This window comes from Salmo salar, chromosome 09 (assembly GCF_965601325.2).
Source record: "Salmo salar chromosome 09, fSalSal1, whole genome shotgun sequence".
Lineage (NCBI taxonomy): Eukaryota > Metazoa > Chordata > Actinopteri > Salmoniformes > Salmonidae > Salmo > Salmo salar.
In genome coordinates, this window is record NC_138299.1 from 128886573 (window position 1) to 129021563 (window position 134991).

At 42.5% G+C, this 134991-nt stretch overlaps 1 long non-coding RNA gene across 2 annotated transcripts; it reads left to right on the forward strand.

Annotated features, from left to right (window-relative positions):
- The first annotated feature begins 9019 nt into the window (after window positions 1–9019).
- LOC123744727 (uncharacterized) lies at window positions 9020–103494 on the forward strand. 2 transcript variants are annotated; one of them, XR_006771153.2, is made up of 6 exons: window positions 9020–9360; window positions 44703–44779; window positions 67248–67293; window positions 87641–87748; window positions 89988–90035; window positions 101155–103494. It is a non-coding gene; the product is annotated as an uncharacterized LOC123744727 (long non-coding RNA). The 2 variants fall into 2 exon arrangements; XR_006771154.2 differs by lacking the exon at window positions 9020–9360 and adding an exon at window positions 29390–29860.
- The last annotated feature ends 31497 nt before the right edge of the window (window positions 103495–134991 follow it).

Below are 134991 nucleotides of genomic sequence, written 5' to 3' on the forward strand. Positions count from 1 at the left end.
TTCTCTGTAGCTCAGTTGGTAGAGCATGGTGTTTGCAACGCCAGGGTTGTGGGTTCGATTCCCACGGGGGGGCAGCACAGAAAAAAAATGTATGAAATGTATGCATTCACTACTGTAAGTCACTCTGGATAAGAGCTAAATTACTAAAATGTTTTTAAAAAAAAGTAAAATGTAGGAACAGTGGGTTATCTGCCTTGTTCAGGGGCAGAACGACAGATTTTTACCTTGTCAGTTCGGGTACTGAGTAAAAGGTACTGAGTAAAGGGTCTGAATACTTATGTAAATGTGATATTTCAAAAAAACTGTTTTTGGTTTGTCATTATGGGGTGTTGTGTGTAGATTGATGAGGAAGAAAAATAATTTAATCCATTTAAGAATAAGGCTGTAAAATAACAAAATATTGAAAAAGTCAAGGGGTGTGAATACGTTCAAAATGCACTGTATTCTTGGAAAGAATGTACAGTAAGTAGGCCTATATTTGTATTTCCCCCACAATGAAATCGGGGAGGGGACTGTGCATCGGTCTCAGTCCATCCGTTTGTACATAAGTCACACGTGATATCTCAGACAGCACTGACCCAATTTTGACAAAACTTGGGTGAATGATGCACCTTGCCTTACAGATCAATCATTTACTAAATTACGCTGATTGGCCCAAGGGGGGCACTGCATCATTCGTGGGGGACTACATGTTGCCTTTTTTTGATCATGGTTAGTGATACATCCTGCAGTCATACGAGGCAGAAAGTACTCACCAAGCTATCACCAAGCTCTCTCTCTCGCGAGACTGATCGGAGAGGTCGTGTGTAAGCTCTGTCATTTTTCTTGACATAATTTCTTTCTTATTTCTATTTTAATGGTGGAGGGGTAAAACATTGTTATTGTCTGTCACAATGAAATCGGAAGGGGTACTATGGATCTGTCTCTGTCCGTTCGTATGTTAGTCACACTCAATATCTCAGACACCATTGGCCCGATTTTGACGAAACTTGGGTGAGTGATGTGTCTTGCCATAGAGATCCGGCATTTACAAAATGACAAATTTCAGGGGACAACATGTTTATGGTTGTAAAATTGTATTTAACATGCAGGTATGCATTAATGTTGTATAACTTGTTATAATGTCTTATAACACTACTGTATGTACAATACAGTTTTTTTTCTTCCAAGATGGCGTAGCAGTGGGGATATCTGTTTTGATTGTCTTGTCCCGTCCCTTGTATATATAGTTTTTCTTCGTATATATTTCATATATATTTGTATAATTTCTTTTATCTCATTTTCCATCTACGGACTGAACACACTCTCCTGCAACCTGCCTCACCCAATGTGGTGTGGATCTGCTATTTGTACACTTTTGAACTGGAACCCCCTTCTGAAGCTAGCCAGCTAACTAGCTACTAGCTAGTAGTCAGTTAGCCACTACTAGCGGTCATCACCGTTACTCGGACTGCCAGCCTCAGCCCGGGCAACTCTTGCCAGCCTGCACAGCGCGATATCTACCCAGAGCATATCGGACTGCTTTTCTCTACTACATCTCCGGATTCCTACCGCAAGCTCTGAACCTTTACTCTGGATCATCGCAGCTAGCTAGCTGGAGTGGCTACTCCTGTCTAACGTCTCTGTCCCGAAGCAAGCACCAGTTAGCCTGGAGCTAGCCTCGAACTAGGCCCATCTCCCGGATAGCCCGAAGAGATTCCATCAAGCAATCCCTGGGCTTCAATTACCTCTTTTGCCAATTGGCCTGGACCCTTTGCTGCTGACACGGAGCCCCGCCGATCCATCACGACTGGTCTACCGATGTAACCGTCCGAGGGGGTTTCTGTCCCGAAGCAAGCACCAGTTAGCCTGGAGCTAGCCTCGAGTTAGGCCCATCTCCCTGCTAGCCGAAGAATTCCATCAGATAATTCCTGGGCTTCAATACCTCTTCTGCCAATTGGCCTGGACCCTTTGCTGCTGACACGGACTCCCGCCGATCCATCACGACTGGTCTGCCGACGTAACCGTCCGAGGGGGTTTCAACAGACTCTCCCATTGCGACATCCCCCTGAGGCCCATCTGCTAGCTTGCTGCTAGCCCCGGCCTGCTAGCTGTCTGAATCATCGTGCCTCCAGCTCGCCTAGCTACTCACTGGACCCTATGATCACTCGGCTACACATGCCTCTCCCTAATGTCAATATGCCTTGTCTATTACTGTTTTGGTTAGTAATGTTTGTCTTATTTCACTGTAGAGCCTCTAGCGCTGCTCAATATACCTTAGCTAGCCCTTATGTTCCACCCCCCACACATGCGGTGACCGCACCTGGCTTAAATGGTGCCTCAAGAGACAAAACCTCTCTCATCGTCACTCAATGCGTAGGCTTACCTACACTGTACTCACAGCCTACCATACCCTTGTCTGTACATTATGCCTTGAATCTATTCTTCTGCGCCCAGAAACCTGCTCCTTTTACTCTCGGTTCCGAACGCACTAGACGACCACTTCTTTTATCCTTTAGCCGTACCCTTATCCTACTCCTCCTTTGTTCATCTGGTGATGTAGAGGTTAACCCAGGCCCTGCAGCCCCCAGCATCACTCCCATTCCCCAGGCGCTCTCATTTGTTGGCTTCTGTAACTGTAAAAGCATTGGTTTCATGCATGTTAACATTAGAAGCCTTCTCCCTAAATTTGTTTTATTCACTGCTTTAACACACTCCACCAACCCGGATGTCCTAGCTGTGTCTTAATTCTGGCTTAAGGAGGCCACCAAAAATCCTGAAATTTCCATCCCTAACTATAACATTTTCCGACAAGATAGAACTGCCAAAGGGGGCGGAGTTGCAATCTACTGCAGAGATATCCTGCAGAGTTCTGTCATACTATCCAGGTCTGTGCCCAAACAATTCGAGCTTCTACTTTTAAAAATCCACCTTTCGGGAAACAAGTCTCTCACCGTTACCGCTTGTTACCGGCCCCCAGTTGTGTCCTGGACACCATATGTGAATTGATCGCCCCCCATCTACCTCATCCCGTCAGTAGAGGATACCTGGTTGCTTTTCAAAAGTGCTTTCCTCTCCATCTTAATGCCCCATTCAAAAAATGTAGAACTAAGAACAGATATAGCCCCTTGGTTCACGCCAGACTTCACTGCCCTTGACCAGCACAAAAACATCCTATGGCGTTCTGCATTAGCATCGAATATGCAACTTTTCAGGGAAGTCAGGAACCAATATACTCAGTCAGTTAGGAAAGCTAAGGCTAGCTTTTTCAAAGAGAAATTTGCTTCCTGTAGTACAAATTCCAAAAAGTTTTGGGACACTGTAAAGTCCATGGAGAATAAGAGCACTTCCTCCCAGCTGCCCACTGCACTGAGGATAGGAAACACTGTCACCACTGATAAATCTACGATAATTGATAATTTCAATAAGCATTTTTCCACGGTTGGCCATACTTTCACCTGGCTACTGTCACGGTTGTCGTCTGGAATGGAGGACCAAAACGCAGCAGGAATGTGGATGCTCATCTTGCATATTTATTTAAGTAATAAGAACACCAAAAAACAACAAAACAAAACGAAACGAACTCACGAACAACGAAACAGTCTTGTCAGGCACACTCAGCAAAACAAGAAACAATCTCCCACAAACACTAAACCAAACAATTACCCATATATAGGACTCTCAATCAGAGGCAACGAGAAAGCACCTGCCTCCAATTGAGAGTCCAACCCCCCATTAACCTAAACATAGAAATATACCAACACAGAAAGAACATAGAAGTACAAAACATAGAACATAAACCCGGAAATAATAAATCAAACTCCCTACTAAATAAACCACCACCCCGAACCACATAAAACAAATACCCTCTGCCACGTCCTGACCAAACTACAATAACAAATAACCCTTATACTGGTCAGGATGTGACAGCTACCCCTACCCTGGCCAACATCTCCGCACCCTCTGCAGTAACTTGACCATCCTACCGATCCTTGACCTCGGCGATGTCATTTACAAAATAGCCCCCAACACTCTACCCAGCAAACTGGATGTAGTCTGTCACAGTGCCATCCGTTTTATCACCAAAGCCCCATATACTACCCACCACTGCAACCTGTATGCTCTCGTTGACTGGCCCTCGCTTCATATTCGACGCCAAACCCAATGGCTCCAGGTCATCTATAAGTCTTTGCTAGGTAAAGCCCCGCCTTATCTCAGCTCACTGGTCACCATAGCAACACCCACCCGTAGCAGCGCTCCAGCAGGTATATTGCGCTGGTCATCCCCAAAGCCAACACTTCCTTTGGCCGCCTTTCCTTCCAGTTCTCTGCTGCCAATGACTGGAACGAATTGCAGAAATCTCTGAAGCTGGAGTCTTATTTCTTCCTCTCTAATTGTAAGCATCAGCTGTCTGAGCAGCTTACCGATCACTGTACCTGTACACAGTCAATCTGTGAATATCACACCCGTCTACCTCATCCCCATATTATTACTTACCCTTTTGCTCTTTTGCACCCCAGTATCTCTACTTGCACATCATCATCTGCACATCTTTCACTCCAGTATTAATGCTAAATTGTAATTATCTTCGCCTCTAGTGCCTATTTATTGCCTACCTCCCTACTCTTCTACATTTGCACACACCGTACATAGATTTTAAAAATGTATTTTATTTTGTGTTATTGACTGTACGTTTGTTTATGTGTAATTCTGTGTTGTTGTTTTTGTTGCACTGCTTTGCTTTATCTTGGCCAGGTCGCAGTTGTAAATGAGAACTTGTTCCCAACTGGCCTACATGGTTAAATGAAGGTGAAATAAATAAAAAATTGTAATAGGCCTACAATATTTCTGTATGAAAATTCAACTGACTCAAAATGTCTTGGATCACTATGAGATAATTAACGCGGAGAGCCTGGATACAGCCCTTAGCCGTGATATTTTGACTATATACCACAAACCCCCGAGGTTCCTTATTGCTATTATGAACTGTTTACCAACGTAATTAGTACAGTATATATTCCCTTAGCCGTGGTATATTGGCCTTATACCAAAAACCCCAGAGGTGCCTTATTGCTATTATAAACTGGTTACAAACGTAATTAGAAGAGTAAAAATGTATGTTTTGTCGTATCAATGGCATACTGTCTGATATACCACGGCTTTCAGTCAAGCAGCATTCAGGGCTCTAACTACCCAGTTTATATTTACATTTATACCATGGTATTGTTGAATGCTCGTTTCTGATTGGCTTGAAGGACATTCTAGAGCGTGCATTATTTCCATAACGCACAGTATATTTGCTCGTGAGAATTCAATGGTTATAGTTCATTCTTACATGTTCTATGTTTGAGTTACTTTTGAAAGCAATAGTGAATTGAGAACATTATTGTCATTGTTGAATTCGATTTTCGTAATAGCACGCTGGGACTGATGGTTTGGTTAGCTAAACTAGCAAGTCTGTTTGTTTGGTTACCAAGGTAACTACTGTCTAGTAAACATTTATAGCGACAAAAGTGTTATATGGCTGTGCCCCTGCCCAGTCATGTGAAATCCATAGACTAGGGACGAATGAATTGACTGATTTTCTTATATTAACTGGAACTCAGCAAAATATTAGAAATTGATGCGTGTTGCGTTTATATTTTAGTTCAGTATACATGCTCTTGTCAAGTCTTGCAATGCAATATAATGCATTAATACTACAGGTGTTAAGCTGTATTGAGCTTGGTTTTTCACAAACAATGCCCTATATCAAGGTAATGGTACAAATAATATTTCCTTAAGGCACAAAATTGATCCAGAAGTAAATATTGCAGCAATGTTATGTAAAGTAAGTTGGGGAAGTTGACTTGAGATCTGTGGGTAATGGGAATGCTTGTGCAGTTAACTAATAACACAGATATCAGTAGCTGTATATCAATTAATTGCTCTGTCAATACATACAGTGGACTCGGAGGTTAGGTCCTCATACAGTAGCAATTATCAGTAGAATGCAACGTATTTCCTCTCCATCTCCCTCATTTTACTATTGCTATGGGGACTTTCCACAAAGAAAACACAGCAGACCTTAGTGAACCTTTCTTGACCCCTTCTCTCTTTATGGTAGAAGTGGTCATTGACAGGCCAAACATGTTTTCTCCTCAATGTTTACAAGTCAACTACCGCTCTCGACAACAAGCACTAGGCTTGCTCACAAACTCTTAAGATCAGATTGCTCTGAGCTCCAATTTAAATGGCTCTTGGCTTTAGGTTCTCTGCGCACCGCTTAGACATGTATTTTCTTTCTTGGTTCTTGATTTATTGATTTAAAGAGACGGAAATATACTACCGTGGACTACCATGATTATGGGGTTTTAGGCACTTGATGGTCAAAAACAAACAATGGACTTTACACATGTATTTGCACAGGAACAGGTGGATGTTAAGTGTGGTCCATTAACAGCATGTTGTTGCCGCCTGCCTTCCCTTTTCAGTGCCAGACTTGAGTTGACAAGCAGTGCGTTTGGGTGAACTAATGCGTTCGGCCATTTCATTTCATTACAGACTGACACTGCTGCACATTGTAAGGCTCAGCCCCTTCTGGGCTGCTCTTAATGACAGTGCTTTGTTCTCGATGCACAGCTTGTCGGCACACAATGTCAGAGGTCATGTTCGGCCTCCAGCCCCCAGACCTCTGTAAAAGAAAGCTAATGAGGCAGCATGGAGCTAAGAGGGACTGGCCACTCTCCTACTGGGGCTCTCCTGAAGCTCAGATAGGCATAGCAAGCCCTATCTTTGAAGCCCTCTTGGCTCAGGGTTTTAGCTTCAGTCACTTTGTTGACGATTCGCCTCCTTCTCGCCCCAGGTCCTGTTAATGACCAAAACTACCTAAATCCTAATCAATCCTTAAAGCGTAAATCATAGTCCATAGACGCCGAGACGCACTAGTCCGGCATCCCGTTGTGACATACAGTAGTGACTCGGCTTTGAGAAAAACGCACGGGATGAGCAGCTCAAACACACACCTTCAAAAATGAAGGGGGGAGGGTAATTAATTAGTAGCTAGGACCCTTCTCCCCCCTAGCCTGTCTGTCTGTCTGCTCCCTGGCAAGTTGGAGCACCACCCTGACATCACCATATTGACCTGTGCTTTCCCACGACCTTTCATTGACTTTTGATCTCTAGGACCAGTCCACAGCCGTCTGGAGCTCAGGCTTGACTGATACCCCCTTCCCCCGATCCTCTTCCCCATCTTGTCCCCCCCATATTAACGGACTTGGGTCAGCATGGAGGAGTCTTGAGATTACACAGGCACCTAACTGCATAGCATGGTCTCAGAAGATAAACAACTTAAATGAATAACCAATAATTCTACCTTTCGGCTGTATTAGGCAGTTAAGTAATTTAGTTCTGGAAGACATATTGTTTTATGTAATGGTGTTAAGGTGACTCAGTGTTTAAAGAATGCTTAGGTTGTTGTCAGTGCATTATGTGCCATGTGTACTGGTCAGTGTTAGTGCTCCCTGTTCAGGATTATAGCTCGCTTCTTCTCTCAGTGTGCAATTAATCACTCTCTTCAGAATGACTCTCCGTTTCCCCGACCTCTGCTATCAGCCCAGTGTGGCAACGTACACTGCACTGATTCCAGGGTGTGTGTGCGTGTGTGTGTGTGTGTGTGTGTGTGTGTGTGTGTGTGTGTGTGTGTGTGTGTGTGTGTGTGTGTGTGTGTGTGTGTGTGTGTTTGTCTGTATGTGTGTTCAGGGGAACAGTGATAAGTGGTGGGAGTAAGTAACCCATCTGTGTGAGGTAGTGGTGTGGGACACAGTGAACAGTAAGCTGAAGTCCTGCTGGATCACCAGTCTGATGCCAAATAGGGGGCTCACACATAGGAAGAGATTATGTTGTTATCAGTCAAGCCCAGGTATAAGGGACCAGCGAGAGAGAGAGAGATACATAGATATATGATTGTTTAAAATGTTCTGTTTTTATAAAGCATTTGCAAGCAATTGTGTTTTTGTGATGACTCACAAGGAAGGAGTTGTGTGAGGAGATATGTTGGGGAAATGAGAAAGGTCACATTTGACATCATTCTGACCTTATTTATGACTTGACCTATGGAACACTGGACTGGTACTAGTCTTAGAGACCCTCACATCAACTATCATTCCTGTTTAGACTTCACAGAGAGATGAAAAGACTGTTGCAAGTGATCTGGATTGAAAATTAGCTTGAGGCTATGAGTTCCAGTAAGTAGAGCACGTCTTGCTCCAATATTACTAAAATACTGTTTCCACAGTCTGTCTGTCTTTATGTTTGTCTGTCAGGGGAGGGCTATGCTTGTTGATCCAGAGGTGGGCATCTTCCTTGGTGGGTAAGGCAAATCGCTTGACTTTGGTATGAGAGTAGCATTCCTGATTCCTGTTCAACTGAGAGACAGGCATGAGGAGGGAGGGAGGGAGATAGAGAGAGAGAAACACAGAGAGAGAGAGAGAGTTTCCCTCAGATTACACAGACCCACAAAGAATTTGAAAACAAATCCAATTTTGATAAACTCCCATATCTATTGGGTGAAATACCACAATGTGAAACACAGCTGCAAGATTTGTGACTTGTTGCCACGAGAAAAGGGCGACCAGTGAAGAACAAACACCATTGTAAATACAACTTATATATATATATATATATATATATGTTATTTTATTTTCCCTATTTGCAACACATTACAACACTGTATATATACATAATATGACATTTGAAATGTCTTTATTCTTTTGGAACTTTTGTAAATGTAATATTTATTGTAAATATTTATTGTTTATTTCACTTTTGTTTATTATCTATTTCACTTGCTTTGGCAATGTAAACATATGTTTCCCATGCCATTAAAGCCCTTAAATTGAATTGAATTGTTAGAAAGAGAGAGAGAGATAGAGAGGAGGGGAAGCCAGGGATTGGAAAGGAAGTAATGTTCATTTAAAAGTGTGCTTCTCAGTTCTGGGCATGCTCAGTGGGGCTTGGCTCTGCTCTACCAGCTCCAGCCTCTAAATTTGAACAGGAGGGAGGTGAGGTGACTGTGTCCAAGCAGACTTTAGTGCCACACACTCTCTGTCTCTGACAGGCTCTCTCGCTGCACAGCTCTCTCTTTTTGTGTTCTTTGCCCCTTTTCTTTGGTGTGGAGAGATGTCTAGGGGAGGAAGACAGCTTCAACTAGACAAAACAACTGAAAGAAGAAAGAAAATGAAGAGGGAAAAAATGAACAGAGTTTGTCTGTTTATTTCCTCCACTGACTTTGCCTCAGAAACAGCGGATCTGGAGGGACTAACTTCAAAAGAAAGGCAAGAGGGAGCTGGTGTGAAATATGAGCAGGAAGGAGAGATTAGAAACATGGGGTCTTCTGTTAAGGTCAGTACTATGAGGTTCTCAAGCAAGGGACAGGAGTTCCCTTTTCATGCATTTTTCCTGATTATTGCACAGTTATTTTATCTAATGTTTGCTTGTATCTGGTGCTATACGGTGCTTGTGGGTGCAAATCCTTATTGGTTGAGAATTGTGCAATGTTACAGGGTGGGCGGACGAACACGTGGACTCTCTCTTTATGCCCTTCAGTGTTGCTGAGTGGCACCTACTGTAGTCTGTTACTGGTTTAGCTGCCTGCATTCTACCACAGCATATTATGTGACCATTTTGTGTGGAGACTTCAGACGTTTGCATGTCTTGGAATAGGAGACCACAACCTTAGCCGTAGAGGGATTTGTCTTGGTGTCTTGACTGAAACCACGTGGTTATGATGGAGGAAACATCACTTTGAGAAATGACTACAGCGTGGGCATGCAGGTTGGATCTATGGAGGTCAGGGAGGTTGTTTTTTGTCGTGGTCAATAGCACTAGCAGAGCAATATGTAGAGATATAGTACATGGCTCTGGTCAATATCATTTGACAGTGGTCAATGAATGAGTGAAAACTGTTTTTCTTGACTACACTCGTAGGAAAAAAAGGTGCCATCTAGAACCTAAAAGTGTTCTTCGGCTTTGGCTGTCCCCATAGGAGAACCCTTTGAAGAACGCCTTGTGGTTCTAGGCAGAACCCTTTTGGTTCCAGGTAGAACCCTTTACAGAGGGTTGTACAGTTCTACCTGGAACCAAAAAGGGTTCTACCTGAAACCAAAAAGGGTTCTCCTATGGGGACAGCCGAAGAACCCAGTTGGGACCCTTTTTTCTAAGAGTGTAGAGTACATTTATTGTTTTGTTGATTCACTACCACGCATTCAGATGTCATCAAACAAATGATCATAGTTGGCATACAGACAGTCATGCTGCAGCCTTGAATGATTGCCTATTTTCAACTCAGATGACTTATCCTAACACACTCAATGTCACAATGTTATATCCCTGTTCCATTCTATTTTATTCTACTCTATTCTCTATTACAAGAACTTCAGCATAGTAGTGGAATAATTCGCCCTGAAATCATCAGACTTGTTTGAATAACCTGTCATTGTATTGCAGTAATAAACAGCATCTTGGTATGATCACCTGAGAGAGAGAATACAATAATGAACTTGTCATTTTACTATTGTTAGTATTAGGCAGTTTATCTGACTGTGTGAATACTGAAGGTATAATTCGTGGGTCGTGTTCGTTCGGTTTCAAATGAAACAAAAGGGACTGAAACAGGAGTGGGACTACCTCCATAAGAAATGCACATTTTAGTTTTTAGTTTTTAAATTGTTTTCCGGTGTGTGCCCTAATGAACACTGCCCAGGTATATCCCAGCATGTTTCATGCGTTGCTACTGGTTGGTGTCAGTGGTGACCTCCCCACGGACGTTGTGTTGCCAGATGTATAATTTATGCCTCTAGAACTGGGGCAGAATATGTCACCGTGGGAGAGTGCTAGTGCTGATAGAGCTGAACATTGTGTACATTACCCTATAACCTCCTTGTTATTTACTCACTAAATAAGGCAAAAAAATAATCATGCTTTTGTGGGTTTCTGAATTTCCAGACAACATGTAACACTGATAATATTTCAGGACCTTTCCTAAATGAGGTATTTTGTATCTGTTTAGTTCATTCCAAGCTCATAGTGGTTCTGGTTGTAACTTTCCAATACATACTGTGACAGAAATTCAGCAACATACAGAGGATGCAATATTATCTAACAGATGTGCCCTCTCTTACTATATAGATGTAGATATATCCTAGTATCATAGTCAGCTATGACGCCTGTTCACTAACATTTTCGGAGAAACCTGTTGTTGATCGCCCTTCCATTCTCTAAGTCAGTCTAGTCCTTTCTTTGGTCGTGACAGAGAAAGTTAATGGGGGGAAGAAAACCTTGGGTACTGACAGCTGTGTCTCTCATTTCCTCCTATTGGCTAAGGTGTGGTAGAGATGAGCGGTGGTTTCAGTACAATGAACATGCTGTTTGGTAACTGTGGCATACCAGACATATTTATCCTTCCCACCTACCCCACTGTCAGGTTAGGCTCTGACTGAAACAGGCATTCCTTTGAAACACCCTGTTGTCCTCTTTACACTGAGTATTCATGTTAGTTCAACAGACTCCCATGACTATGAACCACCAGTGACACTATGGATACCTAGTCAGTTGGTCAACTGAATGCGTTCAACTGAAATGTGTCTTGCCCATTTAGCCCAAACCCTCTGAATCAGAGAGGTGTAGTGTGCTGCCTTTAATTGACATTCACAGCACCAAGATGTTTTGTTGGGGGTTAACTGCCTTCCTCAAGGGCAGAACTATCAAGGTGAGACCCAAATGCAGACACAGGAGGCAGATGGTTAGAGTCTTACAATGTTTATTAATACAAAGAGGTGGGCAAGAGAATGGTCGTGGACAGGCAAAAGGTCAAAACCAGATCAGAGTCCAGGAGGTACAGAGTGGCAGACAGGCTCGTGGTCAAGGCAGGCAGAATGGTCAGGCAGGTGGGTACAAATTCCAGAAACAGGCCAGGGTCAAAACCGGGAGGACTAGAAAAAGGAGAATGCAAAAAGCAGGAGCACGGGAAAACCACTGGTTGACTTGGAAACATACAAGACGAACTGGCACAGAGAGACAGGAAACACAGGGATAAATACACTGGGGAAAATAAGCGACACCTGGATGGGATGGAGACAATCACAAGGACAGATCAGGGCGTGACAAGAACAGCAAATGTTTCCACCACCTCCACCACCTTACTGCCCCAATGCTCTTAACCACTAGGCATAGTTTGACAGATAGCAGGCTTGTTATTGCCTGATGAATCCCCAAGAGGATATGATTAATCTGTGAATCATTTCATACATTAAAAAAAAATTGTTCATCTTGAAGCAGAGACATGTTAGGCTGGTTTTGACCAAATGACAGCAGTGATTATGAGTAAAGTAAAAGATTAAAACGGAATGTTTTCGTATGTGATAGTGGACATGATCAAATTAGACATTATTGTCTATCTCATAAGCTTAATTACAGTTGTAAAAGCCATCATTGGCATTGTTTTAGACATAGTAATATACTCAGGTAGCCTCACTTAGGCCATGAGCCAGGGAAGCAGCTCACAATTGGGATGAGTAGAAACCTCATGAGGCCCAACTCTTCCCAGAGAACTCCAATAAAGATTTCTCATTAAACATCACCCCAGAGAGCGAACCAGGGGAAGGAGAATGGAGGCCAGAGGTCTGGGGAGGCATGAGGCCAGGCCTTGGCCATTTGGGCTCTGGTCAAAAGTAGTGCACTATGTAGGGAAAAGGGTGCCACATTAGGGATGCCACCCTGCTCTGAAGTGCACAGTGAATGCCAACCCAATCTTTTCCCTCTGTAGGCCCAGGATCATTCAAGCAGTATGAAGCCATATTCTCTGAAAGAGCTGTGAACTTGTCAACTCCCTTCGGCTCCCTGTCACATTTAGTTGTTTGTTACTTTTCGGTCCTGGGGTGAGGGACATTGAAATGCTCCAATGACTATTGGCCTCCATTCATTGGGACAAGGGCTAGTATGATGGTTGGAAATAGATGCATCAATCTAATGCCACTTCTCTGGGTGTTGCCACATCTCTCCTGGGGAGAGGACAAAGGCTAGGGCATGATGGGTAGACAGATGCATGATGGGAGCAGGGCAGCCTCTCATCACCATGGTGATCCTAACAATGAAGCCAGAGCTTAGATGGGCAGATACTGAAGTATCCCATCTGGGGAGTCCTGAGTCTTGGTACAAGTGGCTGATATTGAAATTGCAACCTCAAGGGGGATTGTTCAATGTTTTAAACCATGTTTTCTCCTGCTTGTCAGAGAATTGTTGTGTGGTAATGAGATTGAAGGGTAGAAAGAGGCTCATAGGTGGGAAGATGGTGGAGTGGAATGATTATTTTTATTTCAGTATGAGCTGCACGCAAGTTTCCATCTGACACGGTGGCTGTTACTGTCTGGAGGACCATTTAATGAGAAGGAGAGGGGTGAGCGGGAGCAAGGCTTGAAAACGAACAGTGTCTTGCTAGCAGATCCGCATCAGTGGTTAAGCAAGGTTATCTCAGTGACATCAGGGCTGTGTTATGAATAAGGGGAAAAAGGATTCAGTCGTCTGTTGACATAAAGCTAACGGCATGCCTGCAGAGGGAACATAAACACAGAATATTGTGCTTTATTGGAGGTCAACATTGGTCCATCTTAGTTAGTTGACTCAAATATATTTTTTCCATAAAGGTGAGTAGCCGATAGGCCTACTTTCTACTTGCTAACAGAAGGTGGACATATTTGACGCACACAATACAACGACAGGTCGTTTTCAACAGTCGTTTGCTATAGATTGTGTCAATTGTTCTTGGTTGCGGTTTGCGCTGTGTAGGAGTTATCTGGGCTTTGTGAAAGGCAAAACAATCTTCGGAAGCACCTGGGTCACTTATCTGTGTGGCTTCTGATTTTCAGAGAGCTGAGCCTTTTTGATTGACTGACCCTGGAGAGATCCTGTGGCAATGCACTTCCTGTGAAACCTGTATCAATCTGCCATCTCTCTTCTGTTATTATCTGCTCTTTCCCTTTCACTGTACTGCTGTAGCTTATCATATAACATCATCATACCAGTAATTCTGCACTGATATAATCAGTCCAAGTGTTCAAAATGCACTTTTCTGGTTGAAAATGAGTCGTAAGGACCCTGCTTGACAATGAGCCTAAGGACCCTGGGACTAAACACCTCCTTCTGCATCTCGATCCTGGACTTCCTGATGGGCCTCCCCCAGGTGGTAAGGGTAGGCAACAACACATCTGCCATGCTGATCCTCAACATGGGGGCCCCACAGGGGTGCGTGCTTAGTCCCCTCCTGTACTCCCTGTTCACCCATGACTACGTGGCCAAGCGCGACTCCAACACCATCATTAAGTTTGCTGACGACACAACGGTGGTAGGCCTGATCACCGACAACGATAAAACAGCCTATAGGGAGGAGGTCAGAGACCTGGCAGTGTGATGCCAGGACAACAACCTCTCCTTCAATGTGATAAAGACAAAGGCGATGATCGTTGATTACAGGAAAAGAAGGTCTGAACAACGAACTATCATGGTCCAAACGTACCAAGACAGTCGTGAAGAGGGCACGACAAAACCTTATCCCCCCCTCAGGAGACTGAAAAGATTTGGCATGGGTCCCCAGATCCTCAAAAAGTTCTACAGCTGCACCATCCAGAGCATCCTGACCGGTTGCATCACCACCTGGAATGGCAGCTGCTCGGCATCTGACCGTAAGGCGCTATAGAGGGTCGTACATGCGGACCAGTACATCACTGGGGCCAAGCTTCCTGCCATCCAGGACCTATATGCTAAGCATTGTCAGAGGAAGGCCCCAAACATGATCAAATCAAATTTTATTTGTCACATACACATGGTTAGCAGATGTTAATGCGAGTGTAGCGAAATGCTTGTGCTTCTAGTTCCGACAGTGCAGTAATATCTAACAAGTAATCAAAATATTCCCCAACAACTACCTAATACACCCAAATCTAAAGGGGTGAATGAAAATATGTGCATGTAAGTATATGGATGAGCGATGGCCGAGCGACATAGGCAAGGTGCAATAGATGGTATAAAATACAGTATATACATGTGATATGAGTAATGTAAGATATGTAAACATTATTAAAGTGGCATTATTTAGAGTGCATTGTTTAAAGTGACTAGTGATCCATTTATTTAAGTGGCCTGTGACTGGGTCTCAATGTAGTCAGCAGCCTTTCTGAGTTAGTGATTTCTGTTTAGCAGTCTGATGGCCTTGAGATATAAGCTGTTGTTCAGTCTCTCGGGTCCCAGCTTTCATGTACCTGTACTGACCTCGCCTTCTGGATGGTAGCGGTGTGAACAGGGAATCAAAGACGCCATTCACCCAAGTCATTGACTGTTCTCTCTGCTACCGCACAGCAAGCGGTACCAGAGTGCCAAGTCTAGGACAAAAAGGCTCCTTAACAGCTTCTACCCACAAGACATAAGATTGCTGAAGAATTAATCAAATGGCCACCCGGACTATATACATTGACCCCCCTTTGTTTTTACACTGCTGCCACTCACTGTTTATTATCTATGCATAGTCACTTCACCCGTACCTACATGTACAAATTACCTCTAACCTGTACCCCTCCACATTGACTCAGTACCCCCTGTATATAGCCTTGTTATTGTTATTTTATTGTGTTACATTTTATTACATTTTTTACTTTCGTTTTTTTAGTGAATATTTTCTTAACTCTATTTCTTGAACTGCATTGTTGGCTTGTAAGTAAGCATTTCACTGTAAGGTTGTATTCAGCGCATGTGACTAATAACATTTGATTTGATTCTTTTGGGTCTAAAATGGTATACTATTGGATGTATGTGATAAATGTTATAACGTTCATATCTCAGTTGTAGCTTATATACCTGGCGTGTCCGTCTGTCTGCCTGTTCCAGACAGAGGTGTGTGAGATGGAATGCTGGGTCTGGGTATGGGCTACTTTGCCCTCTCTCTATCTCACTCTCTTCTGCTTGGGGTGATACTCACAGGTTGGCTCTTTATGGGGAGGCTGGGGCTCAGACAGTGGAGATTTATAGAGATGATAAAAGCAGTGGAGGAGAGCAATAATGGCACAGCACAGATGGATGCTCCTCCAAGCCCTGTCCACTCACATCTCATAGGACATAATCTACCTCAGACAGACAGACATACTTTTCTGTGCCTCTAAAGGTGTTTGTGGGAATCAGGTGCTTGTCTGGGTGAAAAGATACTGGTGATTTTCAAAAAATGTAAGAAGATAGCAACTAGATAATATGTAACAAAGACTGATATGTATTGTGCCTTTGAAATGTTGCCTCTCCCTGCAGCTCACTCTCTTGCTCTCAGCTCACTCTCTTGCTCTCAGCTCACTCTCTTGCTCTCAGCTCACTCTCTTGCTCTCAGCTCACTCTCTTGCTCTCAGCTCACTCTCTTGCTCTCAGCTCACTCTCTTGCTCTCAGCTCACTCTCTTGCTCTCAGCTCACTCTCTTGCTCTCACTTCTCTGACAATAATATGAATATTTTTTTTTATGCAGGAGTGGTGTGTAACTGGCAGACAGGGTGAGGATAGGGGGGGAATGAGAGTGAGGGAGAGAGGGGTGGATAATGGACACGAAGGGAACAGATTTACAGAGCTTTGTTTCATGTTGAGGACTGAAAGGCCAAACATAACATACTGTATGTCCACAGCAGCCAATGTCTTTGACATTCATATACCTCTTCCTGCCTGCCTGCCGCTATATTTCAGAGGTCAAGTCACTATTCACAAGGTCCAAGTCTCAATTAGAACGGGTCGTGTTTCGAGTTAAATCCAAGTGGTGCATTCTAAGAGCAAATCGAGTCGAGTGAAGTAAAAGAGAATGTATACATGCAATGACTACAAATCTTTGTCTATTTATGAAGGCTTCCAGACAGCCCTTTTCATTATTTTGTTTACAACACATTTCGATTATTCAATAATACATTTTAACAATTCCAAATGCAAGCTTCAAAAGTAAATGATAAATTTCAAGCAATTTTGACATACCAAAAGACCAGTAATTGACACTTGATCCCTCATTGCTGGTGAGCTTCCCAATTAAACAGTTTATATTCTTGATCTCCCAAAATGTTTGGAGCTGCATATGTATTTATGGCAATCCTCTCTCCCTACAATTTGGCATTTGCGAGGCTTCCGATCCAATCAGCAATATGTTCAATGGCTACCCAACCTGTGTTGATTGACAGTTTGCTGTTCCAATCAAATGCCCGAGTGTGCGTTTCACTAGCCAATCTGTTGTAAAAACAATTGGCAAGTGTGTTGCTGTGGCTGCAGTCTCCGGCTGCGTGGAGAGTAATCCACAGATCATTTAACGGCATCGGTCTCAAGTCAAAGTCTCGAGTCTTGAGGCTTCAAGTCTCAAGTTATTTTATTTTCTATCTAGTTGAATCTCAAGTCATCAAATTTGTGACGAGTCAAACTCGAGTCCATGTCATGAGACTCGAGTCCACACCTCTGCTGTAATTTCCTCCTTTCCCTACTCCTGCCCCAGTCTCTCACTTAAGGTTGGGTCATTGCATTTTTTTCGTGACACTGTTGGATGTGTTGTTACCACACATGGGCATTGTGGTTGTCGTTTGGTTTCCGAATGAACTGTTTTGCTTATCACATTGGACCCCACTTGCACTGATAGAATTTCTTCGATGAGTTAGGGATCTCTCTGTGTCTTTATCTCCCTTCCCCTCTCTTTCCCTGTCCTCCTCTCCTGCTTCATCTCCCTTCCCCTCTCCTGCTTCATCTCCATTTCCATTTCTTCCTCTAACCAGCTGGAGCTGAGGGTGGAGAGAGCGTGCCCTTTTGTTAGTGGGCTGAGAGTGAGGTCAGTGTGGTTGACTCCCCCGCCCTTTCCCAGATAAACTCAATGAATAGTATCATCCTGGGGACTGCTGGGTAGGCAGATTAACCAATGAGTCTCTCACAGTAAATGACTACACCAGGAATTGTTTGGCCTTTTTCACCTTAGCTTTACCACCATTAACACAACTGAAAATAAGAGCAACTGAACTGTCATGACTGATTTAGATGCGTTGAATATTACTGCCAATAGGCACTTTCTTCAGGAAATGTATGGTCTTTGCGCTGATACATTTAATTAGATAAATTCAACCAAATTTCAGACATATAGACAGTGATAAAAAAAGCCTTTGCAATGTTTTTGTGTATCCAATTTTATTTGCCAAAATGTGTGTGCAACGTTGGAGCAACATGTTTTTGGGCGTAGCTCTTTGTCACAGAGTGTCACCCTGTAAAGAGATCTGAATGAAAGGGCATAGTTTGTTTTCACAGTAACTGAAACTGATGAAAGGAGGAGAGTCGGCCAAGGGCACACTGTGAGCAGTGTTCGGTCACTCTCCCTTTCCCTCATCTCTCTTTGCTTTTAGTTCCTTTTTGGACCATTCAGATGCTAATAGAGGTCAGGAGATGAGGTGGTTCTCACGTTCAACTTGAAACTTAGGTCCTTTGTGTGGCTGTGGCTCAAGCTGCTGGGACAGAAGCCAGAGTTGAAATGAAAGTCTGTTGAAATTCCCCAATGGGATTGGCCTTGGGCTGGGGCATGGGCTGACCACCTGGGGAAGGTCTGGTCGGGGTTGGCCTTTGGCTTTTCTAGACTTGCCTAAGTTTGGGCTTGGGTTGCTGATTTGGTCTGAGTTTGGGGTTTGGTTGAGCTGGGGTTTGAGCTTGTGCTGGAACTTTGCAGAGGCTGGGGTTTGGGCTGGGGTTGTGGTAGGGAGCTGGGCTTTAGGCTCTAGAGCTGCCAAGGATGAACATATTAGGGATATGTTGGACCTTTGGACAAAGGTCCATTGACTTTGTAATTATTATTCAGTAAAAGTAAGAACAGGGCCTCCTGAGTGGCGCAGAGATCGTCACTACACGCCCGGGTTCGATCCCAGGCTGTATCACAATTGGCCTTGATCGGGAGTCCCATAGGGCGGTGCACAATTGGCCCAGTGTCGTTCGGGTTAGGGGAGAGTTTGGCCGTGGGGGGCTCATCGCGCTCTAGCGACTCCTAGTGATGGGCCGGGCGCCTGTAGACTGACCTCGGTCATCAGTTGAACGGTGTTTCCTCCAACACATTGGTGCGGCTGACTTCCGGGTTAAGCGGGTGGGTGTTCCGGGTTTGGCGGGTCATGTTTCGGAGGACGAATGACTTGCCCGTTGGGGAGTTGCAGCGATGAGACAAGATCGAAATTGCGGAGAAAAAGGAAGATCAGTAGCTAAACAGCAGATTGGGGATGATCAGTGTTTCTGTGGATGCTTGCAGATCCACAGAATTTAAGAGGACTCTTATTTAACCTTTATTTAACTAGGCAAGTCAGTTAAGAGAAAATTCTTATTTACAATGACGGCCTACCTGGCCAAACCCGGACGACGCTGGGGAAATTATGCGCCGCCCTATGGGACTCCCAATCACGGCCGGTTGTGATACAGCCTGGACTCGGACCAGGGTCTGTAGTGACGCCTCTAGCACTGAGATGCAGTGCCTTAGACCGCTGCGCCACTCTGGAGCCCGAAATACAGTAACAAAATACATATTTTGAGCTCCTACATTTTTCTTGTACATAGGCCTCTAAACAGCTTCTGGAGTTAGGAGTTTGCATCCATTTCAGTTCTGACAGGTTGTCATTGTTAACTTTGTAAGCATGATTAACCACTTTGCCAAGCCTCGCAATCATGGGTCATTTTTAGAAACTCCATCAGAATTGCATGGCCTATATGCAAGAGACAAATGACACGTGAAATTTCAGCGGAGGTGGTAGTAAAGGCAGTCAGCTGAAGGTTGGTGGCAGATATGTGGTTGTTTTGGAAAAGTACTTGTTTAGGTTATACTTACATTTTAGGAGAACAGAAAGAGTTTTATGAGAGTCCATTCTCTGTGTTGTTACCTTGAGGAATCAGAGATTTCCTCAGTAGGGAAACATGAATTGCATGAATTACTGCCCATGCCTTTGGGTGTGCTGAAACAGGCAGTGATTGCTGCATTTGCCCTGCGGCTAGGCTAGTGGTATCTATCAATAATATAGTGATATAGAACCCGTGTTTGCGTAAGCCAGGAGTTGAGAAGTTAAATAACTGAATGGTATCATTAAAGCTTAGTTAGAAGGAAAACAAGGCTGCCCAGCCACAAGCGGTTGAATGTTTATTATAGAGGTCGACTGATTATGATTTGTCAACACAGATACCGATTATTGGAGGACCAAAAAAAGGCGATATCGATTAATCGGACAATTTTGATATATATATTTGTATTAAATGACGATTACAACAATACTGAATGAACAATCGACACTTTTATTTTAAGTTAACATAATAGATAAATAAAATCAATTTAGTAAATAAATAATGAAACATATTCAATTTGGTTTAAATAATGCAAAAACACAGTGTTGGAGAAGAAAGTAAAAGTGCAGTATGTGCCATGTAAGAAAGCTAACGTTTAAGTTCCTTGCTCAGAACATGAGAACATATGAAAGCTGGTGGTTCCTTTTAACATGAGTCTTCAATATTCCCAGGTAAGAAGTTTTAGGTTGTAGTTATTATAGGAATTATAGGACTATTTCTCTCTATACCATTTGTATTTCATATACCTTTGACTGTTGGATGTTCTTATAGGCACTTTAGTATTGCCAGCCTAATCTCGGGAGTTGATAGGCTTGAAGTCATAACAGCGCTGTGCTTCAAGCATTGCTAAGAGCTGCTGTTTGAATGAATGCTTATAAGCCTGCTGCTGCCAACCACCGCTCAGTCAGACTGCTCTATCAATATCAAATATCAATTATAATATAATAAACACACAGAAATACGAGCCTTTGTTCATTAATATGGTCAAATCCGGAAACTATCCTTTCGAAAACAAAATGTTTATTCTTTCAGTGAAGTAAGGAAACGTTCCGTATTTTATCGAATGGGTGGCAACCCTAAGTCTAAATGTTGCTGTTACGTTGCGCAACCTTCAATGTTATGTCATAATTACGTAAAATTCTGCCAAATTAATTACGGTCTTTGTTAGGAATAAATGGCCTTTCAACAGTTCGCAATGAGCCAGGCTGCCCAAACTGCTGCATATACCCTGACTCTGCTTACACTGAACGCAAGAGAAGTGACACAATTTCCCTAGTTAATATTGCCTGCTAACATGAATTTATTTTAACTAAATATGCAGGTTTAAAAAATATATACTTGTATATTGAATTTAAGAAAGACATTGATGTTTATGGTTTGGTACATTATTGCAACGATTGTGCTTTTTTCGTGAATGTGCTTTTGTTAAATCATCACCCGTTTGGCGAAGTTGAAGTAGGCTGTGATTCGATGATAAATTAACAGGCACCGCATTGATTATATGCAATGCAGAACAAGCTAGTTAACCTATTAATATAATCAATCATGTGTAGTTAACTAGTGATTATGTGAAGATTGATTGTTTTTTTATAAAATAAGTTTAATTCTAGCTAGCAACTTACCTTGGCTCCTTGCAGCCACAAGGTCCTTTTGATGCTGCACTCGCGTAACAGGTGGTCAGTCTGCCACATAGTCTCCTCATGGATTGCAATGTAAGCGGCCGTAATCGGAGTCCAAAAAGGCCGATTACCTATTGTTGTGAAAACTTGAAATCGACCCTAAATGCCGATTAATCGGTTGACCTCTAGTTTATTATTTTGTTCAACATCACCTCCTTCGCTAAAAAATCTAGGCAGCTCCACAAAACAGTAGTCATCATCTTAACGGAAAAGGGTTGAACGCTAATCGGAAGTTGACAACATAAAACTACCTTCATAGAAAATGACTGAAGTTAAAGAGAAAGTCACCCAGTAAAATACTGCTTGAAAAAAAGTCTAAAAGTATTTGGTTTTCAATATACTTAAGTATCAAAAGTAAATGTATAAATCATTTCATATTCCTTATATTACGCAAAACAGACAGCACGATTTTCTTGTTATTTTATTTCACGAAATAGCCAGGGGCACACTCCAGTACTCTGACAATTTACAAATGAATAATTTGTGTTTAGTGAGTCTGCCAGATCAGAGGCAGTAGAGATGGCCAGGGATGTTCTCTTGGTAAGTGCGTGAATTGGACCATTTTCCTGTCCTGCTAAGCATGTGAAATGTAACAAGTACTTTTGGGTGTCAGGGAAAATGTATGGAGTAAAAAGTACATTATTTTCTTTAGGAATGTAGTGGAGAAAGAAGTAAAAGTTGTCAAAATTATACTGTAAATAGTAAAGTAAAGTACAGATATCCTAAAAAACTTCTTATGTCTTACTTTAAAGTATTTTTACTGACTAAGTACTTTACACCACTGTGTGTAAGCAGTATGCTACCTACCATGCTGGAATATTTATGCCCGAGCCACACAAAGTACAGTAAGAACATAGGAGCCTTTATAAGGTGGTCCATTTTGGTTTGGTGGAAAGAAAAGTGAACTAGCTGCATTCTTAAACATAAATAACAAACCTCCCCCGTCCTGACGGAGTTCATTGTGGGGGCTGATCTCGACACCCACAACTCTCTGACAGCGGTTAGGCAGGGTGGCACGAGATTGATAGGGAAATATTTATTCCTTTTTGTTCTGAAATCCTGGCGGCGGACCAAACATCACAGATGATGTTTGTTTTGTCATAGGGCGTGAGTGGCAATGGGCACCGAATCTGTCTCGTAGGGCGTTGTGGAATGACTGATGTTTTCTCCCGCCCCAACACAGCTGCCGTCTATAGACCAACATCACACATACCCACGTATACACTTTACTTACTTGACTTTATTACATGTATTTTTACAGGGACCATGCACATTAATCGACATTTCTCTAAAAGTGCCAGTTTTAGCCAGCAGGCTAATTTTCAACTGCACACACACACAAACACACAAACACACGCAGGCGCTCACATACAGCACCTCAGGGCATGAAGACACACCACTGTTCATAAAACACTACTTCTCTTAGCTCACCATATACAATATACCCTTCAGGACCAACATGCAGGTTGGTCATATAATATTCACCTCTTTTCATAAGACAATAACACTACACACAGATGATGAAGGCCTAGGTTGAAACAAATATCTAAGTTATCAAAGTAGATCAATATGATTTTATTTACAGCCTTTACTGTGTGTGTCTGTGTGTCTGTGTGTCTGTGTGTGTAATGGCTTTTTTGTCTTGTGTAATTTGTTCAGATAATAGGTCCTTGCCACTCATAAGCCCTATCATATCAGATCGTTTAGCGTCCATCTTGTGTGCTCCACATTCAACGTGTTCAGCTGTCTCAATGTGCTGCGGCCATTCTGACAGCATCAGTACGACTGAAGGAGAGGAACGGAGAGAGCTATTCATCTCCAGGACCATTTTTTTTATTTCACCATCCAAAAATGACTGCTACTCAGACATTCGCTTTCGTGACAGGTAATTATTTACGTCTGGAGCTCCAGCCGTACACCTCCCTCCTCCTCCTCCTCTGCTTCCTCCCCAGCCATCTCTCTCAGGGCCCTGGCTGGCAAATGAGTTTCAGCTCAGCCCCAGCTGCCCCAGATAAGTGAGAGGAATGTGGGGCAGCGGTGGGTGCTGCTTTTGGTGTGTGGGTCCTGGTCTCCTCTCCCTGCCTGTCACTGGGATAGGGGAGCCTGGAGCCCTGTGGGCCTGGGCCAGTTCCCGCTCATGTTTTATCATATGTTTAGTGGGAAGTGAGAGATGGAAGGGAGGAGGGAGAGACCGGGACGAAAACGTAGCTAATCAGTGACAGTCACCCTCCTCTCATTATATGGAGTCAAAAGCATTTCCCAGAGTCTGACTAGATACTGTATAAATATGTGCTTTCTAAAGCAACATCAACATTTAAGGCCTTGTGGCAAACCATAATGCAGGCACTGGGGAGGGGGGTGTGAACATGCTGGTCTGGGCAGAGGAGATGTAGTCGTTGTTTGTGTTCGTCTGTAAGTTGTTGTTCGTACGTTATTTTTATATTTGGTGTAAACAGATCTAGGGATGAGTCCCAAATTGCTCCCTATTCCCGGGGCTCTGGTCAAATGGAGTGCACTATATAGGGAATAGGGTGTCATTTGAGATGCGGGCTAGACTAGAGAACAGTCGGCTCCCCCAGGTTAAGTGTCTCTTTGTACAGCGCCTCAGGGGCTCATATCAGGTTCCTCCCCAATCCCAAATCTACTGATGATACTTAAACAGGGGACAGGTGTGATTTGTTTGTTGCCGATGGGGTTTTGGACATTAGGGACACAGGACACAGATAGTGAAGCAGAGGGCCGGTCAGTCGGTCCATTGCTGGTAGACTGCTGGTGACATTGCAACTCATCCTGGCTCCAGCTTTTGTCAGGTTGTTTTGTCGAGAGAGAGAGAGAGAGATGAGTGCAGTGAGAGGCGGCTTTGTGTGGTAGTGCCTCCGTCGCATGGCAAGGAGCGATGGCAAGGACGGGTGCATCGCACAGGGAAAAGCAGAGCTCTTTTTACAGCGTTTACGGTCTGTCTGCCTGTCTGTCTGAGTCCATCTGTCTGTCTGTGTCCGTCTGTATACTTCACTCGACATGCCTTTGCCTGTCTTCAAAAGAATGATCTCCATCACAATATTTGATCTTTCCAGTATTGCTCTCAATGAATTATCATGTCTACTGTAGATTGTCAGGCCTAGAAAATATATCTATATATCTGTGAATTGCAGTCATTATTTCTAAGATCTGGATGCCAACTGAAAATGTACTGTGGGGTCTTTATGTTGCATGTCTTAGTCGCTTCACATGTAGCATTGAAATCACACAGAGGAGTCTAAGGTACCTTTGGAAAGGTAGTGTATGTCATAGCTGTAAGATGAAGTGCATCTAAGGAGTATGTTTTCAAGTACACTTGTGAGGACCAGCGTCAAGATATGTAATGAAAACTGAAGTTAATTGATTTTCTACCGGATCTCAAAGAAGCTCTCTGAGATTGTATGCCTACTTCAGAACCTGCTAGACTCATTCTGTATGGAACACAGGCTTTCAGGATTCACATGTGAAAAGCTACTGCTGCTCTTTGATCAAAGTACCTCATTCTTTCATCAAAATAGAGGCATTCTGTAGAACAGTGGTCTACTGTATATCTCTGGGTGTAGCTTTAATGGTTCCCACACACTTAACTGGATTCTCTCCCCAAACATGTCAGCCTGAGTTAGTCAGCAAATTAATAGGTGCAGAAATGCGAAGGAAAGCCTGATCCCTCTCTCACTTTAATCGATCTGACTACAGTGACACTAAGTGCAGGATTGTGTGTGTGTGTGTGTGTTGGGAGATAAGAAATTGCATTTGTGTTTGTGTGTGTTAGTCCTATGAGAGGGAGAGAGCGTGTGTGTGTGAGAGTGTGTGTGTGTGCGTGCGTGCATGTGTGTGTGTGCATGTGCATGTAAGTGTGTGCATGCGCACGTATGCGTGTGTGTGGTGGGTGTGATTGATGGCCCTGCACACACAGTGCGTCACACACACACACACCGGCAAACACACTCCACTTTGGCTGGGTGCAGATGTGCTGCTCTCCTCTGCAGCCTGCACTCGGACCCACCATTTTTATTACTTATTCTCCCCAGCGCTGGGGGAATGGCAGGCTCTGAATGCAGAGCGCCCGCACGGCTCCACAGCTGTGCAGTTTCACACAGGGTGCTGTGTATCGATACTAGTCAAAAGACACTGTATTGATCAACACATCTGGAAGGTGGTCAACACTGCATGAGCTCACTGCTCGTTTACCACCACCACCAATACGGGCGGCCATCTTGTCTTCATGCTAATTATTGCAGTGCTTTTGTCACCTTGGCGCAAAGACAATAGTCTGCCGGTGAGATATAAAAGGCCTGTTGTAATGAAATGAGACCTGTTTAGCTGTGATGTATCACTTTAATTACACTTAGTTACAAAGTGCCTCCACCTGATTTGATGTTTTCGAACACAGCTTGGCTTTTAGTTGCTGCCCCAAAATGATCCCAAAAAGCTAGTATCTTATTCGTGAAAGATGCACCAAGTAAATTTTCCACCCATGCTATGTTTACGAAGAATGTTGTTTTATGTCGACTTGTGAGCGAACTCTGAATGAACTCTGCTTTCTGAGGGATTTGAACAGACATAAAGGAGATTCGTTCTCTCTCTTTTTTGGGGTGGCTTTTTTCCCTGCCGTTTCTACCGAAATATCCATTGAAATCTCTCTCCCCAGACAGTTTCTGTCTGGTCTGGACTAATCATGTTTAGAGCGGTTGCTTTATGAGGCTTGCCTCAACCGCGGAGCTGTGGATTCGCTGGAACATCATGCATCAATGTTTTTCACATTTTTTACTTCACAAGAAAAAAATACAACCAAAAAACCTAGACATTACACAAATACACCTTTATCTCCCCTCCACATCCCACCCACAGGACCTGCTTAAGTACATATCTTAAAGGAATGATTTTATACTGTCAAGTGTTGTAGTCCATATGTTAATATTCTCCGATTTTGCACCATCCAGTCAAGAAATACGCAGTTCAAGTTGAGCAACATTATGTCCATGAATAAATAATTACATTTCTGGTGGTACAGAGTGTGTGGGGCTTGCCATTGTAAGGCAACCATTCTCTTGGCTGCTGTTTAGCTGAAAAATCCTTCTCTGCTTGTATGTTAAATTCAGTGAACACAAAATGCCTGATAATGATGAAGGAGAAAACCAGGAGAAAACCTCTGGGTACTTCCAGACTATGGACAAATGAGTCAGCAGTTCCCAGGGGGCAGAGCATACAGACAGGAGGGAATTTATGTTCATCTGGAAACTTTTTTTTTTTTGTCGCATATGGGCAAAATTGTAGTGAGTACTATGGTGATTTGGGTTTGTAGATGAGAAGGTGACAGAACATCATGACATATATGATCATGCTATGATATTGTAAAAATAGCAGGTCTTGTGTTGTGTTCAATTGTCTTCAAGTGAAAGCTCTGGTAATAAAAAAAAGTTACGTTTTCGCGGAATGTTGCTGTGATGTCGTCATCCTCATGAATGATCACGATCTAATAACTAATTAAAGTAGGATTAACATATTTTAGAAGGGGGCGGAAAGTTTCCATCACCTTCCCGGGTGATGAAAGATTGTCTGAGAAAAGAACCACAGAAAGTTTGTCACTGGTAACACTTTATTTACTTAATGCCGATATGTATAATGCTTCATTAGGCCTACTTGTTATGAACATGCATGAGCCTTTATGATAAATCTTATAATATGTTTTCCCCCTCTGTCACTTGACTCAAAATGGCTGCTATTTATTCCGAATCATTGTGAGATGATAATAACATATCATGAGGAGGTCATACTGCTTATGACAAGTCTTACAACGCATTTTAATCATAATACATTATACCAGCGTTAAAGTAAGCAAGTTGGCTAACACCTCGAAGAGTATAACTCATTAATATGAGTCTATGTCCCCCCTCAACAAACTCTTTCCCTGGGTTTTTGGTCAAACGGCTGGCGATGGCTCTTCAGTGCACTGTGTCGGGGCCCATAGCTGCTGTGAATCAGACAGAGACACATCTCAATTTTCCTCTGAGACAGCTGCAGTGGGGAATATAAATAATACATGGAGTACAAGTGAAGACTTTAGAAGTATCGAGCAGCCTTATTCCTCTGGGCATGTGCACCAGACACCTCATTTATTCCTGGCCTCGCCTTGACTCTCCCTCCCTCTTTCTCTCTCTTTCTTTCTCGCTCTCTTTTTTCTCTCTCTCTGTCTCCTTACCTCTGTCTATCTCTCTTTCTTTCCCTCTCTTCATCTCTGTCTTCCTGTCTCTTCTCTCTCTTCATCTCTCCCTTCCTCTTTCTCCCTGTCTTTGGAACCATACTGACCCCATCATCACACACACATCATATTTGTACACAACCTGCATGCATATGATATGGCCATGCTGTCAGACTATACCTTGTAGTTTTTTTGTATTTTTGTTTTATTTAACTAGGCAAGTCAGTTAAGAACACATTCTTATTTACAATGACGACCTACCCCAGCCAGACCCTAACCCGGACAACATTGGCCAATTGTGCACCGCCCTATGGGACTCCCAATCACGGCCAGTTGTGATAAAGCCTGGAATCGAACCAGGGTCTGTAGTGACACCTCACGCACTGAGATGTAGTGTCTTAGACCGCTGCACCACTCGGGAGCAGTAACATTATTCAAAGAGAATAATTAATCACATACATTTTAATTATATATATATATATATATATAAGATATCTATTAGATATACGATCTATAATATATTTATGTTTAATTAAATTATACTGTATGGATCACAGATAGTTACAACTGACAGACATTTCTTCAGAAATTGTAGATTTAACACAGACCTGATAAACAAATCCCATAAATATTGTATTGGTCTGTTTTGGACCACAGGTTGAACATGAAGAGCAGGTAAGAATAGTTTTGACTTGGCTACTGTGTATTTCTATGTATTTTTATCATTTTCTAATCAAATCCTACATCCTAGTCTGAGAGACGGTAAATGCTAAGACTACATAGTCTCTCCTCCATTGCCATGCACAGTATTTGCCTTACCAAGTTCACTAGAAAAGTTCCTCCTGCAATGTAACACATTTCCTTCTGGTTTCCTCTCTCTGCTAAACCGTTAAAACCAAGCTTTTTTCTTGGCTTGGTCTGTCTGTATGAAACTACAGATGCAGGATCTTAATTTGAGCGAGTTTGCTACAGCAGGAAAATAATCCTGCAACAACATGAAATGTGAATAATTATGTGAATTATATTTCTTGGATATTTTTGTAGGGGTTGATGCATTTTTCGTAAGAGAAAATCAAGTCTGATATTTCAAAGTGGAATTTATAAACTTCAGAAGCCTTTTTAAACCTTCATTTTTACATTTCCTGCATTTCAGGAAAGTTCTCCTGCAATAGGGTGTTCAAAATAAGTTCCTACACCTGTATGCAATGCCCCTGTAGCTACAATATATTGTGGAACGGGCATAACTGTCTGTTACACTTTTACCAAGGGAATTGTTACTGCCCATAGTGCACAGCCAAGCTGCGATTGTTTGAGAAAAATGGAAGTGTGTCTGTTCTGTCGGGGTAGCATAGCGGAGGTGCTATTGTCTGCACCATACCTTTGTTCTCCTGTGTTTCCCAGTTTCCCATGTCCTATAGGCTCCTGTTGAGTGATTGGTGTGAGAAATGTAATGAGCTGCTGAGGACAGGTCTTCACACCTGACCCGGTGTCTTATTAAAACACACTGGATGCATGCATGAGCAGATGCACACACGCACGTGTATGCACACACACAGGTACACGCACTCAGACACGCAATCACGCCCCCCAACACATGCATACACACACTCAGACAAACACACTCAGACAAACACACACTCAGACACACACACACTCAGACACACACACACACACTCAGACACACACACTCAGACACACACACACACACTCAGACACACACACACTCATTCATTGGCACTACTTATACTTGCTGTTATACTTGTGAGTGGAAAGGGAGGGAGGGGGACAAGAAAGTCCTTATGCCGCAACTGTGTAGAGAAGCAGGAAGGATTCAGGGGAAACAACAGCAAAACAACAGCTGAGCTGACCATCTCACACTCCTTTCCTTTTCTATGTCATCTCCAACCTTGACAGGACAATGACCGCAAGCAGGGGGAAAAACACTTCCCATATTCCGAAAAGTGCGCAGGGCTGAATATGAAAATACGTAACAGTACTCATCGCATTACGGTCGCGGTACTCTGTCCCAAACTTTGTGACGGATTACTATGCAAAAATTCGGAAAATGAATGAAACACACAAACAACAAAGAGGCGGACAAAAGGTGAGCGCAGTTCGCCGATCTTACCTTACCATTCATCCTAACCCCCTTTTTTCCCCTCCACTATCCCCTGCTGGCTCTCTCTCTATTCTTTCTGTTCTTCCGATCTTCTTGCCATTGTCTGTGTCCAGCGTAGTCTGTCTGGTTGAATGCGGGTGTCATGGAGAGGGAGCAAAGGTTCTGGCATTTGGGGAAGGCATTGTCAAAGCCACGGCTGTCTATTGTGTCTGTGTGCCTGACCCTCCCTCTCTCCTTCTCTCTCTCTCTCCCTCCGCTCTCCCAATCCTGGGCCTCTCTCGGCTCTGGAGCGAGGGATTGATAGAGAGAGAGAGAGAGAGAAAGGAAGAAGAGAAGCGTGGCGTCAATTTGGCAGCTGCCCGGTGCCCAGCTGCATTGGAAACCTCCTGCCGCCTCTTCTTTTGCGGTGGTTCCCTCCCGGAGTGGTTTGTTTTTGGGGATGGGTGTCCTGAGTGGGTGTCTGGCTACGCTCCCCTGTGGCAGGGCTGGCTGCTGGGGCTGTAAATGTGGCTGTACCCCCTAGGGGGCTGAGGAATGGAGGTCTGGCCAGAGCTCTGAGGCACTGGCCCCCAGGTCTACTGCTCGGAGCCTGAGTGAGTTCTCCCTCTCGCTCTCCCGTCGTCCCCTATCCCCTTAGCCGGTAGCTGAACTGCCAAAACCACCACCTTGTCTCTCTCTCATCCCCCTTTTCCAGCTCTTCGCAGGGTTAAGATACTTTTTAATTATCTCTTACCTGTCAGTTGTTACTAAGTGCTTTTTAAGTGCATGTTTCCCTTAAATTGAGTGTTAAAATGTAGTGTTAGAGCTGTTCACCTATAGGGAGCGTGGGACTAAAGAGTGCATGCTTCTGTTTAGTAAATCAGTGAGCATTTTGAGGCCATTGGTAAACCTATCCAAGCAACCACCAGTCACACACTCATGCACAATGTGTCAGTTTGGACCTTTTGTATTGTTACTGTAAGTCAGGACTTTTACCAAAGAATACACAACTATGAAGGATAGCTCAACCTTTGGATGCAAAGCACACATCCTCCTCTCATTTCCTGTCTGTGACTGGATTTTATTGCTGTAGACATTCATAATTTGAAGGACAGAGCTCAAGTACTTAACTGATAGATTTAAATTGACTCAAATTGTTCTGAATTGAATTATATGTTACACCAAAGAATAAACGTTTGCTTTACAGTGATATTGAAACATGTTGATGAAATTGAAAGTTGGTAAAAAGTGAGTGAATTTGATGGTTCAGTTTGTTTGTATAGTCTGGTGCCTGTTTGTTCCCCATAAGCTGCTGTTGTTTTTGTTTCCAAATGTTTACTGTTCTTTTAAAAACAGTTTGGAATGAAAATATACTGTGACATTGTAGCTGTCATCTGAAGCTAGTAAAATGCCTTTTCAATCTCCTATATTTCAGCTTCTGAAATGTAAAATAGATCATCTAAGCAACTTTGTAACTCACCCTATCGTCTTAGTGCCTCATGATATTCCTCAGCTTTAGTCAGCAGATTTAAAATGGATGAAATCTTTTTCAGGATTTTGCCATATTCCTCCCCTGCAGTTCAGTATTAGATTTGTTTTTGTCAGGGGGTGCGCAGTTGATCTCCTACCAACTGGTGTTGCAATGCAGCAGTCTGAAGCTAAATTGATTAAACAGTCTGGAACGCCAGACAACCGATAGTCTCACACTCAGGTTTGATTTGCTGGGATTACATTCTAGCTGGTGCCAGATGTGAGGATTTTCAAATGGTCATCTTTGCATCAAAATCCTTATAGCCTGATCCTTATAGCCTGATCCTTATAGCCTGATCCTTATAGCCTGATCCTTATAACCTGATCCTTATAACCTGATCCGTATAGCCTGATCCTTATAGCCTGATCCTTATAACCTGATCCTTATAACCTGATCCTTATAACCTGATCCTTATAGCCTGATCCTTATAACCTGATCCTTATAGCCTGATCCTTATAACCTGATCCTTATAACCTGATCCTTATAGCCTGATCCTTATAACCTGATCCTTATAACCTGATCCTTATAGCCTGATCCTTATAACCTGATCCTTATAGCCTGATCCCTATAGCCTGATCCTTATAGCCTGATCCTTATAGCCTGATCCTTATAGCCTGATCCTTATAGCCTGATCCTTATAACTTGATCCTTATAGCCTGATCCTTATAGCCTGATCCTTATAGCCTGATCCTTATAGCCTGATCCTTATAACCTGATCCTTATAACCTGATCCTTATAACCTGATCCTTATAGCCTGATCCTTATAGCCTGATCCTTATAGCCTGATCCTTATAGCCTGATCCTTATAACCTGATCCTTATAACCTGATCCTTATAACCTGATCCTTATAGCCTGATCCTTATAGCCCGATCCTTATAGCCCGATCCTTATAGCCCGATCCATATAACCCGATCCTTATAGCCTGATCCTTATAGCCTGATCCTTATAACCTGATCCTTATAGCCTGATCCTTATAACTTGATCCTTATAGCCTGATCCTTATAACCTGATCCTTATTGCACATAATGGCATGGCAGATGAAACAGAAACTATTTCTGCAATCAATCATTTGGAATAAAAACATTTGATTGTTTTATGTGGATTTAATGTGATTTATTATCACAATTGCTAAGGCTTCCGAAAGAGCGCAGTCTGAACTCTTTGGTTCTGAGGTGACCCCTGTTATATATACTACTAAAACACTGGCAAATACATTTTCCTTTTCTTTTGTTGAGAAATTGTGTGATAGTTTAGCCACAAAAAAAGTGTTTGATGGAAAACTAAGGGAGAACAGAGAGAGATAGACAGAGAGGGGGAGAGAAACGTTTGTACTTTACAAATTGGAAGTACAATTAAATATACATATTTTTAATATAGCATAAAGCAAATATCTTTACATTGACATATTCTTTTAACTCACTGAATTTTGTAGGATTACTGTAGAAAAAACCCTTTAGAATTCTATAGTGTGTAGTCAGTAAACTTTTTACTTTCTTCATTATAGCCTCTGATATTGTAAGAATACTTTTAACTGAGAGATAATATTACATGTTATTTACAAAAGTGGACAGATTCATTTAGTTTCCAAATGTTCTTACCGAAAGTGTTAGTGCTCGGCGTTGTGGAATCTGCAGTGCAGATGTGTGCTGTGAATAGAGTGTAGTATGTCTTACTGTCCAGGAGAGGGGGAAAGGAAATCTTTATTCAGTGAATGAAAATCTCCCCGATGAACTGCACTTCTGATCGTCCCAGCTCTTAGTCCCAGTACAGCAGACCAGTACTCATTTTCACAAAACTTCTCAGTTTAAGAGTGCTGGTCTAGGATCAGCTCCTCCCTGTCCATGTCCTTTTATTTATTAAGTGCTTTATGAAAACAGGCCCAGATCTCAGAGAGGCCTGGTTGATTTATTGGTAGAGGGGCTCTATCATGAAACAATTGTATCTTTGGCCAAGCAGTTTTTTTTATGCTTTCTTAAATAACATTTCTTAAATAACATTTCTTAAATAACCTTTCTTAAATAACCTTTTTTTTAAATGACCTTTCTTCAATAATTGTGAGCAATATACATGAATGGTGAACAGCATATTTCTGCCTAGTATTAAGCCAAAGTCATGTTTAGTGATATAGAATTTCTACTTAATACATATTTCTATAATAATGATACAAGGATTTTGTAAAGAGTTTCGTTTTTAAATTTGAGATTATTCCATAGGAACTACTTACTGTACTATGTCTCTTCATTAGAAATGAAAACCAACTTTATGAACGAGATCCTTATGGAATGTTTCAGATGGTGTTTTTTTTATACCAGATAATTGGTTTGAATTGTACAATGACATACTAACAAATAACATTACATTTGTAGTGATTGGAATAAAATTGTACTGAAGACTGTTCGATGGAAAATATATATATATATTTTAAATACTACAGTAAATGTAAAATAAACAGAATTAAATAAATATAAATACCAATATCAATAGTTTCTAGTTTTACCATAGGCTCCGGGTTTTCAGAATTGTTAAGCCAAGCTAGTTTTTATGTAGAATCTCGCTTTGTGAGTTTTACATAAACAAATAAAAGAAATTCACTCTGCAGAATGTACAATTGTTTTTGACATGATTGGAGTGTTGGACGTCCTTTTCCATGTGTCTCCAGAGGCACAGAGAAATATGTGTTTGATTACCAGATCTAACTCTGCTCCTTAGAGTTTTTCCCCAACTTTTCAACACATAAATTATTAACGTTAAATAAACCACACATCTAGCAAACGTACAAAAATCTGTACTAGATCCCAGGCTGTAGATAATAAACACTCTGTCAGCCTGTTGCTTTTCTTCACAGATAATGCAAAGTTTGTGATGATTCAAAAGCCTGGTTGAAGTGATAGTGTAGTGTTGCATTGGTTCAGCGGTAGAGTAGAGTAGAGCAGGACAGGACTGTATGGCACAAAGAGGGACAGGACGTTGATTTGTTCCACGTTCTGTAAGCCCCCTCGTTCCCCCCTGGCGCCCCATCTCTCTCTCTCTCTCTCTCTCGCTCTCTCTCTCTCTGTCTCTCTCGCTCTCTCTCTCTCTCGCTCTCTCTCACTCTCTCTCTCTCCCGAGCAGTGTAAACACACAGCTCCAGAGGAATGTTGGACTCTCTGACCTCACAGCAAACACTCTGGTGCAGTTCACTCGGTTCAGCCTGGCCGTGCTGTGCTCCGAGTGCAGCCAGCCCCTCTCCCCTCGCCTCGCCCCTCTCCTCTCCCCTCGCCACGCCTCTCCTATTTGACTCAGTGAGAGACAGAGAGAGAGAGAGGGAATGAGGGAGGTAGAGAGAAACAGAGCGGCCAGATTCCTTCCTGCTCTTGCTCTCTCTCCGTGGCGGGCGGGCGGACCCCATTGTGTGCAGTGCCTGGCACACATGAACAGACCCCCCCCCCCCCCCCCACACACACTTCTGCACACTGCAACCTCCCTTTTCCAATGCCCCCCTTCTCCCTCTCCCCTTTAACTGTCACTCCCCACAACTCCCCATTACGTCCACACAGAGCCCCACCACAGTGGCTTGCACTTCCTGGAAATATGCTATATGGTAGAGAGACGCAGGTAGTGTCCCTGCCTGGGCGGTTGGTTGTGCACTGATAGGCAGCTGAAAAGCATTGAAACGCAAAGGGTTACTGCCTTACTGGTGTTTGTATTTGCCTGTGATTTGGACCTCTCCCCATAGTGTTAGATTGTGTAGCTTATCTTTCTGTGTCACAGGAGAAGCAGAACCTTTAAACTGCTTCTTGACCATGCAGTCACCACCAGCGAACTGACAGACAGGAGTGGATCAGATGAAGTTAGGTCAAAGCAGACCTCATCTGTCAGTGTGTGTAAAGGTAGTGTAAAATGAATGTTTGACCTTCTCTCTTTCTCTCCCTCTGTCTGAGCCAGCCAGACTGGGCTCAGCCATTTTTAGCAGACACAGCAAGCCATCCCTACACACATACTGTACATGCACACAGACCAATGTGCCCGCATGCACCCTCGCACACGTGTGTAGACACAGATTTATGCTTGTACACATACACCACACACACACAACTGCCGAGGCTGCAGGGCTAATAGTTAATGTGTCTGGGATGGGTGGGGAAGCTGTCAGGGCAGTGAGCACAGTGAGCCACACATTCATCCCACTGGGCTACCTCTCATACAATAGACAGGTATGACAAATGTGGGTTTTTTTTCACTTTGCTAAAAGTGTTTTCACTGTGGTTTCCTTAGGTACTGTCACAATTTACCCAGAGATTTCATTTTATGAACCTAGATTACCCTGGGATTCATTTTATGAACCTAGTTTACCCTGGAACTTCATTTTATGAACATTATTTACCCTGGGATTTCATTTTATGAACCTAGTTAACCCTGGGATTTCATTTTCTGAACATTATTTACACTGGGATTTAATTTTATGAACCTAGTTTACCCTGGGGTTTCATTTTATGAACATTATTTACCCTGGGGTTTCATTTTATGAACATTATTTACCCTGGGATTTCATTTTATGAACCTAGATTACCCCGGGATTTCATTTTTTGAACCTAGTTTACCCTGGGATTTCATTTTATGAACTTAGTTTACCCTGGAATTCCATTTTATGAACATTATTTACCCTGGGATTTCATTTTATGAACCTAGATTACCCCGGGATTTCATTTTTTGAACCTAGTTTACCCTGGGATTTCATTTTATGAACTTAGTTTACCCTGGAATTCCATTTTATGAACATTATTTACCCTGGGATTTCATTTTATGAACCTAGTTTACCCTGAGGTTTCATTTTATGAACATTATTTACTCTGGGATTTCATTTTATGAACCTACAGAGACATATGTTACAATTCTACAACGCATTTTATGATCCCTAATATCATTTTCCACTAGTATGTCTACGTTATGCCATCACCATTTAAATCATGTTTGCAGTGTAGGCCTACACCCTAAGAATGACTGGATTATCTTGGCTGTTACATCCTCTCTGTCTATGGTTGCTTCCCAAACGGCACCCTGTTTGCTTTTTAGTTCATAATATAGGACATAGGGTGCCACTTGGGACGCATCCTCTGTCTATGGAGATGGCTGGGGAAGAGGGTGGGCGCCAAGCAGCTAGCTACAAGACTCGTCTCATTTCTTTAAGCTGAGTAAACGCAGTTCGGAGTTTGGGAGCCGGAGATACCAGGGAAGAACTTCACCTGAACAAAGAGGCTGGTTGTGTTGGCGCTCCACCAGGGGCTTGATCTCTGTGAGCTGTCATTTAACAGAGAAAAGGACCGTGTTCAGTAGAGGGATGGAGGGAGGGATGGAGGGATGGAGGGATGGATGGATGGATGTAGAGAGGGATGGAGGGAGGGATGGAGGGAGAGATGTAGAGAGGGGTGTAGAGAGGGATGGAGGAATGGATGTAGAGAGGGATGGAGGGATGGATGTAAAGAGGGATGGAGGGAGGGATGTAGAGAGGGATGTAAAGAGGGATGGAGGGAGGGATATATAGAGGGATGGAGGGTGGGATGTAGAGAGGGATGGATGTAGAGAGGAATGTAAAGAAGGATGGAGGGTGGGATGTAGAGAGGGATGGATGTAGAGAGGAATGTAAAGAGGGATGGAGGGAGGGATGTAGAGAGGGATGGATGTAGAGAGGAATGTAATGAGGGATGGAGGGAGGGATGTAGAGAGGGACGTAAAGAGGGAAAGATCCCAGATTTTCCCATCATATGATTTTTCTCACATGATATTTTTTAATAAGCAAAACCTCAGCACAGCACAGCAACCCTATCTAAACAGTCATTTCAAGATGTCCGCCAGTTTTATTTGCTCATGACCATCTGCTGTGTCATTGTGAAATTGTATGTAATTATGTTTTTAGATTATGATTGTTGTTGTCATCGTGAACCTGACTGATCAGAAGCCTAACCCAGTTTTTTTTGTATAGCATTGAACCTGGTATGGTTCTTTCTGGAGAATAATTTGTTAAAGGGGACAGAGGGGTTACTCTGTCCTCTGCTGGTGGATGTTGGCCAGTGCAACAGGTTCATGACCAGAAAGTGGAATTAAGAGTAGTGAAAGTGTTCCTTTTCGGTATAATTTGGTTCAAGTCAATATAGATTTAAGGCGATCATATGACAGCGAGTCCTTTTGATTTTCATTACAGAGGGAAAATTATTATTTCCCTTAAGTTGAACTTTTGTTGCATGTTGAGTAAAAGTCAGCTACTTCACAGAAGTATAGTAAATCCATAAAAATATACCTTCATAAATATTCATGACATGGCTGTTATGGCATTATTATAATTATCTGTGGCTACCTTCCTCCTCAAACCTTTAACACCTGGATTCCTTGTATTGCGGCTATGCGAATGAGAAGCACACCATTTAAAGTAAATTATGCATATTAACACTGAGTAAATATGTATGTCAATGTATATGAATGTACCTATGTACTGAATATGTCTATGGGTGTGAATATGTATGTGCACGTTTGAAGCCAATGCAAGCAGCCAGTGACCGTAGACTAGGAGGAGGACTGATGGCCAGGCAAAGAGAACCAGATGGCTGGAAATATAGGCTGCTAAATTATTCATCAGGTTTGGAGCCTTGGGATGGATGGGAAGCTAGCTAGAGTGGACGGTTTTATTAGCTAGGAGTCGGTGGAGGACACAGAGAGGGGGGCAATGAGGTGGGGGGAAGACAAAGAGGGGGAGAGGGAGTGAGAGAGTGGAGAGGGAGAGATACTGTAGACCGTCTAGATACAAGCTGTTCTGCACTCATAGTTAAGTGTGACTAAAATGAACATCATTCCCTTTTTATGCACTTTTCTCTCTTATGTGTAGTCTGACCTTGAACTTAAGCTGAAAATAACTTGCTATTCACACGCTATTCATTCGGCTTGGAGATCTAAGAAATGAAGGTGTGGCGGAGTTGTCTACAGATACGCCGTATTCTGACCTCACACGCAAGGTCGAGCAAACCTGCTGGTTCCAATTGGGAAAAGCATCTGCTTTATTTTAAAAAAAATAACAGCATTCTCCATGCACTATCCTTTATAAGTTGATAAGACTAGAGCTATTGATAAGAGCTAGGTAATTCATCTATTGGGCCCATTTTCCACAGTTAAGTAGGCTATAAATAGATGTGCCATTATTCAGAATTGTAATTGTGTGACCTCATAATTTGCGTGGATGAAATTTGGACACCCAAGATATAGGTTTCTGTTGGGCTGAACCTGCCAAGTTGATGCATGCACTTCAGATTGTTTTAATTATATACGCGGGTTTTCTCCATTTTACTGTACAATTTTTATCATATTAAATATTAGTCACTATCGGGAGCCACCATCAGTAATTCACACATACATTTATAACTGTAACTTTAGTGTTCGTTTTCTTCCATTTGTAGCTTACATTTCACACCATTCCATTCCATTGGCCTTTCCTTCCTCTGTGACGTCTGTGTAGTTGTTCCTGAGGGTCACTAGTGTTACTGGATCATATTAGGCTAACGCTGTACAGTAATTTAGGACATGTAGCCTATTAGAATCATTATGGAACAGACCACACGTAGCAGGTTAAACATGGAGCCTGGTGTAGGGTTCGTACAGTTCTATGATTAGTCAGAATTACGGTAGATTTATAGGACTATTGTTCATCCCTTATTGTACACTTTTTTCCACCTTCCAATATTTCATGAAAAACTATACATTCTAAAAACATTTAACAAGACTAGGCCAACGAAAGAGGACATAGACACAACTTTTAACTTTGAAAATGTGCCTAATTAATCTACATGATCAGAGTATTTATTAATCTACCAGTTGGTGCTGAAACAGAGACGAAGATGCATTAATGGCATCCTTTTATTGATCCCTACTTTCTGAACACTTCTCTCAATGTATTATAATTAATGTACATTGTTTTTAATGGGATGGGTTAAGATAAATGTACTGAAAACTCCAAGAGAAAATCTGTTGGCCGGTAAGTGGGTGGGTTTTCAGCAGTTTAATTAAATGTATTCAGCGCTCGCCAGGGGAACCACGCCTGCAAAGCCCATTACTCACCTGCATAAGGTATTTATCTGAGAAATGCCTAGGAAAGGCGAACATTTCCTAAGTCAGAATCGGACCCTTACTGTTCAGCATGTTGTCTGCATTACTGTAAATGGGATGAGCATAATTACACACAATGTTTCAAGAGAGGCTTGTTACATGGTGTTTAAGTAATATGGCATTGCACTTTATTCATGATACATTTTCCCTGCATGCTGCATCCGATGCATGACACGTTAAGTGTATTATTATTTACCTTGGTCCCGATTCAGATGCTTTTCCTACACACATTTTTCCTACACACTTCCAGATAGTTGTTATTCAGACTTATCTTATGCAGGTGCATAACGGGCTTTACAGGCATGGTTCTCTTGCAAGTGCTGAATACATTTAATTCAACCCCTGAAAAGCCTCCCACTTGCTGGCCAACAGATTTTCTCCTGGAGTTTAAGTTCAAGGTCAGAATACGCTTAGAGAGAAAAGTGCATTAAAAGGGAATTCCATTCCATTTACGTGCATTTAACTCGGGTTGGAATTACCTCCCTTGTGAATGACATACAGTGACTTCAAAAAGTATTCACACCCCTTAACCGCATAATAAGGACTCATTCCATGTTTAATAATAGTGGTTAACTTACATTTTTTATAACTACCCCATCTCTGTACCCCACACATACAATTATCTGTAAGGTCCCTCAATCGAGTATTGAATTTCAAGCACAAATTCAACCATAAAGACCAGGAAGGTTTTTCAATGCCTCACAAAGAAGAGCACCGATTGATAAATGTGTGTAAAAAAAAAAGCAGACCCTGAATATCTGTTTGAGCATGGGGAAATTATTAATTAGGCTTTAGATGGTGTATCAATACACCCAGTCACTCAGTTGCTGGAGAGGAAGGAAACTGCTCTGGGATTTCACCATGAGACTAATGATGATTTTAAAACAGTTACAGAGTTTAATGTTTGTGATATGAGAAAACATTGTAGTTACTCCACAATACTAAGCTAAATAACAGAGTGAAACAAAGGAAGCCTGTACATAATTGTCACGTCCTGACCAGTAAAGGGGTTATTTGTTATTGTAATTTGGTCAGGACGTGGCAGGGGGTGTTTGTTTAGAGTGTTTCGGGGTTTGTTGGGCTATGTTCTTATGTAAGAGGGGTGTTTGTTTTATGTGTTTCGGGGTTTGTGGTTAATGTTCTATGTTAGTATATTTCAATGTTCGTTCTAGTCTTTCTATTTCTATGTTTAGTTAATGGGGTTGACCTTCAATTGGAAGCAGCTGCTCCTAGTTGCTTCTAATTGAAGGTCCTATTTAAGAGGGGTGTTTTTCTATGGGATTTTGTGGGTAGTTGTTCCTTGTTTAGTGTTTGTGCACCTGACAAGACTGTTATCGTCGTTATTTTTGTATACGTGTGTTTTGTTTTGGTTTTCCTTCTTTCTTCCGAAAAAAAGAAGATGAGTATATATATTCCCGCTGCATTTTGGTCCAATCCTTACGACAACCGTGACAATAATAGAATATTCCAAAACATGCATCCTGTTTGCAACAAAGCACTTAAATACTGCAATAATGTGGGAAAGACATTTTTGTCCTGAATACAAAGTGTTATGATGGGGCAAATTCAACACAACACATCACTGAGTACCACTCTTCATATTTTCAAGCATGGCGGTGGCTGTATCATGTTATGGGTATGCTCGTCATCGGGAAGGACTAGGGAGTTTTTCAGAATAAAAATAAACGGAATACAGCTATAAGCACAGGCAAAATCCTAGAGGAAAACCTGGTTCAGTCTGTTTTGCAACAGACACTGGGCGAGTTGCTGACCAAGACGACATTGAATGTTCCTGATCAAATATTGTACAATCCAGGTGTGCAAAGCTCTTAGAGACTTACCCAAAAAGACTCACAGCTGTTGTTGCCATCAATGGTGCTTCTGCAATTATTGGCTCAGGGGTGTGAATATTTAATTTTCAATACATTTGAAAACATTTCTAAAAACATGTTTTCACTTTGTCATTATGGGGTGTTGTGTGTAGATGAGTGAGAAAAATGTGGAATAAGTCAAGGTTTATCACTACTTTCTGACGGCATTGTACATACAAGTGACATAATTCTGTCCTTCTGTCCCTCTATATGGGTAACATGCATTCTCACTCTGATGCGCTCTCACTCTGTCACTCTCAGTCACACACACACACACACACACACACACACACACACACACACACACACACACACACACACACACACACACACACACACAAATCAAATTGTATTTGCCTCATGCGCCGAATACAACAAGTATAGACTTTACTGTGAAATGCTTGCTTATGTGCCCTTCCCAACGAAGCAGAGTTTTAAAAAAATTGAAGAAAATAAAAATAGTAATTTAATACACAAGAATGGAGCTATATACAGAGAGAGCACAGATACACACACACACACACACACACACACACTCACATAAACAAACAGACATATACACACACACACACACTCACTTCTCTGTGGAAGGCTCAGCTCAGGGGAAATAGAGCAGAGAGGAAGCAGAGAGCCTTCACTGAGCAAGGGCTGTCTGGTGTCATGGCAACTAGTGTGGATTACCCCACCCTCCCTCCATCAGGCAGAGAGGGAGAGAGCGTGAGAGAGCGATAGAAGGTGGGGTGGGGGGTACAGGTTTGTCTGTATTAGCCTATGTATTTTTATAGATCAAATATATTTGAGAATGTAAATAAATCTGGGATATTTTAAAGGATGTGATGAATCTGAATACTGTAGCAGAGGGAGAGGAAAGGAAGGTACCAACCTGAAGGTAGCTACAAGCTAGCTATAGCTTTGTGCTCTGGGTGGGTGTCCTATAAAAGATAGGGGTGTTGAACTCATTTTGCCCCGCGGGCTGCATTCGGTCTTCAACGAGGTCTGGAGGGCCCCACTGAAAATTGGTTATATTTCCTTGCCATCAACATTAGCAAAAAAATTGTATTCTATACTAGCTTTCATTTCAGTGATTCATTTTAAAGTATACTGCGTTTCTTTCCCCCTCAAAAAAATATATACAGTACAGTATATATATATATTTTAATCTAACCACCCTCGGGCTGGATTGGAGCCCCTATGTTTGACACTCATTGGATAGAGTGATAGACAGGGGGGAGAGGCGTGGAAACCTCCGATAGAAGAGATGCTGAGGAGAAACAGGGGTGGAAGGTTGGCAGAAAGGATGGAGAATTAAGTGGAGCGATACTAGGAGTCGGGAACGAGGGAAGGCGACGAAGACAGGACAGGAGGGAGGGTGTAGTGGAGAAAGAGAGGCATAGAGGAGAGTGGGACATTGGGTCAGTTGAGGACACACAAAAAAACTTCTCTCATACTGACATCTCTCACAGCCCCCCATGATGACTGCGTTACACCCCGGCTTCAGAATGGAGCCATCCTCACCCTCAGTCCTCCCCAGCCACATATTGGGACAGGGGTTTTGTCTGAAATGGAACCCTATTCCCTAGTCCATATACTGTAGTGTACTTTGTTTAGTGCTCTGGTCAAAAGCACTGCAATATAGGGAATAGGGTACCATTTAGGATACAATCAGGTTGACAAGCTGTTATACCAGTGGGGATCTACAGAACACACACATTCACAGTTAAAATGTTCCTGAAATAGCCATTATTTTCCCCCTTTCCCTGTTTACCCTACACTCAGTATGACATCATTACCTGCTCTGGTATACATAACCATTACACATTACCTTACATCTTACACCGGTGGCTGTGTCTTCTAGTCCAGACAGAGGAGCGCTCTACTGTTGACAGTCAATCCGTGTCTGAGTCATGACCAGGCCACACATAATTACACAACACCGCTATAGACATTAACTCAAAGTACATGGCATTAACTTTTCCTTTGATTACCTGTGTTACCAGGTAGGCTGGGAGGGAAAACGCAGAGGCCGTCAGTAAAGCAGAGAGGCTGTCTAGTGAAAGACTAGCGGTGTAGTGCATGGTTATTGGCTAATGGACGCCCAGTAGGAGCCTCACTGTAATAGCTCTCTGGTTACACCACCGCTACTTGGAATTCAAGGTCATAATTAAGACCTTTTATTACAAAAGGCTTTAAAATTAGAACAGAATCCACTCCAATAAAAGCAACCGCCGGCTAATTCAGAGAGAGAGGTTTTTTTCTCTGTGTTTTTGAAGCGGTGCCCAGAATAGACCACTCATCTTGAGAAATGTACAGAGAAAAACATTCAAAATTTGAATTTCCCCTTTGAAGGATTCACAGATTTTTCCGGGAATATGCAACATGCCAGGAATGAACGGAATTGCATTTTTATTTGGGTTGTAATTATTACAATAAAGATGATAGCTGTAAAACACTACTTGTTTCCACTGTATTCTACATCGTGGCTGCCTAATGTAGTCAAGAATTTAGTATGTCATGCAACAATCATTTACATCAATGATTATTAGCATCAGAACTGTTTTATGAAATGTTCACTCTGTCAATGTGAAGATCATATTTGAAAACATCTGTTTTTCCTCTATTGAAATGAGTACACTGTGTAAACCACCTTCTCTCTGCATGTGATTCAGCAGTTCTGTGCATAGACTGAAACTAGTGAAGCAACAAGGGAGAAGTGTATGAAAACAGATACTGCTCATCTGTCTTAGTCCCTTTATGCCATATACACTGAGAATACCAAACATTAGGAACACCTTCCTAATATTGAGTTGCACCCCCTTTTGCCCTCAGAACAGCCTCGATTCATCGGGGCACAAGGGGTTGATTCCAATGCGTCCCACAGTTTTGTCAAGTTGGCTGGATGTCCTTTCGGTGGTGGACCATTCTTGATACAAACGGGAAACTGTTGAGCATGAAAAACCCAGCAGCGTTGCAGTTCTTGACACAAACCGGTGCGCCTGGCTCCTACTACCATACCCCGTTTTAAAGGCCCTTAAATATTTTGTCTTGCCCATTCACTCTGAATGGCTTACAGACACAATCCATATCTCAATTGTTTCATGGCTTAAAAATCCTTATTTAACCCGTCTCCTCCCCGTCATCTACACTGATTGAAGTGGATTTAACAAGTGATATCAGTAAGGAATCATAGCTTCACTTGGATTAACCTGGGCAGTCTGTCATGGAAAGAGCAGGTATTCTTAATGTTTTGTACACTCAGTATATATCAATATAGTGGCATGATGATAAGATATATGCCTGTTTCATGTTGTGTGTCTTTCAGGAACCAGAGACAGTATCCACAGAAGCTATGAGCGGAAGAGAGCAGCCTCACAAGATCATTAACACCACTTCTGGACTGTAAGTAGAGTATTCTTAGATGGGTCGTTCCACGAAAAGAGTGCCTTTTGCGTCCCTTTGATATTTTAAGTAGAAATTGTGCACCAATATTTGATTTAAAACCCTGCTATATTAAATTAAGTGCCCTGGAGAATTCACTACTTTTTAAATGTGAGTAAAGAAAACTAAAGTGACAAAATTCTGCATTTTTACATTTCCCTCTGTGACTTCAGGATTTTAACCCACTTAACCACAACCTTGTAAAGCCCTCTTTTTTTTTTGCTTTGACAAAGTCATTTCTGAAGAGTATTATTTATTTCATGTGATTAGTGATTCATTTACGTCTGTCACTGATTTTATGGTCAACCCTGTTACGTGAACTGAACTCTCTTTTTAAAATGGTGAAACTATTCCTTTTTAAATATTGTGTTAAAGAAACATTGAACATCTAAAACTCAAATCATAGTGTAAAAGCAGGTGAGCTGGTTCTACTCTTTTTGGCCATTATCTGGTGTTTTGTGGCAGAAAACGTCTACCCTGTTACCCATAGATAGACAGGCTACAAATGTTTTAACAATTGCATTTTTTTGTGAGGCTTGCATTCAATTGCTACTCCCTGTTGCACACAACAAGCTTCCATTCCCCCTGTCACAAGGGGATTTATGACTGATTTAAGATGAAATCGTCAACCCTGTTACTGTCAACCCTGTTACTTTATTTGGCACTTAATAGACAATTACTATAGTATTTTTTTATTTGACCTTTCGAGATGGGAAAATGTGTTTGTATTAAGTTGAACATGTGCTCTTTATGATAGAATGTTAAAATTAGGTGAAATCAAATGTTTCTTTGGACAAAGATACACTTCTCAAAAGGCTACTTTAACCAAACCGCATTTCAAGTGTACCTGTAGAATCTGTAGTGGAGCAGTCCTTGGAGCTCGCCACCCTGCTGGAATGTACCTTGAACGGTCTACTGAGATGGTAAACAAACACAGTGAAGGGTCTGGGCCTCCTCCCTCAGTGTCTCCTGTCTTCCTTTCAGCTCTGTTCAGCTGCTGCAGCTATTCCCTCTCTGTGGTCATCAGCCTATGAATACAACAGCTGCCACTGACAGCCTTCCCATGGCACATGTATAGACACACACACGAGCACATGCATGCGTGCACTCTCGCACACATGCATGCACAGAAAATACACACTTGCGTATGCACATTCACTCTCACGCACACAAGCACATGCATAGACTTAGGCATGCATGCACGCACAGAAGAACTTGCACGCACGCTTGCACACACACACACGCATGCACACGCACACACTTGCACACACACAGACACACACAAACACAGACATGCACACAGACAGACACATACACTATATATACAAAAGTATGTGGACACCCCTTCAAATGAATGGATTCGGCTGACAGGTGTATAAAATCGTGCACACAGCCAAACATTGGCTGTCGAATGGCCTTACTGAAGGGCTCAGTGACTTTCAATGTGGCAACGTCATAGGATGCCACCTTTCCAACAAGTCAGTTTGTCAAATTTCTGCCCTGCTAGAGTTGCCCCGGTCAACTGTAAATGCTGTTATTGTGAAGTGGAAACGTCTAGAACAGGGTTTTTCTTATCCGCTGTTGGTTTTATTTGGCCCCCCAAGTTTTCTGAGCAAAAAATACAATAAAAAAAAGTTGGACATAAAATCAGCTCCAAGTGATTTTAATTTAATAAATCTGTTCCCAAGTATTCCCACACATAATAAAGAGACACATGATCAAATAAAATAAAATTGTATTTGTCACATGCACCGAATACAACAAGTGTAGACCTTACCGTGAAATGGTTACTTACAAGCCCTTAACCAACAACGCAGTTCAAGAAATAGAGTTAAGAAAATATTTACTAAATAAACTAAAGTAAAACATAAAATAAAAACAACAAAATAACAATAACTAGGCTATATACAGGGGGTACCGGTACCGAGTCGATGTGTGGAGGTACAGGTTAGTCGAGGTCATTTGTACATGTAGGTAGGGGTAAAGTGACTGACTATGCATAGATAATAAACAGCGAGTAACAGCAGTGTAAAAACTTGGCGTAGAAGCTGGTAAGGAGCCTTTTGGGCCTAGACATGGCGCTCCGGTACCGCTTGCCGTGTGGTAGCAGAGAGAACAGTCTATGACTTGGGTGACTGGAGTCTTTCACAATTTTTTGGTCCTTCCTCTGACACCGCCTAGTATATAGGTCCTGGATGGCAGGAAGCTTGGCCCATGTGATGTACTGGGCTGTAGGCACTACCCTCTGTAGCGCCTTACTGTCGGATGCAGAGCAGTTGCCGTACCAGGCGGTGATGCAATCGGTCAGAATGCTCTCAATGGTGCAGCTGTAGAACTTTTTTAGGATCTGGGGACCCATGCCAAATCTTTTCAGTCTCCTGAGGGGGAACAGGTGTTGTCGTGCCCTCTTCACGACTGTCTTGGTGTGTTTGGACCATGATAGTTTGTTGGTGATGTGGACACCATGGAACTTGAAACTCTCGACCTGCTCCACTACAGCCCCGTTGATGTGAATGGGGGCGTGTTCGACCCTCCTTTTCCTGTAGTCCACGATAATCTCCTTTGTCTTGCTCATGTTGAGGGAGAGGTTGTTGTCCTGGCACCACACTGCCAGGTCTCTGACCTCCTTCCAAAAGGCTGTCTCATCGTTGTCAGTGATCAGGCCTACAGTACCATAGTTTTTACATTTTATTTAAAATATAACCTTTATTTAAGTAGGCAAGTCAGATTTTTACCTTGTCAGCTCGGGGATTTGATCCAGAAACCTTGCGGTTACTGGCCCAATGCTCTAACCACTAGGCTACCTACCACCTTGTGTCATTGGCAAACTTAATGATGGTGTTGGAGTCGTGCTTGGCCACTCAGTCGCGGGTGAACAGGGAGTACAGGAGGGGACTAAGCACGGACCCCTGAGGGGCCCCCGTGTTGAGGATTAGTGTGGCATATGTGTTGTTGCCTACCCTTACTACCTGGGGGCAGCCCGTCAGGAAGTCCAGGATCCAGTTGCAGAGGGAGGTGTTTAGTCCCAGGTTCCTTAGCTTAGTGATGAGCTTTGTGGGCGCTATGGTGTTGAACGCCGAGTTGTAGTCAACGAATAGCATTCTCACATAGGTGTTCCTTTTGTCCAAGTGGGAAAGGCCACTGTTGAATGCGATTGAGATTGTGTCATCTGTGGATCTGTTGGGGCAGTATGCGAATTGGAGTGGGTCTAGGGTTTCCGGGATGATGGTGTTGATGTGAGCCATGACCAGCCTTTCAAAGCACTTCATGGCTACCGACGTGAGTGCTATGGGGCGGTAGTCATTTAAGCAGGTTAACTTCGTATACAAATGTAAGCAAGGTTTGAAATTATGATGTTTTAGTCAATCATTATATCTGCTTGGGCTTCTTGCGGTCAATTTGCAGTCTACAAATTATTAGTAATTATGTTCCGGCCCCCCGACCATCCGCAGCTAAATCTAGTTGATGATCCCTGGTCTAGGAGAAACAATGGCTCAGCTGTGAAGTGGTACAGTAGGCCACACAAACTCATAGAACTGGACCCCTGAGTGCTGAAGCACGTAAAAATCGTCTGTCCTCGGTTGCAACACTCACTTCCGAGTTCCAAACTGCCTCTGGAAGCAACGACAGCACAAGAACTGTTCGTCGGGAGCTTCATGAAATGGGTTTCCATGGCCGAGCAGGCGCACACAAGCCTAAGATCACCATGCGCAATGCCAAGCATCGTTGGGTTGGAGTGGTGTAAAGCTCACCGCCATTGGAGCAGTGGTAGCGTGTTCTCTGGAGTAATGAATCACGCTTCACTATCTGGCTGTCCGACGGACAAATCTGGGTTCGATGGATACCAGGAGAACGCTACCTACCCCAATGCATAGTGCCAACTGTAAAGTTTGGTGGAGGAGGAGTAATGATCTTGGGCTGTTTTTCATGTTTCAGGCTAGGCCCTTTAGTTCTAGTAAAGGGAAATCTTAACGCTACAGCATACAATGACATTCTAGATGATTCTGTGTTTCCAACTTTGTGGCAACAGTTTGGGGAATGCCCTTTCCTGTTTCAGTATGACAATGCCCTCATGCACAAATCGAGGTCCATACAGAAATGGCTTTTCGAGATTGTTGTGGAAGAACTTGACTGGCCTGCACAGAGCTCTGACCTCAACCCCAATGAACACCTTTGGGATGAATTGGAACACCAACTGCGAGCCAAGCCTAATCCCCCAACATCAGTGCCCGTCCTCACTAATGCTCGTGTGGCTGAATGGAAGCAATGTACCAACATCTAGTGGAAAGCCTTCCCAGAAGAGTGGAGGCTGTTATAGCAGCAAAGGGGGGGACCAACTCCATATTAATACCCATGATTTTGGAATGAGATGTTCGACGAACAAGTGTCCACATACTTTGGGTTGTGTTGTGTATGTCAATTACCATACCAAACCACAAGAACCGTATAATGATAGTCCTCATTACGTGGATGTTATTTGTGAGCAATAACACAATCCCTGTACCAACACACAATACTAACACCAGCAGAGTTTGCCTGCTGCCCCTGACAGCAGCAGCTGGACCAGTCCTATACAGTGAGGGAAAAAAGTATTTGATCCCTTGCTGATTTTGTACGTTTGCCCACTTGACAAAGAAATGATCAGTCTATAATTTTAATGGTAGGTTTATTTGAACAGTGAGAGACATAATAACAACAAAAAATCCAGAAAAACGCATGTCAAAAATTGACTTGCATTTTAATGAGGGAAATAGGTATTTGACCCCCTCGCAATCAGAAAGATTTCTGGCTCCCAGGTGTCTTTTATACAGGTAACGAGCTGAGACTAGGAGCACACTCTTAAAGGGAGTGCTCCTAATCTAAGCTTGTTACCTGTATAAAAGACACCTGTCCACAGAAGCAATCAATCAATCAGATTCCAAACTCTCCACCATGGCCAAGACCAAAGAGCTCTCCAAGGATGTCAGGGACAAGCTTGTAGACCTACACAAGGCTGGAATGGGCTACAAGACCGTCACCAAGCAGCTTGGTGAGAAGGTGACAACAGTTGGTGCGATTATTCGCAAATGGAAGAAACACAAAAGAACTGTCAATCTCCCTCGGCCTGGGGCTCCATGCAAGATCTCACCTCGTGGAGTTGCAATGATCATGAGAACGGTGCGGAATCAGCCCAGAACTACACGGGAGGATCTTGTCAATGATCTCAAGGCAGCTGGGACCATTGTCACCAAGAAAACAATTGGTATCATACTACGCCGTGAAGGACTGAAATCCTGCAGAGCCTGCAAGGTCCCCCTGCTCAAGAAAGCACATATACATGCCCGTCTGAAGTTTGCCAATGAACATCTGAATGATTCAGAGGACAACTGGGTGAAAGTGTTGTGGTCAGATGAGACCAAAATTGAGCTCTTTGGCATCAACTCAACTCGCCGTGTTTGGAGGAGGAGGAATGCTGCCTATGACCCCAAGAAAACCATCCCCACCGTCAAACATGGAGGTGTAAACATTATGCTTTGGGGGTGTTTTTCTGCTAAGGGGACAGGACAACTTCACCGCATCAAAGGGACGATGGACGGGGCCATGTACCGTCAAATCTTGGGTGAGAACCTCCTTCCCTCAGCCAGGGCATTGAAAATGGTTCGTGGATGGGTATTCCAGCATGACAATGACCCAAAACACACGGCCAAGGCAACAAAGGAGTGGCTCAAGAAGAAGCACAAGGTCCTGGATTGGCCTAGCCAGTCTCCAGACCTTAATCCAATAGAAAATCTGTGGAGGGAGCTGAAGGTTCGAGTTGCCAAACATCAGCCTCGAAACCTTAATGACTTGGAGAAGATCTGCAAAGAGGAGTGGGACAAAATCCCTCCTGAGATGTGTGCAAACCTGGTGGCCAACTACAAGAAATGTCTGACCTCTGTGATTACCAACAAGGGTTTTGCCACCAAGTACTAAGTCATGTTTTGCAGAGGGGTCAAATACTTATTTCCCTCATTAAAATGCAAATCATTTTATAACATTTTTTACATGCGTTTTTCTGGATTTTTTTGTTGTTATTCTGTCTCTCACTGTTCAGATAAAACTACCATAAAAATTATAGACTGATCATTTCTTTGTCAGTGGGCAAATGTACAAAATCATCAGGGGATCAAATACTTTTTTCCCTCACTGTACCTTTAGTATTCATAATTTAAAATGCAGTCTGTTTATTGTTTTTGGCATCTCCCACTAACCAGCCTCAAGTACATGTTGTATACAACACTTGCAACCACAGACATCCATTACAATTCTTTGTAAATGAACAATGGATTGAGCAGATGAACGCTTGAAAGGCTTTGACTGAGTGAGCGTGGCAAACAATCCCAGGCATTAACCTGGTGCGGAGGAGGAGTCATTGCAAGGTTAAAGCCCAGCAGCACGTCGTAGAAGAGAGAGAAGTGGGATAAAGACCTGGTGCCAGGAATACATTTTGATGATGGCGGGAAAGGCCAAGTGCCTCTAGCAAATTGCTTTGGGGTTACAGAGATAATGCTGAAAGCTTTAAGCTGAGGGGTTTTCAGTCTGGGGCCTAGAGCCACTGTTTACTGCAGCTCATGGCTACCGCAGCTGCTAGAGAGAGAGAGAGACAGAGAGAGAGATGGCATCTTGGATGTTGTCCCTGATCCAAGGCAAGATGGGCGACGTGGGTTGTAGGATACGTCAGACCAGCCTGGCATACGTTGTCTGTACCCGACAACACACCACTAGAGCTGATGTGGGATTTGGGGGTGGGGTGTTTTGAAGAGGAAGGGGTTGGGTGTGTGCGTGCCCCTGTGCGTGTGTGTCCATCACTAATGTGTATGTGTGTGTCCACGTGTATGCGCGTGTTTGTGTGTAGAAATGCCATGCCCAACGCAGCGCTGCTGGCTCCAGAAGGTTAGCCATACCCAACGCAGCAGGAGCTGCCAGTACTGAGCTGTCTGGCACTTCTGCAGGGCATTGATTAAGTGGCACACAACAGCACAGCACAGCGCTACTGCCTCACCTGCCATTAGCTGAGCCAGTGCCAATACCCACGCATGAGTCAGGGAATATTGGCGTGGTTCGAGACAGACTATCAGCCAATAAGAGCTGACTGTGTTTTGTGTCAGAGAGAGAAAGAGGGTGGAAGAGAGAGGGGGGGAGTGAGGGAATGAGAGTGAGAGAAAGAGAGAGAGGAGGAGAGAGAATGAAAAGAGAGGAAGAGAGAAAGGGAATTAGAGAGAGCCTTTGAAATGGTGTCAGAGAGGAGCTGGTTACAGGGAGACATGGATCTCAAATCAAATTTTATTTGTCACATGCGCCGAATACAACAGGTGTAGACCTTACAGTGAAATGCTTCCTTTACAAGCCCCTAACCAACAACGCAGTTGTAAGAAAAATACCTAAAAAAAATACGAAATAAAAGTAACAAATAATTAAAGAGCTGCAGCAAAATAACAATAGCGAGGCTATATACATGGGGTACCGGTACAGAGTCGAGGTAATTGAGGTAATATGTACATGCAGGCAGAGTTATTAAAGTGACTATGCATAGATGATAATAACAGAGAGTAGCAGCAGCGTTGTTTGGAGATTAAATGTACGATGGCACATTTTGAATATTTTCCAGAGGCTTTAATGAACCTGGCAAAGTGAAAATGTGTTATTGAAACCTAATGAGAGAAGTTAAGCACCAAACTTTTAATGCATAACTTTTGTGAATAGTTACCGCTGATATGGCGGCGAACCTCTGCAAAGCAGCAATATCTAGGCTCCAACAATAGATAATTAAACAAAGAAGAAACAACTATGATTAGAACTCATGGTTTTATTGGCATTAACATACAACTCTACTGAAACAGAGCAGTTCTGAGCATGTTTCAGATGAAGGATTTTACTATGGGAACAGCTGTTGACTTGTCAGTTTAAAAAGGGCTCAATGTAATAGTCTACTGTATCTGTTCCACCTCATAGCAACCGTCTAGCTCGGCACTCTCTCTTCTGGCATGGCATGGTGCTGTGCATTACCAGGCCTCCATAGCAAGACCACCAGCGCAGTTCCCTGTGTGTGTGTGTGTGTGTGTGTGTGTGTGTGTGTGTGTGTGTGTGTGTGTGTGTGTGTGTGTGTGTGTGTGTGTGTGTGTGTGTGTGTGTGTGTGTGTGTGTGTGTGTGTGTTCAAGTGCCTGGGCAGTCAGGGAGTCTGATAATCTGTCATTACCCAATAAGAGCTGGGGGACTTCCATTGCCTCTTAAAACAAGAATGTCTGCATTTTTCTTTTTGATAGAGGATGTGGTTGTCAATTCTACTCAAAATCCTAATACCCAATACAGTCATTGTTTCATTGGTTTATGTTGCAAACTACTTGGTATGCTGTGGTCAGAGAAACACTATTAATCCAGATAATAATGGCAAAGAGTGTGGCATGTCTAGCGTCTACATCACTTACCAAAGGTTTGATGTTTGTCATGAGTGAATCAGAATTTAAGGAAAGAAATAGTAGAGACCATGACCTGAAACATTGTAGACACTGGTAGTGTAACGTTAGGTAGACCAGGGGTTCTGAAACTTTTGGGAACCAGGGAACCCTTTTGTGATAGCAAATTCATCAGGGAACCCCTTATAATCAGAACACAACTCAAGTGAGATAAAAATAGCATACAAGGAGTTCTACTATGACTTTGGCAGTGCGTGGCCGGATGAACCAAGTCTTGGACCCTGGGAAGGAACATGTTAAAGGCCCGCCTCTTGGCATCGGAGAGAAATGTTGCAGGTTTCAAGCGATTTTTTTTTTTTTTCAATTCTACAAATTTTATCATGGGGCAGAGATACTTTTTGTTGTTACAGCTTTAAAGCAAATATCCTGCCATTTGTTTTTAAATTGCCATGAGGCAGAGATAAAGAAATACAGTTTTAAAGCTTAAATTACATTGCATTGATGTTATTATTATTTTTAACTGGACTATAAGAATTATTGAGTTGAACAATTTATTATTGGTGGAGTACTGTGGAAGTCAATATCCCTATGAACCTCCCAGGGCAATGTGGGCTCCTGAGTGGTGCAGTGGTCTAAGGCACTGCATCTCAGTGCAAAAGGTGACAGTCCCTGGTTCAAATCCAGACTGTGCCACATCTGGCTGTAATTGGGTGGGTTAGGGCGGTGCATAATTGGTCTAGGTTTGGCCGGGGTAGGCAGTCTTTGTGAATAAGAATTTGTTCTTAACTAACTTGCCTAGTTAAGTAAAAAAATATATATGTAGCTCCTTTAACATTAATAAGTTGTATTGTATTACAACCTCAAAACTTGTTCCACGATACCTTTGCCAAAATTTGTTGAATCTATTGTTGTTAGTAATATTCATTAAAACATATATGTAATTCATATATATGTAATTCATATATATATACTGACCACGGACCCCCTGCAGTACCTCCCCAAGGGGTCCGCGGACCCTTCTTTGAGAACCTGTGAAGTAAGCCATGCCTGTAAACTGTAATTCAGTTGAGTCCAAAGATGCGGACACCCCATAGGCTGTTGCCCATTGTGACATACAGTGCATTCGGAAAGTATTCAGACCCCTTGACCCTTTCCATATGCATTTTTAATTTTTTTGCTCAAATGTATAAAAACCTGTTTTCGCTATGTCAATATGAGGTATTGTATGTAGATTGATGAGGATTATACTTTTTTTAAATCCATTTTAGAATAAGGCTGTAACGTAACAAAATGTGGAAAAAGTTAAATGGTCTGAATACTTTCCGAATGCACTGTACTGTAGCTACAGTACACTGCTCTGAGACCCCGCACAGCCTGACCCCGTACATCCCCAAAATCCCCAACCAGTACGCGTCTTCTATTCATTTGAATGGGGTGAAGGTTGGAGAAATTGCAGCGAAAAGTATGAAAGCCAACGGTCCGATATTCTAGAATAGTGCTGTGCAGATGCGTACACGTTCTTGGAATCTAATAAATGCTTAAGGCCGACCCGGGATTCAATCCCCAACAACAATGACACTTTGTGCTAATGAAGCTAGCATTCTAACCATTACCCTACCAAAACCATGGTCATGGTTGGTGAGGACAAAATACCAGGTGTTAGCTAACATGCTAAACACTACCGCACCGTTCCTAACACACACAGCTAACTTCTTCCCATCTGCTAAACTAGTTGATCAAACAGAATTATCAACCCGTTATTGATAGCAGTAACCTTGATTTCCTCTGTATGTACTGAAGAATAGCTTGTATTCATTATTCAACTCTGTTAGCTCACTGAGCTCAAGCCTAGGCATTCGTTCGGGGAGCGAACAACAAGTCTCAGACAAGGTTACTCAACACACTACCGTGGCTTACCGAATCACCTTCATTATTACACTCATACTAGTTTTCACCTCTCTGAAATTGGAATTCGACTTCGCGGAATGATGCAAGCCTTTGTCTCCCCACATTGTACGGGGAGTACGATCGTACCCGGTAGTGGAACATTAGGATTTTCCAACTGCTGATTAGTCGCGGCCCTCCATGTCTCTTAATTTTCTCATCGCCCCTTGAGTTTGAAGAATTCTCTCATCCAGCCTTTGATCTTATCTATTCCCTCCCTCTCTCCCTCTCCTGACCTCACCACCCCTCCCTTCTTCTCCCTTTCCCTCTCTCTACCTCTCCTCCCCTCCTCTCTCCACAGACCGAGCCTGCCTGCCAGAGCATTATAAACTAGAATTCTGCTGGATCCTCTCAGGATGTGACCTGCACTTCTTTATGAAAGGATTTTCCATTATGTCCTGTAGCCTTGTGTCTGTGTCTGTGTCGTGTGTGTGTGTGTGTGTGTGTGTGTGTGTGTGTGTGTGTGTGTGTGTGTGTGTGTGTGTGTGTGTGTGTGTGTGTGTGTGTGTGTGTGTGTGTGTGTGTGTGTGTGTGTGTGTGTGTGTGTGTGTGTGTGTGTGTTCATGATAAGATACTGACACAACCCGCTGAAACACATCCCTGTATGAAACATTAGAACCACATACAGTGTGTGGTACAGTGTTAGAACTCGCTTCCATTTATACAGTACAGAAAAAACACCGGATACAGTACCTTCGAAAAGTATTCAGACCCCTTAACATTTTCCACATTGTTACATTACAGCCTTATTCTAAAATAGATTTAAAAAAACAGAAATACCTTATTTACATAAGTATTCAGACCCTTTGCAATGAGACTTGAAATTGAGCTCAGCTGCATCCTGTTTCCATTGATCATCCTTGAGATGTTTCTACAACTTGATTGGAGTCCACCTGTGGTAAATTTAACTGATTAGACATCAAATCAAATCAAATTTATTTTTATATAGCCCTTCGTACATCAGCTGATATTCTCAAAGTGCTGTACAGAAACCCAGCCTAAAACCCCAAACAGCAAGCAAAGCATGTGAAAGAAGCACGGTGGCTAGGAAAAACTCCCTAGGAAAAACTCCCTAGAAAGGCCAAAAACCTAGGAAGAAACCTAGAGAGGAACCAGGCTATGAGGGGTGGCCAGTCATGATTTGGAATGGCACACACCTGTCTAAATAAGGTCCCACAGTTGACAGTGCATGTCAGAGCAAAAACCAAGCCATGAGGTCGAAGAAATTGTCCGTAGAGCTCCGAGACAGGATTGTGTCGAAGCACAGATCTGGGGAAGGGTACCAAAACATTTCTGCAGCATTGAAGGTCCCCAAGAACACAGTGGCCATTTGGAACCACCAAGACTCTTTCTAGAGCTGGCTGCCCGGCCAAACTGAGCAATCGGGGGAGAAGGGCCTTGGTCAGGGAGGTGACCAAGTACCTGATGGTCACTCTGACAGAGCTCCAGAGATCCTCTGTGGAGATGGGAGAACCTTCAGAAGGACAACCATCTCTGCAGCTCTCAACCAATCAGGCCTTTATGGTAGAATGGCCAGATGGAAGCCACTCCTCAGTAAAAGGCACATAACAGCCCACTTGGAGTTTGCCAAAAGGCACCTAAAGGACTCTGACCATGAGAAACAAGATTCTCTGGTCTGATAAAACCAAGATTGAACTCTTTGGCCTGAATGCCAAGCGTCACTATCATTTCTGGAGGAAACTTGGCACCATCCCTACGGTGAAGCATGGTGGTGGCAGCATCATGCTGTGGGGATGTTTTTCAGGGGCAGGGACTATGAGACTAGTCAAGCTCGGGGGAAAAAAGAATGGAGCAAAATACAAAGAGATCCTTGATGAAAACCTGCTCCAGAGCGCTCAGGACCTCAGACTGGGGCGAAGGTTCACCTTCCAACAGAACAACGACCCTAAGCACACAGCCAAGACAACGCACAAGTGTTTTCAGGACAAGTCTCTGAATGTCCTTGAGTGGCCCAGCCAGAGCTAACATCTCTGGAGAGACCTGAAATTAGCTGTGCAGAGACGCTCCCCATCCAACTTGATGGAGAGCTTGAGAGGATCTGCAGAGAAGAATGGGAGAAACTCCCCAAATACAGTGTCGAGCTTGTAGTGTCATACCCAAGAAGACTCGAGGCTGTAATCGTTGCCAAAGGTGCTTCAACAAAGCACTGAGTAAAGGGTCTGAATACTTATGTAAATGTGATATTTCAGTTTTTATTTGTATTTTTTGCAAAAAAATCTAGAAACCTTTTTTTGCTTTGTCATTATGGGTTATTGTGTGTAGATTGATGAGGAAAAAATACTATTTAATCGATTTTAGAATAAGTATGTAACGTATAAAAAATGTGTAAAAAGTCAAGGGGTCTGAATTCTTTCTGAATGCACTGTAACGGTACGATAATCCTGACCAAGAACTAGCATGAAACATTATATTGAAGAAAACCGATATTCACACACACACACACACACACACACACACACACACACACACACACACACACACACACACACACACACACACACACACACAGTGGGAGCAGGTTGTAACAGCCCCTGGCAGGTCCTGTGCCTCGACCCTGCTGCTCTAGTTGGGAGCGGTGAGGTTGCTGCAGAAGAAACAATGGAGCTCTTTGTGCTGTCGGCTCTCTGGCTCTGAGAGAGAGCTGCAAAATGTCTCCCCCAGATGAAACTGCATATTGTTTCCCAGTGAGAGCTGCTCAGTTTTCTCCGTCTGTCCCCCTGGACACCACTCATACCCCCCAGGCCACAGCACTGCCTCTTCCTGGCTGCTCTGCTTTCTGTCAGACCCACTGGCCTTCCCTTCGTCTGCTGCTGCTCTGCTGCTGCCCTGCACCACTTATGTTATACTGTAAATACCACACACGCACACACACACATATGCACACACTTAAACATTTCAGTCCATATGCATTCACACATGCACACACACACATACAAATGCATGCACATACACACACATGCATGCATGAAAACTTATACTGTACATGCTCACACATGTACACACGCACAAACACACACACATACACGTGCGCATCATCAGCAATCCCTCAAGGTTTTTTAGGTGGCTTGATTGTTGTGGGTCCAGCCGATTCTGGAGTCTCAGACCTGTCCACAGACGCTGCAAGTGAGTTTTAGAGGGGAGGGGAATGAGTTTCTTGGCGGGTTGGTCTGTGCGTTTTTGTCGTTTTTTCAATGGCCGGTGTGGTGCAGGTGTCCTCATAACCCCTAAGAGTCTAAGCCTTTGACCATCTTAATACCAATATATTTAGCATACATGGATTAATAACTGGGGTCATTTTGACCCCAATAAAAAATTATTGGAAAAAGCAACAATCATAAAGCAATATCAACTTCATTCCTAGCAAAACATCATTAGACATGTAAATAATGTTATACAGAATAAATAATTACCAACACAGACTGTTATTTTTGCACAATTACAGATAATTAGCATTTTCTGTCAAACAAAAATTATTGTGCGCTTTTTTCTAAATAAAAAGTAAATGTACTTTTTTGTCATACTTTTGTTGTTAAATACAACTGCCATTTAAAGGGGCAGTACACAAAAATTTGAAATATACTTAATTTTATTGACAAAAAGTGATTCATCCATTGAGCCTGAGAGACAATGAACAAAAATATGCATTCGTTTTTGTTATTTACTTACCCCACAGCCAGCATTAGCATTGCTGCTCGTGAAACAATGGGAGTGGTAGAGCCAGGATCCATCAAAAAGCTTGCCCAAATCCTCATTCACTTCAAACCAAATGTTTTAGCAACCCAAATACCATAACAAGTTTCAAATATAGAATATTGAAGGGTATATAGGAATTCCCACAAAAGTCCATACTAATACAGAAACACGAAACAATTATTTTTGATTTATTAAGAACACGTTTATTGACAAAGTCATGAAAAATTTGAAGAATTGAATTAACCACCTTTGGGCTATGATCAAAATGACCCCATTCGGTAGTTTGAGGGTTAAACAGACGGATTTTGCTGAGGATTTTTGTATTATGCTAATTAGATTCCCTCACTGACGTGGACATCGACCTGAAGTTGTTTGGGCAGCCTTGAGTCAGCATGCAGACACAGTATCCTGTCCATTGGAGTGCCCGATGATTTAGGATTCTTTGCTGGGGATGTTTGCGTGGGTCAGGATGCTGACGTTGGTCCGTCAATCCTCCCATCTGATGCTCAGTATTTCCCTCTAGAACTATTCATGCTGGTGCTCCAGTTTTTTAAGGTACCTTCTGTAGGACACACACACACACACACACACACACACACACACACACACACACACCATGTTTTGTGACATATTGTACTGAATGTAATCATAGTTCCTATTTACGCCCTCTGTGTTACATGTAGAAAGGAGAATCACACTTTGAGCTAGTTTGCTGTTTTCAAGGGTTGACTTCATGTAAACAATGACAAAAGAGAAAAGGTTGCTACTTTGGTAGAACTGTGCTGGTTTTAGACCTTTTACATCAGTTTCAATCAGACAAGTTCCACCTCAACTCTAATATACTGAACAAAAATTAAAAAAAACACAACATGCAACATTTTCTATATTTTTACTGAGTTACAGTTCATATAAGGAAATAAGGACATTTTTATAAATTCATCAGGCCCTAATCTATGGATTTCACATGACTGGGCAGGGGTGCAGCCATGGGTGCAGCCATGGGTCCTCCCACCGTGGAGCCAGTGCCAGCCAATCAGAATGAGTTTTTCACCACATAGGGCTTTATTACAGACAGAAATACTCTTTAGCCCCCCCCCCCCCCCCCCCCTCCCCAGACGATCCCGCAGGTGAAGAAACCGGATGTGGCGTCCTGGGCTGGCGTAGTTACATCTGGTCTGCGGTTGTGAGGTTGGACGTTCTACCAAATTCTCTAAACAACATTGGAGACAGCTTATGGTAGAGAAATAGAACCACATTACACTGTGAGATCCGGTGTTGGAGGGATTTCTATTGCATTTTGTCCACTTTTTATACATTTTGTTGTTGTCAAACGTGGACCACACTGCTTGTCATCAATGTAGACTCAGAGTAAGTGAGGAAAATAATGTCCTTCTCAGGGCAAGTATGAGCCTCATCATTTCATACCACTTCTATGTTCTTTTTCCTTGGAGTAGCATAAATAACACCCTATTATTTTGCTTTGCTTATGGGCCATGTACACTTGCCAGTGGTTATATTCAAGATAGGGAGAGAATCTGTGCGCTTCGGCCTAACGGCTCTGTAAGATCAGCTCCGAACCTCGCTAATCACTTTATACGCTGTACTTTTTTATGTGTGAAGAGTGAAGACTCCAAAGTAGCTCTTTCCACGAAATCCAGTTTCAACTCTGACTGTATTCTGTTTGTACTGGGTTTGACAGCTTCATTTGTGAAGTGTCTCAATTAAGGGGAATATTTCTCCCGACATATCTGCATAGCCAAGCTGTCTCTGTAGCACATAAAATCCTGGGCTTAAGGAAGTCATCACACACCTTTCAGAGTCTGCAAAGAGACGCCAGCTAAAAATAGCCAGACAGAACCCCAACGCTGGTTATTGCTCGTCGTCGCCCCCAGACAGTTGTATTTGCATATCTTTTATGTGTTTTTTCCTCCTTTTTTAACAGTTTTGATTCCCTGCCTTGAGCAGAGCAAGCCTGTCGTATAGGGATCCTCTGGGGGGAGGGGGGGGGGGGTTGAAAAGCAGTCGACAGTTGGGTAATTAAAGATTTGCGAAAGCCGAGCCTTTGCTTTTTTCCCTCCCTGTATTTCCTTTCAGCTCTCTTTTGGAAAGTGTAACGGTTCTGTCTGGGTTTATCAGAGGGATGGTATATTGAGTCCAGAGAGCTAGCCATCTGGTCCTGCCGCCACCACTCCCTTTCTCTGCAGCTACAGTAGTAATGTGACGGTGAGAACCCGGTGGCTTCTCAACTCTCCCCAACACCAACGCCCTCTCACAGCTCAGTGTCAAGAAAAACTGAGGATCAGCTAGCAACACAGCTAGCCTTTTAGTCTGGCTGATCAACGGCCCTGTCAGACTCTGTCCAACTGCCTCACGTGGACAAGTGTTTTTCAGACTTCTACAGTGCAACGGTATCATGTAATATGGAGAGAATATTTGAAGTAAGGTTAGTCTGACAATGAAGCTTCCTCAAGTAAAGAGAAACAGCGAATGACTAGGCTTGGATGGATATGTAGCATAATACATAGTACTACAGCTGTATGTTTGTTGTACAGCCAACAGCAATTAAGATGTCTGTCAGTTTTAAACATCGCTGCTAGCAAACACTACAGTTTGTCAGCTCTGAGAGATTTTGCCAGGACTTCTCGCTAGACATATCTTTAGTGCTTACTTCAAGGTCGTAGCACATGTTACTCAGTATCTGTTACAAATATTGAATTATATCCACTCGTATTTTAGGGATTTAAGCAAGTCATATCCAAATAAAGGAGAAATTGAATTATTGAAGCGGTTGCTCTTGCCTTCTCCAGCTGGAAGACTTGAAACTTAAAATAACAACAAAAGGTGGTACTGCTCCTCTTGGTTAATCTCGTGCGCAAGTAAATCTGCCATTAATACGTAACTCCTCTGAAAAGGATCTAAATGTGATTAAATGCAGATTATGAAAACATTATGGAAACTCACTGACTAAGCACTGCTCTTTTCTGAGATTCAGAAACTGACCATTTTCATGATTATTATTATTAGTGGGCTCTAGCTGTCCTTGAGGACTTGTGTCCTTTGGATAAAAAGATGGAGAATGCGCATCACAGTGCCAGCTTTTACCATGTGGCATTGTTGAATTTATGCAGCATTTCTTTGTGAAGCTACATATTTTCTATGAAAATAAATGTTCATTCCGATTGTGCTTGCACCCACTCAGCCTTGGCCATCGGGATTCAACATGATTAACCAATTATTGCTTTGCTATCATGCTCAGTTTGACGCTGACCACCCGAAATTCGGATTGAGAAGTGTAACCAGTAATTAAGAGAAGCAACAGAGCAGAAAGTATTTGTCTCCGTTTGGAATTTACAATGTGTGTCTGCACTAGAGTGACAGGATTATTATGCTGAACCAAATATGGGATTTTCTTTACATAAAATCCCTACCAAGAAATCGGCAACCCATTTTCCATATATTTTCATTCTTGTTGAAGTGTAGCTCCAGGGGGATATTGGGTTGGCCTGTGCAGAGTTTTATGAGATCTGTTGGTTACTGTTTGGAATGTGCTACTGGATTCTTTTCATGGTTGTGTGTTTGTTATTGCCCACTATGTTTTTCATTGGCCATCAAATGGAGGGCACAAAGATGAGTTGTTTCATGCGTGCTGCTGTTCCACAGTTTCCCATATCGTAGTTGTTGGCATCGTCATAAATTACAACCATTTTAGCAAATGTCACTGAACATATTGTTTGGGAGTTTATTGCAAGTGTTTATGATGCATTTAAGTGGTGTAAGAATAATCAGAAACTTTTATTTTTTCGACTTGGAAAAACAATATGAACGGCCCTCCAAGCGCAATGACCCTCCACATTTTCACATTTTCTAACCTTAATAATGTAGCTATTTAGCTAGTTTAACTATATTGTCAATGTTAGCAAGCTAATTTATGATTGGCAACATTAGCTTGCTCAGCTTCTGCTCATACTGTAATGGCTAGCTATCTCATTACACCGACCAAGCAATTTATGATTTCACCAACTAGAAAATGAGATTCAGAGTAACATTTGAATGCAGCATTACATGCTAGCTTCTCTTCCCTCTTCTATGGAACAGACCGTGACAATGACCCTGTTATACCATACCGTATCTCTAACATTGTCCATCCATAGTAAGATCTCTGAGTTTTTCAGAGGGGCTATCAGACGGGCATTCTTTTAGACTTGCTCAAGCAGTCTGTCCCCGCAGGCAGGGAGGTGGTGCTGAGCGGAGCTCTCTGTGGTCAGCCAGTAAGTCAGTCATCCATCCATTCAGCCAGTCGGTCAGTCAGCCAGTCAGTCAATCAGTGGAATAGTCGGGTAGCCAGCCAGTAAGTCAGTCATCCAACCAGTCAGTCAGTCAGTCATCTAGCCAAGTACTAAACAGCCAGCCAGTCAGTCAGTGGAGTAGTTGGGCACCCAGCGAGCTGGGGAGCTTGGGCGCCAGTTGAACAGTCAGTCACTGGCACAGATCCACTTGTCCCATCGCTGTTGCCCAGGGGAAAACACTCAGTAGCTTTTTATGCTTTATCAGCATGGTGCTGCCTACTGCCTGCTGGAGGTCTCTTAAAACAGATACACAAATAAATGGAGTGTATGGAAATAGCTGTCCTCTCATCTGGAGCCAAGCTGTCCCATCACGCTGATCAAGGTCATTGTCTTTAATGAGACAGGGGGCTGTGATGGCCTCCTCCACTCAACTTTTGTTGAAGTCCGCAAATGTTGCTTTTTAAGCTTTTTCCAAAATAGATCAAACACATTATTGGAGGTTAAAACAGTATCAAATGGGAATAATGTATTTCAGTGTATTTTTGTGTCATTTTCTCTTCAGAACTCTTTGTACATTAAGCGGTCACAGTCCCTTTCTCATAGACATGACTGACCCCAATTTCCATCTGGGTTGGGACTGAACATGTTGCTGTGTACTTAGATAGATCATGTCCTAACCCCCTCTGTGTGTCACTTCTTAAACATTTTAGGTGGCCATTAAAAGCCTTCTGTAGTGCTATAGTGTGTACAGTGCATTCGGAAACTATTAAGACCCCTTGACTTTTTCCACATATTGTTAAGTTACAGCCTTATTCTAAAATGGATTAAATACTTTTTTTCTCTCATCAATCTACACACAATACCCCATTATGACAAAGCAAAAACAGGTTTTTTGAAATTTTTGCAAATGTATTAAAAATGAAAACTTGCTTTGTTGAAGCACCTTTGTCAGCGATTACAGCCTCGAGTCTTCTTGGGTATGATGCTACAAGCTTGGCACACCTTTATTTGGGGAGTTTCTCCCATTCTTCTCTGCAGATCCTGTCAAGCTCTAACATAAAGGCTGATTGGTGGAGTACTGCAGAGATGGTTGTCCTTCTGGAAGGTTCTCCCATCTCCACAGAGGAACTCTGGAGCTCTGTCAGAGTGACCATTGGGTTCTTGGTCACCTCCCTGACCAAGGCCCTTCTCCCCCGATTGATTGGTTTGGCCGGCGGCCAGCTCTAGGAAGAGTCTTGGTGGTTCCAAACTTCTTCCATTTAAGAATGATGGAGGCCACTGTGTTCTTGGGGACCTTTAATGTTGCAGAAATGTTTTGGTACCCTTCCCCAGATCTGTCTCGGAGCTCAATAGACAATTCCTTTGACCTCATGGCTTGGTTTTTGCTCTGACATGCACTGTCAACTGTGGGACCTTATATAGACAGGTGTGTGCCTTTCCAAATCATGTCCAATCAATTGAATTGACCACAGGTGGACTCCAATCACTCCAATCTCAAGGATGATCAAAGGAGCTCAGTTTCGAGGTATTATTTGTTTTATTTTTTATTTAGTGCAAAAATGACAAAAAAATGTTTTTGCTTTGTCATTATGGGGTATTGTGTGTAGATTGATGAGGAAAATGTTATTTAATCAATTTTAGAATAAGGCTGTAACATAACAAAATGTGGAAAAAGTGAAGGGGTCTGAATACTTTCCAAATGCACTGTATACGTGGTTGTGTTGGAATGATAGCGATGGTGATGTTTCAGACCACTTTTTGTGTTACTAATCTACATTAGGTAACACTCTGGTTGAGGGTACCTTACATAAGGACTTAATAACACATCCATAAGCAGTAAAGCATATGCCATCAACCAAACTGCTAGGGAGCAAGGATAGCTACCAGCCAAGATTGGAGACAAAGCTAGAGATGAACACCAACATTAGTGAACATAATCCTATACCATGCATTTGGATCATCGGAGAACTACAATTTACCATACCATACCATACATTCTGCCATTTCCCTGGGGTACAGTCTTTTTCCTTGTCTCTACTTTGGTTGCTCTTTCGATGGCTTCCCGCCATGCTGTCACAGGATTATGTGTAGAACCCAGAGCCTAGCCGACCACAGTATTATGTGTAGAACCCAGAGCCTAGCAGACTACAGGATTATGTGTAGAACCCAGAGCCTAGCCGACCACAGGATTATGTGTAGAACCCAGAGCCTAGCAGACTACAGGATTATGTGTAGAACCCAGAGCCTAGCTGACCACAGGATTATGTGTAGAACCCAGAGCCTAGCAGACCACAGGATTATGTGTAGAACCCAGAGCCTAGCAGACCACAGGATTATGTGTAGAACCCAGAGCCTATCCGACCACAGGATTATGTGTAGAACCCAGAGCCTAGCAGACCACAGGATTATGTGTAGAACCCAGAGCCTAGCAGACCACAGGATTATGTGTAGAACCCAGAGCCTAGCAGACTACAGGATTATGTGTAGAACCCAGAGCCTAGCCAACCTCGGGAATATGTGTAGAACCCAGAGCCTAGCAGACCACAAGATAATGTGTAGAACCCAGAACCTAGCAGACCACAAGATAATGTGTAGAACCCAGAACCTAGCAGACCACAGGATTATGTGTAGAACCCAGAACCTAGCAGACCTCACAGGCCTATGTGTAGAGCCCAGAGCCTAGCCAATCTGGAACAGACGATACTCTCTTGGTACTTCATGCATTGAGGATAATTAGTTGGGTTTTATTATGTGCGGAGGTCACAGGCTGAGTATGTGAAGTAGCCTACGTCAAAAGAAAGAGTCAACGCAAGTCTGTTAAGCGAGTCTGTTAAGAGCTTTTGATTGCGCTACTAGTGCTGCATACAATTGACCACCGAAGGCTCTCCTGGTGTCATGTGATCAAGTGCATTTCCAAGACTAAGTGGGAGTTTGTCATTTCACTGTCATTTCAGGAAAATTCCTGAAATATCCTCTGTCGTGCGATATTACATGGAGGAAGTGTTACTTGAATTCTTCTTTGCTTGTGGTTTTCGATATGCTATTAATTTGCATTAATGCAAATGAGCAGTGGGAAATGTTATTGTCGCTATACTGTACTCCCCTCCATTAGCCAAACGAGTCAACAACCTGCTCAGCTATACCGCTGCAGCATGGTCACATGGTCTATCGCTAATGGTATACACAGCGCTGTAGGGTCACGTGGTCCATCGCTAATGGTATACACAGCGCTGTAGGGTCATCGCTAATGGTATACACAGCGCTGTAGGGTCACGTGGTCCATCGCTAATGGTATACACAGCGCTGTAGGGTCACGTGGTCCATCGCTAATGGTATACACAGCGCTGTAGGGTCACGTGGTCCATCGCTAATGGTATACACAGCGCTGTAGGGTCACGTGGTCCATCGCTAATGGTATACACAGCGCTGTAGGGTCACGTGGTCCATCGCTAATGGTATACACAGCGCTGTAGGGTCACGTGGTCCATCGCTAATGTTATACACAGCGCTGTAGGGTCACGTGGTCCATCGCTAATGGTATACACAGCGCTGTAGGGTCACGTGGTCCATCGCTAATGGTATACACAGCGCTGTAGGGTCACGTGGTCCATCGCTAATGGTATACACAGCGCTGTAGGGTCACGTGGTCCATCGCTAATGGTATACACAGCGCTGTAGGGTCACGTGGTCCATCGCTAATGTTATACACAGCGCTGTAGGGTCACGTGGTCCATCGCTAATGTTATACACAGCGCTGTAGGGTCACGTGGTCCATCGCTAATGGTATACACAGCGCTGTAGGGTCACGTGGTCCATCGCTAATGGTATACACAGCGCTGTAGGGTCACGTGGTCCATCGCTAATGGTATACACAGCGCTGTAGGGTCACGTGGGTTGATATGATGATATGGTACTGTACATTATTTCATCTATTTTCTGGAACCTTTTCCGTTATATGCTTTGGCCCATATACTATAGAGAAAATGTTCTATTTAATTCTGTTCTTTGGCCTGTTTCACCTGATCTGACCAGACCTTTGTTTCCATTTGCAGATGCTGTGGACTGAGGAGAGACTGAGAGAGAGACGAGTGGAGGCAGGTCAGTGCATGTTCTCTCTGATCCCACTGTTTGAGTGCCCTTTGTGAGGATGCCCATTTCATCATTTTGTTCCGGTATATGATAATATGGCTAGGATCATGATATCTAGGTCTACTCTGAAACTCTCCGTGTCTTTGTTTTCCCTACTTTGATTCATACTCAGTAATTATTCTGTCGACCTGACCCTACTCTATCAAAATGTGATTTCCGACTGTGCATACGATGAATTGTAAAGTTACGTGAGGTTTTATCGGAAATACTGTATGTCAGCAATTGAAATGACTAGGTAAAGGTATTTATTATAATCAGCTGTGGGTCACCTGTTTAGCATGACCAAATATTACTGAAGAGCTGAAAGTCATTCATCTCTCTAGTCACTTCCATTGACATGCAAAACCCAAGTCTCCAGTCCAAACCCTTCTCAAACCCGTCCAATGCCTGTCCACAAGGATGTCTCTAGTCCTTTTGTATATCGATTGAGGACACAATCCTCTCCTTTCTCTCTTTCTCTCTTTCCAGCGCTCTCATCCTTTGAAACCACTGGTACTGACCTTGAGAAAGGTTCCACCTCCAAAAGAAGAGGAGAGACAAGAGAGAGCGTCAGAGACAGAGAGAGACAGAGAGACAGAGAGAGACAGAGAGACACAGAGAGACACAGAGAGAGACAAGAGAGAGACAAGAGAGAGAGAGAGTCAGAGACAGTCAGAGTCAGAGAGAGACAGAGAGAGACGAGACAGAGAGAGAGAGTCAGAGACAGTCAGAGTCAGAGAGAGACAGAGAGACAGAGAGAGACGAGACAGAGAGAGAGAGTCAGAGACAGTCAGAGTCAGAGAGAGCAAGAGAGAGAGAGAGAGACGAGAGAGTCAGACAGAGACAGAGCGAGACAGACAGAGACAGAGAGAGAGAAGGGGAGAGAGTTATGTGAAGCCCCACTGCAATAGAGGAGGTCACAGCACAAATACATGGCTGGCTCAGCATTCTGGTAGCAGCCTGTTTAGCTTGGCCTGGTCTGGCCTGGCCTGGCCTCGTTTAGCCTGAGAAGATGCTCCTGTGAACACAAAGACCCCCTTGGATGCCCTCTTGAGGGTACACACTGCCCTCTTCTCTCTGTCTCTCTGCCCCCCAGAGCTGCATCGGGGGCCGTTTTAATAATCTCACTCACTGTGTGGTCGCTGGCTGATCAGAGCCCATGAAGAGGTATTGTGGGATTGAGGAGCCCTCGAAACGACGAGAGCTCAACATAGTATGCGGAAGCCAAAATCTTATCTACATTTAAGCGCAATGATGTCAAAAGCTGATGTAGTATAATGTCTTACAAAGTGTTACAGCTCTTATGGAATCATCCTTGCTTTTTTTCCCGTCAACCTGTGTGGGTATTCAACCTTCGAAATCTTTATTGATTCAGACAATGGGCACGTTGGGGAAAAAAATATCCATGCGCTTCCTAAATTCCAAACACTTTCTGCAGGACATTCAGTACTGCTTGAAAGAGTGAGTGGGAGTGAGTGAGTTTACAATAGTACCTACTGAGGGCCGTTGGCACCACTTGACCAGTATATGTGTGTGTGTGTGTGTGTGTGTGTGTGTGTGTGTGTGTGTGTGTGTGTGTGTGTGTGTGTGTGTGTGTGTGTGTGTGTGTGTGTGTGTGTGTGTGTGTGTGTTGCTCTGGTCTGGTACAAAGGCTCCTTACCTCATGGCATTGGCATTCCCTGAGAGAATGAGCAGGAACACACTGGGGGTATTCATAGGGCCCGTCCCCACGGGAAGGAGCCAGGCTTGAGTATTAGCCCCTATTAAAAAACAAAGCTAGTCCAGCAGGGGCCTGGCACGATGGAAAGACACAGAGAATGGGAGGGAGAGAAGAAGTGAGAGGGGTATATGGGTTCTGGTCAAAGTATCATCAGCCTTTTGACAGAGACAGAGGAAGGGAGAGGAAGGGAGGGGTATTATATGTTTCATGTATTTATTTAACCTTTATTTAACTAGGCAAGTCAGTTAAGAACAAATTCTTATTTACAAAGACGGCCTACCTCGGCCAAACCCTAACAACGCTGGGCCAATTGTGCACCACCTAATGGGACTCCCAATCACAGCCGGTTGTGATACAGCCTGGAATTGAGCCAGGGTCTGTATTGACACCTCTAGCTGGGATGCAGTGCCTTAGACCGCTGCACCACTCAGGAGCCATTGAAAAAAGAGAAAAAAAATAAATAATAACATTTACAAATATGGTTCAGGTCTAAGTGTCGTCAGTCTTTTGAACCACTCTCTCATCATACTGTGTACTGTAGATATGTCAGGAAGGCTCACAGAACATGTTCATGTGATTATTATCAACGCACAACCCCATAACTGACTGTGTGGGCAGCATCTGGTCTAGTACCAAAACAAATGCAATTTTCAGTATCAATTAAGTTTTGTAATTTTTCAAAAGCTATCATATACCCACCGCCACTATTGTTTTAAAGAACAGCTTTTATTTTTCTGAGAAAGGGGTCTCTAGAGGTTGAGAGTTGGAGGTCTTTAAAACCGTACTGTAGTTTGTGTGAAGATGACAGAGCTCTGTTTTCATGTGTGATGGAATACAATTTAGAGACCTTGTCCTTTTAGCGGAATCCCCCAGGCTCTTCTAATCGGAAAACGTTCCCTTCGACAATTAATGGGAAACATGTGTTTTGAGGGAAGCCAGCAAACTCTCTCCCAAGTTCGACTCTCAGTAGCAAGAGAAATCCGGACCATCGCCATAAGCCTACAGTATATGATGACGAGAGTTAGGGTGAATATTTCCAAATCCCGACACTCACTGCATACACTCTTAGAAGAAAAGGTGGTATCTAGAACCTAAAACGGTTCTTCGGCTATCCCCATAATAGAACCCTTTTGGGTTCCCTAACCCTAATCCTTTCCACAGAGGGTTCTACATGGAACCCAAAAGAGTTCTACCTGGAATCAAAAAGGATTCTCCTATGGGGACAGACAAATAACCCTTTTGGAGCCCTTTTTTCTAAGAGTGTACAGACACACAGTATCTCTACAGTTGCAGAGAGTGATTGAGATTAACCTAGCTGACACCCCCTGATTTTCTGGGCAGATACGCTATCCTCTACCCCACAGGAGGCTGGTGAGGGGAGGACGGTCATAATGATGGATGGAATAAATGGAACGGTATTAAAAAACATAAAAACCATGTGTTTGATGCGTTTGATACCATTCCATTAATTCCGTTCCAGCCATTACTATAAGCCCAACCTCCCGAATGAAGATGCCACCAGCTGCATGCGTGTGTACGTGTGTGTGCATGCCTGTGTTCATCATTCCTAATGGTAAGGTTTAAGTGAAAATCCCAGTGGTGCCTCCAGCCCTGCCTACCTTAGGATCCCACTAGCTCTACTGTTGGCTGCTGCTGTCTTAGAGGTCCTGGAAGTGATTCACAGAAGAGAAATGATGGGCCTCCTCCAGATCTTGAGGAGAGAGAGGAAGTTGTGGGCTCCCCACAGCAGGTGCAGACCTTCAGGTCACACATTCATTACTCAGTAATGGCTCTCCTAGCCCCAGCCATAGCAGAGGCTGAGGGTCTCAAATTACACATTACATATACAATCAAAATATGCACAAAATGAAATGACATCAAAACTCTATAGTCTTTCTCAACCCAGGCCTCACACTTTGGATGTTTATTTATAATCATGTGTTTTTTGTTCCAAAATTGTTTTGTTCATTTTGTAGAGGGGATACCCACACAAAATGCAAGTAAGGATGTTAGCTAGCAAGTTTTCAGTGTTTGAAACCGGTCTGGGAGAGTCTTAGTTTATAGGCTTATGGTTGTCAATCAAAGGAAAGTAAGGACTATGGACTCAACAGAGGACAAGGCCATTGTCATGAGTGAAGGAGAGGAGCGGGGGGGGGGGGCTTGGCTATGTCTCACATCAGTACTATCAACTACCAGAGCCACACCTATATATTGAACTATTTTTGGCTCTGGTCAAAAGTAGCCTAGTGCACTATAAGGTGAGTAAGTTGTGACTTGCAACAAATGACTCTGGTTAAAAGTAGTGCACTATAAGCAATAGGAAGTAGTACACTACATGGGGAATAGGGTGTGATTGGAGACACAGTCCATCTCTCCTTCCTCCCTGCCTCCTACCTCAACGGACAGGCTAAGTAGCATGCACTGCAGCCTCTCCTCTCCAGGTAGCTAGCCAGCATAAAGCCTTTCTTCCCACATCTGGAGGCAGCACTGAGCCAGCAGTCTCAGCTCTTAACATTCCTGGCATGCTTATTCCCAGGGCCAGGCACCCTCTCTCTCGCTTGCTGGCTGTCTTTTGTCAGGATCGAGTAGCATAAATTACTGTGTCCTCAAACAACCCATGTACATTCAGACATGTGCTGATGGAGACCCGCATTGGCAACCAGCTACCCCCAGTGCCAGCAGCCATTTTCCATCTCCAAAGCAGCATTTATCGATTCATCGATGGTTTATATATGCGAGGCCTTCCAGATGAACAGAATTCTTCTGTGTTTACACCTTTCTGAGAATGGATAATTGAGATCAATATCAGTTTTCAACAGATTTGAATGAACTGGTACTGTGCTACCCTCAGTTTGTCCTGTACAGTGTGGTGAGATGCACTATTAGTAAGCTGTGAAACCCTTGCTATACTATAGTCAATCTAAATTATCCTCAACAACATCTACAGCTGAAGTGGGAAGTTTACATACACCTTAGCCAAATACATTTAAACTCAGCTTTTCACAATTCCTGACATTTAATCCTAGTAATAATTCCCTGTCTTAGGTCAGTTAGGATCACCACTTTATTTTAAGAATGTGAAATATCAGAATAATAGTAGAGAGAATGATTTATTTCAGCTTTTATTTCTTTCGTCACATTCCCAGTGGGTCAGAAGTTTACATACACTCAATTAGTATTTGGTAGCACTGCCTTTAAATTGTTTAACTTGGGTCAAACGTTACGGGTAGCCTTCCACAAGCTTCCCACAATAAGTTGGGTGAATTTTGTCCCATTCCTCCTGACAGAGCTGGTGTACCTGAGTCAGGTTTGTGGGCCTCCTTGCTCGCACGCGCTTTTTCAGTTTTGTATAGGATTGAGGTCAGGGCTTTGTGATGGCCACTCCAATACCTTGACTTTGTTGTCCTTAAGCCATTTTGCCACAACTTTGGAAGTATGCTTGGGGTCAATGTCCATTTGGAAGACCCATTTCCTACCAAGCTTTAACTTCCTGACTGATGTCTTGAGATGTTGCTTCAATATATCCACATAATTTTCCATCCTCATGATGCCATCTATTTTGTGAAGTGCACCAGTCCCTCCTGCAGCAAAGCACCCCCACAACATGATGCTGCCACCCCCGTGCTTCCCAATTGGGATGGTGTTCTTCGGCTTGCAAGCCTCCCCCTTTTTCCTCCAAACATAATGATGGTCATTATGGCCAAACAGTTCAATTTTTGTTTCAACAGACCAGAGGACATTTCTTCAAAAAGAACGATCTTTGTCCCCATGTGCAGTTGCAAACCGTAGTCTGGCTTTATTATGGCGGTTTTGGAGCAGTGGCTTCTTCCTTGCTGAGTGGCCTTTCAGGTTATGTCGATATAGGACTCATTTTACTTTGGATATAGATACTTTTGTACCTGTTTCCTCCAGCATCTTCACAGGGTCCTTTGCTGTTGTTCTGGGATTGATTTGCACTTTTCACACCAAAGTACGTTCATCTCTAGGAGACAGAACGCGTCTCCTTCCTGAGCGGTATGACGCCTACGTGGTCCCATAGTGTTTATACTTGCGTACTCTTCTTTGTACAGATGAATGTGGTCCCTTCAGGCGTTTGGAAATTGCTCCCAAGGATGAACCAGACTTGTGGAGGTCTACAATTTTTTTTCTGAGGTCTTGGCTGATTTCTTTTGATTTTCCCATGATGTCAAGCAAAGAGGCACTGCGTTTGAGGGTAGGCCTTGAAATACATCCACAGGTACACCTCCAATTGACTAAAATGATATCAGTTAGCCTATCAGAAGCTTCTAAAGCCATGACGGAATTTTCTGGAATTTTCCAAGCTGTTTAAAGGCACAGTCAACTTAGTGTATGTAAACTTCTGACCCGCTGGAATTGTGATACAGTGAATTATAAGTTAAATAATGTGTCTGATAACAATTGTTGGAAAAATTACTTGTGTCATGCACAAAGTAGATGTCCTAACAGACTTGCCAAAACTATAGTTTGTTAACAAGAAATTTGTGGAGTGGTTGAAAAACGAGTTTTAATGACTCCAACGTAAGTGTATGTAAACTTCTGACTTCAACTGTATGTGCTTCAAGAAATAGTTGAAAGCTATGTAGTGATTTTCTGGGAATAAAAATGGCTAGAGCCAGTTTCCTTTGGGTTTAGTACTTACTGACAAACTATAAGGCCTTCCAATTAGACCCCGACCGATATGTTTATTTGGGTTCGATACCAACTTAGATTTTTTTGGGGGGGACAAAACGTACCGATATATCTTCCCATATACTGTTTTACAGCAAGGAAATGTAAAAGTTCCCTTTTCAACACTGACTTCATAAATTTCCATCCTAATGAGCAATTGTCCAATAACTATGCTTAACATGTTGATTTCAATAATGACAATAATGACACGTGAGGAGAATGGCCTCACATTTTCAGATAAGCATGAGATTCCCTTTTTTCATCCTATTTATCGGTGTAATAATCGTTATTATTGTTATCGTTATTTGTATTTGGCCAAGCACACACACAGAGACACGCACAGCGACACACACATACACACACACACACACATACACACACACACACACACACACACACACACACACACACACACACACACACACACACACACACACACACACACACACACACACACACACACACACATACACATACACATATACACACACACACGCACACTAATGGGTTCCTGCATTTCACATTTTTACCTAATTGGCTACTTTTTGGAAGATGCTCCGTTGATCAGGGGCCAGAGTCTGGGGCTGGGATTGGGGCCCGGGGCCCTCCTGCATGGTATTGAGTTCCAGTGTGGTGGCTGCAGAGCCACCTGTTGCCCTGAGAATGATAATCTGGCTCAGCTGGAAACTCTTCGGTCCCATTCTCACTATCTTCCCTGCTGGCTTCCCCCCTGTCCTGTGTGCGCCAGATGTGCACTGTCTTTGTGTTCCGAAACAACCCCCGGAGAAGGAGAAGTCCATTACGAAACAAGTTATGCATGTGTTACTTTTTTTCCTCATTGTTTGGTTTCTCAAAGGCCACCCCTCTTGGAATGATGGACTTGTGCTATACTGTAGCCACATCTTGCAAACTCTTTGTGCTATTCAGACCTCGAAGAGGGATTTCTGGCATGGTTATAGACAAGTATGTATTTCCGTGCTTGGTTAGAAAGGTTTTTGGAAGGATGAAAGAGAAACACTTGACAGGGTATGGGCTCATAATGAGGGCATTTACATGAAAAATTGACTTTTTGTACCAAGCAGCAAGTTATTCTCATGGACAGATGCAAGAATTCCATTATGTAATGTAAAATAATGGGAATGTAGCATATCATATCTTTCCATGGCATTAAAATACTGGATTTTTTAACATCCACTAATAGCTGTTATTAAGTCAGGATCATATTTCCTTGTAAGCTATTATAAGGGAGTGCTTATGATGCATTATAACTATCATAATGCCTTTTAACTTGCCGGCTTTAAATAAACCATTACAGATTTTTGCTTTGTGTACACCCAGTACCCATCACACACCATCTAACATATCTCTTACCATTTACTTTGCAGTGGCTGTCAGGTGCATGATGGGAAGTGGGCTGGCAGGGGACAGCAGTGTGGTGGAGGACCAGAATCAATTGGCAGTGTAATGAGATGGCGACGCGCCAGGTTGCCATGGAGCTCACTTGGGCTGTCCTTCACAGGAGGATTTGTAAATGAGAGAGAGAGAGAGAGAGAGAGAGAGAGAGAGAGAGAGAGAGAGAGAGAGAGAGAGAGAGAGAGAGAGAGAGATGAAGAAAGGCAGAGAGAGAGAGAGATGAAGAAAGGCAGAGAGAGAGAGAGAGAGATGAAGAAAGGCAGAGAGAGGGGTAAAGGGATGAAGAAAGGCAGAGAGAGGGGTAAAGGGATGGAGAGAGGGGTAAAGGGATGAAGAAAGGCAGAGAGAGGGGTAAAGGGATGAAGAAAGGCAGAGAGAGGGGTAAAGGGATGAAGAAAGGCAGAGAGAGGGGTAAAGGGATGAAGAAAGACAGAGAGAAAAAGAAAGGAGGACTGAGATAGTGGGAAAAGGGCTGTGTATAGTGAAAATAAAGCCTGTTCGGGGTTGAGAGGGTTGTTATGGAGAAGAGATGAAGAATGAGTTAAAGAGAAATGAAAAGACTACAGTAAGAATCTGTGTGTGTTCTGATGCTGTTATCCCAACGGCTTGAACTGTTTGCCCTTGAATTGCTTTTGGGCATACTGAATGTGTAGTTTTAAACCTAATCTGATGTTCAGAAACAAAAGAAAGGAACCTACCTTGTCTGCCGGTATTGATTTCTTTCCCCTGTTCCTTCTCTCTTGCCAAAAGCATCGCTGCTTTCTCTTCAAACGGAATGGAATTAGTCTGTTTGATTTCAATGTAAATATGCACATCGCTTCATCATGTTGACGTGTCAATCAGGGGCTGCTATGCAATATGTGGGAGAGCAGTTTGTGTCACAACAGTGTCACTACCACAACAAAATACAACTTTGTTTTGGTATTGACAGTTTCGGGTGTGACAATTAATACCTCTTTTCCAATTTTCCAAATAACTGTTGCTAATACATTATATGGTCGACACTATTTGTCACAGCTGCTGACGACTGCCATGTATAAATGGAATTTGCAATCCGCTTCACCGTCTTCGAATACTTATTTTGGCCCTTGACTCGTGCAGATTCAAATGAAATCAAATTGTATTTGTCGCATACACGTGTTTAGCAGATGTTATTGCAGGTGTAGCGAAATGCTTGTGTTTCTAGCTCCAACAGTGCAGTAATATCTAACAGTTCACAACAATACACATAATGCACACAAACCTCAAAATAAAGGAATGGAATGAAAGAATATATAAATATTAGGATGAGCAATGTCCGAGTGGCATAGACTAAAATACAGTAGAATAAACACTGTATATACTTATGAGATGACTAAAGCAGTATGTAAACATTATTAAAGTGACTAGTGTTCCAAGTCTATGTATATGGGGCAGCAGCCTCTAAGGTGCAGGGTTAAGTAACCGTATGGAAGCTGCCTAGTGATGGCAATTTAACAGTCTGTTGGCCACTGTATTGGCAGGATATATTTTTGTTGTGTTTCTGTTCACACACACACACACACACACACACACACACACACACACACACACACACACACACACACACACACACACACACACACACACACACACACACACACACACACACACACCTAAAGCTCATTACAGTTGCCAACTGCTACTGTACCTGTCAATCCATATTGGGCCATAACACTTCCTGGTGTTATCAAGCACCACTTCTGTGATTGGACAGAACTGATACTTTCCATTACTCTCATTGATGCTCTGTCTCCTCCTCCTCCCTTCCACCTCCTCCTCCTCTTCCTCCTCATCCTCCTCCTAGATATAGGTCTAAGCAGCTAGCTAATATGGCCGACAACATTTGTTGCGAGTGACTGTTTTTTTCTCTCTCTCCTGACTAGCAACTACAGCTAATGCCGGGCTTGCTGAGTAGAGAGGGAGGGCTGTGAAAGGACAGACTGTCGGCGGTGGCAGTCGCCCGCAACACCAGCTGTGCCCTCTCCCACTGGGCACTGACGCTCATTTGGGCCAGGTCATCTAGGGACACACAGAGAGAGAGAGAGAGCGAGAGAGAGAGCGAGAGAGAGAGAGAGAGAGAGAGATGGGGAAGAAAAGTGGGAGAGGTAAAGAGACACAGATGGAGTGAGGGAGGGAGGGAGCAGAGAGGGAAAGCTGACTGACTGACTCCCTGTAGAAAAGGCAGGAGCGGGAAGAGAGGTTAGGATCCTGGTTTTGAATTTGTGGGTTTGGGTGTGCGTCTGCCTCTGGCTCTTCTGGTCTATGTGCCACAGGGCTGGACAGACAGACAGCCAGGCAGTGGCGATAGAACAGATCTCACAGTCACTGGAGAACAAGAGCACACTTCATCCCTCTGCATCCTTCCATACATTGGCTCATATGGCCCTCTCCAGCTTGGCTGGGGTCCGATGATCCTCTTAGTGGTGTCCTGTCTCCATTCCAGACAGACACATTCCTCAGACGTTGATGACGATCCCAGATAACAATCATAAACTCATGAGGAGAATTTTAGACTATACTAATCAATGCCAACTCATGCTAATTGACATCCCTGGGGTGAGCGATTGTGGCTTGGAAAACTTTTGGCGCTGCTGTGTGGATTAATTCAAGGCATTGGTGGAGGGCTGCCGCAGTAGTGCGTGAGTGGAATATCAGAGAGAGCGAGAGGGGCAGAAGAGGGAGAGGGTGGAAATTTGGAAGGGGTGGGACACAGTGTCTTCTTACTGTAATTGAACATAAAGACAATCACTCATTGGCTGCATGCACTCATCGCTTATTTATTGTAATGCACATGTAACACCATTTCCCCTCCACCCTTCGTTACAATTGAGCATGCAGAACACTGTGAATGCTGGTTGCTGGTTCACGTTTATTTCTAATGGGTATTCTTCATTGTGTTCTGTTGTTATCATAGAATTAGGAATGAGTCATTTAATAGGACCTCTTTGGTTGTTGTGCTCCATTTGCTGGCTGTGTGTGAATACCCTCAAGTAAACACTGTGCCGGCTGTCTGTCTGTCTGTCTGTCTGTCTGTCTGTCTGTCTGTCTGTCTGTCTGTCTGTCTGTCTGTCTGTCTGTCTGTCTGTCTGTCTGTCTGTCTGTCTGTCTGTCTGTCTGTCTGTCTGTCTGTCTGTCTGTCTGTCTGTCTGTCTGTCTGTCTGGCTGTCTGTCTGGCTGTCTGTCTGGCTGTCTGTCTGTCTGTCTGTCTGGCTGTCTGTCTGGCAGCCCGGGGTTATGCCCATGTCAGCGTGTCAGCATCAGGTTATTGAAGGGGAAGCGGAGGCTAGGATTCAGAGAAGTCGGGAACACTTTACTTAACGCCTATATGCATTATGATATGGTCGTAATGGTCGTGATGCATTATAAGACTTGTCCTAAGCATTCATAACCCCTTTATCCTGACTAAATACCAGCCATTGTAGAAATACATTGATACATAGAAAGACATTATATGCCTTGATATAACACACGTTAAAGACTCATACATGCTAATAACAAGTTAATAAGCATTTCTCTGTGTGAGTGTGTGTGTGTGTGTGTGTGTGTGTGTGTGTGTGTGTGTGTGTGTGTGTGTGTGTGTGTGTGTGTGTGTGTGTGTGTGTGTGTGTGTGTGTGTGTGTGTGTGTGTGTGTGTGTGTGTGTGCGTGCGTTCTGAACACTGATGGTGATAGCCCACACTCGATAACAGTGCAGGGCAACTAATACTTTATGCTATCATTGTTTATCTTGACGGCTTATTTTGGGTTTGTCGCTCGTGATTTATATACGTGTGCATTGCTCAATGCTATATTTATTCACCTCAGATTGTTAGATGTGCTACAACATGGATGTAATCCAGTGATATACTGTACAGCACAGTGACAGGGTGACACAGGCACTATAACCTGAACCATACTGTATGGGAGCTCAGATGGAAAAAATGGATTCCTTTTTCATTGAAATACACACACACACATGTCAATAGATATCGGCAGTGTGTGTTTAGTTTAGTTCAGAATAGCAGGAGGACACATGGGTTAGCAGTAGTAGTGATATTGTATCTGAAGCTACTTCCAGACTGTGGGGGGAACGGTTTGCATCTATGTGAAGGGATCTGCTACAGTAATGAATACCAAGCTGCCAAAATGACTTCTTCTTTTCTATCAGTCTGGGGCCAAAGCGAACTGCAGATTGGGTATTTATTTTTGGTGCAGGGAAGTCTTCCAGAAGTGTCGTGTGTGTGTGTGTGTGTGTGTGTGTGTGTGTGTGTGTGTGTGTGTGTGTGTGTGTGTGTGTGTGTGTGTGTGTGTGTGTGTGTGTGTGTGTGTGTGTGTGTGTGTGTGTGTGTGTGTGTGTGTGTGTGTGTGTGTGTGTGTGTGTGTGTGCGCGAGCGCGCGCGCGCATTTGTCTGTGCCCATGTGGTTGTGTGCGTGTCTATGCTTGTGTGTGTATTTGTTGGGAGGTGTGGGGGAACGGCAGAGGTGTGTGTGTTGGGGGGAGGACTGTGGTGTACCTGGGCTCTCTCTCTCCAGCTGGGAAAGAGAAGCGTTAGCGGAAGGGGCGAGGTTAAAGAGGTGAAGGGGCTGGGGCACAACTCCATTTTCCCTTTCGACGAATTTCCACAGTCTCTTCTTTCTTTCGCTTTTATTCAACAGAGTGAGGCAGTGAAAGAGAGCAATAGAGAGAGAGAGAGAAAGAGAGAGAGAGAGAGAGTGAAAGAGAGAATCAAGACCATTTTTTTAAGAGTCGATCTTGGCTTTCTTACAAACAGATGTTGCCTGTCATTTGGCCGTTAAGCAGGCACCCGGTTAGTAGAACACAGAGGTTTTACTGGCTGAAAATATTCGTTCTTTCTTATTTATCGTTTCATTATCATGATGAAAATCCAACTCTTATAAACAGGGAAATCTATCTTTGTTATTTCGTTTTTTGTCTTTTGGTTCTCTCTCAGCCAGCTTTCCTTTCCTTCCTCTTCCTTCCTCTCTCTCTCTGCCTATTTTTCTTTGTCTCACTCTTTCTCTCTTTTCTATTGCCTTTTTGATGGGTTCGTTAGTTGCATGTTTGTGTTTTGTTTCCTTGTGGGTCACAGTGGACCTTCTGCCAAGTGCTGTAGGCGCCCTGAGTAGAGAGAGAAAACATTTGGAAACAATAAAAAGACAATCGGTAAGTCATTATTAACATGCTTTCAAGCTCGCTGGTGCTTCTTCCTCGTCTTCCAGCTTTCTCTCTCTCTCTCTCTCTCATATAGTTTCTCCAACCTCACTGTTTCAACCGTAGCTATACATTTCTCTTTTTGTGGTGTTTCCACTTTTCAGTGTAGCGTTAGGGCCTACCTGTTCCTGGATGTACGTTTTGTTTGCATTTCTAGGCATTTCGATGACGTGTCGCGTACCTACCTCTCTTTGAATCTCCCTGCGTTTCAGATTGTCTTAGTGTTGTTGTGTTTGCTTGCTGTCGAGCGATGGTGGTGGTGGCTGTAGCGATCCCAGGGTCTGTGCTCTGTGCTCTGTTCTGTCTCTCTGAGAGTGTGTTCACGGTAGCACCCTGGTGCATTTAACCTCTCCACCCCCATGCAGGGGCGAGGGGCTCTGCTCCACTGGGTCTGATGCTAGGGCTTCTAGGGTGTGGTTGGCCCCCGCTGCCCCTTTTGTCCCACTATTCTCAAGGTGTCTTTTAACTTCTTGGCACAGCTCCACTAACACAGTTTGAAGAACTTGGCAGCAGCTTCAAAGTCAAATCTGTTGATTTCAACTCAAGTGGAGGGAAACAAGAAGGAAACCAACTTTGGGCTCTGAAAGTTCAAATTGACTTATTCTTTTAGGCCACTTGTCACTTCACAGTAACACATAGAATTATCTGCTAAAATATCTATCGTACATCCTCATTTTGATCAATAAAATGTTTCTCATATGGTATTTCTATCTATGAAGAGGTGGATGGATTATCTTAACAATTTCAGAACGGTAGAAAACCAATGCGTGACGTGAAGCATGCAATTCCATTTCGATCCATTGAAGTCTATTCAATTCACGTTGCACCTTGAAGAATTTCTGTTTTGGTTTGTTAACTATATACAAGCAACGATTCCAATATATTTCTTCAATGTGATTTGTGTAGGTGGTAGAAAAATGGGTCAACACACTGATACACCTGGGGTGAGGCATTTTAGTCTTAAGCTTTGTAGTGTTCGTGTGATTTAATGAACAACTGTTTCCTGGGGATGTGCTCTCACTACTGTGAGGAGGCCGGTAAAATAAACAGCAGATTGGTTTGTGGGACTCAAAGTCTAAAGAACAAGTAATGAAATATCCTAAATATGGATATTGGAGATGACTGCAGTTAGCCCTCTTTGAAATATAATGTAATTAATACACAAACAGCAGTACCTCTTTAAATGAGTTTTTCGATCGCAGCAATACTATTTTGTCATCCTCCACTTAGTTTAGTTAGCAACAATACATTTGAGAAAGGCAATGTTAATTATCCCCAAATGATGGAAATGATTATGAAACACAATCATCAAAGACACCTTGTTCACAATCACAATGACTTGTCAAGATAAACTTTCCAAAAGGTACAATTATTAAGAAATGAGTTGATTTACTAAATTCATTCTCTGTCCATGTAGGATGGGGACCACTCAAATCTGCATAGTTTATGGCTTATATTAGGTTGGGAGTGTCCAATTTGATCAGTTCCCAAAGAAGCAATGTATTTGTAGTAAATCCTCACGAGAGATGTGTTACATGTTTTATTGCTATCAATGCAATTGAATTGAGTTACTTTGATTGCTAGGTTAGACATGATTTTCTGGGAAGATACTGTACTGAACAAGAGGCTTTTTGAGAGTACATCTATGCCCAAGTACTTGTTTGATCAATTAGTCTGATTGATCAAACGTTTTCTCAAACCTTTTCTTTAGGTTTTAGTGTTGTATGAAAACAGACAATTAGAATCTATGGCTAGAAATATGAACTAGTAATGGTCTTTACATCAAAGGAGGGTTGGATTTTTGAGGAGTTGGACTTTTCCAAATAGGCGATACAACATAGTTAGAAGCACTGATTGTAAGCCTTAGTGCTATCTGGAATCAGCCTTAGTGCTATCTGGAATCAGCCTTAGTGCTATCTGGAATCAGCCTTAATGCTATCTGGAATCAGCCTTAATGCTCTCTGGAATCAGCCTTAGTGCTATCTGGAATCAGCCTTAGTGATAACACTGAGCTGCGTGCTTGCAATTGAAGAAGAAGACTGAATTATGTTTTAGCGGATTGGGTTAGAACGAAAATTTGCGTAAAGTATCTATTTCTGAATTAGTGGTTTGGAGTGCTTTGAGAATCTATTCATAGCAGAAAAGGGTGCTTTGGAAATTCCTGTACATATATTTTTTGGAGGTGAAACTCCATTCAAATATCACACATCCTCTCAAGTTTTTATTATGATTTACTCCATTTTCAGTTCAGCACTCAATGTGTAAGCCCAGAGTGACACTTGAGCAATAAGCGGGTCATTTCTTTAGAATTGCAATGTATTTTGACTATCCATGTACCTAGTATGAAAACCTCAGTTTAAGCAAATGTGTTAAGAAGTAATCATTGACAAAGAGACATTGAGAACTATAATTGTTTACTTAGAATTGACTGTAACTTCGGATCAAATAGAATTTTGTGTGATTAGACTTTTCTAAGTAATTCTTTTTCCAGGTGATGTGGCAGCCTTACTGTATCCTAACACATATCTTCTACATAATAAACTTGTCATTGGAAACACTGATAATCTATTTCATAATATTGTCCTAATATTCTCTTAAACTTAAAGAGGAGACTATATTCACTGAAGTCACTATAGTAACCTCATTCATAACAATTACAAATATAATTTATTTTAATTTCCATGACACTGTTGCAAGATTATATGTTAAATAGTAGTTAATAAATGGTTCATAAATTCGGTCATATTTAAAAATTAAAATAAATTTGCATATTACCTTTTGCCATTGATAAAGGTGTAGATAAGCCTGCTAACTTATGTTATTATTATTATTATTATTGCCCCAAGGTATTTCCTCCTTGTGGATACGATTAGTCACCATATCAAGCTTATCTGTGAGAATATTATTTAGATAATAAGTGGTTTCATCATGTTATTAGGTATTCTATACTCTTGACTCCTTAGTGTAGATTGAACCAACGTATGGATGGAAGAAACCTGCCCACAGCCACAAACCCGTAGATCCGAACTTGTGCTAACTGACCTCACAAGCTTGATTCTATAGGTCTCTGTCTGTGTGGCCCGTACAGCTGACCTTCACCCAAACTGTTGCACTCTTCAAACCATGGGTATTAGTGTGAACCAATAAGACGGCATTCTTCTCTATGTCTTTGTAATGAGACAGGTTCAGGCACTAAAATATTAGGTATGGTGGTGCAGTACATTGGTGGAATGTCTCTCCTCTATTTAAAGATTGGCAATTTCGAAGATTCGTATTCAGACGCTTACAGTATCCAAAGCAGCTTAAAGTTGACCCAGTAGGCTACATTTAGTACACGTTATTGTGAGCCGTGCAGGAATCGAACCAACAACCCTGGCATTGCCAGCAGCACCATGCTCTAACCCACTGAGCCATTGCAACCACAATTTGCAACTCATTGTCATCGCTGTCCCAAAGACCCTGGCTACCCAGTGACTCCAGGACTGCGGTACTGCTTGCTCCCAGGCTGAGGTAGTAGGTTGTATAGTTGAGAATTACACCCCGGGAGATAACTGTACAACCTCCTAGCTTTCCCTGTGGTATGCACAACTCCTGCCCATGGGGCAGCCTACTGCAAAAAGGCAACAACTTGACAGGCATGATGACTCAGCATCTCCACCACGCCAAACCTCGAACTGAGAGGTTGGGTTGAGAGAGAGAGAGAGAGAGAGAGAGAGAGAGAGAGAGAGAGAGAGAGTTTTTAAGTTTCCACTTGTTAACCTAGATTTTCTTAAAAAAGTGTCCTAGTATTGGTCCCACTTTATTTATGAAGAGTTTATAAATGTTTTGTAGTTTATTCATATTTATTGATGGTGAAGGAATCCTTTAAAGATAGTTTATAAATCAGGAATAAACAGTTATAACTTGGTTGAAATTGTATAATCGTGATTAGTGGTATAGCAGATACATGCAGCGATGTGCTAGCCGAAGCACTCTGGCAAACTGAACAGTCTATAAACTACTTAAAAACCCTTTATAAAACCCTGCTAAATAGGATACCTTCATGTAAAGCCTTACCAACGTATTTTAGTTGAATCACAATGACTTCATTAGGTCTGTCTAAGACTACTTGATATTGCCACCAGGAATGGATGGTCAAGAAATGGAAGATTCTTGATCATTCATCATATCATTTTGCTTCCAATTGTTATGAATTTATTTTGAGTCTTGAATATTGCTATAATGTGTCTGGTCTCAGGGCTTAGAGATCCGATCTGTTTAATAAAGGACCACAGTTGAAATGACTGACTAGTAGAATAGAAGTCCAGTTGAGATTCGAATCCATTTTATTTGTAAGTGACAGTGCATTTAGATGTGCTACCATCTCCTCTTCCGCTTATTTTCATACATGTCAACTCTCTGAGAGGTAACATAGATGAGCAACACAGTCAACAGAAATGCTCCAATACACCTGACTAAACAATAAGCAGAAATTGTTAACAATTTGTCACCAAATTGTTATCAATAAACCAATTAGGCACATTTGGGCAGACTTGATACAACATTTTGAACAGTAATGCAATGGTTCATTGAATCAGTCTAAAACGTTGCACATACACTGCTGCCATCTAGTGGCCAAAATCTAAATTGTGCCTAGAGTCCTAAGTCATATAATGCCCTTTCTCTTGCATTTCAAAGATGATGGGGGGTAAGAAAAAAAAAAACGTTTTTTTGTTTGTATTATTTTTTACCAGATCTAATGTATTATATTCTCCTACATTCATTTTAGGCGAAAATTGGGGGGGAAAAAACAGTTCGATCCTTAAGAGAAGGTTGCTGATACTACTAGTAATTTACAGTAGACGTGTGTATGTGAGCCGCTCATCAAAAATCTATGCATAAACCCGTAACTATTTTGCATTCCTGGGTTTTGTTCAATATAGGGCACTCAATGAAAACATTTTGCAGCAACGTATTTCAGTCCACATTATTTTTTCAACATTTCCATTTACTTTAACAGTCTTTCACTGTACTCACACTATATTTAAGCAATAATGCCTGAGGGGGTGTGGTATATGGCCAATATACCACAGCTAAGGGCTGTTCTTATGACACAGCCCTTAGCCGTGGTATATTGGCCATATATCACAACCCCCCGAGGTGCTTTATTGCTATTATAAACTGGTTACCAACAGAATTAGATCAGTAAAAATAAATGTTTTGTCATACCCGTGGTATACCACGGCTGTCAACCAATCAGCATTCAGGGCTTGAACCACCCTGTTTATAATAAAATATTCCGTTTACAATTCAGCTGTTATTGAAAGCCAAGCATACACAGCTTTGTTGAGACCAGGCTTACTCTACTGCTAATGCACTCCGGTGGGAGAGTTATGATAGACCTTTTTCACCATAAATAAAGTACTTTGCCATATTTACCAAACCTATTAATGCAAAACAAAACATGCAGTTCCAAAGAAAATTGATAGAGACAAATGTGACATCTACCTTTAAGATTTTAGATAATATATATAATATATTCATTGAATGATTTCATATTTCCACTCCTTACTATCCTTTTGGAGATTACTGTATGTGAGAATGTATAGGTCTGTAAGAAACCTGCCGTGTAGGCTATCGCCTTCTAAGAATGTGTGAGAGAAGCTGCACTATAGGATTTACTATTCCTTTGAAAGATATAACAAAGTCCCTGTACTGTATATATAATCTGTTGAAGCCTGCAAGCCATCTCCCTCCCTGTCTCCCAATCCTGGATTTGGAGTATCCAGTTATTGGTTGTGTAATAGAGCAAAAGGCTGCCCCCTGTTGGTCAAACCACTGTGCTGTCAGACAGTTGGAGACTGAGGTTCAGGCAGTGACTACCTGGGCAAATGAAGAGAACAATGAGACTGCATCTCAAGGTTCAGATGTATTCTAAACGCGCAGTATAGTGTACGTGTGTGTGTGTGTGGGTGTGTATGTATGTGTGTGTGTGTGTGTGTGTGTGTGTGTGTGTGTGTGTGTGTGTGTGTGTGTGTGTGTGTGTGTGTGTGTGTGTGTGTGTGTGTGTGTGTGTGTGTGTGCGTGTGTGTGTGTGTGTGTGTGCGGTCGCACACACGTGAGCATGTTCGTACATACATACCAGCTTGTGCACCAGCGTGTGTGTGACTGTGTGTGCGTGCCTGTGAGTGTGTGTGTGTGCCTGTGTGTGTGCGTGTGTTTTGGGGGTGGCTGTCAGGGCCTGTGTGCTGTGTAATCTCAGCCGTGATGCACTAATCCAAACCAGATCAGTGTGTGTGAGAGGGTCCAGAGCACTGTCGGGTGAGCCGCTCGCCGCAGCTCTCTTTGCTGCTAATCATAGCCAAAGGAAAAGAGATGTGACAGACAAACAAGTGTTTCAGCCCAGGACCTCCACTCCAAGGCGCGTCTGTGCATTCAATCATTTTTTTTCTCTTTTGATAATGAATCGTCTTTTCAACACATTGGTTCACCGTTCTCTGTGCTCAAACACATTATGATTTAAGGCATGTACAATGGTTCAATTCCATCGTAGCTATGTTGAGGACTTGTTAAAGTGTAAAGTGTTGTGAAGGCAAGCTACTACGTTGTAATTGTAGAAGCTACAGTAGACCAAAATATCTAGAAAGATCTCTTACTTATACCTGAATCATGGATTGTGAATTAGAACTTGAATTCATGTTCAGTAACAGACTTAAAAAATCCCTGAAAATACCTATGTGTTCATGCCAACCATATTTATTTATTTGTAAGATTTGATAGGGATGTGCTTAGTTGTCTATGTAATATTTTAAATTGTGTTTATAGCAGTGCTTTTATCAATATCAAACTTCACTGTAGATTTTTCAATAGTGAATGTCCACCCTACTGAATCAGCATCATCTTTTTCTTACCTCCTTCCCCATAGAAATATGAACACAGAAGTACAGTTTCCATCATCCGATATTCACATTAACCACCATCTATAAATCTGACTTACAGTATGTTGCTGTACACATCTGTTAGTGTTTAACTGTGACTGCCTCTGTACAGAATGCATCTTTGTAAAGCATTTATGAATAAAAACATCCACAACAAATTGAACTTCCCTCTACTGCTTTGACAGGATACTGTCCTCCTGCTCTTGTCAGCCTGAGTGACACATGTCAATCGCACTCACCACATGTAGCCTACTCTGTTTCAGACACCTACCTACACAATATTGTGTTACCGTGGTGTGCTACGTTTGATTGTGTTTGTGTTGTACACGTTGGCGTATTGTATGACGTAGGCTGGTTTCTTTTTCAGGTCTGGGTCTGTGCTGATATACAGTACGCCCTGCATCATTTCTACATGTACCACCAGCAGACTGAATTAGAGCACTGCATCATCTCCAATCAATCATCATCCTCCCAGGTGCAATAGCATTTTTTGTTTGTCTTGTTGCTTGTTTTATTCCTTTTTGCGTGACTTAATCCAGCCATGCTGCGTACAGACACAGTATGTATGTGGTGTGTGTGTGTGTGTGTGTGTGTGTGTGTGTGTGTGTGTGTGTGTGTGTGTGTGTGTGTGTGTGTGTGTGTGTGTGTGTGTGTGTGTGTGTGTGTGTGTGTGTGTGTGTGTGTGTGTGTGTGTGTGTATGGACAAGTCTTTGTCTGTTTGCTGTGGGTTCTCGGCGCCTGTCAAAGCCAGTCTAATATTAGCGCCTCAGTGAATACTGTCTGTATCTGGACTGGACGAAAGGATGGTGATAAACGAGGATAGCTGCGGTGGAGAAGGGCTTGGGGGGGGGGGGGGGGGCACGGGCGCTCTCTAAACGGGAGGGAAAATTATAAAGTGGTAGCATCAGGCTTTTTTTAAGTGAGAGAGAGAGAGAACCGTCGGCACTGAGCCTTCATTGCACTGCTACTGCAGTCCAAACAGGAGAAGCCAATACAATGCACAGTCTGGGAGACAGCAGTCAAAGAGGATTGGAGATTAGTTAGCCGGAGCAGACGCGCCCAGAGAGGGAAAGATGGAGAGAGAGACTGAGCAGAGAGAAAGGAAGAGGGCAGTGTGGTCTAGGGGATTTTTTTTCTCTCCCCGTCGTTGAATTGAGCCTACATTGTGTTGTACGTCGCCAGCCTCCCCCTCAGCTATATTTGTCCCTCCCCCATCATCTCTCCCCCTCTCTTTCCACTCTCCGTATCAAAGCCCGGGGGAGCCAGCAGAGATTAAATGTAGCCTCTATAAGCCAAGCACATCATGTAGCTATGTTTCTATGGCCTGCTCTCTCTCGCCCCTCTCTCTTGCTCTCTTTCTGCTCTCTCTCTCTCCCCTCTCATTCTCTTTTTGAAGGATAGTGTTAATGATGTCGGGCATGTGTGAGGTAGTGAGGCAGTGAGTGAGAAAGAGCGAGAGAGAGCGAGAGAGAGAAAGAGAGAAAACGAGAGACGGAGAGGGAGGGAGGGAAAGTGAGAGAGAACGTATGAGACAGAGAGGATACATGCAAGAAGAAAATCAAGGAAAACTGAGGATTTGTTGACGGGAAACGGACTTAACTAAAACACTGAAAAGGTGGAAAAGCAAGAGGCGGCCGACTTTCTCATTCCTCCTCCTCCTCCTCCTCCTCCTCTCCCTCCGCCTCCTCCTCCTCTCTCTCTGTCTCTATCTGTCTCTCTGGCTGATACAGCAGAGAAGTGGGCCTCTTGCTTTAAATTATTACAGCTGTACAGGCAAATTAATGGATGATATTTCAAAATTTATTTGGAAAAGCATTTTTTCATCTCCTGCCTTTCAACACAGATGCATGAAGACGAGAGCGGGGGACCTGGGATTCAGTTTTATTTTTTCCTTTCTCCTTTCTTCCAATTTTGCATGTGTTTCTGTTCTGCACTGAGAGAGAGAGGGAGAGAGACAGAGTGAGAGAGAGAGAGAGAGAGAGAGAGAGAGAGAGAGAGAGAGAGGGGGGGTGAAAGAAAAAAATGTATCAATGTTAGCGAGGGAAGCAGAACAGCAGCAACATCCATTGATGCATTTTGTCTTTTAATTAGTTTGGATATTTTTTTTGCTCTTGTGACATATATGACAACAAACTATACATTTTCTTCTAACCTGAACTGGATATGAAATAGGGACATACAACCAAGTTAACAGCAGCGAAACAAAGTGAGTGAGCGTGTGTTCCTCCTCTCCTCTCTCTCTCAGTGAGCCAACAGACTGGTATGCTTCACTGGTGCTGTGGCCCTGGCTGCAAGCGGTGGTAGGGCTCACTCTCATCCTCTCTTCCAACTCTCTATTCTGTCTCCTTTTTTCAGACCTGCCATCTTTTTATTGTTATTCTGAACTTTTCACTTCACCTAAACCCCTGGGAGTAGCCTCTCGTTTTCTCCGACTCATCTCCCTCTCTCTCTCTCTCCCTCTCTCTCTCTTTCTGTCTGCACATGGTGGATTCTTCATCAGCCTCACCACCCATTCTCTCTCCTCCTTTTCTTATATCCGTCCTACCGTCGGTTCGCTTCGTCTCCTTGTCATCGACTGACCCATCGCTCCCCACTCGTGCCACTTTCACCCTGTAACCGTCTACAAAGCCTGCAAGATCTTGTCCGAAACCTTGTCGACATGAGTTTAAACCTGAGTTCGTTTCTCTCTCTCTCTTTCTCTGTGTGTCGAGCAGGCAACAAGGGACAAGGGTTGATGCCTCCTCATTCCGAACCAGACGTGGGTGAGTTGATTGAAGCCGTTTTCCTGCCACTCTCTTGTTTATTTCTCAATCTATATTTCCTAATCTATGGCTGTAGATTGAGACTGCCTACCTCCCTGTCTCAAAATGGTCGTGGTAGGTTCAGTGAGGATTCATATTCAGCCATCCTCATGCACATCCAGATCATTGCTCTGCCCTCCTTATATTGAAATGAAATGAGTCACGTGAATGTTTCAAGATAAACTGACTTTGTGTTCTTTTCCTTGGGTATTCTGTATAGTAGTTTTGAATCGTTGGCTGTTGTGCGTACTGCTGGCTGCTGAACCAGGATTTTGTCTGGCCATCCCTTAATAACTAGCAGCTGCAGCCTGGGAATAGAGTGCATGGGAGCTTAAGGAACCGAAGGCTAGCGTTGGGTTTACCTGGAGCCAGGAGCATTTTTCAAAGTGCTGTATTGTTTTGTCCAGGGGGTTGGGAGAGAGAGAGAGAGAGAGAGAGAGAGAGAGAGAGAGAGAGAGAGAGAGAGAGAGAGAGAGAGAGAGACATAGAGAGAGAGAGAGAGAGAGAGAGACATAGAGAGAGAGACAGAGAGAGAGAGACAGAGAGAGAGAGACAGAGAGAGAGAGACAGAGAGAGATAGGGAGAGGGACAGAGAGAGAGAGATAGGGAGAGAGAGTGTCGGTGGGAGGCGGGGGTCTCCAGAGAGAGGGAGGGGGAGGGGGAGATTGGTCGATGTTGTGTCTGGCTTACGGTTGCACTTGTTGTATGTTACAGGCAGAGAGGCAGAGAAGGGGGGGGGATGCGTTGCATAAATACCTCATGGAAGGAAGCCTTTATTGTCATGAATATCGTGTGTTTGTTTCTAGTCTATTTGGTACTCTCAAGCCAGCATGATTAATTCAAATCACAGTCTGTCTGGGAGTAGAAATAGTACAACTATAAAATGTGCCTCTCGCAATCCCTGAGACCCTAACTTGTGACGTTGTGCTCTCATGTCCACGGGTTAGGCTCTCGGGAGCTGGGAGTGGTGCGCTGTCGTCCCGTCCGTGGCTCTCTCTGCAAGACAAAGGCGTTTCAGACTGTCAAACGTACATAGACACTATATTGTCGGAGAAGGAAAACCGTCTGGAAAGAAAAGGGGGAAAAGGTTAGCTGGAATCAGGCGGCAGTGTGTGTGGGGGGGGGTTGAAGGAATGCCGGCTCGAGGGTCATGTGACACAATGGTGGGTTGAAATCAGCTGAGGAATCTTTGTGGTGGGGTGGAAGATGGAGGGGGGAGCTTGCGTTACCAAGCTAACATTACTAATCCTGGACTTTAAGCTAACGTTACCAATCCTGGACATGTGAACGTTTAAGCTAACGTTACCAATCCTGGACATGTGAACGTTTAAGCTAACGTTACCAATCCTGGACATGTGAACGTTTAAGCTAACGTTACCAATCCTGGACATGTGAACGTTTAAGCTAACGTTACCAATCCTGGACATGTGAACGTTTAAGCTAATGTTACCAATCCTGGACATGTCTCTGAGGCCCACAAAAAAATAAAACTAGTCACTGGCCCAGTCTGTTCTGTTATTCCTTTGTCTTTCCTCTGACAACTGGGAAAGTGGTTTCTTTCTGTTTCTGTCCATGTCTTATTCTGTCTTGAGAGCAGCACAAAGTACTGTGGAGAGCGTGAAGGTATAACAGCTCGGTATACTTGTGTTTGACCTCACTGAGCCCTCGTCTTCATGCACACATGCGTGCACACACACATACACACACAAGGTAGCGTGTGCGTAGACAGTACGTTCGTAGGGGTTTGTATATCAGAGAGCCTGTATGTTAGCAGTTATTACCATGTCACATTGAGCCTGTATGTTAGCAGTTATTACCATGTCACATTGAGTCTGTATGTTAGCAGTTATTACCATGTCACGGATGTAGTGTAACCTTTTTTAACGGAGCAGCTAGCAAATTCTAGTGTATCTGCTAAACTACTTAAAATAACTGCAAGTCTGTTGGGTTTGAACTTGCTTTAGGGACAGCAAACTGAACAGCTCACACCCAGCTTCTGATAGCAACGGGGCTAACATGCTTAGGGCTAACATACATGTTTTGTTTGCATTCTGCTCTTGACTATTTACAGTCCTCATTAACATGATCTATTGTCAACAATCCTTGCTGTGATTAGGCTAGCATCATGCTAATAAAAGCACTGTGGATTCTCCCTCCCTCTGTGAGCCATGCTGGAAGGTAGATAAACTGTGTTTCAGAACAGCGACTCCATTATAGCCTCGGCCCATCCCCTCATTGCTGCACTGGCCCATCCCCTCATTGCTGCACTGGCCCATCCCCTCATTGCTGCGCTGCAGGAGTACGTTCCTCCTCTCACTGCTAACCTCTTTGTGCTGGCTGTGTAAAATGGCACCCTTTCAGGACTCCTCACCAGTGTGACAGTATGCGTAAGGACTTAGTGCTCCAGAACAGTAACCCTCAGTCTAATATCCCTACACCGGCCGACGTGTTTAAACGTGTGATTATTTCTTCTGTACTACTATAACTAACTATAGCATAGATGCAATAACAGCAGCTGCCCCTGTGAGATGCGTGTGTGTGTGTGTGTGTGTGTGTGTGTGTGTGTGTGTGTGTGTGTGTGTGTGTGTGTGTGTGTGTGTGTGTGTGTGTGTGTGTGTGTGTGTGTGTGTGTGTGTGTGTTGCTCTGGTCTGGTGTGTCGTTAACTGGTAGCGCACTGCAGTGTGGGCAATCCTGGGTAACAAGCAGCCTCATCCATGTACCATGTGGCACACATAGCTCAGCCCTGGGTCAGACATTCTCACCACTAACTTATTAACAGAGAAAGTCTAGCATGTTTTAAATCTGCATTGTTGATTCACACACAATGGTTCAGTGTGGTTCGAGGGGAGAGTGAAATGTGTGAAATGTAGCATTTCTTTTTGCTGCAACACTGTGTTGGGGTTATAGTGCTATAAGGTGTAGATTTGCACTGTAAAGGTCTAGTTCAGGTAACTGTTTCGTCTTTGAGGGTTTTTCTGGGTCACTCGACGGACTAAACTGGGTTTCTAATAGAAATCTTTGCTCGTCTGTTCTTGCTAGAGCGCTCTCCTTGTATAAAAAAGGAAACCTATTTCGAGCCTCCACCTCAGCCCTGTGACAAACAGTTTTATTTGTTCAGCTTGGTAAGCAAACAGCAGCGCTGAGGCGTCTCGCCCCGATCTGAAGCGTTGCAGTGCAGAGAGACAGAGCTGTCTGGCTACAGCTCCATTGTTGGATTGTGTCTCGCTCAGCCTCACAGCCACAGCATGCTCACGTTGCTTCCCTGGCCCTGCACCAGAGCAGGCGGACATGCATGTGCGCGCAGGCACACACACACACAGGCACGCACACACACACACACACACACACACAGGCACGCACACACACACACACACACACACACACACACACACACACACACACACACACACACACACACACACACACACACACACACACACACACACACACACACACACACACACACACACACACACACACACAGGCGTCTGGGGCCAGAGCCTTCTTAAAAACCGAAAGGTTGCAAGTTCGAATCCCTGAGCTGACAAGGTACAAATCTGTCGATCTGCCCCTGAACAGGCAGTTAACCCACTGTTCCTAGGCCGTCATTGAAAATAAGAATTTGTTCTTAACTGACTTGCCTGGTTAAATAAAGGTAAAAAAAAAAAGAAAAAGAAGGTGGACTGGTTAGTTAGACATGTGGTGTGAACTGTGTGTGTGTGTGTGTGTGTGTGTGTGTGTATGTGTGTGTGTGTGTGTGTGTGTGTGTGTGTGTGTGTGTGTGTGTGTGTGTGTGTGTGTGTGTGTGTGTGTGTGTGTGTGTGTGTGTGTGTGTGTGTGTGTGTGTGTGAACAAAGGGTTCTGCACTAGGGCTGTTCAGGTTGAGCAGACAATGTCGATGGCTCCTTTGCACCTTGCCTGGTGACTCCCATGATGCCGGGCAGAGCATACTGGTACCGAGTAGCGTGTACTGGGCCAGGAGTGTCCTTTGTGCCAGCATCTTTGCTCCAGAACACGCGGTAGCAGGAGTTTACAGACCCCATTCCGCAGTTTCCGCCACTCCCTGGAACACCCTTCCCTTGCTGCAGTTCTACTTGAAGGCTATTGGTGCAGAGCATTATGGGTACTGTTGTGCATCATGCTACTCAACTCTCTGCACAGGCCAGTGTGGAAGTCAATAATCGGATAGTGTGAGGAGAGTTGATGATCTGTGCTGTAAAGCACTTGTGGGTAGTCTGTGAGCTGAAACAACAGGTATACGAGACAAGATTGCGCAGGCAGCCACAAAAGGATCCTTGCACTGCACTAGAATAAGTGTGACCAAGTTTCAAGTTTTATTAGTCGTATGTACAGGATACACAGTGAGAATGGCAGAATGGTGAACTTACTAAATGAAATGAGAGGTTGACTGTGTGATATTAGGTTGCTTCTTGTGTAAATATTTTCTGTCTGGATTTTAACACTCCAAAATATACCGTAACCCTAAAGATCTTTATTTAGGGTCCAATGAAATGCTTACTTGCAGGTTCCTTCTGGACAATGCAACAAGAATAAGAAATAATACAAGATAAGAATACGAACATAAAGTAAATGGTTCAGTAGAATATAATGAAATGTTTAGCATAAGTATAATAACAAAGCTATGAACAATAAAACCAGTTCAATCAAATTGTGGCAAATGACTACTACAGTTTTGTGATATGAAGTGGAGTGGATCCTGAGGATGAACATTTTGGACGGAGGTTTTTGTTCTTGGACTAACAAGTGGGCTTGTCTGGCAGCAGCAGCTTAGAGTATCCTCACAGTGCTCTCTCGCTCTGCAATCAGGACAGCTCAGACGTAGAATCACTCTGTTGGAGCCCACACTCAAAGAATTACAGCAGGGAACCTTTCTCAGCGTCCCATTTAAGTGAAGGGTAATTACATTAAGGCCCTTTGTACACGAGAAGAAGACATGATGGTCTGCAAGCAGAGAGATCAGGGCTCAGAGTCGAACGCTGGGCAATTTATTGTCAATTTGGACCATTTGAAAAACCATGGATGGAGCTAATGTCCAAACTCTATCCAGGTTGTTTTTCATTTTACCTTTCTTAAACTAGGCAAGTCAGTTTAGAACAAATTCTTATTTTCAATGACAGCCTAGGAACAGTGGGTTAACTGCCTTGTTCAGGGGCAGAACGACATTTGTACCTTGTCAGCTCAGGGATTCAATCTTGCAACCTTTCGGTTACTTGTCCAACGCTCTAACCACAAGGCTACCTGCCCCGCTGTGTCTCAGTAACACTGATGTGCTGAACATTTTACAGGGTTTGGGTTAGCTCAATAAATGATCTCCCTCCATTTACTGCAGTTGCTATTCCAATGAAATAAGTGAGACTTTATACCACACATTAAATAAGAGTCTTTTATATATCTACACGTAGTGACACATTAGATCCGCCATATAAAACAGGTTGAACATCCTTCTCAAGGCCCTGCCAGAGAATAGAGCATCATTCATTTAGCTAATAACATCACTGGTCATGTCATTAAGACGACACATTATTCTCTCGTTAGACGGAAAGCAATCAGTCTTTGAGCTGCTTTACTTGATCGTCTGGGTCTGAACATTCCAGTAGGCTGGCAACAAACAGAAGCGGCAATTGGGTCTGAAGGATGATTTGCTGCAGCATGTGCAATACTTGGCCACTTGAAGAGATGTGTGCCTGCTGCAAATGCTGGTGACACTTTACATATACCTGCTGTTAACATATGCACACTGTAACATCGGGACCAGAGAAGCCAAGAGTCTGTCTATCTTTCTCACTATTTTTAATGACATGCTCTTTCTGTCTCTCTCCCTCTCTCTTTCACTGTCTCTATCTATCTCTCTCTCAATGTATGCTCACACATACGGACACACACACACACACACACACACACACACACACACACACACACACACGGCCCAGCTGCGTAGCTAGTTTATTAGATAATGAGCAGGTAGGAGAGACAGTGGCGTCTACTTGGCCATCTGTGAGGGCGCCTCCCTGTCCAGGTTAAAGGAGCTTTAGGATTAAACACTCCCACCACGCTATGTGGATTAATCACTACTCAGGACTAACCTAATTAATCCAAGAGGGATATGTCACTAGTGTATGCCAACAGTCGCCACAGTCGCTTACAGTCTCCTCTAACCTCATAGCACCCCATTCCTTTGGTAGTGCACTACTTTTAGCCAGATCGCACCCTATTCACTTCATAGTGCACTACTTTTACCTAGAGCGCTCCCTATTCCCCATGCAGTCCCCTACTTCTGGCCAGAGTCCAGCCTGTTTCCTATGTAGTGCACTCTAAAGGCTCTGGCCAAAAGTGGTGCACTGTATAGGGACTAAGGTGCCATTTCAGATATGGCCTGTTTCCTATGTGATGTGGAGGAAGAGGGAAGGCTTTCCATCCTCTTACTGCGTCTGAAGTCACACAGTGTCTCCTTAGACATATTCTGGTCAAGCCAGGTTCATCAACACCGAGAGGAGCCATGGAAATCCCCCTGCTTAGAGTCAAGAGAAAGATGGAGAACGATTCTCTTTGTTCTCTTTTTTTATTTCTCTCTCTCTCTCTCTTTGTCTTTCTCTCCTACTCTCTTTCTCTCTCTCTCTCTCTCTCTCTCTAGTTCTCTCCCTTTCTTTCTCCTATTTCTCACAGGCACACATACAGACACAAACACACAGACAGAAAAATGAACACAGGCACACATACAGACACAAACACACAGACAGAAAAATGAACACAGGCACACCTACAGACACAAACACACAGACAGAAAAATGAACACAGGTACACATACAGACACAAACACACAGACAGAAAAATGAACACAGGTACACATACAGACACAAACACACAGACAGAAAAATGAACACAGGTACACATACAGACACAAACACACAGACAGAAAAATGAACACAGGCACACATACAGACACAAACACACAGACAGAAAAATGAACACAGGCACACATACAGACACAAACACACAGACAGAAAAATGAACACAGGCACACATACAGACACAAACACACAGACAGAAAAATGAACACAGGCACACATACAGACACAAACACACAGACAGAAAAATGAACACAGGTACACAGACAGACACAAACACACAGACAGAAAAATTAACACAGGTACACATACAGACACAAACACACAGACAGAAAAATGAACACAGGCACACATACAGACACAAACACACAGACAGAAAAATTAACACAGGCACACATACAGACACAAACACACAGACAGAAAAATTAACACAGGCACACATACAGACACAAACACACAGACAGAAAAATGAACACAGGCACACATACAGACACAAACACACAGACAGAAAAATGAACACAGGCACACATACAGACACAAACACACAGACAGAAAAATGAACACAGGCACACCTACAGACACAAACACACAGACAGAAAAATGAACACAGGTACACATACAGACACAAACACACAGACAGAAAAATGAACACAGGTACACATACAGACACAAACACACAGACAGAAAAATGAACACAGGCACACATACAGACACAAACACACAGACAGAAAAATGAACACAGGTACACATACAGACACAAACACACAGACAGAAAAATGAACACAGGTACACATACAGACACAAACACACAGACAGAAAAATGAACACAGGCACACATACAGACACAAACACACAGACAGAAAAATGAACACAGGCACACATACAGACACAAACACACAGACAGAAAAATGAACACAGGCACACATACAGACACAAACACACAGACAGAAAAATGAACACAGGCACACATACAGACACAAACACACAGACAGAAAAATGAACACAGGTACACAGACAGACACAAACACACAGACAGAAAAATTAACACAGGTACACATACAGACACAAACACACAGACAGAAAAATGAACACAGGCACACATACAGACACAAACACACAGACAGAAAAATTAACACAGGCACACATACAGACACAAACACACAGACAGAAAAATTAACACAGGCACACATACAGACACAAACACACAGACAGAAAAATTAACACAGGCACACATACAGACACAAACACACAGACAGAAAAATGAACACAGGCACACCAACCAACTCTCTCCAGTCTCTCAGGTTTAACCCTGAGAGGGGAATGTGTAATTATTGTGATTAATAGATAATCTATGATAGGCTTTATCTTTGGATTCATCTACACAGGCGCATTCTCCTATGGCTATCCCAAAGAATAACCCTTCTGTACAATATAGCCACTATCTTGCACAGTATAAGCACTCCTTCTATTCGTGATCTGAACCACTGTTATATCTGTTGCAAGTTGATCTCAAACCACATCCTTTATCATAGAAACAAGTCTGGTTTAGATTATCAACCAGTCTGAATTGCCCTTATTCAAATCTTTCTGATACATTTTTTTTGTCATTCCCAACATTTCTTCAATTGATCTGATAAACTATTCATGTGAAGGTCTGTTTATACACGCTAATAAACCATTATCAGGTACTTTGTTAACCAACATATCATGTGTGTGTAAACCATGAACGGTAACACTGCTTACAGCCAGTGGGTATAATGCTTCATTACTTGTTATAAGAATAATGAGCCCTAGGGCGCTGTTTTGCGTAGTCATGTGACATGCCTGGATTTTAAACTTTATTTAAAGCTTTTTCATCAAACTGTCCCATTTTCTTTTTATGTCAGATGGTCTGGATAATATCTTATTATAATACTTACAATATGTTATGTGTTTATATGCTGTAAAAAAAAAGGGTCCGACTAAAAATAGCTGTTATTTAGTTGGAATCATTATGATATTATAATAACACAAAGGAGTTAAAGTCTTAACCATTTAAAAATAGCTGTTATTTAGTTGGAATCATTATGATATTATAATAACACAAAGGAGTTATAGTCTTAACCATTTACAAATAGCTGCTATTTAGTTGGAATCATTATGATATTATAATAACACAAAGGAGTTAAAGTCTTAACCATTTAAAAATAGCTGTTATTTAGTTGGAATCATTATGATATTATAATAACACAAAGGAGTTATAGTCTTAACCATTTACAAATAGCTGCTATTTAGTTGGAATCATTATGATATTATAATAACACAAAGGAGTTATAGTCTTAACCATTTACAAATAGCTGCTATTTAGTTGGAATCATTATGATATTATAATAACACAAAGGAGTTAAAGTCTTAACCATTTAAAAATAGCTGTTATTTAGTTGGAATCATTATGATATTATAATAACACAAAGGAGTTATAGTCTTAACCATTTACAAATAGCTGCTATTTAGTTGGAATCATTATGATATTATAATAACACAAAGGAGTTAAAGTCTTAACCATTTACAAATAGCTGCTATTTAGTTGGAATCATTATGATATTATAATAACACAAAGGCGTTATAGTCTTAACCATTTACAAATAGCTGCTATTTAGTTGGAATCATTATGATATTATAATAACACAAAGGCGTTATAGTCTTAACCATTTAAAAATAGCTTACTAATGTTTAATAAACAATGACATACAAAAATGTTCAGCAAATCATTAACTGGTGATTTATAAATGATCTATAAATGGCTTATAAATTAACACTATTATAAAGCGTTACCATCATTTGCCCAGCAAAGAATAACCAAATTCCCCTTTTTTGATGAAAAAGAAAGCAAGCTGTTTATTAATTACAATGTGTAATGAGCGTCTCCTGTGTTACTGTGGGTCTTCTGTCAGTCAGATAGTGAACATACAGAATGTGTAATGAACGTCTCCTGTGTTACTGTGGGTCTTCTGTCAGTCAGATAGTGAACATACAGAATGTGTAATGAACGTCTCCTGTGTTACTGTGGGTCTTCTGTCAGTCAGATAGTGAACAGGCAGAATGTGTAATGAACGTCTCCTGTGTTACTGTGGGTCTTCTGTCAGTCAGATAGTGAACATACAGAATGTGTAATGAACGTCTCCTGTGTTACTGTGGGTCTTCTGTCAGTCAGATAGTGAACATACAGAAAAAAAGACATTTAAAAAATTCATGTTAAATAATCTATTATAACTAGCTTTTAGATCAAATCAAATGTATTTATTTACTACTATGAGTGGTTAAATATGGAGGCGTAAGCTACAAAATGTACCTTATGATACTGTTTAGTTGGTACGGCTGTTTTTTAATCTGCTGCTGTGCTTTTGTTACATAGTTTTTCCATGTAGAATTAATAAGAGTTGGCAAGTGGCCCTTTTTCTCAGTCCTTTAAAAATAAATCCCACATGCCACGCCAATGGTGAGAACAAGGTTTTGACATCTCTGTCTCACACATATTATGTGTGAGTGGGCGCTTTTACAAGAACTGTCAAAGTTAACATTTACGTTGTTTTGCAGACGCTCTTATCAAGAGCAACTAGGGTTAAGTGCCTTGCTCAAGGGCGCACATCAACAGACTTTTCACTTAGTCAGCTTGGGGATTCAAACCAGCAACCTTTTAGTTACTGGCCCAATGCGCTTAACCGTTAGGCTACCTGCTGCTCTAACGCGTTAATAACGCCTGATATCTTTAATGCCATTCAATTCTTTGACGTCGTTAATCACATCTCCATTTCTTCACCGCACAGACCATTTTAAGCACACGCGTTTCTGCATGGACCCCTTTAAGTGCAACACACAACACGCTCTGTGCTGTGTGCAGTGTGCACACGGTCTCGGTAGAGCTGTCTGTCTCTATTGTGTTGCTCAAACATCCACTAGCTTCTTGATTCAACTAACTTCACACAATTGATTTAATCAGAACAAGACATCCATTCCATGCATTAACTGTTTTTGTTGTTATCTCAGGTTAAAAAGATTTAAACAAATTATCCCAATTCTAATAGCAGCTTGTGACTAGTTCATGTTGAAGAACATGGATCAGTAGCCTAGGAAAGATCTAATAGCTGTATTATATTTGACATGAACTAAGACCTGGCTGATCTGTTGTTATTGTCTTCTGGGTTTAAATGCTCTTTGTTCTTTGTATCCATAGACCCAGTCGGTACTAGATGTGGTGACCCCATCTGGTGAAAAAAACCTGTGGTTACCCCATTGGCTAACTGCAAAAACTGTGCTCATTCCTAGTCAGTAAAAGATAGAAAGTCGCCTGTGGGGAATACAACCTGTAGTTACCTAGGTTACCCCATTGGCTCACAGAAAAACTTGACCTTTTTCAAACGCAATTTTCTTGTTGTCTGCTTGTTTTAGTCAATTACATAACTACATTTAAGAAAAGTACAACATGTCTAAAGATGACTTTTCAACATTACCTGCTCCTGAGCGTTCTCACTACTTAGAAAAACATAATATTGTAGGCCTTCCCTCATGCCTCTTTTCATAACGATGCTAACAGACACTTGAGTGAGTGAGTGCTAGCTATCTACTGACCGGAACATTAAGCTAGCTAAGACCAACAACACAAACAAACAGACTATACAGCTACAAGTAGTGAGTGGAGTTACAAACAGACAGTACTAAACAAGTTAAATGTCTTACCTGTGATGACATTTTTTCCACACACAAAGCTACGTGTAGCCTGAAGTGTGTGTGTGTGCACGCAAGTGTTAAACTTCAAGAACATTGATAAGAGGGAGTAGGCCTACTTAAACATTGGGAGCATTAATAGCTGTATGTTACAGTGACTTTTGTGTTGTTTATGGTGAAAATGCTATTTAAACATTCTGATGAAGATCATTTTGTGTTGTTTATGGTGAAAATGCTATTTAAACATTCTGATGAAGATCATTTTGTGTTGTTTATGGTGAAAATGCTATTTAAACATTCTGATGTGGATCCCTTTGTGTTGTTTATGGTGAAAATGCTATTTAAACATTCTGATGAAGATCATTTTGTGTTGTTTATGGTGAAAATGCTATTTAAACATTCTGATGTGGATCCTTTTGTGTTGTTTATGGTGAAAATGCTATTTAAACATTCTGATGTGGATCCTTTTGTGTTGTTTATGGTGAAAATGCTATTTAAACATTCTGATGTGGATCCCTTTGTGTTGTTTATGGTGAAAATGCTATTTAAACATTCTGATGAAGATCATTTTGTGTTGTTTATGGTGAAAATGCTATTTAAACATTCTGATGTGGATCCCTTTGTGTTGTTTATGGTGAAAATGCTATTTAAACATTCTGATGTGGATCCCTTTGTGTTGTTTATGGTGAAAATGCTATTTAAACATTCTGATGTGGATCCTTTTGTGTTGTTTATGGTGCCATTAAAATCCTCTGATGCAGATTATTTTATGTTTCTTTCCCTTACAATCAAAACATAGCATGCCTATAACTCAATGCACTGCTTTTTAAATGGAAAATTGTTTATTTAGGGACAAATTTGGGCAAATTCTAAATTGCAATTAAGGGATGCCATTAAGTTAATTCATTATTTTAATCGTTTGACAGCACTAGTTTATACTGTACCCTAGTGAGTTAGGAGAGGGGTTGACTAATTTAAAAAAATGACCAGTGATTGTCGCTTTGACAGTGCATTATAAAACCTTTCATTTAAACTTTTAGATATAAAGATTTATAGGCTGGAAAAAAACAATGTCAAAATATCAAGTCAACCTTGATATTTTTGAAAATGATGTTTTAGTATAATTCTCAGAAAGGATAAGCCTACCGATTTAGATGAGATGTTGCTATATTGTACACTAAGTGTTCAAAACATTAGGAACACCTGCTCTTTCCATGACATAGACTGACCAGGTGAATCCAGGTGAAATCTGTGATCCCTTATTGATGTCACATGTTAAATCCACTTCAATCAGTGTAGATGAAGGGGAGAAGACAGGTTTAAGAAGGATTATTAAGCCTTGAGACAATTGAGACATGGATTGTGTATGTGTGCCATCCAGAGGGTGAATGGGCAAGACAAAATATTTAAGTGCCCTTGAACGGGGTATGGTAGTAGCTGCTAGGCACACTGGTTTGAGTCAAGAACTGCAACGCTGCTGGGGATTTCACACTCAACAGTTTCCCGTGTGTATCAAGACGGTCCACCATCCAAAGGACATCCAGCCAACCAATGAATTGAGGCTGTTCTGCGGGTGCAACTCAATATTAGGAAGGTGTTCCTAATGTTTTGTACACTCATTGTATACCAAACCTAGCTTGGTTTCTCAGGTTCTATGTGGGGGAGTTTTTTAATACATATCTTACAGGAAACCACCTATTTATAATGATAGAATTGTATGTCTTTCTCTTTTAAGTGTATACTTGTTCAGAATATCTCAGATTGATGATGTACTGCATGTAAACAAAAACATTTACAATTGCATTTGCAACATTGCTGTTTTCCAACAATAAAGATTCCGAAACCTGTCTTTCTGTTGTTGTTGTTTAAAGTTATTCTGACATTTTCTGACTTGAAAATGGAAACGCTTAGGAATGGGAATGGAAATCATACTTATTGTTTTAATCTATGAGACTATGACAATTATTTCACAATAAATACAGTAGAACACCAGTGGTAATAGGGTTGGAAAATAAAATGTGAACTATCCCTTTAAGTTAACACACATAATATCAGCAAAACCTCCAAAAGGATCCTGTTCACACACATCGCAAATGTCAAATTGCTAGATGATTGCTAGAAAATGTTATTGAACTACAATAAGGTGACAGACATTAAAACATAATATAAACAGCAGTCAGTAGTGATGCAGGTCAAGTATATCCAAGTGTTATGATTGTGAATACAAACCTGACCATATGCACTGTAGTATACAAATGTATATGAACAAACTTCCCTTCCCTGAACAGCTCATAAATAATCTGATGGGGAGGGAAGCGTTAGTCTCTCTGACACAGATCAGACATTTTGTACGCTATGACTGTGTGTAGGACACGCTGTTCACATCAGCTCAGACTGTATATTTCAAGAGATGCCAGCCATGTATGAGAGGAGTGTGTCTACCCACCCGCAGGGATGGGACAAAACAGGAAGCTGCTCTCTTAGACACACAATGGCCATAGCTGTGTCGTCGCCCGTCCTCCGTCCTCTGCCGTCTACCAAAGGATTAACCAGAAACATCATGGGAAAATAGACATCTTTGTTTCCTTCTAATGTTGCGTTTCTGTACCAAGGCTTCACTGCTTCGATGAGGTTTTGGTTGATGCCATTTTACTGAAGCTCACAGCTATAATGCTTTATCATTTGTTTGTTATTTGTAGTAAGCATCTATGTCTTGTGTCGTGTCATAAAGCTCACGTCTGTTATATAGTCAGAATTCTCAAAATCGCTGTTATTTAGTCAGGATCATTAGAAGACGATAATGCTTATGATAAGTGTTGATATTAATTATTAAGTAACACTTGACTTGACGCCTAGCATCATAACACATTATGACACAGTCATAACCATGTCATAATATGTCATAACCTGTCATAATATGGCCATAACACTGTCATGTCCCATATATTTACCTGTTGTTACATATATTGCATTATTTTATGGCTGGTTATGACACCTACATAAGAGTGTCAAAACTCACATTTATTCAAATGTGTTTTTTCCCTGCCAATAAGATTCCTTTCATTTGAAAGTTTGTTTCTTAAATTCTTTGTTGTTGTTGTTGTTGTTGTTGTTGTTGTTGTAATGAATTCTTTACAGTCATGTTTTCTTTCCATCATATTTTAAATGAAATATACTTTATGACACTGTCAAGAAGCGTTATGACCATCACAATCATATATGCCAGATAGGCCTATCACGTACATGCCCTTATGTCAGTCATTAGTCACAAAGAGGGTGTCTTGTCCTGCTCCTGAAATCTACTCCTGCATTCATCCCAGTCATCAGCAACCGAGCATTGTGGTAGGTGCATGTCTGACATCAATGTGTGTGCAATTACAATTACAATGATAATTTAATATGGTCAATTTCAGAAAATGCTATATAACATAATCATACTGTTGACAAGTAGGCTATGGTGTAATGAAATGTGTTGCCTTGTGTGGTAGGTTTTGTTGTCATAACCAGCCATAAAATAATGCAATACAGTTGAAGTCGGAAGTTTACATACACCTTAGCCAAATACATTTAAAATCAGTTTTTCACAATTCCTGACATTTAATCCTAGTAAAAATTCCCTGTCTTAAGTCAGTTAGGATCACCACTTTATTTTAGAATGTGAAATGTCAGAATAATAGGAGAGAGAATGATTTATTTCAGCTTTTATTTCTTTCATCACATTCCCAGTGGATCAGAAGTTTACATACACTCAATTAGTATTTGGTAGCATTGCCTTCAAATTGTTTAATTTGGGTGAAACGTTTCGGGTAGCCTTCCACAAGCTTCCCACAGTAAGTTGGGTGAATTTTGGCCCATTCCTCCTGACAGAGCTGGTGTAACTGAGTCAGGTTTGTAGGCCTCCTTGCTCGCACACACTTTTTCAGTTCTGCCCACAAATTTTCTATAGGATTGAGGTTAGGGCTTTGTGATGGCCACTCCAATACCTTGACTTTGTTGTCTTTAGCCATTTTGCCACAACTTTGGAAGTATGCTTGGGATCATTGTCCATTTGGAAGACCCATTTGCAACCAAGCTTGAACTTCCTGACTGATGTCTTGAGATGTTGCTTCAAAAAATCCACATACATTTCCATCCTCATGATACCATCTATTTTGTGAAGTGCACCAGTCCCTCCTGCAGCAAAGCACCCCCACAACATGATGCTGCCACCCCCGTGCTTCACGGTTGGGATGGTGTTCTTCGGCCTACAAGCCTCCCCCTTTTTCCTCCAAACATAACGATGGTCATTATGGCCAAACAGTTCTATTTTTGTTTCATCAGACCAGAGTATATTTCTCCAAAAAGTATGATCTTTGTCCCCATGTGCAGTTGCAAACCGTAGTCTAGCTTTTTTATGGTGGTTTTGGAGGAGTGGCTTCTTCCTTGCTGAGCGGCTTTTCAGGATATGTCGATATAGGACTCGTTTTACTGTAGATATAGATACTTTTGTACCAGTTTCCTCCAGCATCTTCACAAAGTCCTTTGCTGTTGTTCTGGGATTGATTTGCACTTTTTGCACCAAAGTACGTTCATCTCTAGGAGACAGAACGCGTCTCCTTCCTGAGCGGTATGACGGCTGCGTGGTCCCATGGTGTTTATACTTGCGTACTATAGTTTGTACAGATGAACGTGGTATCTTCAGGCGTTTGGAAATTGCTCCCAAGGCTGAACCAGTCTTGTGGAGGTCTACAATTTTTTTCTGAGGTCTTGGATGATTTCTTTTGATTTTCCCATGATGTCAAGCAAAGAGGCACTGAGTTTGAAGGTAGGCCTTGAAATACATCCACAGGTACATCTCCAATTGACTCAAAGGATGTCAGTTAGCCTATTAGAAGCTTCTAAAGCCATGACATCATTTTCTGGAATTTTCCAAGCTGTTTAAAGGCACAATCAACTTAGTGTATGTAAACTTCTGTAAACTTCTTACTTATGTCATGTGTAACCGATGTGAAATGGCTAGTTAGTTAGCGGTGGTGCGCGCTAATAGCGTTTCAATCAGTGACGTCACTCGCTCTGAGACCTGAAGTAGGGTTTCTCCTTGCGTTGCAAGGGCCGTGGCTTTTGTGGCGCGATGGGTAACGATGCTTCGTGGGGTGTCAGTTGTTGATGTGTGCAAGGGTCCCTGGTTCTCGAGCCCAGGTTGGGGCGAAGAGAGGGACGGAACCTACACTGTTACACATGCACAAAGTAGATGTCCTAACCGACTTGCCAAAACTATAGTCTGTTAACAAGTAATTTGTGGAGGGCTTGAAAAACGAGTTTTAATGACTCCAACCTAACTGTATGTAAACTTCCGACTTCAATTGTATATGTAACAACAGGTAAATATATGGAACATGACAGTGTTTTGACCATATTATAACAGGTTATGACAAGTTATGTTAGCTGTTATGACATATTATTACATGGTTATGACCGAGTCATAACATGTTATGACTCTAGGTGTCAAGTGAAGTGTTAACAATAATAATACAAATTAGTTGGGTGCTAATATTTGTCCTATTTCACAGATGTACAAGTATGTATTAATACATGTGGGAATTGGAAATGTATTTTTTGCATATCCCAACTCCCCCCGAGACACCCTCGGAGAGTGTGGTCACAGCCAAAGAAGTCTTGATATTATACAGCATTATAACTGCATCCTCCTAATGCATTATACCTGTTGGCTTTGAGTGAAGCGTTACCAGGGGTTTTTCCTTCTGGAACAGTTGACTATGGAAAAGGAGAAGCTGTAAAGGCAAAGTTTATTAATAGACCACCTACTCCAGTATAATCAGTGAATATAAAAACATCCTTCATACATTATTAATCAAAATGGTGTTGTTTTTGTACAAGGACACTAGAAACAAATATAGAATGCACTGCTTTTTCTTGATTCAGGAAATACATTTTGAAGATGGAAATGCAAATATAAGCAAATACATTTGAATACTATCTATAATACAGGGCACGATTGATTGATGGTTTCATTTGTTGGAGAGATGAAGAAAATCTGCCGAATGAAGGCACAGGAATCTTCAAGGCACCCAGGGCTTTACTTGATGTATACATTCTGATGACAATATGTTTTGTATTGGCTTGCATATTAAACAGTGTAATTATTCTAAATAAAGGTTGTCTTTGAAAAAGAATCAGCACTTTTTTTCTCCTCTCCTCAGCAGACTTGTTGGATGTATAGTTTTTTATGCGCTCTCTCCTTTCCTCTCTCCTTCTCTCTGTTTCTCCCTTGAATGGCTTTTGGCCTACTTTCTGCAGCAGAGAGCTTTAGCGTGTATGAGCGACTGCTCTGCATGGATTTTGAGAGAGATAGAGAGAGAAGGGGAGAGAGATAGATTGGGTTTTAAAATAAAACAAATCCATTTTTGGCTCTGTATACCTTTTCATGTTCATGCGCATATTGTGAGCTGCTACTTTCATTTAGAGAATATCCCACCGGACACTGCATAGTCCATATACGTTATGAGGAGGGTGGTGCAGGAAAGCACAGCTGTGGTTTGGTTATTTAATATAATGTATATAATTTTGGTCTCAGCACATACATTTTGATATTCAGTAACTTGGTAGGACAATTTACTTAAAACCAACACATTTCGATGAATGCCGTCATCAGGGTATTTGCAGGAGGATCTTGTTCAAACTTGAATACTTATATGAGTTGAATGATCCTGAAAGTTGTATCTCAACAATGTGTTTGAAATAGAGGCTGTTGGACCGTTTTTCACAAAATGGCTTCTTTGAACTCCTCCAAAGCCGCACCCCAGACATTATCCAGCATCCACCACTCGATGAATATCTTGAAAGGACATCTTCCCATTGAAATCTAGTGTATTGTCATCCCGCATGGCCGTCTGGTCTGAGACTCTTCTGGATTCTACATACACCTTCTTTATTTTTTTCTTTCTCTCACAAAACCGTTGCTGTAATGAAATTGTAACGATGCCATTGAGTTGGAGTAGCCTGCCAGAGTAAACCCATTGACCTTGAGGAAGCAGCATGACAGCCTCTGTGTGTTCCTAACAGGCCTCTTGAGCGGGTGCTTTGAGTGAAGGCCTCCTCCTTTCCTCCTCTCCTCACAGACCCACTCCCCTCTTGGAGTGGGGAGAGGAGAATGTTTCCAGCTGCTTCTGCCTAGCCCACCACCACCCAAGCCCCCTCCTTCGCCCCCAGGCCAAGATGTTACTGCAGCTACTGCATATGCTGTGGGCTTCCACTATGGTGAAGAAATATACAGTATATTATACTGATACGACAGAGTTTTATTGTGTTCTACTATGTTGACCTTTAATGGCCTGTCCATGTCTTGCATGCTTTATGTATTTAATTACGTCCTTTAAGTGCAATGATATTGCAATATTCTGCAACTAACAATGTAAGTTAGTTTGTCGAAGTTGGCATCAAGTCTCTGATTAAGGCGTATCCCGAAATATAAGCCTATTGTTTGTTTACCTTTCAATAAATCTATCATATTCTCCCGGATAGTCACCAGTTCAAGTGTCCTGGGGTAAGGAATGTTTTTTTTGTGTGTGTGTGTGTGTGTGTGTGTGTGTGTGTGTGTGTGTGTGTGTGTGTGTGTGTGTGTGTGTGTGTGTGTGTGTGTGTTTGTGTGTGTGTGTGTGTGTGTGTGTGTGTGTGTGTGTGTGTGTGTGTGTGTGTGTGTGTGTGTGTGTGTGTGTGTGTGTGTGTGTTGGTAACGGGGGAAGGAGGGGTCTTTTTCCATGTACTCTGAAAAAGCAAAGCTATCCATTTCAAATTGAAATAGTTTCTTCCTGTTCCATAATCATTTCCACCTTGGTTCCAGACAGGGGACCCTCTACAGCACAGTGCATTATGGGTCTAACAAACGGCGACGGGAGATGGACGTGACGTTCTGCTGAACCATAAACTACTCAGTGACTTGGACATTTTTTGTGAATAGGAAATATTTGGTAACATTTTCACCCATCCATGTTTTGGATCTTGATATTATTCAACTTCCCCCTTGTCGCCAAAAAGTGCTTTTGAATCTCTGCCAATCATGTTGGGCCTGAATCATCATACACTTGTCCCTTACCAAAACTAGTGCTGGAATTCTCATAGCGTTATTTAAGGGAGGGAAAATGCTAAACCAAATAGAATACTGTATATCAAATAAATACAAGTGGTGGAGAGCACATATTTGGATCATTTAATTATGATTTAAACATTTTACTTTTGAAACACACATTTAAAGATAGGCATATATAAGTTTTATATTGGAGCATTGGGCACAACTATGGACATGTGATTGTTAATGATACGCTAACAAAAATACAGTAGAACATCAGAGATACAAATATGTTGGGAATGGAGGTTGTCTTGAAAATGTTTAACTATGAAATTTACAGTAAAACCACATCAACCTTTCAAGGAAAATATGCATTGCATATGTACATGTATTTTCTAACGATGTAGGAAGATACTCTAATAACATTCAGGTTTGTCGGTACCCTATAGTTATTCTGTTTTGTTGTTTGCATTTAATCATAAATGTCTTGGTTTGATATCCGCTCAGTTGACCGGTCAATCCGTAACTGGTTTGTATGAGGTTCTACTGTTAAGAGGTATGAAATGTGTGGTAAATCTTCCTTTTCTCAAGTAGAAATGTTCACTCCCTCCTTCTTTTCCCTCCCATGGCACAGTGTGAGAGTAACCCCTCTCCCGCTGTCCAGCTCTCCTCTCACTGTCAAGTAAAGTCCCTTCATAATGAATGACAGTGTAGGATAATAGCCTGTTGTTGCCATGGAAACCAGACTGCAGTTCTGGGTGCTGCATGTTTTTTTTCAGGTCGAAAATGACAGTGGAATCCGAGGTGAAAAGCACTCTCCCTCCCTCTCCGCCTCCCTCTCCCTCCCTCTCTCCATCTCTCTCCCCCGACCACCCCCAACCCCTCTCTCTCTGTCTGTCTGATACAAGCCTAATCTTCCAGTGAGCTACAGCCTGTTATAGAGCAGAAAGCTGGAGCAAACGTTTATGTTCATGTTTGTATGTTGTTATTGATGTCCTCTATTAAGGAGTCTGGTTGAGCTGTAATTTGAGAGGGGGACTGTGACAATGGAGAATTAGAGAGTGCCTCGTGCTAAGCGGAGGGAGAACCCAGACTCTTCCAATGCAATTGTCGCAGGCTTTCTATGCATATAGCCTATCAATGTTCTTGTCACTTTAAAGTTTTCAGAAGAACAGTTTTTTTTTCTCCTTCCTTCAGCACATAACGTATCATCAAAGCTGGGATTAAAATGTTTCTGGATGAACAGCTCTGACTGCTGGAAGATTTAAGCTTATTAGCTTTAAAACCAGGATGGGAGTTTTCAACTGATGTATGGCAAACTTCAAAGATGTTTTAATCTGTCAGTATACATGCTCTGCTCAGGCTATTTATATTGGGAAGCAGTGCTTCTCTTCACCATGGATCTTCCAAACCCAGGGTTTGTCTGGCTTGGCTGGGGCAGGAACTGGAACTAGGGCTGAGGCTAGAGTGAGACAGCTGCCTCACAATGAACTGAGACATAATGTATGGAACTGTTTTTTCCCCAGTAGGGAAATGGAAACTACATTGACATGTTATATTTAAGTCATTGAGCATTTAAGTCATTGAGCATTTAAGTCATTGAGCATTTATGTCATTGAGCATTTAAGTCATTGAGCATTTAAGTCATTGAGCATACCATTAGCAATTTACGATCTGTGCATTCATTTGAGGTATATGAAACAAGCACATATCACAATCATCAAAATATGTTGTATATATCGATATATAAATTATTCCGATATAATATTGCATCTTCCTCTCCACTGCGTTGGAGAAATACAATACAAATATGTAGTGTATAAGATGTACGATCAGTTTGACATCAATTTTGTACTAAATATTACTGCACCTACTCTGAACAGTAACTGAATAAATGCTTTGTTCGAGTCGATCGGATGTGTCATTGAAGTCTTTTAATCTCCAGGAAATTCCCGTTAGTCATAATTAAAGGAGAAGAAAGATTGTGTTGAGTCATTAGTATCGTTAAGGATTAGGGACACAATAAGTCCATTTCCCATTAATGAAGAACAGTGATTTATCTCTTCTTACCAGGAGTCCACTAATGATAAGCCTAATGTTTGCTGCTGTGGCGAAGACAGATTTACGGGGTGGTTATCACTGTAAGTATATGATCAGATCACAAAGCTCCTTTATTTAGTACACCTTAACGATGTTCCGGTGCTACAGAGAACTGCAAAAAATGGATCATGCTTTAAGGGATGTCCCGATGTCACCTGCTCAGCTTCTCAGTGAACATGTGTTTTTCATTCATACTGGTGACAAACCCTGGATGGTGACTTATTTTCTTTCAATCATCTGACTCATCGGTAATGTGTAGGCCTTAAAGGTTATTAACAGATTGACTGGCTGACCTAAATCATCTTTTTAAATCAGGATGATATAAGAGGTAACCTATTCTCTACTTCTACAAGTGTATCCTCTCTTGGACTGAATGCAGAACATGGATAATGAAATAAACAAATAAAGATTGACAATTGTATTGTAATTATTTTGTTGTTCGATGGCTCTTGGTACTATGCCTTTGGATGTAAATTAGTTTAACTCACTTTGTTGAGAACAATAAACTTGAACTTGAATTGTGCAGTTGTCTCTCTTTTTGATATGCATACATCATCTACATTCAAATTAACAAGGCACTAGTCCTTCTGGAAGTTCATAACCACTGTATCTCCTCTTGACTGTGTAATTGTGCGTTTAACTTACTTGTGAAATGACAAGTCGTCTTTAGAGAGGGATTCTTTCAACAATCTCCCGTCCACTCACAGGCCTATTACAGTCTGGTAGCAGTGTGTTAATTCAGTGGTTGTTAAAGCAATACTGTAGGTCACCTCAGCATCATTACTAACACTGGTGCTGTTAATAAACATCTAAAACAGGAGCATGACTTGCTACAATTCATAGTCTTCCAATGTTTACCATCAGTCATTTCACATGTGTCTAGCAAATGAATAAGACTGAAAGATTGGATTTAGTATAGTTTTATTTACAATTATGTTTTTAAAAATAGTTTTTATTAGTCCTAATTTCTCTAGGGAGGTCCATCCTCTATTTCAACCTGGAGGAACCTTCATTGGAATGGATTTTTCATCTAGGCACACTATTTTTCAGGCACAGAAACAACAAGTTATACAACTATAGCGTAGCTGTGAATTACACTGCCTTAACATTGCAATGGCTGATTAGTATTTAATCCAGCTGGTAGGATGCGTCCCAAATGCCACCGTATCCCTATACAGTACGATACTTTCCTGCAGGACCTATAGGGCTCTGGAAAAAAGTAGTGCACTAATAGGTTGCCATTTGGGACATATCCATAGTCTGGGTCAGTGGCGAGGTGATGTCATCGTTTTTCATTCTAAGTGAAGTGTGGCTGTGTGATTTCATGCGTCTGGAAGAAGTCAAAGTGTGTTTTTTTTTGTGCCTGGCTATGAATAGCTGATAAAAGCTCTTTCCAGTGCTAGAAATAGAGTCTCCGGAATTGGACTCACACTTTCCATTAAACAGCACTTTCCATTAAACAGGGAAAAAAATGCAAATGGTGCATCGCCATGGTAATAATTTACCATGAACTGAAGCCCAATATTCCATAATACTGCCACCCATATCATTGCTGCATACAGAAAAATGACTTTGTCATTTCTGAAACTCTGGGGTAATATTAATTTCCCCTGTGATGGGATGTCTTGTTACTTATACTAAATGATACTACACTATATTATGTCTAGTTACCGTGGCTTCAGAAAATCTTCACACGCCTTGACTTTTTCCACATTTTGTTATGTTACAACCTGAATTTAAAATGGATTCAATTGCGATTTGTTTGTCACTGGCCTACATACAATACCCCATAATGTCAAAGTGGAATGATGTTTTTTCAAAGAATTTACTGATATGTTAAAAATGATCATCTAAAATGTCTTGAGTCAATAAGTATTCAACCCCTTTGTTATGGCAAGCCTAAATAAGTTCAGGAGTAAACATTTGCTTAACAAGTCACATAATAAGTTGCATGGACTCTGTGTGCAATAATAGTGTTTAACATGATTTTTTTATGACTACCTCATATCCCACACATACAATTATCTGTAAGGTCCCTCAGTCGAGCAGTGAATTTCAAACACAGATTCAACCACAAAGATCAGGGATGTTTTCCAATGCCTCCAAAGAAGGGCACCTATTGGTAGATAGGTAAAAATGAAAAAAGCAAACATTGAATACCCCTTTGAGCATGGTGAAGTTATTCATTACACTTTGGATGGTGTATCAATACACCCATTCACCGCAAAGATTACAGCCTCGATGCAGGCCTCCCAGAAGGAGATAATAGGCTTTATGTGCTACTTGAGCACCTGTGTTAAAGCCCAATTGCAGCTGAATAGGAGCGGGGCTCTCCTCTCTATCTAATCACCCTCCATGTGCAGCACAGCTCTCCTCCATGGACAGACCCCCAACCTATTCACCTGCTGGAGCTCTCTGGGTAGAGTTTAATGGCTGTGATAGGAGAAAACTGAGGATGGATCAACAACATTGTAGTTACTGCACAATACTAAACTAACTGACAGAGTGAAAAAAAAGGAAGCCTGTACAGAATAAAAATATTCCAAAACATCCATCCTGTTTGCAACAAGGCACTAAAGCAAATCCAGTACAACACATTACTGAGTACCACTCTTCATATTTTCAAGCATGGTATTGGCTGCATCGTGTAATGGGTATGCTTGTAATAGTTACAGACTGGGCAGTCTTTCTGGATAAATAAGAAACCGAATGGAGCTAAGCACAGGCAAAATCCTAGAAGAAAACCTGGGTCAGTCTGCTTTCCACCAGACACTGGGAGATAACCTAAAACACAAGAACAAATCTACACTGGAGTGGCTTACCAAGAAGACAGTGAAGGTTTTTCTGCTTGAAAATCTATGGCAACACTTGAAAGTGGTTGTCGAGCACTGATCAACAACCAATTTGACAGAGCTTGAATAATTTAGAAAAGAATAATGGGAAAATGTTGTACAATCCAGGTGTGCAAAGCTCTTAGAGACTTACCCAGAAAGACTCACAGCTGTAATCGCTGCCAAAGGTGATCCTTTCATGTATTGATTCAGAGGTGTGCATACTTACGTAAATTAGATATTTCTGTATTTCTTTTTCAAAGAAATTGCTAACATTTCTAAAAACATGTTTTCACTTTGTCATTGTGGGGTATTGTTTGTAGATGGGTGAGAGAAAACATATTTAATCCATTTTGAAGTAACGCAACAAAATGTGGAATAAGTCAAGGGGTATGAATACTTTCTGAAGGCACTGTAAATACTATTTGCCTTTCGCAGGAGGCATGGTCTGTGGATGGAGATGGCTTCTCAAAGCTTTAGTTGTATTTACATTTTAGTCATTTAGCAGATGCTCTTATCCAGAGCGACTTACAGTAGTGAATGCATACATTTCATGCATTCTTTTTTTCTTTTTTTTGTACTGGCCCCCCGTGGGAATCGAACCCCCAACCCTGGCGTTGCAAACACCATGCTTTACCAACTGAGCCACAGGGAAGGCTGTATGACTGCCAATGACAATGATGTATGACACTTATCAACAAATTCATGTCCACTTCAGTTATCATGGAATTGACGACAACCCTTTCAGACATCATATGAGGTCTGTGGAGCATCAGCCGTCTTTACCTGGTGGCCTAGGTCATAATGCCTGACCTGAATAACAGCTGCCATGCTTGCAATAAGACCATAGACTTCACTGATTCCTAGCTAGTTTATCAGTGTGGAAGCCAACCTGTACTGTAAAATGTGTTTCTAAGGGCTCGATTCAATCCGTAGCGCGGAAGTTCAGAGCTATAGCGCGATTGAAGTTTAAAGTCAATGCACCGTGTTCGCAGAGACAGCATCCATGGTAAACGCTGCATATATCAGCACAATCGGAAATATGGATACAGATTCAATCAAGCCCTAAGTGGATGCAACAGCACCTTCAGGGGCATATTTCTGAAATCTATTTTGTTATATCACGGCAGGTAGCCTAGTGGTTAGAGCGTTGGACTGAAAGGTTGTAAGATCAAATTCCTGAGCTGGCAAGGTAGAAATCTGTTGTTCTGCCCCTGAACAAGGCAGTTAACCCACTGTTCCTAGGCTGTCATTGAAAATAAGAATTTGTTCTTAACTGACTTGCCTAGTTAAATAAAGGTAAAAAAATATATATGGGTTATGGTAAGAGGATTGCTAATGCACTTGGCATCACCCTTACCTTTCTGCAGCAAGGCCCTTCGAAAAAGGAACTTCTTAATAGCCAGAACTGTGTGTGTCATAGAGGATTCTAACAAACAGAGGCCATGCTTCTGACTAAAAGACCTGGTGCTTCAGGCAGTGTGAAAACTGAGAAACTGTAGTTTCCCAAGATGTCAGACATAACAGTGAATATCGTGATAAGTGGTGAGATCTCATTAACACATGTTCTTTAATTTCATAAGATGTTCACTCACTAACTGAAGTGAGCCAATAAATCAATCCTAAAGTTCTCTACTGCTACTGTATACATAAAACATAACTTTTTAAGCCATGTATTGATTGCTTGTTCAGATTTGAAATTACACGATTGTAAATAAATATGAACTATAAATGTTCCTGGGGAGGTAAGTAACTCTGTGTGTGCGTGTGCGTGTGTGTATGCGTGCATGCGTGCATGCGTGCGTGTGGACAAAGCAGAGTTGTGAATACTGTGTGTGGTAATCTCTGGCCGGTCTTTGATCCAGCCCTTTCCCTTGTCCCGTTTCAAAAGGAGCCCGAGAAGAGAAATGGGTGTGCAGTGAAGGAGGAGAAGGTGGAGGGGGTCGAACCATTGAAGTGTTAAGAGTGTGCAACTTTCTTCCCCTCTCTCTCTTTCATTCCTCCCCCATACTATAAGAGCCTTATTATGTCTGTAGAGAAGTGGTGAAATGGGCGGCCATGTGACAGGCAAGGCTCTCTCTCTCCTGTTTATTAATAAAGGAAGCAGGTTCCCACACAGCTAACAATACGTTAGCCAAGCGAGGCGGCATTGTCTGAGTGGTTTGGTAGAGTCTGAAACGTTATACCGCAGCAGAAGGCAATGTCTGGAGGGGACAGGGAGCAGTGAGAAGCAACATGGTCCGTGATGTTAACATACCATCCACTGAAAGTACATACTGTACAAGACGCATCACATAGAGTTGAGATGTTTTGAGTCTATCTGGAAATACTTGTCTGTGTGCTTCTGTACACTGTACCGTCAATACATTTCACCTCTATTGCCTTCAAAGGAAAAATATATATAATTGACTGGAAGATTTTCTTTCCTTCTACCTCTCTTTCCTTGTTGCCGCCACAACTCAACAAAGCCCAGCATTGCTCCGGCTGTAATGTGGTAGCAGGCTAGCTAATACACACAGTGGAACCCGGAACAGAGTCAGAGGAAATAGCAGATGCTATCAGCCAAGTTCTAGAGCACCATTTTCTCACCTTCCTGTGATTCTTTTTTTCTCTCCTCTCTCCCCGGGCCGCTGCACAAACAGCCGTCAGCAAGGTATATGACTCTCCATTGATTGTGTGCAGCAGGGGGTCCCTCACTTCAAACCAGGCCCCTCTAAAAGGAGGCTGCCAAAGTCCCACCGAGTCACCTCCCTGAGCCGTGAGCAGAGAGGACAGGCGTGACCGGACCACGGCCAGGACTTCAAAGTGGGGCGTGGTGGCGTTGTGCCTCCATCCTGCCGACATGCCGCTGACCCTGTCACCCCGCTGGCTTGGAGGGACATCCTTCATTAGGGCAGGCGGGTGGCGGACCACTGAGGCATCGTAGCTGGACAGGCACAAAAAAAGTAATTTTCCAAAATGGAGAATACCTTGCCATATGTCAGCTACTGTATATGGCCGAGTCACTGCACCAACAAATACCCAGGCGACAAGGAGTTCTGTGACAATGCCAGCTATTTCTCTTAAGACAAAGCCCAGGGACAGGGGAGGGCAGGGGAGCCCGAGGGGGGCTGCCCCAACCGCTCCAGCAGGTGAATAGGCTGGGAGTTGGGGGTCTGTCCATGGAGGAGAGCTGTGCTGCACATGGAGGGTGATTAGATAGAGAGGAGAGCCCCGCTCCTATTCAGCTGCAATTGGGCTTTAACACAGGTGCTCAAGTAGCACATGAAGCCTATTATCTCCTTCTGGGAGGCCTGCATCGAGGCTGTCATGCAGCGCTAACAATATGAAACAAAGCTAAATCTGAGCCAACCACAGCTCCATTCTGCAGTGGTATTAAGGTGGCTCTAATGAGAGTGTTGTAGTTTACCGTATGTCCCTGTAAAGCTGCAGTAACTACATACTACACCATGCTGCACTCTGATTCAAACATCAAGGCTCATTTGGAAAATGGGTAAATCTTCGTTCTAACAAATTCTTTGCAGGGCATTTCATATGTGGTATGGGGCTAATGTTGTAAAACATGTTTGGTTAATGGTCTCTGCAGTAGCTTGACATGCTTTTAGAGTGCTGCTCACATGCTGCTAGAATGTTCCTAATTTATGACTAATAACTCTGAGTTGATATTCACGTAATAATAAGGAATTCCTCTAGAAATAATAATAAATGGTGAAATGCTGCTTTGTTGTTCAATGTATATGTAACCAGGTTAAAAATCCCGACCTGGGAAATAGACCCTCAGAAAAGAACCCTGTGGCTTTAGGCTATTCGGTGTGGGAGATTGGGAAATGTGGGGACCTGGTGTACAAGTAGACTACACGTAGCTACAGTTGAAGTGAGAAGTTTACATACACCTTAGCCAACTACATTTAAACTCAGTTTTTCACAATTCCTGACATTTAATCCTAGTAAAAATTCCCTGTTTTAGGTGAGTTAGGATCACCACTATATTTTAAGAATGTGAAATGTCAGAATAATAGTAGAGAGAATGATTTATTTCAGCTTTTATTTCTTCCATCACATTCCCAGTGGGTCAGAAGTTTGCATACACTCAATTAGTATTTGGTAGCATTGCCTTTAAATTGTTTAACTTGGGTCAAACGTTTCAGGTAGCCTTCCACAAGCTTCCCACAATAAGTTATGTGAATTTTGGCCCATTCGTCCTGACATAGCTGGTGTAACTGAGTCAGGTTTGTAGGCCTCCTTGCTCGCACACACTTTTTCAGTTCTGCCCACAAATGTTCTATTGGATTGAGGTCAGGGCTTTGTGATGGCCACTCCAATACCTTGACTTTGTTGTCCTTTAGCCATTTTGCCACAACTTTGGAAGTATGCTTGGGGTCATTGTCCATTTGGAAGACCCATTTGCGACCAAGCTTGAACTTCCTGACTGATGTCTTGAGATGTTGCTTCAAAAAATCCACATACATTTCCATCCTCATGACACCATCTATTTTGTGAAGTGCACCAGTCTCTCCTGCAGCAAAGCACCCCCACAACATGATGCTTCACGGTTGGGATGGTATTCTTCGGCTTGCAAGCCTCCCCCTTTTTCCTCCAAACATAACGATGGTCATTATGGCCAAACAGTTCTATTTTTGTTTCATCAGACCAGAGGACATTTGTCCAAAAAGTACGATCTTTGTCCCCATGTGCAGTTGCAAACCGTAGTCGGACTTTTTTATGGCGGTTTTGGAGGAGTGGCTTCTTCCTTGCTGAGCGGCCTTTCAGGTTATGTCGATATAGGACTCGGTTTACTGTGGATATAGATACTTTTGTACCTGTTTCCTCCAGCATCTTCACAAGGTCCTTGCTGTTGTTCTGGGATTGATTTGCACTTTTCGCACAAAAGTACGTTCATCTCTAGGAGACAGAACGTGTCTCCTTCCTGAGCGGTATGACGACTGCGTGGTCCCATGGTGTTAATACTTGCATACTATTGTTTGTACAGATGAACGTGGTACCTTCAGGCGTATGGAAATTGCTCCCAAGGATGAACCAGACATCATTTTCTGGAATTTTCCAAGCTGTTTAAAGGCACAGTCAACTTAGTATATGTAAACTTATGACCCATTGGAAATGTGATACAGTGAATTATAAGTGAAATAAACAATTGTTGGAAAAATGACTTGTGTCATGCACAAAGTAGATGTCCGAACCGACTTGACAAAACTATAGTTTGTTAACAAGAAATTTGTGGAGTGGTTGAAAAACAAGTTTTAATGACTCCTACCTAAGTGTATGTAAACTTCTGACTTCAACTGTATGTGTGTGGAGAACATTTCCTCACAGGTGAGACATTTAACTTGTTTAATTTAGTCAGTTTGTAACTCCACTCACAACTTGTAGCTGTATAGTCTGTTTGTTTATGTTGTTGGTCTTGGCTAGCTAGCTATCACTCATCATGAATGAATGCATGAGAGAAGCCCTACAATATTACGTTTTTCTAAGTAGTGAGAATGCTAGGGAGCAGGCAACGTTGAAAAGTCATCCTTAGACATGTTGTGCTTTTCTTAAATGTAGTTTTGTAATTGACTAATCAAATCGAATCAAATTGTATCGATCACATACACATGGTTAGCAGATGTTATTACGAGTGTAGCGAAATGCTTGTGCTTCAAGTTCCGACAGTGCAACAATATCTAACAAGTAATCTAACAATTCCACAACAACTACCTAATACACACAAATCTACATAAAGGGAAGGAGTAAGAATATATGCATATACATATATGGATGAGCAATGACCGAGTGGCATAGGCAAGATGCAATAGATGGTATAAATGACAGTATATAAAACAAGCAGACAACAAGAAAATTGCGTTTGAAAAAGGTCAAGTTTTTGCTGTGAGTCAATGGGGTAACCTAGGTAACTACTGTACAGGATGTTTTCCCCACAGTCAAATTTCTATCTAACACCGACTGGGAATGAGCACGTTATTGTATGTGACACAAGATAATTAGCCTATGAGAAACCTTAACTCTGCCTTTTCACAGTAAAAAGTAGGTTTGATAGAATGTTACAGTAGCCTACATACAGTAGCTGTTTAATCTTGTTCACAGTGAATGTTTCTGCTTATGTAATTAAGTTATTTCTGTTTTTTAGTTGTAATAAATGTGCAAACATTTCTAAACACCTGTTTTAACTTAGTCATTATGGGGTATTGTGTGTAGATTGATGAGAAACAAATGTTTTTAATCCATTTTAGAATAAGAATGTAATTTAACAAAATGTGGAAAAAGTCAAGGGGTCTGAATACTGTCTGAATGCACTGTAAATCCTATGTTTTAGTGTTGTTGTCTATTAAACCACAGGCTATATTGAATGTGCTGTCTGTACTGTATGTTTGTTTGGTGCCAAAATACCACATGAAAAGTAAATGGCAAAGCATAGTGATAACATTTACTAATATATAATATTATATCCCAAGCAACTTATAGTCATGCGCGGGAATCGAACTCACAACATTCGGCATTGCAACCACCATGCACTACCGGCATGAGTCAAACAAATCACTTACAATCCACACTCATCACCACCAATTAATCTGTTAAGATGACATCAAAATCACTTCTACTGTTACTCTACTGTTTTCATCATTCAGCATTAGTTTGTGTTTGTTTGTGGGAACGCGAGGAATTACTCTGTTGAGCTCCACAGCTTGATAGTATCACAATGGGTGCCACAGACGAGGTCATTTCCGACATCCATACAGGCACTCATATTACAGTTTGTTTAGATGAGATTGGATAGAACTACTGTACATAAACACTCTTTGCCTAGAAGGTTCGAGTCATTAGCAACTAAGTTACCAAGTAACCTCTTGCCTTTCAACATTTCCCCGCGGAGATAAGTACAATTTCAGACGTTTTTATCGGTTAGGCTTGTGCCTGCACACCACAGGCATGAAAACAACGTAACCACAAGTGCCTCATGTACTGTAAACAACCTTCAGAATGTACTGTACACCACTGTGCGTTTAGTCCATGCCACACGCCATAAGATCCTACTGGGCTCAAAGGCTCAATGACACAATCAGTTGTAGCTAATGGTTCTTCACACAGTACTTACATTATCTTGATGATCCCATCATATTTACATTATCTTAAATGTTTCCATCTTATTCTCCATTATCTTACATGATCACATCTTATTTACATTATCTTACATGATCCCATATTATCTTAAATGATCTTACAATACACTAGTTCTTCAAATTGCGTAGGAATAACAGGTGCATTATCTAATTGAAGTTTTATTGTGCTTCAACTTAGTTACATTTTGAAACATACATTTTACAGCTACGTTGAGCACTTGTTACTGAAAAAAACACGATTGAAAAGCAAATTAAATATCTAATTAACTTTGAATCAGAACAGTGCATTTTTTTATCTAAAGATGGAGACAATCACAAAAGTCACACATCATTTAACTTGCCAGACAATGAGGTACATATGTAGGATCATAATTTGAGCCAGTTAGCTACAGCAGGAACATAATCCTGCAGCAACAGGAAATGTGGATTATAATGATGTGGATTATAATTAATGGACATTTTCATAGGGGTTGATATATTTTTCGTAAGGGAAAATCAAGTCTGAAATTTCTAAGTGGAAATTACAAACTCAGAGCCTTTTTAAACCTCAAATACAGTTAAAAATGTCCTGCATTGCAGGAAAGTTCTCCTGCAACAGGGTGATCAAATCTGTAGCTACTACCTGTGTCTCATTTCAATTTCGGCATAGCCTACAAATGTGTGAAAAACCCATATCCCCCTATGGGAAATATGTGAAAATAAGAATTGTGTGGGAGGTAAGTGTAAACAATTAATTAGACAACTGTCTCACATGATCATTATCTCTCTCTCTCTCCCCTTCTCCCCCCCCCCCCCCCCCCTCCCTCTCCCCCTCCCTGTAATGGATGGGGGCTCTTTTTGCTTTTGTAGTTGAAATTGCCTTAAATTCTTCAGATTAGTCTGCGCACAGCAAGAGCCAGCCCAGAAGTTGGGAAATGTAAATTCCCTCAAAGTCCCTCCATGCCAAAGACCCTGAGGGAGGAACAGTGATCTGCAGTAGAGAGAGGACACCACTGTATTAAGGCTACAGTCATACACCAAACCAAAACTTTAGCTATAGCTGCTGAGAGCCTATAGGTAAATTGGTCAATTTATGTCTGCTCTCGTGGATAAAGAAAATATAGACGGATGGGGTTAGGGTTATAGCTTAATCTCTCTAGATTTACACACACACACACACATATAACATATGTCATTATTTTTCCTAATTCAGAATTGTACTTAATTTCATTAAAACATAATGCAACACCAAAAACATGATATTATAGTTAACAGCATTAATCATTATTAGATTCTGTATAGGCTACTAATATAACAGGCTTCTACGGGAGTATAACAATATGAATACATTTGAAATTGCCCTAAACGGTCAAATGACAATGACTTTCCACTGTATCCCAGAATCAGAGAACTACACATCCTAGTACATCAGTACAATAAGAACTCCAACCAAATCATTTTCCTTGCATCGTTATATAAAATTATATATTAGCATTCAATTGCACTAAGTTATGTTGAACCAATCGGAGCCAGCAGTACTGTAAGGATAATGATGTTATCTACCCAGACAGATTACCTCCCTTTGTGTGGGGTGTGTGGGGGGAATATGTGAATCCATGAAAAGTGAAAGATTGCTGCTGTGTGTATATCCGCGCTGGCTGGCTGGGTGATACTAGCTGAGTGCAATGAGCCATTGGCATTTGAAGGCAATTAGCATGGGGGGAATACGTTCCGGAACTAGCCAGCCTATACAAACAAACTGCTCGTCATAATGAGCCTTGACTAGACTGGGGAGGGGTTACCATGGAGACCCCTCAACAAGCTGTCTCAGTTCCATCCCATTTTGGAGAACATCATTTTTCTATTTTTTATCGACCCGTCTTTTATTGGATGCGTTTAGCAGTAGTAGTGCATGTACTGGAGTATGCTTTGTCAGATGTGTGGAAAGTAGAAAGTCGATCTATGATTACATCAAAAATATATGCTACAATTCAATTCAAAGACACATTTTTCACTGCACTATTTTTACACAGAAACACATTCACTAAGTTTGAGATTCCTCAAGCGTCTCCCATCCTAAGCCTTAGAACTGCGTTGCCCTGCCAACCCTGACCAGGAACAACAGGCCAGGTGTTTGAGGCACTGTTCTGATCCCTTGGAGGGGGGTTCCTGCTGTCTGCTGGGAATGCACACACAGACACAGGGACACACACAGACACAGGGACACACACAGACACAGGGACACACACAGACACAGGGACACACACAGACACAGGGACACACACAGACACAGGGACACACACAGACACAGGGACACACACAGACACAGGGACACACACAGACACACACAGGGCCACACGCATGGACACACACACAAAGCTCACCTCATTCAAACTCATTCATCGACTCCCACTATGCGCAGTTCTTCTGTTCTCCCACTCAGTTGTTTCTATAGGCTAGCGGTACTTCAAGATTGTTTCCTAATATCATATTGATATGTCATGCATCTATTTTATTCACATTTTATTATACATTTTTATTTTGGAGATGCAGTGTTTACGTAATATAATTTTTTATCTCACAGGGAACTATTTCATGCCAATATTATCCGACCAATGATACATGCCTTTTGTTGTTTCATATTTGAAGACGTGGAATATGCTTGTCTCTTACAGTAGTCCATTCTTGTTTTCACTGAATACTGTAGGAATTGAGGAGATCAATATGTGAGTGAAATGATCGTAATGACTTTGCACAGACAGATAGACAAAGCATTCTCATAGTGTGAGTGGTTGTTGGTCCACTGGTTGGAGGTCGGAGGTCTCAGACACAGTGTCCCAGCCCAGCCCAGCCTGCCGAGCAGCCTTCTGTCCGGCATGGTGCCCTGATGCTGTCCGGTCATTGCACAGTCCCTCCCGGCTCCATTTGTCCACCAGTGGCACATTCCTTCCTCTTGGCCACTCTTGTGTTTATTTCCAAGGAGAAGTCTTTTTCCCAGGTCTCTCTTGGCCTCCGACCGAAGGCTTTTGGCTGAGATCCACGCTAGACAAAAAGGCCCGGGCATTCCAGCTGTCTGCGTGTAATCCTCTGTGTCAGCTCGTGTTAATGTTGCAGTGTAAAATCTGAGGGCGCAAAGCGGCATGGAATATTAAAACATCACCCTCAGAATTCTCTGGAAAGGCAACTAGTCTGCTGGTGGCCACTATACTGTAGGAAAGGCTAGCCACTGGCTATCCTTACGGTTATAAGTGCGTTTGTGTGTGCATGTGTGTGTGTGTTTGACTTGACTATCCTTGGATAGTCCCCACTTGACAGAATCCTTAGAATGTAAAACAATGAAAATTCTGACATTTCACCTGTCCCCACTAGGAAAAAGGTTTAGGATTATGGTTACAATTAGGGTTAGTGTTAGGAGTTTGGGGTTAAGGTTAGGGTTAAGTTTAAGTTTAGGGTTAGGTTAAGGTTTAGGATTAGTATTAGGGGTTAAGAGATTGGGGTTAGGGTTAAAGTTAGGGTTAGGTTAAGGCTTACGGTTAGGTTTAGGGGTTAGGGAAAATAGGATTTTGAATGGGAATCTTTTCTTTGGTCCCCACAAGGATAGTAAAACAAACGTACAGTATGTATTTGTATGTATGTGTGTACGTGTAGCGAAGTTTGCAGTTGCACTATCAGTAAGGAAAACCGATAAGATTCAAGGAGAATCTCATCCAAATCAAGAAAAGGAAGGAGATAATTGACTAATGCGAGACTAAATCAGCATTTCCGTTTATCTAAAGGTCCTACACAGACTACAGAGGCAGACAATGGATGAATGACACGGTTCTGTGGATGGTTAATTATCCAGACTCCCCCCCCCCCTCTGCTCCTGTCCAACACACCACTCATCCCACACACCCCTCGTCCCGCACCCCTTCTCACTACTGCACCACCTCCCGCCCCTGTCCCCACCACCCAAATCCGCTTTTATTCACCAAAATGCATTGTCTGCAATAATGTGTTGCATGCAATATCTGTCTGAGGAAGGCATTGACTTCAGCTTCACGCAATCCATTCTTTGATTAATCATGGCTTTGGATCGTGTTTATGCGTGTATGCGTGTGTGTGTGTGTGTGTGTGTGCGTGCGCTCCTGCGTGTGTGTGTGTGCGTGCGCTCCTGCGTGTGTGCGTGTATGTTTGGTATGTGTGTGTGCAGACGTGTGCGTACTCCTGATACGATGGTTCACGTCTGTCCTTTCTTCTTTGTCTACTTTCCTGTTTCCCTCGGTCTGTCTGCCACCCAGGATGTTCTCTCTCCTGATGCACAGCCAGTCTGAGATCATCGTTGGCACATTGAATGAATAGAGATTTGGGATTTATTTACTGAGCAAAGCAGCTTTGGGATGCAGACGGTTTCTGGTTGTGTTTGGATAGTTTGGTTTAGAGAGAGCTGACACTGCTTCCAGCACTAGGAGATGAAGAGAGATCAGGAGAGTCAATCATATCATGGATGATGTCTCACACAACGACACGCACACCACACACACACACACACCCACACACACACACACACACACACACACACACACACACAGGTTAATTAGCTAGTGTATAAAGAGAGGGCAGAGCAGACGGAGAGAGAGGGAGAGAGAAAGCTACGATGGAAAGGCACTGTGTCTGTGTCTCTGGGAGACTGGGAGGGGGCCACTGTTGCCAGCTGCTGCGCCTGCTTTCTGATGACTTGTCAGTTTGCGAAGGACAGGTTGTTTTTCTGTGCTGCTGGACAAGGGCCCTCATTATCACATCAGTGTCATCTTTCTCTGTTTTCATCCACAAGGCAGCTCACACCCCTGCGAGAGGAGGACCATACCGGCCCTCATACAGATGGGGCCGGCCATGTCGGTGCGTGTGTGCGTGTGCATATTCTATTCTGTTTCATACATTTCATCCATGATAGTTTTTGGCATGAGTTTATGCGGAGGTAGGGCTGAAGTGTTATAGATTTAAAGGTAATTCCCGACTGAGCCATTATTTGCAGCGTTTACAGTGAATGCAGTCTCCGCTAACGCCTTTAAAATTCAGTCACGCCTTTGAATAGAGACCGAAGTTGTGGACTTTTCTTTAAATAAGGGAGCATTGTAAATTGTTTTGCAGGAACCAAAGCTTTTTAAAACATTATATTTTTTTTTTACTTTCAGGTGACTTGAACTTGGTCTCACTAACATTGTGACAAATGCAACTTTTGACCTCTTTTGTCCTCACAGTTCAGTAAGACGATACCAGTGTATTACATATCATATAACTTGTCTTAGGTCATCCTCGTGCCAAAAACTGATACAACAGAGGTTATTTGATTTGCTGGGAAATTGTGTCACAGGAAGAAGTGCTACAAACAGAGACCAATTAGTTCCCTTGGTTTGAGCAACAGTTTGTCTCTGTGAGCTCTGTTTACACATCGTAGGAATACCTGTGTAGCTGGCCCTATAGACCAGGTGTCTTCAGAATGGCCAACGGTCATTCAGCGCCGGCTGGGGGCACGGGGGGAGGTGTTGGCCGCTCCTTTCCACGAGGAGACGGAGTCAGGGCAGAACTGCACCGTGTTTCCCAGCTGTTCCAGCCCCTTGTGTCAGAACGCGATTAGCCCGATCTAGAATGAACCCGGACTGTGTTCTTAACACTTGCCTATCTGTCCCTCTTATCTACGCCCTAGATGCGAGGCTTCCGTTGGTACCTGTTCTAAACAAAAAAATGGGGAGGGGGGGGGGGCAAAGAGAAAGAGCACAAGGACAAAGCTGGGAGCAGAGGAACAGAACACAGTGGCTGTTGTGTACGAGGGGGAGCCCTGGCACAAACACAGGCTTTTCTGTAAGACTATCCCACTGCTCCTAGCCCTCTGCCTGGGCCCTCAATACAGCCTTTGTCCTCTCACATCACCAATGACATTGAGAATCGGCACCCAGCAACACCTGGCCCCTCGCAGCAGAGGCACCAGCGATAGCACTTTCTCTCCCAGCAGGCCACATGCAGCTCATGAGTTATGGTATAGAGAGGAGAGGAAGGGGGATGAGGACACTGTGGCTTTGTGCAACTTGTCTCACCTCTTCTCATTTATTTTCTTCTTTTCGTCTTCTCTCCTTCCACTTTCAACAAAATGCCACCTATGTTCATTGGGTAGGCTACACTTCTATACTCATAATCAGGATACAGGAGACTCTTGTCTTCTCCTGTAATTTTCCTAGCAGCCATCTTTTGTGTGTGTGTGAGTGAGAGAGGGAGAGACACGGAGGGAGAGAGAGAGAGAGAGAGACACGGAGGGAGAGAGAGAGAGAGAGACACGGAGGGAGAGAGACACGGAGAGAGAGAGAGAGAGAGAGAGAGAGAGAGAGAGAGAGAGAGACACGGAGAGAGAGAGACACGGAGAGAGAGAGAGACACGGAGAGAGAGAGAGACACGGAGAGAGAGAGAGAGAGACACAGAGGGAGAGAGACACGGAGAGAGAGAGAGAGAGAGAGAGAGACACGGAGGGAGAGAGACACGGAGAGAGAGAGAGAGAGAGAGACACGGAGGGAGAGAGACACGGAGAGAGAGAGAGAGAGAGAGAGAGAGAGAGACACGGAGAGAGAGAGAGAGAGAGAGACACGGAGAGAGACATGGAGAGAGAGAGACGGAGAGAGAGAGACACGGAGACACGGAGAGAGAGAGAGAGAGAGAGAGAGAGAGAGAGAGAGAGAGAGAGAGAGAGAGAGAAGTAAGGGAGGAGAGTTGCAGAGGCGGTCAGTCGGCGTTTCCTTTTTGCAACCTGATCTCTGTAACAAGGAGGTTGGGAGAGATAAAAGGAGAAAGGAGCCCTGTCTGAGCCTGACTACAGGAAGAAGGCCATTAGAGGTGAGTCAGTATCAGGTATGCGGTCAGAAATCCCAGCCAATCACAAGTTCAGTACATTAGGGAGACGGCAGCTTGTCTCCAGTCCCGCCTGCTCCCTCCCAACTGCTCCCTCCCAACTGCTGCCCCATCAGAGTACAGCAATAACACACACACAACGTTGACATATTTCTGGCATAGTTGCACTGACCTATCGTGTTGTTTTCAGATTTCTTACTGTCTGTAGCCTATAGGGGACATCCTGGCACAACAGTATAAAAAACGGACACCCCATTTCCTACTTGCCACTTCCTGCTGTTCCGAAACTTCGGAGTGAGCGACAAATGGACTCCGGAGGTTGTGTCATTACGATGATCTCCTTATCAGAATGGCTACTGCTGAAGAGGATCAGTGGCAGCAGAACCTTTATCTGATCATGGCTGTGTCCAAAATGGCTCCCTATTCCTAATATAATGCACTACTTTTAACCAGAGCCCTATTAAAAAGGGATTAGGATGCCATTTGGGGCATAGTCCTTGTTGGGTATAAAGCCTCCAACTCCTGCAGCTGGGAAAGTCTAGGAGAGCAATGGGGGCTTACGCCTGTCTGCAGGGGGTTCAGAGAGGGTGGAAGTGTGTGTACAGTACGTATGTGTACTGCTGAGGAATGCACATCTTTCAGACCACCTGACCCACTAGTCTCTGGGGTCTGTATAATTTAACCCAGGCTCAGAATAGAGCTGTCGCAATTACAGTAGGTCCAGTTGCTTAACTTTTTTTTTAGACGCTTGCATTTTCTATTATAGGAGTACTCGGACAGGGTCAAAATAAATGGTTTGTTTCTTTTCCTGGTCTAGAATGTAAAGAACTGTCATTCCTCTTTGGGTTGGCTATCAATAATGTGTTGATGTCAGCATTGGTCAGACGGACCTATACAGTTCAGGTTATGCTCAATGCACATGATTGGATTGATTTCAATCCTCAAAATGTTTTATTTGAGCAGAAAATGTACATGAAAGTTGACATTCCTCCTAACATACTACTGCCACCTATCTCATTCAGTTGCTGTAGTCTATAATGTGATATTTTTGTACACATAACATCATTGACGGGATTCCATTCAATCAGAGAATCTTTCAGTCCTGAAGGTCTTTACTTTACAATTTGAATTCAAATTTTTATTAGGATCCCCATTTGCTGACACCATAACGTCAGCTACTCTTCCTGGGGTCCAACACAGAACTATTAATACATTACAAACAATACATTTACATTAAGACATTACAAACATTTAACAAGTAGACAGAAAAGTCATTGTTTGAAAACAAAGCTCTTTCTCAAAACCAGCAAGCCAAAAACACTTGGAGACACAACTCAGGCCAGTAAACATATGTGTGAACGGGTAATAATTCAGAAGTATTCATAAAGAGATATACGAAAATATTTCCTGATATGAATGTGGGATTCTCTGTGTTAGGATTTCATGATCGTTCAATGGTCTTCCATTGATCTTGTGTAAAATGTTTTCCTGTGTCTCTCTTCCCTGTCAAGTAGTCACAAGTAGCCATCTGAATGCACATACTGTACTTCCAGCCAATGCCATGCCAATGTGGGAGGTTTGCTCCGCTCAACAGGCAGCCACAGAATACCCATTCAAATGTCACTGCAATAGCCAACAGATGGTTTCCATCTATATCACAACGTGACCACACATGTCAGTTCTCTCTCTCTCTCACGCGCCACACTAACACACACTCCTGGCTTGATATGGCTATGCATGGGACTGGGGCCCCAGTTTTCCTCCTTTTCAACAGTAATGACATGTGAAAGAAGCTGGCACGGTCTAATGTGGCACCGTGTCCAGACCAGAGAGACATTTTCTCCCAGGATGCTCGTTGCCGCAGCCACATCCCCAGACGCTGTTTGGTAATGGCCTCAGTGGTTGAATGGTAGCGGAGGGCTGGGAAGGGGGGGGGAGAGGGAGCAGAGAGAGAGAAAATGTTGTGTTTTCATTAACTTTGGAAGTTGGCAGATTGGGGCAGAGTGTCAGAAATGAAACTGATGAGGACGGAGGAGTCATCAAGGTGATGGGGGAAGGTTTAAACGGTCAACCGTTTCCCTATAACAGTGCACATTTTTTTATTTCATAGGGAACCTATTCCCTACATAGTGTGTTGGCCAAAATTAGTGCACTTTATTGGCAATAGGCAATTTCGGACACATTCTATTATGAGGGGGGCAATTACGTGTATTTTTGGTTCACACTTAAGTCATCTTTCATCTTTGGCCGTTTCAGTGCCTCTCTGCAATCTTGCTAGTCCCAACTTCCCATCTTCGCAGCTTAGATGGAGAGAGCCTTACCCTACATGGTAGCATTAGCTTTAGGTATTGTGGGTGAGACTGACTAAAAAAGGGCTTGAATGGCAGCTGCTCTGCTGTGTTCACCCCAGAGAGCAAGGGAGAGAGAGACGTGGACTCACTGCAGCCATCCCACACTGCAGAGCACGATGCCCATCAATCACCCTACTGTCCCACACAGCCTCCCATTGTTGGGGCTCCTGAGAATCAATAAACACGTTGGCAACCTCTGTTTGTTTTTTGTTCTCAGAAGGGCCCTGCAATAACCATCCCTTTGTCCGAGTCGTATTGATGGAATCTGGAGAATAAGCAGATTTGCAACGGATATTAATGAGCCAGAACAATAGGTGATCAGCGGTGCAACACAGGTCAAACAACAAGCGTGGCTTTTATGTTGCCAGGATACCGTGTGCTTGGGGGTTGGGGGTTATTCAATCACAGGAGGAAATGATCATATCTACACTGTGCCCGTCTGTAGTCACCCAGTTCCAGGCGCCGCCATTGACAGATGGATGGATGGACAGACAGACAATCACTCTTGAAGACCAGAGAACCCTCACAACGACTGAAGGAACAAGAGTTCACAGGAAAATAACATCAAATGCACATGCAAGCAAAGCATCGACTCGGTAGGTTGTGCCTGTGCTGTTAACGTCTTCATTTCAAACTCGTACCCTCCTCAGAGATGCCTATGGGGCTTACTATAACCCTCTCGCCACATGGAAGGGATTGTATTGGTTTAAGCCACAGGGAGTCTCTGTAGCTACAGAACACCTCCAGCCTTGTTCAATGCTGGGGAGATGTCTAACATTGGAGACCAAAAAATAAAAACTCACAAGCCTCACATTTTAGGCTATGTAAAAAAAATGTAAAGCATCAATGACATTAAGGAAGAGACATTTACATCTACAATGAGCAATATGTGTAAAACGATTTATATGTACATGCATATATGGTTTGTGCTTAGTAGGCCACCGTACGTAAGGGAGTCTGTGGTATTTGGCAAACAAGTATGTACTTAGACACAGTGTTAAAGAGGTGAAAATGATTCAGTAGAGTGCCAACAGCCTTCTACAAATATTTACAAATAATTTAAAAAATCTGTATTAATGTCTTAAAACATGGCCAGGGCAGGGCAAGTGGCCAATAGTGTGGAAGTGGGAGGAAGCTGAATAAAACTTAAACCGGCATCTAAGAAAAGGACTAAATGCAGTTCATGAATTTGTTTGATTGGGGGGGGGGGGGGGGGGGCAGCAGGACTATCAGGACACTGGGATTGCTCCAAAATGTTCTCACAAGAGGTCATGTTTGAGCCAGAGGGTTTAAAAGTCAAGTTTGTCTTTCACACGCTTCACAGTTGTGTCCTTAAGTTGCCATTAAGTTGGTGTGTGAGCACATCCGTGTGTGTGTGTTTGTGTTTGTGCGTGCTTGTGTGTATGTTGAGCTGAGGGTTGATCCCTGAGCTTGATGCTGAAACAGCAGAAGAGCTAGGAGGGGGTAAGCCTTCTCAACCTTGTCCACTCTGAGGAGATGGGCAGCTAGCCCCAGTCCTGATGGAAACTCACTGAAACTTAGCTAAACATAGCAACCTGACCAGGCCCGCTATTATTAGGAAGTATGCACTGAAAGGGGTCAGCAGTCGCCATGGAGAGAATATGATAGTGGCCGCTGTCCAGCGTGGTAGCACACCTCGAATGAGTCTGAAATGGTATCCTATACCCTATAAAGTGCACTGGTTTAGACCAGGACCCATAGGGCTCTGGTCAGAAGTCATGCATTATAGGTATATAGGGGATATGGTGCCATTTGGGAGTTGGAGGAAGACAGAAATGGATTTGTCATTATTGCAGCGATATAAATAAGATGTTCTGTCTCATGATTTATCTCACAATATGACTGCACTGCAGACTATGGTTTCATCTACCCGTCTCTTTCTTTGACTTGGAAGATTTGACTTAATTTCTCTGTTCTAATTCACATCCTCTCCTTTGTATCAATGATAAATGCTTTTAAAGAAATTACAGAAAATGAATTGTACATTAGATTTTTTTCACTCAAGTCAAAGATAATACTGGTAAATGATGCATCTTATGACACTCACACCAAGTAAGGACCTGTGTACTCTAGTCTACTGTTATTTATACTGTGGCCAGAGGCAGCTTCACAATTTGTGGACGGCTACGGTATGTTTGATGACATAAAACCGTCAACGATAACAAGAATGAAAGAAAGATGGACTGAAAGGAAAAGGAAAGAAAAACCCATTTCTGCTGGGTGTCAGTTAGCTGGCAGCACAGCACAGCTAGGGAGTCTTGTTGCTAGGAGAGAAACAGCACCAATCTCTCCAATTGGCTAGAAAGGCCTGCATGATCCTCCAATAAAACCCCACACAGCACCAGGACAGTGCTAGCCATCCAGACAATTAATATGGTAGCCGAGTTCGGGGATGAAGTGGATTGAAAGGTATATTTATTGGAAAGGTCAAGATTGGACTGATTGTGTGTGTGTGTGTGTGTGTGTGTGTGTGTGTGTGTGTGTGTGTGTGTGTGTGTGTGTGTGTGTGTGTGAGATGGTAGTAAATGGGAGTTATTAGAAATGTTGAGAATGCAAGGTGCTATTTTCCTGATTTGTATTCCCTGAAAACCATAGTCATCACACATGCTCCACACTAAAGAATGGTTCCACAGTAAGGAGTGGTTCCACACTAAGGAGTGGTTCCACACTAAGGAGTGGTTCCACAGTAAGGAGTGGTTAACTCCCAAGATTTGGTATAATAGAACCAGTATTACATGACAATAAAAGTCCCAACTACTCTTTGAATGAAACCCTGGCCATAAAGGAAGGTGAAAAAACAAAAATACAAAGTTTACAGTCAAGCATCTAGTGACTGTCTAGAGCGGGGTAAATTATGTTCAAAGTTTCCGAAACTTCATGAAGGGGAGAAACAGGCACACACTAAAGACACCTCAAGGGCATGAATGTTGGAATGGACCAATACCCAGAGTAGTCTACCTAAACCACCAGCCCTATCTACTTTCTCTGACCAGGTCAATCTTCACGTCTCCCAAAGCAGAAGGAAGTGATTGAAAGTTTGAACTTGGCTTTCGGCAGCCTATCCTGCTAGACAGTCCCAGCAGTCATTTGCTTTTAATACTAAATGTTAATGTTCACCCAACACTTTACCCAGTGGGCAGAACTGGTTGCAATGACGTTAGGCGGATGTTTTTTTTTGTGACATCATGGTACTGACGTTTTTTTTTACACATCTTATATGGTGAGGCTATCTATTGAAAACAAGTTTACAACCAGAAATGACATCTTCCAATTGTAGTCATTTAGAAGACGCTTGTATCCAGAGCGACTTACAAAGAAACATCATTATGACGTCCTGTGCCAAATTCTTCCCACTTGGAAGGGTACACAGATACTCAAGACATTCATCGATTTCTTAGCAAAGAACTTAATACAAGTTGAGCATCATTCACCTTCAGAAAAACGTTACCTTCTTACTTAGCCAGGTTAGTGAATAACCATGTTTCCGTCCAACCCTTTTTATGTAAGTAAAAAGTAGGCTACCTGTCGGATAAAAAAAAAAAGCAATTGTAGGTAAGCTTCCCTAAATGTTGACAAAACCAAAATACATTTGAAAGGGTGGACCCTTTTTTTGTCTGTGAAATAGATAATGCGACAAATGGCAGTGAATTTTTGTTTTTCGCATCTTTTGATAGAAAAGCCATCATGTCGCAGTAAATTTGCAGTCACACGATGCTACGTTGTGTGGTCCGACGACAAAGTGCTTTTGATGTGCACTACGTAATCATGCACAGCTTTTTATTCGCAACAAGCCACTTTGATGGAAACACACCGCTGCCTGTAAAATGGGCATCTCTTTTTGTGTGAATATTAAAGTATTCACTTGAAAATCTTTTGACAAGTGGATGGAAACCTAAAATAGCTATTGAAACAGAAATGTTCATATAAAAAACAATACCAAGGCACCCTTATGATGCAAGTTAAAATGTCATTATCTTGACATGTCCA